The sequence below is a fragment of the Schistocerca serialis genome, chromosome 1 (assembly GCF_023864345.2).
Source record: "Schistocerca serialis cubense isolate TAMUIC-IGC-003099 chromosome 1, iqSchSeri2.2, whole genome shotgun sequence".
Classification (NCBI taxonomy): Eukaryota; Metazoa; Arthropoda; class Insecta; order Orthoptera; family Acrididae; genus Schistocerca; species Schistocerca serialis.
In genome coordinates, this window is record NC_064638.1 from 912,304,339 (window position 1) to 912,448,517 (window position 144,179).

General features: G+C 40.4%; 1 protein-coding gene across 2 annotated transcripts; it reads right to left on the reverse strand.

Moving 5' to 3' along the window:
- Window positions 1–4,773: 4,773 nt before the first annotated feature.
- LOC126412114 (nucleoside diphosphate kinase 7) lies at window positions 4,774–94,232 on the reverse strand. 2 transcript variants are annotated; one of them, XM_050081553.1, is made up of 11 exons: window positions 94,123–94,224; window positions 93,971–94,024; window positions 71,023–71,136; window positions 61,379–61,545; window positions 39,103–39,264; window positions 35,998–36,205; window positions 24,325–24,445; window positions 18,836–18,969; window positions 9,999–10,106; window positions 8,669–8,776; window positions 4,774–8,544 (listed from the first exon to the last, which is right to left on the reverse strand). In XM_050081553.1, exons 1-11 carry the CDS (start codon window positions 94,123–94,125, stop codon window positions 8,515–8,517), a joined length of 1,209 nt encoding a protein of 402 aa, XP_049937510.1. In that variant the 5' UTR covers window positions 94,126–94,224; the 3' UTR covers window positions 4,774–8,514. The 2 variants fall into 2 exon arrangements, with proteins under 2 accessions (XP_049937510.1, XP_049937518.1); XM_050081561.1 differs by lacking the exon at window positions 93,971–94,024 and having other exon boundaries at window positions 94,123–94,232.
- Between the last annotated feature and the right edge of the window lie 49,947 nt (window positions 94,233–144,179).

Consider the following 144,179-nt stretch of genomic DNA (forward strand, 5'->3'; position numbering starts at 1 on the left):
GATGGAACGGAGGGGCTGTGACACGCATGACGCCGTGACAGGCACAAAAGTCCGCAAAATCGGAAGAGGCAAATTGCGGACCATTATCAGTAACAAGAGTAGAGGGAAGGCCTTCCAAAGAGAAAATGCGAGCTAAAGCATTGGTGGTTGCCGCGGTGGTAGGCGACGTGTAACGGATAATGAAAGGAAAGTTAGAGTAGGCGTCAATAACGAGAAGCCAATAAGTACCTAAAAAAGGTCCCACAAAGTCAGCATGAATACGCTCCCAGGGCTTCTCAGGCGAAGGCCACGGTGACAAAGATGACTTCGGGGCGGCGGCCTGTGACGCACAAGGGCCGCAGGCAACGACCATGTGTGCGATTTCAGAGTCGATGCCGGGCCAGGACACATGACAGCGCGCCAGAGATTTTGTGTGAAAGACACCCCAGTGTCCTTGGTGAAGGAGGTGCAAGACCAAAGCACGCAAAGACGCAGGTACCACAACACGCGGCGAAGCATTCTCGATTGAAAGGAGGATAACACCATCCCTAGCCGTCAGGTGGTAACGCAAAGCGTAGTAGTTCCGCAACGGGTCAGAAGTCTTAGCGGACGGACGATCTGGCCAACCCTTCTGAATACAGCGTAAAACCTGGGAGAGGGTAGGGTCAGAACCCATAGCAGCTGCCAGCTGGTCCCCGGTGATGGGGAACCCGTCCACAACCCGCTGCTCGGCAACATCCAGGTGGAAACACAAAAGTTCGTCCCTATCGAATGCCAGATCAGGACCCATGGGAAAGTGAGACAGTGCTTTAGCATTCACATGTTTAGCCATCGGCCGGAAATGAATCTCATAATTAAACGACAAGTAAAGAGCCCAACGCTGGAGGCGGTGTGCAGCCTTGTCGGGAAGTGACGTTGATGGATGAAACAAGGAAACAAGTGATTTGTGATCCGTAACAAGATGAAATTTGGATCCATAGAAAAAAAACACCAAACTTATGAAGAGCATAAATAATGGCCAAAGCAGCTTTTCCAATTTGAGAATACTTTTGTCGGGCATCCGTGAGCATTTTGGAGGCATAAGGAATGGGTTGTTCAGAACCGTCAGAAAAATGGTGCGCAAGGACTGCACCAACCCCGCACTGAGAGGCGTCCGTGGCAAGAACAAGATGTTGGCCAGGTCGATAAGTATCCAGGCACGGGGCCTGTCTCAGCATAGTCTTCAATTTCAGGAAAGCCGCATCGCATGATGCGGACCAGTGAAAAGGCACGTTATTATGCAACAGACGATGCAACGGCTGAGCCACCGAAGCAGCAGACAGTAAAAACTTGTGACAGTATGCTATTGTCCCCAAGAATGCAGTTCCTTAACAGATGTAGGGTGAGGAAGGGCATCGATCGCAGTGACAGTTTGCTGAAGCGGACGTATACCATCCCAAGAGAGTTGAAACCCCAAGTACGTGATAGATGCCTGAAAAAATTGTGATTTCTGAAGATTACACTTAAGACCGGCAGTCTGTAAGACATGAAAAAGTGTGTGGAGATTTTGAAGATGTTCGTCAGTGGTGGAGCCAGTGACAACAATGTTGTCTTGGTAGTTTATACACCCAGGGACAGTGAGCAATAATTTTTCCAAGAATCACTGAAAGAGAGCAGGGGCGCTGGCAACCCTGAATGGCAATCGTTGGTATTGATAGAGGCCAAAAGGCGTGTTAAGGACCAGAAACTGCTGGGAAGCAGCGTCAAGAGGAAGTTGATGATAAGCTTCTGACAGGTCAAGTTTAGAAAAATACTGGCCTCCAGCAAGTTTAGTGAACAATTCTTCAGGGCGAGGCATAGGGTAAGTGTCGATAAGGCATTGAGTATTTGCAGTGGCCACACAGACGAATATCACCATTTGGCTTAGCAACGACGACGACAGGAGAGGACCACTCAGTGGAGGTGACAGGAAGCAAGACCCCTGAAGCAGTGAGACGATCCAGCTCCCGTTTGACCTGATCACGAAGGGCCACAGGAATGCACTGAGCCCGAAAAAACTTAGGCCAAGCAGTGTGTTTGAGCATGATATGAGCTTCAAAGTCGTTTGCACGGCCTAACCCAGGAGAAAAAAGGGACAAAAATGTTGTCGACAAGGAATCCAATTGAGCATAAGGAATAGCATCAGAGACGATACTGACAGAGTCATCTATGGAGAACCCAAAAACGCGAAAGGCATCGAAACCAAAAAGATTCTCTGCATTACTATGGTCGACCACAAATATAGTAACAGTGCGAACAACAGATTTGTAAGATACCTCAGCATCAAATTGCCCCAAGAGAGAAATCTGCTGTTTATTGTAAGTCCGTAATTGCCTAGTGATAGGTGACAGGATTGGAGAACCCAACTGAAGATACGTCTGAGAATTGATGATAGTGGCAGCAGAACCAGTATCCACCTGCATGCAAACATCTCGACCAAGTATTTGGACAGTGAGGAATAACTTCCCTGAAAGGGAAGAAGTACAATTGACAGACAACACAGAATCAGAATCAGCATCATGTGCATGAACATCATGTATGCGGTCGGATTTGTAAACGGATGACACATGACCCTTTTTTTTTTTTGCATTTGTGACACACGGCCCAATGTTGTGGACAATCTTCTCGAGAATGTTTCGTAAAACACCGCAGACATGAAGGAAGTTGCCATGGGCTTTGCTGCAGTTTCTTAGCGGTTTGTTTACAGTTAGGCTGAGGATACGCTTGGGAGCGTACTGCGGCCACATCGGCCAGCGGGGACTCGCCATACGCTTCATCAACATCGCACAGAGGTTGTATTTCCCCGACGTCGCCCCATGCCTCTATTTGCACTCCAGCAGCACGAGAAATTTCAAAAAGACTGAGCGATGGATAGGACTTCATCTAGAGTCAGATTTGCCAACTGAAGGGCATGTTGCCTAACTTCTTTGTCGGGCTCCGATCGGATAATAGCATCCCATACCATGGAATCGGCGTAGGATTCTTTGTGAACTTCAGTAACAAATTGACACTTTCTACTGAGGCCACAAAGTTCAGCAGCCCAAGTGCGATAGGATTGATTCGGTTGTTTTTGACAACAATAAAAGGCAACACGAGAGGCTACCACATGTGTTTGCTTTTGAAAATAGATGGACAGAAGTGAGCACATTTCAGCAAAGCACAAAGACGCAGGATCTTTCAAAGGAGCCAATTGCGACAACAACCGATACATTTGAGGTGAAATCCATGAAAGGAACAGAGACTTACATGTTTGTTCGTCCGCGACATGAAATGCCAAGAAGTGCTGTCGAAGACGTTTTTCGTAATCAGACCAGTCTTCTGCCGTCTCATCGTAAGGAGGAAAAGTAGGTAGAGACAACGACGAGAGACACCCTGCATTTGATGCCGCGACGAAATCACGAATCGCATCTGTGAGAAGCGTTTGCTGTTCTACGAGACCTTGCAATAGTTGCTCTAAAGTAGCCATGGAAACATGTGGGTCAACGATGGAAAAGAAAAGTCACTACCTCGTCGCCAATTATAATAACTTCAAGTTGAAAAAATATATTTCAAGAAGGACGCAATAAATGAAAGTCACAGATCAAGTAAACAGAGTAAGACGTGTGTACACTTTAACAGTCAAATCATAACTGAGTCCAAGTCTAGCGGCCACTGGCTGGCTGGCTGCCTAGGTGGCGCTGCTGCTGCATGGCTGGCAGACAGCGCCGCATGTAGAGGACACGTGTAACTGCGCGGCGGCACTTTGAAAGATCGGTGAGTCACAACAAAACCTCTTCAGGTTTTCTGCCAGATTCCGAGACAGAATTTCATTGTGGAAATCATTAGAAGCACCACAAATTGAAGTATGACTATATTTCTAACTTCTACAAAACTTTGCCAATATTGGGGATTTTACATTCTTTTAAATTTGGCATGCTTTTTTCGTTGCTTCTGCAACAGTGATCTGACCCGTCTGTGTGCCATGGGGGTTAGTACCATCACTTATTAATTTATGTGGTATATATCTCTCAACTGCTGTCGATACTATCTCTTTGAAATCATTCTACATCTTTTCTCCGATTACATGATCATATCAGAAGGAGTGAGGACTCTCTCTTAAAAAGGCTCTTAAGAGCATTTTTATCAGCTTTTTTAAATAGATATACTTTGTGTTTCTTTTTTATGGCTGTAGCTGTTACGGTATTCAGCCTAGCAGCAACTGCCTTGTGGTTGTTAATCCCTGTATTTGTCATGATACTCCCTATTTGTCCACGATTATTTGTTGTTAAGAGGTCAAGTATGCTTTCGCAACCATTTACGCTTTGAGAGGGCTCATGAACTAGTTGTTCAAAAAAGTTTTCTTGGGATAGTTTCACTAATCTGGTATGCTTGACTGCAATCTTTTCTTCTGATCTACTGGTAGCCCTAATTATGGCTGCAAACTGAAATTCTGCATCACTCTTATATACCTGCTACATCAGTGTGTTTTTATCTTTCTGAGTCTAGCAATAAAATTTACTCACATACTCATGCTACAGTAACTAGACAAGCAAGATTTCAAGATGGCTGATACTATTGGTTTACAACACAGTTCATTGCTTTCTGTTGCTATCTATTAAGAAACAAAAGGATATGGATTCAACTGCTGTTCTACCTCACCACCATCTCACTCCCATTCTAGGTTTCATGTATGGATACTTCTATTATAAATGCCACTCACATAAATAGATTCGCCAAAGATGAATAGAAGGTCCTGGGAGTACTTTGAAACAAGGGTGAATAATCAGTCAGCAAATATTTATGTGCAATGGAGTGCTTTATTTCGAATGCCAGAAGTTTGTGGTACATACAGGAACACTGCAGGGGGAGTGAAGGGACACTTATCCCCTTCAAGTTGGAAGTATGTGCTAATAGTTTGCTGTAAGCATACATTTAAGGTAGCCTACATAAATAAATATTTGGTTTCAAAACATTTGCAGTGAAATTTATTATATGAACTATGCATGATATTAACACGAGTTGGTTGTTTTTGGATATTGTTTTTAGATACTATGTTTGACATTTTGTATCAACTGCCACTGTCCACTTCCCACTAAAGAAGCACTTAGCAGTTTCACTAACATATGCAGAGACAGCAACACAAAAAGAAGTAAGAAAGGTGTGTGTTTGCATTTGTGGGTGTGTGGTGTGTGTGGAGCAAGCTGTCCACAGGTCAATGAAAATGAATGACTGAATGAATAAAATCTTCTTGGTTTACAATATATATCTCTTCGAATAAAGCACTTAGGCTTTTGATGACTGTCTCTGCCATCGCCATCGGAAGATAAATACCAGGGCTGGCATGGTGTTTCACTTATATAGCAGTGATAGCAGCATCTGGAACCTGCCAGAGAAGGCCAAAGTGACACACATGTGGGGAAGTGAGTTGGGCAGCTCATAGTATCTCTGGCCCATTTCAGGACTGAGAGATGTCAGACGGTTTCACAAGTAGTGCTGGCCCCTAGCACCATCACTTCTGCCTCCCAACAAGTGCCAAGCATCCGTCTTTGCTTTTGTTATATAACTAAAGTGCACCCTCCATACCCTACTAAGTACGTACCCCTGGCCTCTGTTAAAATTGTTGTGGTTTATTTTAATCCCAGCTGATTACTTTAATAATGGAATCCCAATATGATGTTGCACAAGCCAAGACTCTTTTCTTTTCAAATTGTATTTTATGTCCATTTTCTGGGCTATAAACAATCACGACTGACTTCTCGATTCTTTCATTTAACACGTTGTGTGTGCTTGCCACAACATGCAGCAACTGTGCAACTAGTTTGTCCAATGTAAATGCTATTGCAATAGCAGGGGATGCCATACATGGTGGGAACTTGGAAGCTCTACATTGCCCTTAACGAGGCATGCAAATCTCGTATCTTGGAGTTGTGCCGCAGTTCATGTCCCTGCAACATGAATCCTATCTTGCTGTTTGTTGCTGTAAGGCATGGAAGGAATGCAGCTGGCTTTTTGTCTTTTGCCAATACATCCCTTTTCTGATGGCAGCTGAAAGCACTTGTAGTGTCACTCTTGGTGTAACTATTTTCTCTGGACATGCATCTCAAGTGTTGCAAAAGTAGTAGTGTAGTAGCATCTACATAGGACAAACTACTCCCATTGTTGCTGAGTGACATGCTGACCACATACAACATATTAAACATAGGAAGAATGAGAAATCAGCAGTGGCTAAACAGTGCCTACGAAATGGACATAGTATACAATCTGAAAAGATGAAAGTTAGGGTCCCATTATAAAGGAGGCGGCTGAGATCAGAATAAACCATGACAATTATTACAGAGACCAGGGATACACACATAGTAGGGAGGCAAGCTCTGGATATTGAGCAAAAGCAATGACAGAGGTCTGGAACTTGTAGGGAGCCAGGAGTGACAGTTTCACACATGGCGCTGGCCCCTCATGCCACCTAACTTCATTCAGTCCCACGGTGGGCTGGAGCTGTTATGAATCCAACTCACCTTCCTGTGCATGCATCACTTTGGCCCTCTCTGGAAGCTAACAGACACTGCTTTCACACCTTTATAAGCAGAACACTGCACCATTTCAAAAGTCTACGTGTTTTACTTCTGATGACAATGGCTCAGATAGCTACTGAAAACTCAAGAGTCTTATTTGAAGTAACATGGTTTGTAAATCAAGAATATTTTATTAAAGTTTGCCTCTGCAGAGGAATCCAACACCACAAGAAAGAATGTATAACCCAAGAGCACAATCCATGAATACAAACTTAGTATAGCCTCTTTCAGCACAACATCAAGCAACATTATTAAGAGAGATCATAAATGCTGAAACAGCTAGATAATATAGATCATAGATCCAGGCTAACACTCTCTTCAATGCTTCCTTGTTACCTCTCCATACCCACCCTACCACCTGCAATTTTTATCTGACTTGCACAACATTTTGTTCATATAAGCCCATATCAAATTAAAGGAATGAAACTAAGATACACATTTCATGGTAGAAAATGTTTTAAAAATATTTTACACAAAATCTGCTACCTTATTTCTTCATGAGATGAAAACTCAGGCTGCAAAGTTTCAAAACCAGTAAAGCAATTTTCTATATTGTTGCAAATTTTATTGTTAACTGTTATTTTGATACGTCTGAGGATAATGATTTAGACTTTCTCATAGTAACCTCAAGCTATTTTAAAGTATTTATTAAACAGCAGGAAGCTAATATATTGAGATTGAATACCCACACAAAACAGATCACCCTCCTGCATTGTTATTGCAGAAATCAATCAAAATATTGAAACACACGAGCACTTTCACTTTCATATATAAGAATATTAAAAATAAGGATATAAAAAACAGGAATACATCATTCTTGGAGAAAATATATTTAGCTTCCGCTAAAAGATAAACCAAATATAATTTTTCTGCCTGTATAAAACATTTGTTGTGCTAATAAGAGTATTACAATTTGAAATTACAATTACAGATTGATTACAGCACAGCTGAATACGTAAAATGAAAATAATATACGACTAAATCTGACTAGAAATTTAATCTAAAATACTTTTAATGTAAAACACAGAAACTCCAAATCATATTTAAGTGTGTGTAATGTGCACAAATTTCACTAATCATTCATTTAGTTGCTTTAAATAGAAGTGTTTGTAACAATATCTGTGTACAAAACAGCATCAAATAGTTAATAAGTACTTGACTGAGATGGTGATAAGCAAACAGTTATGAGACATGCATAGTCACAGTAGCGTAAGCTGATAATTCCACATTGGAAGCAGAGGACTAAGGGTGAAACATTTTTGAGCTGGAGTGCTACATCAGTGGATTTCAATTACCTCCAAATTAATTAAGTGGTCTTACTTTTTGAAGAAGTTCGAAAGGTGGGTCACTGGCATACATTCACGACAGAACCTTGAAGAAATATTCAAATACCACTCTGCTACACCTCTTACAAAAACTACACGCAGTGACATGTTAGTACCATATGTTGTGTGTGTTAAATTTATAACTGCATGTGTCTTTCCTGTTCATCTTCTCCTTTACTTTTTTAAACAAATATCCAAAATAAAGCTGTGCGTATTCTGTTATGGCATGGCATATACACATAAACCACATAAACACGGTAATACCTGAGAGAATGTGATTCACTATAAAATAATCCTAACTATAAAATAACTGGAATGGTTTCACAAATACTTCAATGTTGAAGACTTTTTGTTCTTCACACATCAACCATCTAAAATAACAGATGTCATATTCATTAATTTATCATCACTTTATGGAAAAATTATTTTCCAACTTTTGGAAGCACTGCAAAATAGATATCTCTCTCACTTGCAAGAGCAGAATTTTTTATACATTCAGGCAAGCAGATTTAAATCATTAGTTCTTCCACAAAATTGTTTCAATTCAACACAGTGAACATCCCACAATGAATTTTTTTCAAAATTTTGTCCATGTATTTACTTTTCTAAGGAAGTTTGAAAAATGGATTACTAGCACACATTCATGACAGAATCTTGAAGAAATATTCAACCTGCAACAATAATGCAGTGAAGAAATTGCTTTTCATTATTATAATAACAAATACAAAATAAGTAAACAACATTCAGAACTGGAATACAAATAAAACTCTCTTCTACAATAAATCATTTACTAACCTCTAACAAACCATCTTCTGGTAAATCAGAACAGTGGATTGCGTTTAACACCTTTGTTTTACCAAATTTTGCACGTAAAGTATTTGGACGAAGTTCTCTTGCCCTGTCCTGCATAAGGCAACACAAACATTGCATCTTAATGTACAGTAGTGATGTTAATTACATTTACAGTAACTACCTACATTAACCTAGACACAGTCAGTAACATGAAACAGAGACACAAAAATCTTAGAAGTCATCCTGGAATTCATTTGATAACACTGTGTATAGATCTCTTTAATGATAAGAGGTACCAAGAATAAAACAAAAATAATCAGTTCCTGTAATTCAGTATGGAACACAAGGAGCTGTGATTAAAAATCCATTTCTATTTTTCCACAAGGGCATTGTAGCTCCTACAGTTACTCGTCTATATTTCTACGGACATGGAAAATTTACACTGAGTTGTAGTACACGGCCCAGCAAATAGTGCATGGGCAGGAATGAATAAACAGCATAGCAGTTAAATTATGTAGCTTCTTCAGTCTTTTATGAAGGTATGACGACCAATTACTTGTCCATTGAATAAATGGCCAGTGCCAAATTGTGGTTTAGAGAAGAAGTTGACTGCCCAATGCAATACGTAGTAGATAACCAGTGTCATCAAAATCCCTTTTGTTTCTCCCCCCCCCCCCCCCCCTCTCTCCCAAATACATGTAAAATCGTTTTTGTGACACATATTTAAATCATAGAGCCTCTTGGCCTCCAGGTCCACACTGTTTTCTCTATGGTCTCCTCTTCTGCCTCAGTTCTATTCTGATCACTTGTTGCCTCTTCCTCCCAGCCATTACCCTCCCTCCCTTCCAACCCCTCCCTTATCTTACCCATTCATTTGTTCCTCTTACCTACCCAAATTGACACAGCCACTTGGCCCAGTTGGGTTGCATGATCAAGACGATATAATTGGGTTGGATAATGTAGCTGTGTATGTCTGTATTTTTTATTATTAGCTCTGAAGAACACAGTTCGAAAGCTTAGGTATGATTTCAGTATTGTTTATGAGTCTGTAGCCCACTCAACACTTAAACTATTGTAAGTAGTCACCTTTACTTGTTACATTATTCAAAGAGTACTTTGATCAACCACACAAAAAGTTTCCAAGATGCTCTAAGTTTCAAAGTACGTATTCATCCTGCAATTTTACTATTTAATATTTTTTTCTGCAACTTCAGCTACTTTATTTGTTGTTACCATCTTTGCTTAAATTCACACATTCAGTCTACTAATATCAAAGTATGGCAGTGCACAAATTCAGTTAGAGCAAGGAAAGTTTAACGCTCAAATAACTTACAGGTTCAGGTGGCCCAACAAGAGCTCGAAATTTGCTAGGTGTGTCAGGAGTATCACTAACAATTTCAAGAGCTACACATGGTCCACTAACAAGTTGACTAACCATTGCCTGCAAACAAAATAAATACCAAGTCAGTAACACACTTCTACCATCTCTAACAAAATAAAAGATATTATTGGCAAACAGGAAACAACGTAATTACAGCAAATATTTTTAACTTTAATTCACTTTTCAAAAATTAAAAAAGCAATTCTGGTAAACAGTTTCGAGAAGTGTCAGAATGCCTGGAATAGGTTTTTTAAATACAAAATTCATTTTTTTCTTAGCTTTCTCATCTCATTCTTCTAATTCATGGGTATTAAGAGTAGCTGACCTCTCCGGGGGACACCACCTTGACAGGTGGAGAGGCTTTGGAGAGGCTTGCGTATCCGCGTGAAGCTGAGGGCTACGCGGAAGGTAGAAGACCTACTGCCAGAAAGACCTCAGTCGATGGATCAGACTAAGAGTGTCCCACAATGTCCCATCTTCCCTATCCACTCCTAATCCTACCCAATTCCTTTTCCCAACCCAAGGTGTGATGCAATCCATGCCGAGGGGTGCATGGCACATGGGAAGATATGTCACAAACTGAGCCTCTTGGATACCAGGCAACCTCCCTGAGTAAGTAGCCTTACAGCGAGCAGGGTATTCGTGTTGTGGACTGTGTAGATCCCTAAATCTCGTGGGACCAATATGGACACAATTAAAGAAAAACAAACTGAGGGGCAACTGAGACCTCAGATACCCAAACATCGGGGTGAGGACCGATGGAAGGCATTCCCACTAATGAATCAGGGTCTAGACCTGAGCCAGAAGTAGGAACTGTAACCGAGAAGTTGGCCCAGATCAAGATTAAAGCCTTGTCTGGGGCCCAGACGAGGAAACTCCTCAGGAAACAGAGACAAAAGGAAGGGAAAGAATGGCTTCCCAAACACGAGTGGAGGGAATTAAAGGGACTTGAACCTAAGATCCCCAAGAAAAAACTGTCTCAGGTTGAAGGGGATACGCAGACCCCCACAATCTCAAAGACAGCCAGCAAGAGGATAAGGGAGGAATATAAGACTCCCTCCTCCCTGGATAAGCGAGCCCAGAAAAAACAGAGGCAAGAAAAAGGGAAACACACCTCTAGTACTGCAGTTCGATTTTAAGATGGCAGTTATCCAGGAAGGCTATCCACTGGTGGCTATCACCTGTAGCAGAAGGAATCTGTACAGATGGCCCTCTTTGAAAAGATTGGGGTGGATGCTGGTCCAGGTCCCAACTTCAGGAGGGTCTGTCTAGATCGTAGTGCCCTCATTTTTGTCTGTGAGAGGGGGCAAGGTGCCCATTATATCCCCTTTGGAAGATGCGAAGCTGCTGGTCAAGATGGCAGCGGAGCTTCTTAAGACCACAAAGGTATCAATATGGGTACCAAAGATCCTTAAGGATGTCTCTCCTAAGACTCTTTTCGAGAAAATAGTCTCAACAGATGACTGGAGAGTGATCAACCAGAAGGGTGTACCAGAAGGACGAACCCTGGTGGCGGAGGTCGGAGAGAAGTAGCTGAAGGTGATGCGAGAGCAGGACCTGAAATGGTTTTTAGGGTTCTCACAGGTCACTGTCAGGGTTCTCAAAGACTCCAAAGGCAATGATGGCAGCAGGACATAGACTGGAGGTGCTGCAGATTAATCTGCCACAGTAAAGGGGCCTCTGATGCCCTGAGCCACTGCCTGGGGAGCCAGGAAGGGGATGTGGCCCTGATACAAGAGCCATACTTATATAAAGGGGGAGTATCGGGCCTTGGTGGCACTGGAGGTAAGCTGAAATCTAAGAAACTCCAGAACAAGCATCTATGTAAGAAATTGAATTTCTTTCATGCCAATGATGGATTGCTGCTCCAGGGACCTAGTAACCATTAAAATGCAGCAATGTGAGGAACGTATCATGAGGGAAATTATTTTAGCCTCAGCATACCTTCCTTATGAAGACACCTCTCCTCCTCCTTTGGAGGTGAGGAGACGTAGAGGGTTGCCATCAGCAAGGTGACCAACTGCTGCTGGGATGCAGTGCCAATGACCACAACCTAGTGTGGGGCAGCAAGGACACCAAAAGTAGAGGTGAGTACATTCTTGAATTTCTCTTAGCTAACAACTTGGAGGTCCTGAATAGGGGCAATGAACCTACATTCAGGAATGGCAGAAGAGAAGAAGTAACTGACATAACTTTTGGTTCCATGATGATGGGCATCTATATCAAACAATGGCATGTGGTGTTAGAGCCATCCTCATCAGACCACATGTACATTAAATTCAAGGTTGAAATAGGAATCAGGCAGACCATGACCTATAGGAATCCTTGGAAAACAGACTGGGAGATATATAGGAGGGACCTTGACTTAGGCTTATCAGAAATTAAAACCTCAATAAGGAATCCAGTACAGTTTGAGTAAGTAGCAGCGTCTGTTACCTCTGCCACAGTGACCTCATATCAGGACAACTGCACAATCACCAAGAAGTGCACAAACAGGAATGTGTCTTGGTGGAATAATAACTTGGAAATTCAAAGAAAATGGGTATGAAGACTGTTTAACATTGCGAGAAGTAAAGAACAATGGGCTAAATATCATAAGGCCTTTGTCAACTACAACCTTGCAATCAGACAAGCAAAGAAGATATCCTGGAAGGCATTCTGTGAGGAACTGGAGAGCACAGCTGCTCAAGCCAGACTTCACAGAATCCTCACTCGAATACCAATCAATCCAGGAGGTATGCTGAGGAAGGAGGATGGGGAATATACAAACACAGCACATGAGACGTTGGAACTGCTACTCAAAACTCACTTTCCTCAATATGCTCTGCCGGACAAGACAGACCAGAATGTGGTCCCAGAGAGACAAGGACAAGACAGACCAGAATGTGGTCCCAGAGAGACAACTGTTCTCAGGCACTCGAAGAGAGGACTGGGAATCGGCCAAGGAGTGTGTGGACGTCAATAAAATCCAATAGGCGGTGGGAACATTCTGACCATTCAAGTCACCGGGCCCAGATGGAATTTTTCCAGTGTTCCTGCAACAGGCAGGGGAGAATCTCATAAGAGTCCTATGCAGGTTATTCAGGGTTAGCCTAGCAGGGATCATTCCCAATGTTTGGAGGGCAGCAAAGGTTGTCTTCATTCCAAAGCCAGTGAGAACTGATCATACCAAGGCCATAGGAAAAACTGGTTAATGTATATGTTGGGGAGAGGAGGCTGATTAGGGCCCCTCTACATTCAAACCAACATGCACATCAACCAGGTAAATCACGTGAAACAGCTCTCCGCCAACTTGTTGGGAGGGTGAAGAAAGCCCTTCACTTCCAAGAAATAGCCCTCTGCATCTTCCTGGATATCAGGGGGGCCTTCAATAACACAACCTTCAAATTCCATGATAAGGGCAGCAGAGGTGCATGATCTAGGGACCACTATATGTAGGTGGACCAGGGCCATGCATAGTGGGAGGAAGGTAGAGGCTACCATGATGGATGAAAAGATGGTAAACTCATTGAGGAACTAAATTCTAGACAATTCTTCTGCCAAGGATATGCAGATGACCTCGTCATAGTAACACTTGGCAAATTTACTAACACAGTTAGAAGTATGGCACAAGGAGGATTGGACATTGTGCAAAATTGGTGCATTAAACAGGATCTGAGGGTTAATCCTAAGAAGACTGTTGTGGTGCCATTTACGAAGAGGCATATCCAACACTCAAGTTGGAATCTAAAGCTCTTCGATGAAACTCTACCTGTGAAGGGTATAGTGAAATATCTAGGGGTAACCTTAGATGAGAAATTAACGTGGACCCCACACATTAAGAGTATCTGCTCCAAGGCAAAAAAATACTCTAGTGAGTACCAGAAGGGCTTGTGGTAAAAACTGGGGCCTAAGCCCCAGAGGTACACACTGGATATACACCACAGCAGTTAGACCTAGGATTTCTTACAGGGCCGTAGTGTGGTGGAAGAAGGTAGAGCAGTGGGTTGCAGCTAAGGAGCTCGCTAAGATTCAGAGACTGGCCTGCTTAGCTATAACAGTCAGAATTAGCAGCACGCCAACCGCTGGGATGGAAGCCATGCTCGACATGCCTCCAATACACCTTTGGTTCAAGATGGAGGCAGCAGCTGGGGCATACAGACTTAAAACTGGCAAAAATTGGATCTCATCAGGATATCCAGAATCAAACACTAACACAGTGAGTGAGGTAAAAATAGGAATGGCTTGGGAAATGCCTGCCAACTATATAATAGCTCCTAACAGCTTAAACAAGCCTTACAATATAATAACTGGAAGCAGGGAGCAGTGGGAAAAAACAGTTCGACACCGTACGGGGGACATTGTTTGGTTCACCGATGGGTCGAAATCAGACCAAGATGGTGGGGCAGGGATGTATGGGGTTCAGCCAAGACTGGAGGGCATCATCTCTCTAGAAAAAATGGCCTCTGTATTCCAAGCTGAAATTACTGCAATCAGAGCATGTGTGGAGGAGAATACGCGTAGATGCTACAATAACCGTAGCATCTACACTTATTCAGACGGCCAGGCAGCCCTGAAATCACTGGCAGCTCCCACAACAAGATCTAACATTGTTGCAGAATGCAACAGGGCTCTGTTGGAGCTAGGGGAAGCAATAGGGTAAACGTAGTGTAGGTCCCTGGCCACTCAGGGATCTGTGGCAATGAACAAGCCGACAGACTGGCCAGGATGGGGGCAATGACTCCATTTATTGGACTGGAACCTGTCCTGGCAATCACCAAGGCTATGATCAAACTAGAGCTGGCTCAGGAAACAGCACGTAGAATATTGGACCAAGGTCCAAAAAAAAACATGGTAAGATAATGATGCCCAAGCCATGTTTTAAAAGAAGCTCTGTAATCCTGGGACTGAACAGGAAAGAGATCAATCTCATGAATGGACTGATGACCGGCCATGGGAATTTCTAAAAACAAACAACGGGTATAACAGAAGAAGACCATAAGTGTAGGATCTGTGATGAGGGTGAAGAAACTGCATCACACCTAATCTTCGAATGCACGGCATTGGAGAGCAGAAGATACAGAATCTTCGGGACAACCGGACCTGAAGAAATTGTGTACAACAAAAACTGGTAAAGGGACTCCCTGCACTATTTAAGAGCATTGGTGGGCTTTACTAGATGTACAGGGAGCGATACCGCACAATAAACTTGGTTTGGTGCGGCAGTGGCAGGTTATATCTAAGCTGTTAATAGCTTCCCTGTCAAATTCAAGTCAAATCAAATCAAGAGTAGCTGATCAGGAGCAAGCAGCTGATCAGGAGCAATGGATTGTCTGAGAAAAACAAGAATGGTGGATGTGTGAGACAAGAAGAGTAACTTGCCATTTCATCCACCATTCTAGCTACCAGTGTGCTGGGAGATGGTGGACAAAGAGATTGCTATTAACAGCAGACCACAACTGCAAGTGTTTTAATGCTACATGGGAAAAATTGTGAACTTTTAGTCATTGTGATTCCCAAACTAAATGTTTAGCAACCCGTAAAAAATTAACTGCACCAATAAATTAAATTTGTTATGAAATTATGCAATAAACTATGTGACAAGAGAATGAAAAATTTATCACTGATGAAAGCAAGGAAGAAATCATTTTTTAACTGGATTCATTGTAACCTCATTAAATATTAAGCATGGTTGATCAATATTTCTGACACGTAAGTCCTTTGGTCTCCATATTCTTAAATTGTTAACTGAAAATTTATTTATTTTTCACAAATTAAATTGCAATTGCTGTCTTTAATTTAAAACACCAGCACTTATGATTCAATGTAATCTGGACCACTATGCAAAGCGCAACACATCCACATCACTTAATAACATGTCTCTAAGCAAAAAACATCCTCCGAAAGCAGGCATTCAGTTCCCAGTTTCCAGAACAAAAACAAAATCTCACTGCTTTATAGAGAACTAGTGTGAGTTGCCTTGTACTAAATACATGAACTAAACTTAAAGCCTCGTTCTTCCCTTTGGCATCCACTCACTTGCCCTTCCACTCTGTCCCAATTTCAGTGCCTCTCCTCAGTTTGAACATTATCTTACTGTACCACTTATTTCCACTCCTGCACTCTACTTTCTTTGTCAACCTTCTCGACCCTAATGATCCAGTTAGTAGCATTGAAGTGATACATCCCATTCCTTGAATGAGAGGTATCACGTCCTTAAATACATATTGTTAAAGAAATGGTGTTTGTGACAGAGTAGTTGATACGTGGTAAGCACCCCACTGTTGGGAGGTGTTTTAAATCGTAGGTGCTGATACTCGAATCAACAATTCAGTGACTACACAGAAATGGATAGCACTCAGAAGACCATACCTGCTGAGGTGGAGATAGGAGTTCTATGGAGTGGATGGTGTGGAGGAAAGAACTCCATGAAATCTAAAAATGCGATATGTCAAAGATAATAAATATATTGTAATTGTTAATTATCATCAAGTTGAATATCAGGTTTGTACGTAGTACAGAGAGGTAGTATATGAGTTGATATCTGTTCTCATTTATCATGTATTGAGTTGTACTTTTGAAGATGATATAAGAAGGTGAATTGAATCTTACTTCTTAATTAAGTAGTGGAGTGATTGAGGACAAGAAATTAATTTTCACACTTGAATAAGAAGGCACACTGATTCAGGACACAGACTAGCTGGACCCTGATAAATAATACTTAACAGTAACCGAATATTCAGTAAACAACATTAACTGTACATAAAATGAGTGTTCAGGTGGCAACTCATTTAGGAGTTTGGTGCATGAGGTGAAGTATAACAAACAACCACGCAGCTCAACCCAATCTGGAACATTTCAGAAAGAAGCCACTGATACCTTCAGAGTTGCAATTGTATACAGAATTGAATCACTGTATCACTATAAAATTCTACAGCTAGCTACTATACGTGACATATCCTTTTCTGCTGATTAAAGTTATGTATTTCATTAATACTGTGCTGGTAGACATTAGCATCACAGACAATTAAAACCTCAACATGCATTTGGTGATGAATCATCAGAAAATGCAAACTCTCAGAATACACACAATTTATTTACAATTTGGTTATCACTTGATAACACATATTTATGTCTTTACTCTGCAAGCTGTCTTACGTCTGCAGCTGAAATTGTTTCGGGTGCAGCACTTCATTGCCAACTGACAACAGATAACATAAACATACAAAATGCTAAATGGACTGTACTGAAAAAATGACACTAAAAAATCACATATCAGTTAATACAAAATTTCTTTAATATACTTTAGTAAAGCATGAATCTTTGATTTCTGCTTTCTCCTTTAGTTTCCAATGTAGACAACCAACAGGAAAACTCTACAACAAAAGCTGAATTTTCCATTTTCTAGAAGAAATCTAATTCCCAAACAATGAAAAAAGCCAAAAACAAAACAAAAAAATTAAAGAAAGGTGGCAAAATTGGAAGTTAACTTTGGTCTGTTTCTGTTAATAATGCACATTAATACCAAATGGCATTCTACCCAAGATACACTGTTAATTTTCCTAGTATTTCAGTTCGAACTGTTGCCTCATTATTGATGCACCAGTCTTTTTGTCTGCATTGTTTTAATTTTGTTTTTAGGACTATTAATCAGACATTTTATTACCTTCCCACACTTCCTTCTCCTTTCTGGCTCTAAGTCCTATAATGTATACTTTTGATCATAAAATTCCTTAACACGTCTAAGAGAGATGAATGTCTCTTAATTTATAATAATCATAGACTGCTACTACGTTCAGCTGTATGCTGTGCCACAGGATGGTCCACTTTACTCTTGGTCAGTTTGGAGGCTGAATGGCTGCAGTAAACTGTAGCCCACAGCATAGTGGATCACCCTGTGGCACAACATGCAGCTGAACATAATACACTTGATTTCAATGGATTCTTCACAACCTCTCAACCACTAGTTTCTCTGAACTGTGCAGATGGGGGTGATCCTTGCAACACATTGCTCACAAAACCTAAAATAACCTACTGTCCCCACACCCTCCACCAACAGTTTCCGCCCCCTGCCCTGCCACCTCCTCCCACTTCACGTATCTTCACCCCCATAGTGCACTGCTCTCTACCAATGCACCCACCATTCTTTTCCCCTGTCTGGTCCTCTCTGTTTTAGCTAGCCCCCCCCCCCCCCCCCCACCGCGCGCGCGCGCAGCCACTCAACACCCACCCTTGCAGCATTGTCCTGCTGCCTTCTAGACCTTGGACACTCTGCCAAGTAGCATTCTTCTTCCCCTAACTGTACTCTGCTATCCTTCCCCGTTCCCTGCCCCCCTCCAGTCTGCTGCATTTTTTCAACACAACAAAGTGCCAGAGATAGCGATCATATGTACATGAAGTATGGTTCCTTAAAAAAATGTGTGTGTTTTCCTTTCTTTTCTGAAGAAGACTTTGGCTGAAAGCGCAGTGTGTAACAGTCTTTTCATTGTGGCTGTCTGCAACTCAACCTGTCCTCTGTACAGTGAGTAGCAATCTATACTTTTCCTAATATTGCTGATATTCCAACCTGGACTTTCCATTGTTCATTTTATAATAATCATATTTTTTCTCAAATACTGTGCTTATTACAGATTCTTATTTTGGTGTAGTGCTTCTACTCTGGCTCTGCTGTTTATGTTCACAAGTGATATTTGCTTGATAAACTACATGTCTGTACAGTGTAAACAAAGAGTTAATTCAAATGTATTACTATTGCAGAAGGTATATAGCATAAAACTGTAAATAACTTTTCTCAAACTATTAAACAATACCGTGCATTCAGGGACAACTCCTTTGTATACTTCATAAAATTCTTCAGCATTTGGATAGTCCATATAAAACATTTGCATTCCTGTAATTCTGAAACCACTTTTTTGAATTTCATATATGATATCACCCAGTAAACCTGCAAAATAAATATGCATAAAAAACACTGTGTTAAAAATGGTGCACATTTCACAGTCTAAATTTTTCAGTGTTATGAACAGAATGACTGGCCAGTACTTACATTCAGGAGTTCAGGAGGTGAGATTACAGTACTGCCTATACACACACACATGAAAGCATAAGAACTGCCCTAGCTTTCACAACTCTTCCGGGAGGAACTAATAGTTTCCAAAACCTAGGATGTTTTTTGTACTTTCATGTGTACATAAGTAGCAATACTGGAACTTCACCTCCTGACCTGCCATTCAGTCACCTTATAATTTTATAGTAAGTCTGTTTATTTTCATTCCTAACTTTAACAATTGTCACTTAAAATTCTTTTGAAATTGTTTTAAAGTATGAATTCCCCGTAGTTACATTTATATTTCATTTACTATGTCAATGTATTTCAAAGTCTGTGATTTCATTTTCAGGTGTAGGACATTAATCACACAATTCCAGAGACAAACACCTATGATGCAACAACAGGCTTTAAAATTCATCATGCATAAAAAATCAAATACAAGTGAGACAGAAGGTGCATTTCTCAGCTCAATCACAATTTTAATTAACTGTCATGAAGCACCCCTCAACAATGTATACAGTAAAGTAAAAACCTTTTCATTTGCCAAGTAAATCAGCTTTACATCTGTCAAGTCATGGTGACAGTCTTCAAACTTAGACAATTCTGAACAATAAGTCTGAATTGAATGCCATAAAATGAAATTGACTAAATGTAGGATTAAAAATCACCAAATTGTTTTGTCAAACAAAATTCTGAAATCAGTATTTGCAGCCAAGTTCTACCGTCTATTCATATGAATATACACTACTGGCCATTAAAATTGCTACACCATGAAGATGACATGCTACAGACGCGAAATTTAACCGACAGGAAGAAGATGCTGTGATATGCAAATGGTTAGCTTTTCAGAGCATTCACACAAGATTGGCGCCAATGGCGACACCTACAACGTGCTGACATGAGGAAAGTTTCCAACCCATTTCTCATACACAAACAGCAGTTGACCGGCGTTGCCTGGTGAAACATTGTTGTGATGCCTCGTGAAAGAGGGAGAAATGCGTACCATCATGTTTCCGACTTTGATAAAGATAGGATTGTAGCCTATCGCAATTGCGGTTTATCGTATCGCAACATTGCTGATAACGTTGGTCGAGATCCAATGACCGTTAGCAGAATATGGAATCGATGGGTTCAGGAGGCTTCGTATCACTAGGAGTCGAGATGACAGGCATCTTATCCGCATGGCTGTAACGGATCATGCAACCACGTCTCGATCCCTGAGTCAACAGATCGGGAAATTCGCAAGGCAACAACCATCTGCACGAACAGTTCGACGACGTTTGCAGCAGCATGGACTATCAGCTCGAAGACCATGGCTGCGGTTACCCTTGACGTTGCATCACAGACAGGAGTGCCTGTGATGGTGTACTCAACGACGAACCTGAGTGCACGAATGGCAAAACGTCACTTTTCGGATGAATCCAGGTTCTGTTTACAGCATCATGATGGTCGCATCCCTATTTGGCGACATCGCGGTGAATGCGCATTGGAAGTGTGTATTCGTCATCACCATACTGGCAGATCACCCAGCGTGTTGGTATGGGGTGCCACTGGTTACACATATCGGTCACCTCTTGTTCGCATTGACGGCACTTTGTACAGTGGACGTTACATTTCAGATGTGTTACGACCTGTGGCTCTATCCTTCATTCGATCCCTTCGAAACCCTACATTTCAGCAGGATAATGCACGACCGCATGTTGCAGGTCCTGTATGGGCCTTTCTGGATACAAAAAATGTTCGACTGCTGTCCTGGCCAGCACATTCTCCAGATCTCTCACCAATTATAAACGTCTGGTCAATAGTGGCCGAGCAACTGGCTCGTCACAATACGCCAGTCAATACTCTTTATGAACTGTGGTATCGTGATGAAGCTGCATGGGCAGCTCTACCTGTACATGCCATCCAAGCTCTGTTTGACTCAATGCCAAGGCGTATCAAGGCCGTTATTACGGCCAGAGGTGGTTGTTTTGGGTACTGATTTTTCACGATCTATGCACCCTAACTGTGTGAAAATGCAATCACATTTCAGTTCCAGTATAATATATTTGTCCAATGGATATCTGTTTATCATCAGCATTTCTCCCTGGTGTAGCAATTTTAATGGCCAGTAGTGCACAATTTATCTACTGTAGTAGCCCGGCTGGAAGAACTGAAAACAATGAGTAAGTCATTAATAAATAAGGACATCAACATAAAATATTTAATTTGTGCAATGTGTTGTTGTTGTGCTGTCACTGGAACAGCATTGTTGTACAGTAATTTACCAGCAAAGGAAGTTCAAAGAGAGTACAACAGAATGGACAGGAGTGCTTTGAAACCCAAATTTGAAGCTGCCTCACAGCTCATATCCCTGCAATAGACCAAGATGCAAGACCTGTCCGATGTAACGTACCACTACTACCTATTATCCCATCAAAGGCAGGGCTACCTGTGAAATCACCTACATGATCTACACGCTAAGCTGCAACCACTATGCTGCTTTCTACATGGGAATCACAACAAACAAACTATCTGGCCTCATTAATGGCTTCTGTCAAACTGTGGCCAAGAGACAGCTGGACCATGCAGTTGCTGAACATGCTGCCCAACATGATGTGCTGCATTTCAATGACTGCTTCACAGCCTGCGCCATCCCAGTTCTTCCTACCAACACCAGCTTTTCTGAACTGTGTAGGTGAGAACTCTCCCCAAAACATGTTCTCCTTTCCTGTAAACCCTCCAGCCTCAACCACTGCTAGTCCCTGTCCTCCACCTACCTATCCCCTTCCCTTCTCGCACTCCAACAGCAGACAGTAGACATGCCTTCTTTTCACCAATGCATCTACTAATTTTTTCCCCTTCTCTCCTCCACCCTCTCTCTTTTCGCTACCCCCCACTCTTCCTCCATCCCAACAGCACAGCCTCCCCACTCTATCCTGTCTTGACCATATTCCTGCATTCTCTCACAAGCAGGACAACATCTTCCCCCCATCCTGCTATTCCTCTCCCTCCATGCCACCTCCTTACCCCCCCCCCCCCCCCCCCCACACACACAAGCCTCTCCAGATTGCCGCTCACATCAGACGCTGTGTGTGTGTGTGTGTGTGTGTGTGTTTTCTATTTCCAGAGAAGGACCAGAAGTCTGGTCTGATATCAAAGTGTACAGCAGTAAAATAAGTTATAGGAAGTTGTAACAACAGCAAGTCCGGAGTGAAATAAACAATATTAAGAAAAGGTCGATTGCTACACACCGCATTGGGAAGGCATTGAGTTGCTGATAGGCACCATGAAGAGACTGCTAAATATTTAAGTTTTTGGACATAGTCCTTCTCTGAAAATAGAAAACACACACACACAAACGCAACGGATGCTGTAATATGCAACATGTGTGCTGTGTTATTTTCTATAGTGCTATATAATGTTTGATAATTGTCATTCACTTAGAAATGTGCTTACTGTAATGTTTGTTACTGCACAGATCATTCTTGTATAATTAAATGCAACACAACAACAGCAAAATTCAAAGTGTAATTAGATCAGCCTTCAACAAAACCAAACTGATTATTAGTCCGTTATGTATTACAGGTCTCATGCATATGAGAAGTTTGATGCGATCAAATAAATTTACAGTCAGACAATTATAGGTTATCACAAGGAAAACGTTTATAGAGTATGACTATCAAGTAATATTCAATCATACTGCGACAAATTTTGCACACACACAAAGATAAAATGTCTTCCTGTGTTAGTTAGTTAATATGACAACACAAATAATCATACACTACAACACAGGCAAACACCACAGCCATTTACAGGAGACAGATGTACACACGACACTTCATAACAGATTAGAGATATGCAATGGCAAAGTACTAACACTAGGACCTTGCTGTCTGACATCTGATTACTACAAGGTGCAGAACTTTGCTTCCGCCATTTGCCGATAGGTGGGGACAACGGTAAGTCGCGATCGAAGGAACAGATCGCAGATGTCAGACAGTCAGCATAGCCTCGTTCAAACATTACTCGATTTGTGTCTGCATCATAAAGTTGTTGTTGATTGAAAATGTCAGTTTACGAGCCTAATTCTCATCATTTGTGGGAGGTGTTACTGTTTTGTTTCAATATGAAGAAAACAGCAGCTGAGTCTCATCGAATGCTCTCAAATACGTACAGTAAGGACACTACTAGTGAAAGAACATGTCGTGAGTGGTTTCAACACTTTAAGAACGGTGATTTTAATGTCACAGACCAGTATAGTGGGGGAAGAGAGAATGTTTTCGAAGATGCAGAATTGGAGACATCACTGAGTGAATACTCGCGTCAAACTCAAGAAGAATTGGCATGATTAGTGGGAGTGACACAGCAAGCCATTTCAAAATGTCTCAAGGCTATTGGCATCATTCAGAAAGAAAGAACTTGGGACCCGTGTGAGCTGAAACCAAGAGACGATGAATGGTGTTTACGTGTCTGTGAACCGTTGCTTCAGAGGCAGAAACGGAAGGGATTTCTGCATTGCACTGTGACCAGGGATGAAAAATGGGTCCATTACGGTAACCCTAAAAGCAAATAATCACGGGGATATCCCAGCCATGCTTCCACATTGACAGCCAAACTGAATATTCACGGCTCCAAGATAATGCTCTGCATTTGGTGGGACCAGCTCGGCGTCGTGTACTATGAGCTGTTAAAATCAAATGAAACAATCACAGGTGCCCGTTATCGAACACAATTAATGCGTTTGAGCAGAGCATTATAAGACAAATGGCCACAATACAGCAAGAGGCACGATACACTGATTTTGCAGCACAACGACACTCGACTCACATTGCAAAAAAAGGTCAAAACATACTTGGAAACATTAGAATGGGAAGTCCTATCCCACTCTCCGTATTTGCCAGACATTGCTCCCTCTCACTATCACCTGTTTAGATCAATGGCACATGGCCTGGCTGACCAACACTTCCGATCTCATGAAGAAGTCGCAAATTGGATCAATTCGTGCGTCGCTTCAAAAGATGAACAATTTTTTCAACGCAAGATTTGTACACTGCCCAAAAGATGGGAGAAAGTAGTGGCCAACAACGGAAAATACTTTGAATGATACATATGTAATTAATTTGTTTCATTAAAGCTTCAAATGTCGGGGAAAAACCAGTGGAAGCAAAGTTGTACACCTTGTACATGGTAATGAAAATGTCATTTGTATTACCAAAACTGTGGCAAACGTACAAAACATTTCCCTGTAAAATAACTATCAAATCACACCTTCCTGAACTGCATGAGGCTTTATTACACAGCATGTACAATTCTTGAATGTTGCTGTCGTCTTTGGAGTCATCTTTCCATCAAGATCACGACTGGACGCAGGGAAGAAGATGGAAAGCTCCTAGAGTATGAAATAAAACTACATGTCAAAAACAGATTGTAATAATTGTAGGACCACAATATACGCTCAGGTGACAGAAGTCATGCAGTTGCAATATGCATATATAGAGGTGACAGTGGCATTGCGTACATGAAAAAGGGAAGTGCACTGGCAGAGCTGCCATTTGTACTCAGGTGATTCATGTGGAAAGGTTTCCAAAGTAATTATGGCTGTATGACAGGAATTAACAGATTTTGAACACAGAATGGTAGTTGGAGCTAGACGCATGGGACATTCCATTTCGGAAATCATTAGGAAATTCAATATTCTGAGATCTACAGTGTCAAGAGGATGCCAAGAATACCAAATTTCAGGCATTACTTCTCACCACAGACTCGGCGGCTGATGGCCTTCACTTATTGACCGAGAGCAGTGGCGTTTCCGTAAAGTTGTCAGTGCTAACAGACAAGCAACACTCCATGAAATAACCACAGAAATCAATGTGGGATGTGCGACAAATGCATTTGTTAAGACAGTGTTGTGAAATCAGGCATTAATGGGATATGTCAGCAGACGACCAATGCAAGTGCCTTTGCTAGTAGCACATCCGCTCCAGTGCCTCTCCTGGGTTCGTGACCATATCAGTTGGACCCTAGATGGCTGGAAAACCATGGCCTGGTCAGATGAGCCCCAATTTCTGTTGGTTTGAGCTGATAGTAGTGTTTGAGTGTGGCACAGACCCCATGAGCCATGGACCCTAACTGTCAACAAGGCACTGTGCAAGCTGTTGATGCCTCCATAACGGCGTAAGCTGTGTTTACATGGAATAGATTGGGGCCACTGGTCCAACTCAACTGATCATTGACTGGAAGTGGTTATCTTTGGCTACTTGGAGACCAAGTGCTGCCTCTCGTGTTCCCAAATAATGATGGAATTTTCATGGATGACTATGCACCATGTCACCACGCCACAATTACTGGTGATCAGTTTGAAGAACATTCTGGACAATCTGAGCAAATGGTTTGGCCACTCAGATCACCCGACATGAATCACATCGATCATTTATGGGGCATAACTGAGAGGTTAGTCTGTGCACAAAGTCAGGCACTGGCAAGACTTTTGCAATTATGGACAGCTATAATGGCACTATGGCACAATATTTCTGCAGTGGACTTCCAATGACATGCCATGTTGAGCTGCTGCACTAGACTAGACAAAAGGAGGTCCGACACAATATTAGGAGGTATCCCATGACTTTTGTCACCTCAGTGTACTACACTTTCCAAAAGCACTTTAATATAAAATACTACAAAAATTTATATGACATAATACGATAGAATTTCCAGGAATCAGAAAAAGTCACACAGTTCATGATTTTGCATCAGTACCACAATTAACTTTGAAGGCCATTACTATAAGCTTGAACTTTGTAGGCTTAAACATCAACATTATAACAACAATTAAACTCACATTTTTGGGTGAAACTATGAAGAAATGGTAGCCTACCCTACTCTTAGACCAAAAAAATTATTTCACAAAACTATGAAGAACCTGTATGACTAACAGAGTGAGTTATGAAGACAAATATCCTTATCCTATGTGCACATTATAAAAAGAAGTAAGATTTGCTCTCTCAGAAATGAGCTGTGTCATCTTACAGACACAAGAAACAGAATAACAAACGTGACTCAAAGACATAAAAAGCTGAGTCACAAAAGCACATTACCTAAATTAAGGTGTTTCAAAATTTAGTGTACAAAGCAGAAAATTGTTTTATAATAGTTTCTCAAATATAGTTACTGTACTTCATACAAGCTTTGCACTTCACTATTAACAATTTTGCGCAAAATAATGTCATTGCTTTCTGAAAACTTCCATGCATCTACACTTGACCCAATTTTCCTCTTCTTACAAAAAACTGCTTTATGGAAGTATTTACATACTTATAGTTACAAATTCTAAACTGTTCATCAACATAAATTTTATTATCATGATATAAAGTACCCAAGAGCTACTATAGCCGAAAATATGGTAAAAACAAAGTTTTCCAGTAAAGGTTCTACAGATCAAGATCCAAAGTGTTAACTTTCAATAGCATCTCAATACGAAATTTATGCAACAACCATCTTCTTTAGCTTCACAAACTCTTCACAGTTTTGGCATAAAATTTTGAAGTCACAGCACACAATATTGCCCAGAAAGTTATAAGCACAGATGTGCAAAGTGTCACACAAAATACAAAAACATTATCTAATCTCCTCAAATAATACCTGTGATGTGGACACTAAATTGTCATCTTTGACTATGAAATATGTAGAGGAGGAGGATCTCAGCCAAATATTAGAAACTGTGTCCTACAAAACCTGCTGCAATAAGTAATTACCCTCTACCTATGTCAATCTAAAAGGAGTTCTGAATGCAATGATTGCCTCTCTACACATAAATTCCAAATCTACAAGCCTTCTCAATAGATCAGAACCATATGTCTTACACTTCCTGTCAAAGATACATAAGGTTAATTATCCCAGTGATCCTGTCACTTCTGGCTTTGAGTTTTTGAATTACCCACTAAAAAACAAGTGTAACAACATCTAAAAACAGTTTTCACAAAGCTCATTCTACATCCGAGATAACTGAAACTTCCCTGACTGTTTGAGATATAGACCCCCCCACCCAGTAAATTTTATTCTCTCCTTTCAATGTCAACTGTAAATATCTATACCCATATATCACTCAAATACAACGACTGTGCATTGCTGAGCACTTATGATACCTAGACTTACACCTCTTTCTTCATCACTCTGATAAATGGCAGCCTTTGAAAGACAAGCTCTTAATTCCTATTTTCTAATAAACTCTATTTCGTTTGATTCAGATTCACAGATAACATGAGTTTTCGCCATGAGTTTTCACTGAACTCATAATGATCCCGGAATTCTAAACTATCCCAAATAGCTAAATAAAATACAGATGATTTTCTATAGGTCTCATGCTGATTTTCTTGACATTCATCACTTACCGATTCTTACTGTTTTACTCATGGTAAGCTGACCAACTCTTCATTTTGATAGTTGGTCCATGTGTCCCCACAAAACAGCCTCATTCTTGTGCTGCTGGATTCTGGGAGGCAGGTACACTATGCTGCAAGCAGTACCAATATTTATACCCACAATCTTGTAAATGTTTCTGGTTTCAAGGAACCAGAAGGACAACCAGTTGGTATCCAATTCACATTTGCCCAATCTAACATGGAGTGAAAATTGTGACTTTCAGACCAAAGAACATATTACTACTTCAAGGTATGCAGTTGCCTTACTCATTGGAACAAGCAAGACATTAAGCACAGTGATAGTTAAAAGTATTTTACTGACTACTGGGAAGTATTTCAAAAACCAATTTAGAAATCTCCCTTCCAGCCACACCCATTTTTTCTGCTGCTTTCACACGTCAAGTCTTCGACCTTTCAACAGGGTTTCCAAATCCGCAAGGGCCAGGTCTGGGGAGTACGGAGGATGAGGCAGCACAGTGATTTCGTTTTTTGTACAATAGTCACGTCGCAACATAGAGTAATGTGCAGGAGTGTTATAATGATGCAAGAGCCATGAATTCTCACCACATTTCAGGCTGTTTCCTCACAGGCATCACAACACACCCAATACCATTGGTGAACAGTTTGTCCCTGAGACATGAATTCATGATGAACTAATCCTTCAAAATCAAAGAAAACTACCACCACAGCTTCGACATTTGACCTGACCTGATGAGCTTTTTGGTCTCGCAGAACCTTTCCCAACCCATTGTGAAGATTGAACCTTGGTCTCAACATCATAACCATAGACTCATGCCTGATCACCAGTTATGATTCTCTTAGGGAACATCTTGTTCTCACTTGCATGATCCAAAAGATCTTCAGAGATTGTGAGCAAAGACCTTCCTGGTCTTGACTCATGAGCTGTGGGACAAACTTGGCGGAAACACGATATATTACAAGATGCTGTGTCAAGATTTCATTATATGATCTAAATGAAATGTTACATGCTTCTGCAATCTCTCAGACAGTCTGTCTTTGATTGGCATAAACAATCTCACAGACGTTCCTAACATAAACATCGTTGGTGTATGTCGAAGGATGTCCTGAACAAGTGTCACCTTTAACTTCCGTCTGGCCATTTTTATATCGTTTGAACCACACATAACACCAAGTACAGCTTAAGGCTTCATACTTCAACTGGTGTCTCTCTGTAAAGCTTTTTCGAGTTTCACCAAAATTTAATGCAGACACATTGCCCCTCAAACTCTGCCATCTCGAAATTCGCAAACTGTGCGACACATGCTGTACTCAATATAGCACTGAACAAAAACTAAGACATACAACAATGAAACTTTTGGCAGTTACACATTAAATACAGGCATGTGCAGGGATGCACATAAGGCATGTGCAGGGATGCACATGAGACTGGATTCATGATTTTCTGTCAGAGAGGTCACAGTTTGTAATAACTGACAGAAAGCCATAGAGTAAAACAGAAGGGATTTCTAGCGTTCCCCAAGATAGCGTTATAGGCCCTTTGCTATTCCTTACCTATATAAATGATAATCCGAGCAGCTGTCTTACATTATTTACAGAAGATGCTGTCATTTATCGATTAGTAAAGTGACAAACTGCCTGTTGGCTTCTGTCTCGGGTTCTTCGGCCGACGTTCATCTAATGATTTTTCTGACATTTCGCCTGCACGAGTGGCTGGCATTGTCAAAGCTTCACCCTCCATTGCCAGTTGACCACCGGCAATGGAGGGTGAAGCTTTGACAATGCCAGCCACTCGTGCTGGCGAAACGTCAGAAAAACCATTAGATGAACGTCGGCCGAAGAACCCAAGACAGAAGCCAACAGGCAGTTTGTCAACAAGTGGCCACGAAAGCCTCAACAATTTTGGATTAGTAAAGTCATCAGAAGATCAAAACAAATTGCAAAAAAATTTAGAAAAGATATCTGTACGGTGCAAAAGCTGGTAATTGACGCCAAATAACGAAAAGTGTGAGGTCATCCACATGAATGTTAAAAGGAATCCGTTAAACTTCGATTACATGATGAATCAGTCAAACCTACAGGTGTAAATTCAACTAAATACGTAGGAATTACAATTACGAACAACTTAAACTGGAAGTAACACATAGAAAATGTTGTGGAGAAGGCTAACCAAAGACTGTGTTTTATTGGCAGGACATTTAGAAAATGTAACATATGTACTAAAGAGACTGCCTACACTACACTTGTCCGTCTCCTTTTAGAATACTGGTGCACAGTGTGGGATCCTTACCAGATAGGACTGACGGAGTACATCGAGCAAGTTCCAAGAAGTGCAGCACATTTTGTATTATCACAAAATAGGGAAGATAGTGTCATTGAAATGATACAGGATTTGGGGTGGACATCATTAAAACAAAGGTGTTTTTCATTGCAGCAGAATCTTCTCATGAAATTTCAATCATCAACTTTCTCCTCCAAATGCGAAAATATTTTATTGACGCCAACCTACATAGGGAGAAATGATCACGATAATAAAATAAGGGAAATCAGAGCTTGCACAGAAATATATAGGTGCTAGTTTTTTCTGTTCGCTGCACAGAATTGGATTAATAGAGAATTAGTGTGAAGATGGTTCGATGAACTCTATGCCAGCCACTTAAATGTGATTTGCAGAGCATCCATTTGGATGTGGATGTAGATGTAGATGCAACCGGATTTCGCTCCAACACACTCCTGACATGAAGTTACGAATGTTCTGGAATTTTTTGAAAAGACTTTGTATACCATCCAGCTATCTTCAGAGTGAACTGTGTGTCTGGTGTTCCTGCACTAGCTCCTTTCTTTTAAACCTGCAGACCGCATCACTGCGCATGTGGCCACAGATACACAAGGTGTCACAGACATTGATTGGTGGCAAAGAGGGGTGCCCACTAAAGGTGGACGCTCAGTCATGGAGAGAGACAAGAGCTCCAAGATGAGATCAAAGTCCATAGGCTTTGAAGACGAATCGTGAGAGATGTCAGTGAGAATGACATCAATATCATCAGACAATTTACTTCCCATTGCCATCAGGAGTTGATACTTTCTCTTCAATTTTTTGGCCTGGGGAGGCTTAAGAGCCACAACTGCAGCAGTCGTAGTTGCAGCACTGGATTGTGGACTAGAGTGACTCTTTAGAGGGGCAGGGAGGTCTGCTACATCAGAAACCATGGCCTTTCCTAAAATTCTGGATGTGCTTCGAAATAAATGCAGCAACACAAGAACACTGACAAACTCAGGTACTAGCTGACACCACAAACCTCCCATTCGTGCTGCACCATCAGTTTTACGAACTGCCTGTTTAAGAATAGAAGCTAAGGAGGTAATGAACATAAGGGGCTGAATGGCCTTATGGATCTTTTTGGCTGCACCATATGAGATGCACTTTGTTGTTTTAATCTCCTGTGTCTTCCTTTCTTCAAGGAAGACATTGCAGTCCCTTCTCCAGACACTGTGATCTTCACAGCAATTTACACACTTTGGAGGAGATGAACAACTAACTTCTTCATGAGCAGCCTTCATCACATATGCCACAAGTGGCCTCTACGTTACAGCCGAGACTGGTGTGCCGAAAGTGCTGGCATCTAACACAGTGCATTGGGTTGAGAACAAAGACGACACGTTTAAGACAAGGAAACCTGTTTTCACATGCTATGGAAGCTTTGTGCTGTTGAAAGTAAATATAAACAAGTATTATATTTTCAGTGTCAACAATCCCTTCTTTGGCCCACTCAACTTTCAGTTCCTCTTTGGGAATACTGACCACATGTCTGCATGACACAACACCTTTGCTGCAGTTCAAGGTGTTGTGCAGTTCAGTTTCAATGGCATACTCTCCAAGACACTGAGCTTTCTCGAGGTTCTTTACTTCTTGGGAACTAGACGTTTCTATTGACAGTGTCCCATTTCATAATCACTTGACAGATTTTAAAGTTCTGCCATGCCCTCTAAACCCTTTTGAATGTAAAAAGGGAAACTCTCTCAAAGCTGTCCTCTGTCCCTTTTAACTATTATAAACAAATTCTGACCAGCAGCATGCATTCTGTTACTATTAATATCAGAACTCTGGAAAATCCCAGAGTCAGCAGGACTGGCTCGATGTTGATATCCACCAGTGGTACACCCATTTTGCTGGAGTGGAAGAATTTAATTTCAAGGTTTCCATCTTGGTCCCACGAGCAGCTAGGGAAATAAAGAGTGCACCTGGACAGAGCCGTACCTACCTAAGTAAGCCTTCCAGCTTGCAAAACCTGCTTCCACTACAGATAGTTCTATAGTTTAAGAACAATGATGGGTGGGCAACTAGGTTGACCACTCCATTTCTGGCACAATATTTAAAAGACTGACTTTGCTGTCTTTGCAGGAGCCATCTTGGACATGTTTACTGTTTGCGCTCAACCATAAACGGCAACCTGACTTGACAACTGGAAGTAAATCTTAAGTAAAACCTGCCAGATAAATTTCAGTAATCACAGCTCTTCGATTGTCCTACCTGAATTGACCATATCCCATTCTCTCCAAAAAAGAACCATCCTTAGCAGTACCTTGGATTAAACTTGAGTAAGAATTGTTAAGACACAGTTTCCAGAGTGAATGTGGCTAAGCCATGTCTCTGCAATATACTTTCTTCCAGGAGTACTAATCCTGCAGAGTATACAGGAGAATTTCTGTAAAGCCTGGAAGGCAAGAGACAAATTACTCTACATAATATTTTCTTTTCAAATAAATCTTTCCATTTTTTGTCACACTTGAATATTTCCTAGCTGCTGACTAACTGGTCTCCTCATGACTAATGATTCATTAAAAACATGATATGGTCATACACTCAAACTGAAAGGCTAGTCTTGATTCTGAGGCCATTCAGTCTTTGTAACAGTACAAACCACCAACTAATCACATGCTTCTTCCTCACATGAATTGGTTCACTGTAAAATCTGCCCTACAGATATGAGCACTATGTGCTTCAACGCATAACTTTAAAGACGAACAGTAACGGTTGGGCTACATATTACCATTGACAACATATTCTTCTGGCTCATAAGGTGTATGAATAATGATGTATTTTACATGCAGCTAATGTGAACAGAAAAAATGGCATGAATGTCTTTTGGGTTTTTATTTATTCAGTGATGTTGCAATCCAACTATCAGTAATTTTCTTTTCACCAACAAATATGGTGCAGTCAGTGAAATTTTTCTTTCCCCAACTGCTTTATATGGGTAATTGCCACAGAGGTCCATAAACTGCAAAATAAATATGCTGTACACTTCTCTGGATATTTTTGGTACATCACTCGCATTTCCTAATCCATTCTGGCATTGTTAAAATGAATTCCACATAAGGCCGACTAATCTTATTGTCTAATACCATCTTTATGATATTTCAATCATGCTTCCCCATTCACCCTTTAGCTATGCACAGTTAAGGTTCATCAAGTTGTAGCCTCTTTAGGTGAAGTAAAAATCCACAATAACATCAACATCAGTATCAGGTGTGATCCACAGGTATGAATACACTCTTGTATTTGTTGTAATATGAAAGTAAACAGCATCTGAATGTCATTGTGAGGAATTTCTTTCCACGCTTGAAACAGATGCTCTATAAATTCATGAAGACTGCTTGCTCGAAGCTGGTGTTAAGGTGCAAGCTTTCTTGTACATATCTTTTTTTAAATTTGTTCCTCAACTAACAATTGTTTGTACTGTTGTCTTCTGCTGAAATTAAACTGTTTGGTTCCTTTTTCCAACTGAAAATTTGTTTCAATACTAACCTATTTTAAATCCTGGTTGCTTTCTGTCCTCCATACCCTAGGTGCTACAGTGGCACTTGTAACATACTTTACCACTCAAGATAGAGCTCCCCCTCCTCCTTTGGTTCCTTGGCTTTTCTTCTATTAACCTAACCATGTTACCTATCCATTTACTGTTGAAAAGGACATGCCTAGTGTAATCACATCTGTTGCCAGAATCAATAGGAACCATGCCAATGTGTGACCATGCATGCAATGTAAGCAGTCATCCAATTCCAAGTTAACTCTCCTGGCTGAAGAGTTCAAATGAGGTCAGTCATAGCAATTCAGAACAGATACAAATTCAACACTGGTAACTCTCAATGGTGATGTTGTCTTCACCAGCTCACACATGATATTGTACCTAAGTTCTCTGTCAATACTACTGTCCAGAAAACCCACTACAATCACAGTGTTCTGTTTCCTGAATGCTTTACAAAGTTATCCCAAACCCTTGTCGCCTGACACAAATCAGCACGAGGTTTAAAAAAAAAAAATAAAAAAAATAAAATAAAATAAAAATTGTTTCTTATCCAGGTTCATCCTACCAAAGTTAGCAAACACCTCTAGCACAAGAACCATATAACAACAAAATTTTCTCTCTCTTAACTGACATCCTTATTTTTCTATTTATTATTGAAAGATTGTTGTGCCCTGTCTATACCTGTCTCTACCTAAGGATTACCCATTTCTAAATGAAGCAATAAGTCATAGTTATTTTTCCTAATCATCACAAAGCTGTCAGATGAAGTTCTATGCCTTTTCCTTCTATGACCTATTACCACTTCTCACCATTCTTCCTCTTTAACCTTCCCAAATCTTTTCTAGCTATATATAATTCAGCCTAGGGCAGAAATTTTCTCGTCCCCTTCCATTATCTTCCTAACTCTATTGCCTATCCTACAAAACCACTGAAGAACTTCATTTACTTTCCTGATTCCCACACCACTACTGTCACCCAATTGAAAAAAACTATAGCATCCATCACACAATACCAAGGAAGCAACAATTCTAAGGCAAGTGAGCCACTTTTCAATCATGATCAAATATTAATTTGGTAATAATGACTTAATTAAATTACTGAGGAACAAGGAAATACATATACAAAAATTTGGCCTATACCCAACTGTGTGTAAAAAAACTACTCGTACAAGTTTTATGGGAAAAAAAATTAAAATTAACACTACCTTCCAGAGGTGTGAACTAAATAATCAACAGATAAGCTCTACTTTAATTGCTGGAAATACAAAAAAGTAAAACTATGATTACAGTGCCAAAACATAGGCAAAAATGCGACTACGACCAGACTTTACAATCCTTTTGGGTTTCCCAGAATAATACAGAAAGAAAACTGAAACATTTTACACGGCTTAAACCACACATTAATTCAAATACAGGGTGACAATTATTTAACTATATGAAAAAAAGTAAATTAGTTACGAACTACAGCATCACACACTTTATTCGACATGTAAACATCACTAGGGATATTTGGATTTATGTTATGGCATTTGATAAGCCCACCATCATTGGCGACAATGTGGTGCAGACGCACAGCAAAATTCTGCATGACCCGCTGAAGTGTCAGGACATTGATGCTGCCAATGACCTCATGAATAGCTGTTTTCAGTTCCTCAATGGTTTTGGGGTCATTGCTGTACATCTTGTCTATAATATAGCCCAACAAAAAGGAGTCACACGTGTTCAGATCCAGAGAATATGGCAGCCATGGCCCATGCCAGTGGCCTCTGGGTACCCCAGAGCCAGAATGCAGTTCCCAAAGTGCTCTTCCAGGACAGCAAACACTCTCCTGCTTCAATGCGATCACGCTCTGTCTTGCATGAACCAAATCTTGTCAAAATCAGGGTCACTTTGGATAATGTGAATGAAATGATCTTCCAAAAACTTTCACATACTGTTTAGTAGTCACCGTGCCATCTAGGAACATAGCATCGATATTTGCATGACTGGGCATTGCAAACCACACGGTAACCCGTTGAGGGTGAAGAGGCTTCTCGATCATGAAATGTGGATTCCCAGTCCCCCAAATGCATCAATTTTGCTTGCTGATGAACTCGTCCAAATGAAAGTGAGCTTCTTTGCTAAACCAAACCATACAGAAGCATACTAATTTCCATCATACCCCGTGGCCAACTGTGCAGTTTGAATGTCCTAATGCAAATGATTCAGAATTTATGACTATTTTATTTCATATAGTTCAGTATCTGTCACCCTGCATTTATTGAGTTATGTCAACTACACCAGGTGCTACTGCAAACTAAATGACTTATATTTACAAGAGCACGAAACTCACACATCTCACCCGGTGCAGAGCTGCTAACCTTGACAGACATGGAAGGATGGATATTACACTTAGAACAGTACACTTAGTATAAAAACTGAAAATTTACTAACTTATGTTCATTTTATATGTATTATTGCCACTTGTTGATTCAGGACATGTAAAAGACTGAAAATTTACTAACTTAGCCTATGTTCATTTTGTATGTATTATTGCCGCCTGTTGATTCAGGGCATATGTATTTACCTTTTAATTTGGTAAACAGACAGCTTTACTTATGTTAATGAAAGCATGAAAGAACTGTAGCACACAAAGACTGCATGAACATAATTACTCCAACAGTCACGTCAACCACTACTTAAGGCAATTCTCCTCCTATGAATCACTGAAAAACATAAGCATCGAAAAAGGTATACCCTTTCAGCAGCTTCTACTGAATCAGATCCATGAACAGCATTGTATGATTTGTCTTTGCCGTACTTTGCTCTCACACTCTCTGGGGCACTTGTACGGGCAACCTCAGAATCTGTTGGTCCAATAGTTTCACGCCATTTGGCTATACCATTTTCCGCAACTAGTTCCATTGCTAGTACAGGTCCTGATGTCATAAACTCAACTAAGAATCTGTAACACAAGAAAGAACTTGTGGAGAAAAATACCTTTTTTCTGAGATATATATATATATGGTCCACTTACATAGAACTCAACCCTCAACTCGCAATACGGAAACAGAAGCAAATTGGCTTCAACAAGAGAAATAGGATCAGCCATTTTTTTTTCTCTCAATAAAACTATGCTATTTAAAACTCGCTATTTATGTGCCATCCAGATCTGTTTCGAACATTATCTCACACTATGAATAGGATTTCAAAGGCCTCTCCTACCTTAACTAAATACTACATCATTTTGGCTGTTTGCACATATCTCCTACAGCAAGGCAAAGCTTTCACCTCTTTCTCTCATAACAGAAGAAATCTTTATAAATCAAGCTTTGCAGTGTACCTTTGTGTTTTTCTTCAGGTAACCTTTGATACAATGCACAGTATATTCAACATCACTCCAAGTTTGACCCATACTGTACACCTGCTTCATAAATTCTTAATCATCAAACATGTGCACAACACACACTCCAAGCTCTAGATACTGAAGATTAATCTAAAAATTTTTAGCCATCATACTACTGAAGATCTCATAATTTTAGTCTATGATGGAACTCACTGAAGGCTCAAATTTACCACCCTTTACAATTTAAATCACTACCACTTTAATAATAAATGTATCCATACATCCAGCTTCTTGCTAATTCCCTGCTTTCATGTAATCTATGTAGAATTTCAACGGCTCTTAGCCACAGAATAAAAATGCAAGACTGCAAACAATCACAGCAATAACACATTTGAATTTTCTCTCCAATAAAATGAGCTGCCATGAGCCTGGCACAAAGTACCACCATTACATGCAAACAGAGGTACATTCACTTCAAGCGAATGCAACAATAGCACACATAGTTGGAATGAGTTAGTAATATATTCTTTTGAACAAATAACTACAAATATCAGTTCAACCACCATTGCATGTTGTAACTTCTTGCTGCATTCGGGAACATGAAGTTAGAAACTGTTGCTAGAGCCTAACAACAAAAGTAGAATGACCATTTAACCAACTTCCACACGGGTCTGACCTATCAAAATTCATTTGATAAATGAAGTCTCAAAATAATTCAAACACAGAACTGACATAATGTAACACATGAAGCTGCTGTATAATTTATTTTTAATTTTATGATCAACTGCAGTCAGAGACCATTTTTCAGTAACTGCTATACAACGTTATGGACACAGTAACCATAATGTTGTACATCGGGTAATGGAAAATGGTCTCTGGCTAAAATCGGTCACACAATTAAAATTAAATTATACAGCTACTCCACATGTTACAGTATTTCATTTCTACAGTTTATCAAAGCTGTCAAACACAACCAACAAAAATAATTCAAAAAGCTGCCTATCCCAACTGGATTCTCCCTCATCAGAGCAACAATTGCCATCCTACACTCAAACATATAGCTGTTTGCTATGCACAGATGACACAATGGTTTGCAGCTTTTCTGTCTTGCAATACTTTCTTCTTCAACGAAGTATGAAAACTAATGTATTCTCAAATTTCTACTAAAAAAGTAAATAACACTGACCTATAAAGGCAAGTAAAGAGGAATCTGACAGAAGCTGCTGGTTGATCTCCTGACTGCTTATTGATTTCAAGGTACCTTGTGTCTTCATCACTGGGGATCGGTACTGTGCAGTCTTGGAGAAATTATGGCAGGCAATCAAGGCTGGAAGCCTAAGAAATCTTTAATAGGGGATGCTGCTGCCTCACGATAATGCCCGTCCCCATACTGAAAATGTTGTAATGAAGAAGTTGCCCCATCTCCTGAAGTCAATGAGTGAGAATTGGTATTCTTAGACAATTAAATAAGTTGTTAATATTAAATACAAATATGCCTGTGTTGGCAACAGTAGTCTAATTAGTGAGTTCAACACCGTTTAATTGTAAGTGAGCAAAATGTGCTGCTGGCTCGCAATAAAGCTTGTTATCACAAATGTATCGCAGAAGTCACGCCAACTCAAATTGGAGGCACACAAGCACCTGTCCATAGTCCTTAGCTCCCCTCATGCAATCTTCACGCCTTTAATCCCTTAAAAAATGCCTTGAAGGGTCGTCAGTTCCTGTTGGACAAGGATGTGCATTAGGCAGTTACAGTGTTTTACGAAATGAGTATCTTCAACCTGGTGCAGCAATACAATGATTGCCTCAATACTCACAGCGATCTTGCGTGATAGTCTTACTGATTCTGGACTGTACGGCCTCCAAATGAAAACTTTTTGATCGCCCCTTATATTAATAATGGGACACTAAATAAATTCCATAACGGGACACAAAACAAATTCCATAATCAATGAGGCACAGAAAGTACTGTGGTGTAATTACCCCTTTTCCATGAAATAAGACTTTGAAATAGCAATAGCAAACGCAGAAATTCCATTGAAATTAGACATGCGAAATTTTAATCGTAACATGTTAGCAGACAAATTGTGATCTTATGAAAATATTCTAATTGATATCCAAATACATTTTATAATCAGTTAGAATAATTAACATAAACAGTCTACAGTTTAATGACATTTGCAAACACAAAGAAAGGATGATGATATTCTTGATGGATCTGCAGCTGGATCATACAATCATTGAGATAAAATATTTCTACAGTCCACCTGGCTTTCAACTTCAGGTGAGAATCTCCAGTGAGATTAGCAGGTAATGTTTTCACCTGAAGAGAGTGGCCAGATTGAGTGTAGAAACATTGTGTCTAGATGTCTGTATGATTGAGATGCAGACCCATCAAAAATATCATCAATTAATATGCTGGAAAAGTATAAATAGTCACATATAGAATGGATTTATAACACACTGGTATCTAGTATGCTCATTTTCATTGACAGTATATTTTGCTTTACACGTACGGCAGAAATGGTTTTCCCTCATGTTCTTTATAAAACTCCTGTGCTTGTTCCTTTGTAAGGCGTGCCATCTTCAATTTTGTTATTTTAAAGTCATTTGCATAAATCATTTTCAGTATTTCACCATATTTATCAGCCACATCAGGCTTCAGCATTCCAAAAGTCCTGTAAATAAAAGTAGAAAAGTTTGTAAACTGGCACATTAGTCAAATTGCTAAATGTATCAATACTATAAAAAAGTACATAAAACAATTTCATTTGCAATAAAATATGAAAACAAATGAATATATTAAAGAAGTTATATAGCAGGTTCAGATAATAGAATATGAAACAACAGAAGTTATTAAAATTTTTATCAAATGTAAATGTGCAACCAAGCAATTATGATGAATAAAAGCTAGAATAAATGATTGCAACCAGATGCCTTTTGTTCACAGAAGATATTTTTTATTTTACCACTATCAGATACCATGTCACCTAGTGACATCATCAGATGGTGTACAGTTTTTAGTGTTTGTTTGTAGCATTTGGGGGGGGGGGGGGGAATAATTTGCATCCATGGGGTTAATATTGGTGCACTTGCAGCTAAGTTTTTAAGCATGTGGGACGTGTTAAATGTGGCATAGTTTGTGTAGCGCTGTAGAATGATCACAGCTGGCAAATAACTGTAAATCCACAAGTGCATCAAGATTAACCTCATGAATGCAAATAACTCCACACAGCAATGCCCACAAACACTAAGAACTGCATACCGTATGGTGAAGGTGACATGTTGTAATCATTTCTGATAACCATGAAAGTTATTGTTGCAGAACTACAGCAACTGACAGCATCTTTTCTTGTTAAAGAATAAAAATGTACATTAATGCAACTCATACACTAATGTCAAAAACTCTTTGGACAGGAACATCAAAGAATACTCATGTATGCCTTCTCTGATATACCTTTCTTTATTTAATTTATAAATTGTGTGAGTACTCAAACTTTTGTGTCTGATGCATTTAGAATAAGTATCTGGGATAGGGTTTGTTTAATAATATTGTATTAAATATCTTATCTAATAATTATCTCAAGCAGTTAGAGAACTGACACATGATGGTACAATTGGTAATATCATAGATTTCTTGGTGGCAGACCTCAACCAATTCACTTGCAAAGAGTAGGTTTCAGTAAACATAAGGCTGTTGTACCACTAATCGCGACAAATGTGAAAGAGATTGTTAAGAATGATAGGAAAGTATTTCTGTCTAGCAACTACGACAAGAAACAGACTGCAGATTACCTGAACAGTCAACTTTTAACATTTACCTTTGAAGCAGAAAATGAGAAGCATCAATGGACAAAATTCAGGGGTATTGTACAGTACACTAAAGACATGTATCTGCTAAGCAAGGTTGTGAAGGATGGGAAAGAGCTACCTAAGCTCAACAGCCATGTTAGAATGTGGCTAAAAAAGCAAACAGATCTTCATCACAGATTAAAATAAAGCCGAGATCTTTATGAAATGTCTGAGCAAAAGCAAAATTACAGTAAGAAGAGTTCAATGATTTCAAAACTAAAATTCAATCCACCAAAGTGACACAAAAGACTAAAACATTTTGGTCTTAGGTAAATCAGTAGAAAAATTAGGGCTTAGGTGGGGGCATTTTCCCTCCTCTCTATTTCCAAATAGAAATGGGTTGAGCCATCTACCCAGCAAAACAGTAATCAAACTGGCATCGGAACAGAGGATGATGAGACAACAGAGTAACTGGTCTTCAGAAGCAATTTCACTGTAGAAATTGCAGTACAGTTCCTTCTTTCAACCATGGCACAAAAGTCTAAATGAGAGATATTTAAATATGTGATTGCAGAATAGAATTGCACAACAAATGAATCAAAAGAAATGCTGCTTCTCATAAGGAACTAACAATGAAGCATTACCATACATGGAAATTTGATGTGGCATTTTAACATCAAGAATTAAACCAAATCTTCATTCAAAATCTTCAGACGATAACAGAAATAACAGAGCTCATAAATAAGTAGAATTTTTCAACAACAACAAAAACAACAACGTTTGTACTTAACACAACCTTCTGAGGACAAAAAGGAATTGGCACGAACCAAATGGTCTTAAAAAGAAACTGATTATATTTTATGTCAAAAAGAAAAATTCACTTTTGAATACTGCAAAAGTTCGGCAAGTAAGGTCCGATTTCTTAAAATAAAAACCTTCAAAGATTTTTTAAAAACTGTTTTTATTTAACTCCTTACACGTTTCTCTATTTTTCAACATAGTTTCCAAATTTGTTTCAACATTTGTCATAAGCAAGGGCACTCAGCAACTACCCCCTCACCGGCGAGATAGTGCGACGGCCTACTCACCTGAAGATGGCGGGCAGATGGACAGCCGAAATATTGTGTCCGGATGACAAGATGTTCCAGTTGGAGACCTGATATGAGTACAACAAATTATTACGCTCAGAAAGTTTACAGAGCCACATAAAGAGCCTCTACGGGGAGGAGATGTTTGAACTTGTAAGGAAGTTTGATAAACTTCGTAAAAAGAAGGAGAAGTTACTGACCGCCCGCGCTTTTCTGCTGAGATGCTGGAATGTGGGTATAATACCTAAATTTGCCAGAATTGTTCATTACAATGGGACAAGAATGACCAACAACATTCAGAAGCATGCTGGTTTTGTCTTAGTAAGGGAGCGCATTCGTTTTACACGTAGGCAACTGGATTTCAAATCCAAGGATTTACTTTATTTGCATTTGAAAGTTTCAGCGTTGCTGTCTGCTGCATCCTGGAATTAAGCTGACAGTTCATCCTGTGCAATATCAGACTGGGTCCATGCAAATGTCGTCAGTAGGCAATCTTCCAAGTTTCAACAGCTTTCTTCTCAGTCTACAATAATGGACGATGACACCCATCAACATATTATGATTAATCCCACAGACAACTGGAAGATGCTACGCTGGCAGTATTGGAAAAGGGATTGAATTTTGCACCTACACCCAGGAATGTTCCCATCATGGAATTCATTTCCGCCATTGAACAAGTGGTGTCCAGGTTTCCTGACGATCTAGCTGATGAGGTTAGGCAAGAGGTCTCTCACATTGCATCAGGTGCCACCCCCGCGACATAACATTTCCTCACTTGAAAGAGCCGGATCTGTTTCATCAGAGAAGACCAGAATTTAGTAAATCTTCCAGCAGACAAGGGCAATGCAACGGTTCATCTTTCGCGGGACAATTACGTGGATAAAATGGATCTTTTGCTTGCAGACTTGGCATACCAAAGATTGAAGAACGATCCAACTGAATGTATAAAATGCAAGACGCTTTCACTTTTGAAGAAGATTTCATTACCTGATGATGTTCTTAAAAAACTTCGACCTGGTGCTGCAGTCCCGCCGAGATTATATGGTTTATCTAAGATATACAAGCAGGGAGTACCCATTCAGCCTATTGTCAGCTATTCAGGTGCTCCTACTTACAACTTAGCCAAGTATTTAGCGTCCATTCTCAGTCCCCATGTCAGAAAATTGGAACACCACATTTCCAATTCTCTGGTTTTTACTCAGTGTTTGAAGTATTTGTGCCTCAGTCCCACGAATTTGCTTGTTAGTTTTGATGTTGTGTCTCTGTTTAGCAGAGTTCCTCTTGAAGATTCTTTGCAGTTGATTGGCGAAAAATTGGATGAAGAAACAACTAAGCTTAGTCACCATGTGTTGGTGTTGGCGTATTTTTTATTTAATGACAAATACTTTGAACAAATTAATGGAGTGGCTGTGGGGAGTCCATTACCCCCCAAAGTTGCCAATTTGTTTATGGGAGATTTTGAGGACATGGCACTGAAGACGGCGTTCTTAAAACCAATTTGCTTCTGGAGATACGTTGATGATACGTTTATGGTATGGGCACATGGTAGGGATGCTCTAGATCGTTTCCTAGATCATTTTAATTGCCTGCATCCCAATATTAAGTTCACGATGGAAGTCCAAAAGGGTGGAAAACTTCCGTTTTTAGATGTCTTGGTCCACATGAGAGATGATGGGACATTAGGATATAGTGTTTATTGTAAGCCCAAGCATACGGACCGATATCTTCATGGATTGTCATCTATCGTATCAACGCAACAGGGTCTATGTACATTGGTAAAAAAGAGCTCCGCAGATGACAAAGAGATTGATGAAATGTATGATGAGATAAAATAAATTATTCAGATAGTGAAGGGAGATGAAAATTTAATAGTCATGGGTGACTGGAATTTGATACTAGGAAAAGGAAGAGAAGGAAATGTAGTAGGTGAATATGGAATGGGGTAAGAAATGAAAGAGGCAGCCACCTGGTATAATTTTGCACAGAGCATAACTTAATCATAGCTAACACTTGGTTCAAGAATCATGAAAGAAGGTTGTATACCTGGAAGAAACCTGGAGATACTGGAAGGTTTCAGACAGATTATATAATGGTAAGACAGAGATTTAGGAACCAGGTTTTAAATTCTAAGACATCTCCAGGGGCAGATGTGGACTCTGACCACAATCTATTGGTTATGAACTGTAGATTAAAACTGCAGAAACTGCAAAAAGGTGGAAATTTGAGGAGATGAGACCTGGATAAACTGAAAGAACTAGAGGTTGTAGAGAGCTTCAGGGAGAGCATTATAGAACGATTGACAAGAATGGGGGACAGAAATAAAGTAGAAGAAGAATGGGTAGCTTTGAGAGATGAAATAGTGAAGGCAGCAGAGGATCAAGTAGGTAAAAAGACGAGGGCTAATAGAAATCCTTGGGTCACAGAAGAGATACTGAATTTAATTGATGAAAGGAGAAAATACAAAAATGCAGTAAATGAAGCAGGCAAAAAGGAATACAAATGTCTCAAAAAAGAGATCAACAGTAAGTGCAAAATGGCCAAGCAGGGATGGCTAGAGGACAAATGTAAGGATGTAGAGGCTTATCTCAGTAGGGGTAAGATAGATACTGCCTACAGGAAAATTAAAGAGACCTTTGGAGAAAAGAGAACCACTTGCATGAATATCAAAAGCTCAGATGGAAAACCAGTTACAAGCAAAGAAGGGAAAACAGAAAGGCGGAAGGAGTATATAGAGGGTCTATACAAGGGCGATGTTCTTGAGGACAATATAATTGAAATGGAAGAGGATGTAGATGAAGATGAAATGGGAGATACGATACTGTGTGAAGAGTATGACAGAGCACTGAAAGACCTGAGTTGAAACAAGGCCCTGGGAGTAGACAACAATCCATTATAACTACTGACGACCTTGGGAGAGTCAGTCATGACAAAACTCTACCATCTGGTGAGCAAGATGTACGAGACAGGCGAAATACCCTCAGATTTCAAGAAGAATATAATAATTCCAATCCCAAAGAAAGCAGGTGTTAACCGATGTGAAAATTACTGAACTATCAGTTTAATAAGTCACAGCTTCAAAATACTAACGCGAATTCTTTACAGACGAATGGAAAAACTGGTAGAAGCCGACCTCGGGGAAGACCAGTTTGGATTCCGTAGAAATGTTGGAACACGTGAGGCAATACTGACCTTACGACTTATCTTAGAAGAAAGATTAAGGAAAGACAAACCTACGTTTCTAGCATTTGCAGACTTAGAGAAAGCTTTTGACAATGTTGACTGGAATACTCTCTTTCAAATTCTGAAGGTGGCAGGGGTAAAATACAGGGAGAAAAAGGCTATTAACAATTTGTACAGAAACCAGATGGCAGTTATAAGAGTCGAGGGGCATGAAAGGGAAGCAGTGGTTGGGAAGGGAGTGAGACAGGGTTGTAGCCTCTCCCCGACGTTATTCAATCTGTATATTGAGCACGCTGTAAAGGAAACAAAAGAAAAATTTGGAGTAGGAATTACAATCCATGGAGAAGAAATTAAAACTTTGAGGTTCGCCGATGACATTGTAATTCTGTCAGAGACAGCAAAGGACTTGGAAGAGCAGTTGAATGGAATAGACAGTGTCTCGAAAGGAGGATGTAAGATGAACATGAACAAAAGCAAAACGAGGATAATGGAATGTAGTCAAATTAAATTGGGTGATGATGAAGGAATTAGATTAGGAAATGAGACACTTAAAGTAGTAAATGAGTTTTGCTACTTGGGGAGCAAAATAACTGATTATGGTCAAAGTAGAGAGGATATAAAATGTAGATTGGCAATGGCAAGGAAAGAGTTTCTAAAGAAGAGAAATTTGTTAAAATCGAGTATAGATTTAAGTGTCAGCAAGTTGTTTCTGAAAGCATTTGTATGGAGTGTAGCCATGTATGGAAGTGAAATGTGGACGATAAATAGTTTAGACAAGAAGAGAATAGAACCTTTCAAACTGTGGTGCTACAGAAGAATGCTGAAGTTTAGATGGGTAGATTACATAACTAATGAGGAGGTATTGAATAGAATTGGGGAGAAGAGAAATTTGTGGCACAACTTGACTAGAAGAAGGGATCGGTTGGTAGGACATGTTCTGAGGCATCAAGAGATCACCAATTTAGAAATGGAGGGCAGTGTGGAGGGTAAAAATCATAGAGGGAAACCAAGAGATGAATACACTACACAGATTCAGAAGGATGTGGGTTGCAGTAGATGAAGAAGCTTGCACAGGATAGTTTAGCATGGAGAACGGCATCAAACCAGTCTCTGGACTGAAGACCACAACCACAACAACAACAATATTAAAAGTGTATTCCGTCTGCCAGCTAAGACCAGAGCCCTGTTGGGCTCAGTGACGAATGATTTAGGTTTGAGAAAGCTCAGAGTCTACAACATTTTCTGGCATTGCGGGAAAGTCAATGTTGGACAAATAATTCGTAAGGTCCAGGATCACTGCTTGGAGCATCATTGCCACACACGTTTCTTTCATCCAGAAAAATCTGCAGTGGCGGAACATTGTCTTATGAAAGGATATAAAATGTTGTACGATGAGACACAAGTGGTTGCCCCTGTGTCGTGGTATTGGAAATCCGGCTATCTGACAATATTATACACAGAGATAGGGGGTAGCCTTTAGTAAGAGTTGGAACCCCGTTCCGTTCGACATTAAGAAACAACGGTTCTTGTCTCGGTGTTCAAAAACTGTCAGTAGTGTTTGATATTGATTTATCGTTTCTGTGAGCTTTCCCCACTGGTGCATTGTTGTGCCTGTCACTCGAGGGCAGTTATTTTAGTGCATGCATCGTGGACCCATGGTTGGTGTATAAAGAAGCTGCCGCGGCGTGTTAGATTTCAGTTCCAGCAAGATAGTGCGACGGCCTACTCACCTGAAGATGGCGGCCAGATGGATCGCCAAAATATTGTTTCCAGATGACGAGATGTAGGACTGTAATCGATAATCTTTCCTCAGGTGTTCTCAGAGCAAGAAAATAACTGCTTACCAGTAAAAAAAGTTTTCTCTGATCAAGATGCACAATTAGTTATGTCAAATTACATAATGCCTTTCACTATGGATATTCCTCAATGGAAATCAGTTGCAATAATTAATGACTCCAGGACAAATGCTTTTAATAAGAGTTTACAAGAGATGACCTGTGATGAAATTTATAATGAACCAAGTCCTACCATAAAATTTTATCCATTCCAGGATAAATTCAAATCATCATTTGAAAATAGCTTTCACATAAGCTAATCAGAAAGGTCATTAAAGAGCCACCTAAAAAATCGTATATCACTAGAGTGATTTAAGTATCTTCTGAAAGGAAAAGGGAAATACATCTGTTTCCGAGTGCAAGAAGAGATCCTGTAGTAGTTGCACACTACAAAAACTCGTCAAAATTACTAAGAGAAGTTATTAAAAATCAAGGAACATGCACATATCAAAAATCACTAATTCCAACTACAGACTTAACGCTACATCGAATGTAGTGAAACAATCAGTCATATAACAGGGTAACGTCACTACTGAATTGAATGGGAGTGTCATAAATAATGAGTCACAGGTAGCAAATATATTTAATAAACATTTTTTAAATATAGTACAAAGTATTGGGACAAAAAGTTGCAGACAAAATTTGCAACAGTATATTGAAAAAGTAACACACAAAAATCTATCATTTGAATGTACCACCAATTTCTCCTGCTGAAATTAAGAAAATTATACATTCCTTCAAAAATACAAACTCATCTGTTTTTTATTGTGTTTCGAATAAGTACTAAAGATTTGTTGCGATATAAGCCCAATCTTATCTGAAATATGTAAAGCATCACTACCTCAAGGCATTTTTCCTGAGAGACTGAAATACACTGTTGTCAAATCCCTATATAGGACATGATAGTAGACATGTCAATAACTTTAGACCTAATTCACTGCTGACATCATTTTACAAACTATTTGAGAAGGTGAGGTTTTCTAGTATAGTACTGCATTTCAGTAACAATAATATACTCAGCAAATCATTGTTTAGATTCCAGAAGAGTTGCTCTACCGAGAATACCACTTACATGTTCACTAACTGAATTTTACAAGTGTTAAATAATAAAATAGCACCAGTTGGTATTTTGTGACCTATCTAAGACATCTGACTGTGTGAACCACAGTAATCTCCAGGATGAATTGAAGTTTTATGGGATTTATGGTATAGCCTAACGATGGATAATGTCATGCCTAACTAAAGGAATGCAGAAAGTTGTGCTTAGCAACTCAAACAATGAAGTCAATGGATGTAATTCTGACTGGGGAGAAATTATCTATGGTTTTCCCCAAGGCTCAACTTTAGTTCCACAACTGTTCCTCATATATGTAAATGATGTTCCATCTAATATACAACAACCAGAACTAGTTCTCTTTGCAGATGACATTAGTATAGTAATCAATCCAAGCATACTTATAGAAAATGAAGAAATGGTAAACATTGTCCTTAAAAGTACCATTGATTGGTTTTCTATGAATGGTCTTGCCCTCAGTTTAAAAGACACAGCACAATCAATTTTACTCATCTATAGGTGCTACAATTATGGTAAGTGAAACACATGGAGAGGAAATAATAAATAGGTTGTAAATTTCGAAATTCTTGGGTGTCCATATTGATGACAATTTACACTGGAAAAAGGACATTTTGGATCTCCTAAAATAACTTAGTTCAGCCACATTTTCACGCTGAATCACTGCAAATCTTGGGGAGAGACAAATCAGTAAGTTGACTTACTCTGCATACTTTCCTTCAATAATGTCATATGGAATAATGTTCTGGGGTAAGTCAGCTTTACGAAAGAAAGTATTCTTCATCGCTCAAAAACATGCTGTAAGAGAAATATGTGATGTCCACCCACGATGATCTTGTAGACATCTGTTTAAGGAGTAGGGCATTCTGACTACTGCTTCACAGTATATTTATTCCCTCATGGAGTTTGTTGAAAATAATCCACGACAGTTCAAAAGAAACGAGATGGACATGATTACAAAACCAGAAGCAAAAATGACATTCATTACTCCACGCTAAGGTTGCCTTTAGGACAAAAAGAGGGCACAATTGTGCAACAAAAATTTTTCATCACTTATCTAGTGATATAAAGTGTCTGACAAACACAAAAAAGTAAAATTTGAAAATGAATTGGAAAGTGTCTCATTGACAACTCCTCCTATTTCATAGAGGAATTTCTATCGTAATGTGTAAAAGGTAATGGGTAGGAATAACTAACTGGCATCTGCATACACTTCTTTAAAAAAAAAAAAACTTATAAATGTTCAGCATGTAGCCATGTTTACAAATTAATTTGCGATGTGAATGTAAAATGACTTGTTCCACATCATTATAATTTATCATACAAAATGATACAGGGAACAAGAAACAAACTAATTAGCAAACTAACTAACTAACTACCTAATTATGAAGTCATCCACCAGTCACGATTCAATCTGTACTTTACTGTAGATCTAGATTTCAGCTACAGTACCGCTATCATCAGTGTGTATGAAATGGGTCATGTAGACTCAACAGGCTTGTAAATGCACATTACTACATGACCTTGGAATGAACATAGTTTAATGTGAATGCAGACTCACCAGGCTTCTAAATGTTATTACCTGACATGTGCATGTACAAGCCTATTGATCCTGCATGACTCATTTAATATGCACTGATGATAGCTATACTACAGCTGAAATCTAGATCTGCAATAAAGTACAGATTGAATCGCAACTGAAGGCTGACTTCTTTCCTGCCTGAATTATACTGTAATCACTGTGCAATGGAATTCAACTAGATGGAATGAAGAAAGCATGTTGACAATAACTAAGAGACAGGTAACAGACTGAAGTAAAACACACTGTCACAACTGTAATGAGAAATTGAAATGGAGGAAGATGGAACACATGGCAGAAGAACAGACATAGATGGACTGGGCCTTGTCAGTTCTTTGCTTGATTCCAGCAGATAAAAAAGGACCGAGGTTATGATCTTATAGAAATTGGGTAGGTGGCATCAGGAAACAAGCGCGAATAATACAGAAGCACATCAATGAAGATTATAATGCATGGAGAAACATGAGGGAGCTGTTTATGCATTCTATTCACCTGAACTGATTTAAATGAATGGAAGTCAGAATAACAGAAATTTTTGCTTGTGGTAACTGCAGCTAGAGTTTAAGTTCTGTGCAGCAATGACATAAATGAAATGCCATATAACAATTTCGCAGCTTGTGTTATGGATGCTATACCTAGTAATATTTCTTCAATATCAAACAGAATTGGTTCTCCCAATGGACAGTTACGTATTCGGTTATTCATTTCCAGACCTTTTTTTACAGTGCTTTTAATGGTGTTTATGTAACATAAATAGAACACACAATTAAAAGTCATAAGAGTGTAATTACTTGCAGGTCTAATTTTACAAGGATTTACACACTGCATCAAATATTCTTATATACACACTCATGATCTAGTCAGCTGACAATATCCAGACTAATCTCTCTCTCTCTCTCTCTCTCTCTCTCTCTCTCTCTCTCTCTCTCACACACACACACACACACACACACACACACACACAAAAGGATGGGGCTGGAGGGGGTGTGGGGGGCAGGTGGGGGGGGGGGGGGGCTAACTCCCTCACTCACTTTTCTGGCTGATGTCCTGGCTTTCTACTACACCCTTCACGATTTCACATTTATCTGTCTGAAGAGCTAAGTCAACACCTCCATAATGAATGAGATTTGAATCTCAGAAAGATAAAATGACTTTAGTATTACCCACAACAGATATTGAGCAAAAGATTTTACACAAAGACACATTTTACTTTGAAAGAATAATGCATTATCATAAAGGTGATTTAAGTTAGAATTTGTTGCTGCAATGAAGTAAGAGAAACTCTGTTAATAACGAAGTTTAAAAGCAGCTTACAATATAACATCACAACAAAGAATGTGATACGGTCACAAATTTGGCATGTTGATGACTCGTACGATGAAATGCCAAAACAGCGACCATGCTACATACGTCTATTAGATGTACTGATGGATTTTCTTACATGCAATTACAGTTTCATCATTATTCAAGTCATTTCATGTGTAAAAATCTGATTAAGAGAACTACAGCTGTTCATTTATGTGCCTGGTTATTACAGACAAGTACAAAGAACTATTTTGATAGCTGCAGAGTACACCTACACACTCAGAAAGATGTGAGAATCCTAAAAAGGGCTTGAAACAAAATTAAAAAAATCATATTTTCCTTAGATGGTTCCAATTCTCCTGAAATATCACTTGAAGCAGTACCAGCTCTGTATCCACCTGGCAAATTTCTACCTACAGGCTGCACTGAAACAATCAGCTGTTGTCAATCATGGAAGTAATACCAATAATACAGATACATTTAGGATGACGAAAAAATAAGTAAAAATGTAGTATAACAAGTTAATGTGCCTACTTTATGAATGCACCAGAGCTGTACCAATGTAATGTTCATCACTGAATCTAAATGTAATGTTAATAATCACAAATTATTTAGATAATTCTCAGATATATTTCCAGTTTTGCAGTTTTTATGAACCATAAATATGAGTCACAAAAAAAGACTGAAAATTTTGAGATTGAAAGTAGATACCTACATTGAACGCCGAGGATAGAGTGACCATGGACAACTGCTAAATGTCAGTATCCGAGTAATGATACAAATTTTTAATCTCAGTTGATGCAGACCACAGAATCACGATATACAGTGCTTTCGAATATATGGGAAATTTTGACCAAAAATGTCAGTTCACTGCAAATCATATCCAAAATTGACCAAAAGGTTGAATAACAAGAAATGTACAAAATAGGTGAAGATATTTTTCTTACTTCTATCTCCTTTTCACAAAAGTGGCAAGAAGTGACACTTGGACAAGAGATTTGGATTGAAAGAAGTGCAACACACAAAAAATTCAAGCACATAATGATTAAAGACTCACAATTGCGAATTTTAATGTACAAGCTGTTTTTAACATTCCAAAATGAATTTGTGACTAAATATTGTACCTAAGAAAACTTGCAGTGCATAATTTGATCTTAAAAAATTAAGAAATCACCTAAATGGTCAGCATGTTGTCATCCGTATTTTCCACTGAGAAGATGTACTACAACTGTAAAACTGACTCATTCCATATTGTAGCAAGAGCTCACAATTATGATCAATGGAAGATAACAAATAACTAACACACTAAGTAACTAATTATAGAACCTGAAAATTCAAGATTGCACTTGTTACTTGTAGAATGAGACATATGGCACATTAGAGTAAACTGAAATGTGACAAAACATCACACAAGTGATGTGGGGATAAGCAGAAGAAATTTATGTTGGTTTCTGCATTTACTATGCCACACAAGAACCATCTGAACTTGCAGTCTATTTATCACCCACTTTGAAATAGGTCATACGAAATTACCGTAAAATAAAGAACAAAAGTAAGTTTGTGCCACAACACCTTCCTCAAGAACGGGCAAAAATCTTATGAAGTTGCAGTACGAATCTTATCCTTCTATTGTCCACACAAGGCTGTACTACAATTTTCTCAACTGTGAAAATAACTAAGACTTTCCCTACAATTCCACAGCAAAATGCTTATGTATTCCACTATGAAAGAAACCTGTTTTGATTTTTAATATGACATAATTTGATGGGGACTACATTGAAGTAGCCTTGAAGATAAAGGTATGACCTCGTCTATGCATGTCTCTATATACAAAAAATTTCCTGCCACAACTGCAAAACTTAAAGACATGTTCAGAATATATGAGGATTGGAAGTGAAATAGTGGTAACTATTTATTCGCAACTGATACAAAAGAGTTACATGTTTGCACCTGTTACTGTCCTTCAAAGTAGTCACCAGCACTGTGTAGAACACGTTGCCAGCGATGTGGAAGGCGTAGTATACCATTAGCAGAGCTTGCTCTGTTGATGGTACGAATGGAGCAGTCTACTGCCTGTTGAATCTCTGGAATAGTTCTGAAGCGAATGCCATGAAGTGGTTCCTTCATTTTCGGAATCAAATCAAAGCCACAAGGACTTAAGTCGTATTACTGTTCATCACTTTCTGCACAACCCACCCATCATTTTGCACAACAATGCGGGGGTACATACAGCGCAAGCTGTGGCTGCTCTGTTCACTCGATGGGACTGGGAAGTACTGTACCATCCACCATACTCCCCAGACTTAAGTCCATGAGGCTCTGATTTGATTCCGAAGATGAAGGAACCACTTCGTGGCATTTGCCTCTGAACTGTTCCAGAGATTCAACAGGTAGTAGATCGCTCCATTCACACCAGCAACAGAACAGGCTCTGCTAACAGTATACTACACCTTCCACATTGCTGGCAACGGGTTCTGCACAATGCTGATGACTACTTTGAAGGACAGTAACAGGTGCAAACACGTAACTCTTTTGTATCAGTTGTGAATAAATAGTTGCCACTATTTAAGTTCCAACTCTTGTATGAGAAGTAAATGATTCCAAAGGAGTCTCATGAACATTACTGCAGTCTGTTGAATGCCTGGAATAAACATCAAAGAACGCTCTCATGAAGATTGAGGGTTATGTGAATTGCATGTTTTGTGAACGGCAGGTTTTTGACTGAATCTCTCGTCTACAGTCTGTCCTGATGCTTTACATTGTAAAATGTATTTCAAAGCAATAAAATTTATACTGGATTCAGTATGTCTATTTTGCAATGTGTCTGAAGGTGCAATAAGTTTTTCTAATGCCAGAAAATATAAGGGAGCTATACCGCCCTCCCCTCCCCTCAAGGTGTCAACATTAAGAGAGCAAGAGGAATTACAGAGAACAGATAGGTGGAAAGGCTATACTGAAGGCCTCTACAAGGGTGAGGAATTGTCTGGTAATGTGACAGAAGAAGAAGAAGAAGAAGAAAAGTCCATCAATATGACAGACATAGGAAATCCAGTAGTAGAGTGAGAGTTTGGTAACAGAGATTTAGAAGGCTTGCTATCCAATAAAGCAGAAGGCATAGGTGACATTCCTTCAAAATTTCTAAAATTTTTGGTGGTAGTGGGTACCAGACTACTAATCGAGCTGCTTTGTAGAATCTACCAGTGTGGAGATATATAATCAGACTTCTAGAAAAATACCATCCACACAATCCCACAAGTGCAAATAAGTGTGAGAACTATTGCACAATTAGCTTAACAGTTCATGGTTGCAAATGGGATGGCGTATATTATATCTTCACAGCCACTGTAATATGTTGGCTTTATTTATATTTTAAATTCCTTTAGGAAATTTACTGCACAATTTTACTCCCCGCCACCAAATGAAGTTCCAATTTTTTTTTACTTTCTAACTGAAAAATATTTACAACCTATTCCACAAAACACAAAAACGTATCTGCAAATGGCATTTACACCAATTAACTGTAAATATACTGCACAGTAACTGAAAAGGTAGAAGGGAGTGTGCCTGGTGGTCCATGCAGTGAACTGTTCACTGTGGGGAGAATACCTTGCCCACAATGCACTTTAGGTTAGGCTGTTTTTTTTTTCTTTTTCAATCTACCACCCCCCCCCCCCCCCCCCACTTCCACAAGATAGACATACTTTTGCATTGGCAATTGCGTCCCTCTCACAAACATATTCATGTCCGCATAATTTAACATTAAACTCAATTCTGCTGATGCTCAGTTAATTTCCCATAGCAGATGAGATGATGATGCGGCTCGATATCAATGAAGACCATTTCCAGAGGCAGGTATGGTAAAAGTGATAGTTACCTGAAAACTACTTTAGCTCTTTCTGCTGTTAGCAACTCTATGTTACATATTTCTGATGCTAACATTCTGACTTCTGCAATATACAGGGATCATAATTTTTGACGTAATGGAAACTTTTTTGTGGTAACATGTCTTTTTTACTTATCCAGAAACTATAAAATAATAGATTTTGAACTACAGCCTCTGACAATAAATTTCAGTGACTTGTCCTGTAACATTAACTTAGATGAACTATGAACTACAGTTACCTTACTGTCCTTCGAAATAGTCATCTCCCATAACTATGCACTGCTGAGCTCTGTGATACTTGTCCTGGAAACTTTGCACGGATTCTTCCTTTGGGATAGTTTTCAAAAGCCGCCTTACATTTCATTGGATGTCAGGAATATCATGAAATCTCTTTCCTTTCAAAGCGAGTTTGAGTTAGGGAACAGAAAGAAGTTTGGAGGATTGAGGCCTGGCGAGTATGGTGGATGTTCAAGTTGCACCACCCTCCGTTTCTGCCAGGAACTGTTTGATGATATTGGCTGTGTGTGGGTGAGCACTGTCGTGAACAAAAAACCAGGAACCTTGTTGTGCATACAGGGATCGTACCCTGCGTAGACATTAAATGAAATGGGTCAAAATTTCAATGTACCATGCAGCGTTCAATGCCGTTCTCTCGGGAAGAAATTCCTTGTGGATAATGCCTTGACTATCGAAAAAGGTGATGAGAATCATTTGGATGCATGATTTTTCGACTCTGGCCTTTTTCTGGAGAGGTCGGAGAACCCCATTCCATGCTTTGCCGTTTCGTTTCGTTTCGTTTCAGGGTCGTACCGGAGACAGCAGGTTTCACCTTCAGTGACAATATGGTTCAAGAATGCACCCATCGTTTCGACAAAATCCTGGGAAGCGTCTAAACGTGCCCATTTCTGATGTGGGACAAGACGACAACATGTTTTCCACTTCCCTAACTCCTGGGTAACGATTTGTCACACGGATTCACGGTTCATCTACAGTTCATCTGCTTCATGCGCACAGTTAATCGACTGTCGTGTGTGATTAATGTCCTCACTTTCTCAATGTTTTCATCACTGACGGCAATCAACGGTCGTCTGCTAAGGGGATTGTCAGAAACACTTTCCTGGCCTCCTCGAAAACAGGTGAACCATTCGTACACACACTTCATGGACAGTACTTGATCCTCATAACACGTATCAGCATTGCGTGCATTTCTTCCAGCATCTTGCCAAGCTTAAAACAAAACTTTAAATTGACCTTCTGCTTGTTCATTGTCTTGTTCTCAGTTCAGAACCAATGCACTAAAAAAACACTTCATCCAATAGGTCTAACACGGAACACACAACAATGCTCAGCTGAACTATGGTGGGGGCAGGTTGTCAACACTGGCCACTATGCAGGAACAGCGTTGTGAGTGGCCAGTGTTGCCCGATCGACCGTTCTGACTTCATTCACCAAACTTTATTGTCAGAGGTTGTATAATACAAAAATAAAATACTGAAGCAAAAGAGAGCAACATTGGGAATTGTTGCAAAATATTTGTCGCAAAACATTTCATTTCAGTGCACTAACTCTGCTTTTTCCATCTCGAGGTAGGGTCCTCTACAGACATGACTGGAGATATATAAATGTTTACAGAGTAATCTCACAAGTTGGTTGGTTGGTTGGTTGTTTCGGGGAAGGAGACCAGACAGCGAGGTCATCGGTCTCATCGGATTAGGGAAGGACGGGGAAGGAAGTCGGCGTGCCCTTTGGAAGGAACCATCCCGGCATTTGCCTGGAGCGATTTAGGGAAATCACGGAAAACCTAAATCAGGATGGCCGGACGCGGGATTGAACCGTCGTCCTCCCGAATGCGAGTCCAGTGTCTAACCACTGCGCCACCTCGCTCGGTGCCTCACAAGTACCAGAACACCATTACAGTGTTTTTCTCACTGAAAAGCATGTTGTATTCAATATCATTCTGTGTATTATGGCAGTATTCTGTTGCACAGACTGACTGTTGGATGGTGTGCATTAGGTCTGCTAGTAACCCAATGGCCAAGGGTGATTAGAGGTCAAATACCTTAACCTCTTTAGCTTTGAGCCCCTTTATTCAACAGGCTATAACGATCGTGTAACTGCTCTTGTGATGGAAAGGAATTAGACAGTGTGGAAGCTGGTGCATGGTAAGGCTGTGAAGCAGTACATATAATGGTATAGTGAAACTCAAACAGGATAATCAAGTAGATACACAACAGAAAACCCAAAATACACTGCCCGACACAACAAAAAAATGAAGCACCCCGAAGAGAAGAAGAAACTTCACAGTTTGAGGGATTATGTAAAGTTATTTCAGTTATTACAAAGAGTTAAATTTACAAAGAAATTGGAAATATGAACTCACTTATCAGTGTAATGTTACATCATCGGACCTGGATGCATTCACTAATTCTGTTGGCAAGGGTTTCATAATTCCACTGCAGCCTCTTCTGAGGCAGCCTGGTCCACTGTGATGGAGCTGACTTCCAAGCAGGTCCCACATGTTCTGTTGGGGACAGATCTGGGGTCTTGCTGTCCATTGTTGTTGTTGTGGTCTTCAGTCCTGATACTGGTTTGATGCAGCTCTCCATGCTACTCTATCCTGTGCAAGCATCTTCATCTCCCAGTACTTACTGCAACCTACATCCCTCTGAATCTGCTCAGTGTATTCATCTCTTGGTCTCCCTCTACGATTTTTACCCTCCACCCTGCCCTCCAATGCTAAATTTGTGGTCCCTTGATGCCTCACAACATGTCCTACCAACCGGTCCCTTCTTCTTGTCAAGTTGTGCCACAAACTCCTCTTCTCCCAAATTCTATTCAATACCTCCTCGTTAGATATGTGATCTACCCATCTAATCTTCAGCATTCTTCTGCAACACCACATTTCGAAAGCTTCTATTCTCTTCTAGTCCAAACTACTTATCGTCCATGTTTCACTTCCATACATGGCTACACTCCATACAAATGCTTTCAGAAATGACTTCCTGACACTTAAATCTATACTCAATGTTAACAAATTTCTCTTCTTCTGAAACGCTTTCCTTGCCATTGCCAGTCTACATTTGATATCCTCTCTACTTGCTCCCCAAATATCAAAACTCCTTCACTACTTTAAGTGTCTCATTTCCTAATCTAATTCCTTCAGCATCACCCGACTTAATTTGACTACATTCCATTATCCTCGTTTTGCTTTTGTTGATGTTCATCTTACATCCTCCTTTCAAGACACTGTCTATTCCATTCAACTGCTCTTCCAAGTCCTTTGCTGCCTCTGACAGAATTACAATGTCATCGGCGAACCCCAAAGTTTTAATTTCTTTTCCATGGATTGTAATTCCTACTCCAAATTTTTCTTTTGTTTCCTTTACAGCGTGCTCAATATACAGATTGAATAACGTCGGGGAGAGGCTACGACCCTGTCTCACTCCCTTCCCAACCACTGCTTCCCTTTCATGCCCCTTGACTCTTATAACTGCCATCTGGTTTCTGTACAAATTGTTAATAGCCTTTTGTTCCCTGTATTTTACCCCTGCCACCTTCAGAATTTGAAAGAGAGTATTCCAGTCAACATTGTCAAAAGCTTTCTCCAAGTCTGCAAATGCTAGAAACGAAGGTTTGTCTTTCCTTAATCTTTCTTCTAAGATAAGTCGTAAGGTCAGTATTGCCTCACGTGTTCCAACATTTCTACGGAATCCAAATTGGTCTTCCCCGAGGTCGGCTTCTACCAGTTTTTCCATTCGTCTGTAAAGAATTCGCATTAGTATTTTGCAGCTGTGACTTATTAAACCGATAGTTCAGTAATTTTCACATCGGTTAACACCTGCTTTCTTTGGGATTGGAATTATTATATTCTTCTTGAAATCTGAGGGTATTTCGCCCGTCTCATACATCTTGCTCACTAGATGGTAGAGTTTTGTCCTGACTGACTCTCCCAAGGTCGTCAGTAGTTATAATGGAATGTTGTCTACTCCCAGGGCCTTGTTTCGACTCAGGTCTTTCAGTGTTCTGTCAAACCCTTCACACAGTATCGTATCTCACATTTCATCTTCATCTACATCCTCTTCCATTTCCATAGTATTGTCCTCAAGTACATCGCCCTTGTATAGACCCTCTATATAATCCTTCCACCTTTCTGGTTTCCCTTCTTTGGTTAGAACTGGGTTTACATCTGAGCTCTTGATATTCATACTAGTGGCTCTCTTTTCTCCAAAGGTCTCTTCAATTTTCCTGTAGGCAGTATCTATCTTACCCCTAGTGAGATAAGCCTCTACATCCTTACATTTGTCCTCTAGCCATCCCTGCTTAGCCATTTTGCACTTCCTGTCGATCTCATTTTTGAGACGTTTGTATTCCTTTTTGCCTGCTTCATTTACTGCATTTTTATATTTTCTCCTTTCATCAATTAAATTCAATATTTCTTCTGTGACCCAAGGATTTCTATTAGCCCTCGTCTTTTTACCTACTTGATCATCTGCTGCCTTCACTACTTCATCCCTCAGAGCTACCCATTCGTCTTCTACTGTATTTCTTTCCCCCATTCCTGTCAGTTGTTCCCTTATGCTCTCCCTGAAACTCTGTACAACCTCTGGTTCTTTCAGTTTATCCAGGTCCCATCTCCTTAAATTCCCACCTTTTTGCAGTTTCTTCAGTTTTAATCTACAGTTCATAACCAATAGATTGTGGCCAGAGTCCACATCTGCCCCAATTTAACATCTGGTTCCTAAATCTCTGTCTTACCATTATATAATCTATCTGATACCTTCTAGTATCTCCACAATTCTTCCATGTATACAACCTTCTTTCATGATTCTTGAACCAAGTGTTAGCTATGATTAAGTTATGCTCTGTGCAAAATTCTACCAGATGGCTTCCACTTTCATTTCTCACACCCATTCCATATTCACCTACTATGTTTCCTTCTCTCCCTTTTCCTACTCTTGAATTCCAGTCACCCATAACTATTAAATTTTCGTCTCCCTTCACTACCTGAATAATTTCTTTTATCTCATCATACATTTCATCAATTTCTTCATCATCTGCAGAGCTAGTTGGCATATAAACTTGTACTACTGTAGTAGGCGTGGGCTTCGTGTCTATCTTGGCCACAATAATATGTTCACTATGCTGTTTGTAGTAGCTTACCCATACTCCTTTTTTTTTATTCATTATTAAACCTACTCCTACATTATCCCTATTTGATTTTGTATTTATAACCCTGTATTCACCTGACCAAAAGTCTTGTTCCTCCTGCCACCGAACTTCACTAATTCCTACCATATCTAACTTTAACCTATCCATTTCCCTTTTTAAATTTTCTAACCTACCTGCCCGATTAAGGGATCTGACATTCCATGCTCCGATCCATAGAACACCAGTTTTCTTTCTCCTGATAACGACGTCCTCTTGAGTAGTCCCCGCCGGAGATCCGAATGATGGACTATTTTACCTCCGGAATATTTTACCCAAGATGACGCCATCATCATTTAACCATACTGTAAAGCTGCATGCCCTCGGGAAAAATTACGGCTGTAGCATCCCCTTGCTTTCAGCCGTTCGCAGTACCAGCACAGCAAGGCCGTTTTGGTTAGTGTTGCAAGGCCAGATCAGTCGATGATCCAGACTGTTGCCCCTGCAACTACTGAAAAGGCTGCTGCCTCTCTTCAGGAACCACACGTTTGTCTGGTCTCTCAACAGATACCCCTCCATTGTGGTTGCACCTATGGTACGGCCATCTGTATCGCTGAGGCACGCAAGCCTCCCCACCAATGGCAAGGTCCATGGCTCATAAAGGGGGGGGGGGGGGGGGGGTGAGTACTGTCCTGTTAAAAAAATGGCACCATGATACTTTTGCATGAGGACATCAGATGTCTGTGACTTACCATTGTGCCAGTGGAGTTTCCTCAATCATTATGTCATGTGCGGGTGAGTGTACCGTGACACCAGGAGTAACACCACACAGCCCTGCAAAACAATGGATAAATGGGACCTAAAAAGATCACCGCCATAACCTCTGATGATAGTCATCAGCCCAGTGCAGAACCGTGATTCAGCACTGAAAACAATGCAGTGCGAAACACAAGCAATCCCAGTCTTGACATTTGGACGCAGCCATTTGTGTTGTGGTGCTAACACCATCCTACTAATGGAACAGCAATTCTCTAGTCCGGCATCTGCTATTCTCTGACCAATGGTGCAGGATGACACAGAATACTGCAAGGGATCCATTACTTGTTATCAGATGGCAGGAACAGATGTGAAGTGGTTACAATGTGCTTAATGCACAATACAGAGATCTTCCCCTGTGTTGGTCAGAAATGGTCGACTGGAACTTTGATGAGTATACCTGGCCTCATGTTCCATGTATTTTAACAATGGACTGCTGTCACACCCAAATCCTTCACAAATCTGGATACTACTTGATCCAATCAGACAACCTAATGGAGGACCACAATGATGCCCCTTTCAAACTCCTGTCAGGTACTGTTGATAGTATTTCACACAAGCATGCAACATCTCCGTGTCCTTCACATTGATCACACAAAATATGACACTGTTCACACCCCTAATATATCCTATGAGGGCTGGTAACAACACTTAACACAAACAACATTAACACACACTGGTGGCTGTTCTGCCCGACAGAGAGAATTGCAACTCCAATTATTTACACAGCAACCAATGGTGTGTATGTGTATCTTACTATATTTTCTGGTTGTTTCACTTTTATTGGCAGGCAGTGTATCTTGATAATAATTCTGTTCATAATTCCACCTCACCACCTCAAGTCTGTAAACCTAGCAATCCAAATGATAATAGCTTCCTTGTATGTTTTTAGAGGTGACCTAACCATATTGAGCAGCATGTGATTGAGTCTTCTTCAAAAGTCAAAATTTTACTGTCCTATCAAGTGTACAAATCCATGTTCTCTAATCAATATAATTTTTAATTTTCTTATATGCTCTATAGTCTGCACCTGCAATTCCTCCTCACTCTGTTTTTGACCCTTATAACACAGAATAAGAGTGCATCATAATACTTACTTCTGTAATGTTTTACCAAACTTCTCTCTTGTGAAGTTATCAGCAAAGTCTGTTATGTTCATCTGCCGAGAAAAAATTGTTATGATGGCTCCAATGTAAATATCCTTTGCACTAACTCCTTCACATTTCGTTCTTTTCAGGAAAGTGTTGTTATTTTTAATATCAAACTGGAATAAAAGAATATGTAACTATGAAATTGCTATAACAAAAATAACATAGTTCTAAAAGCACACACAATTGCAAAACTGGGGGAAACATACGCAACAAACACTAGCATAGTATATGCTAGCTCATTACCTAGCATACTTATTACTTATTTATCCTACCTTTTTTTTAACCTGCAGTGGGTGTCAAAAGTGTGTGTGTGTGTGTGTGTGTGTGTGTGTGTGTGTGTGTGTGTGTGTGTGTGTTTTCCTTCTTAATTGTAACTCTTGGAATGACTGGGAGGAAGAAATGCTGTGAGCATGAAACACCACTGGTCACCTTTAAGTGTGTGGGTGGCAACAAGAAGGGGTGAGATGCAAAAAAAGAAGTATAATTCTAGTGTGCCTTGAACACTTTCAACCAAACTTCTGATGCCTGTAAGATTCATAGGACAGGAGAAAGATTTCACTGAAATATCTTCTGTTTATTTTCAAAACAACTCTGCAATTCATTAAATGCTACTAAACTGTGCGGTTTTAGTTTTCTTATTTACAATAAGGCCCAATACTTGAATTCTGCACCTTGATTTCAATTCTATTTAGTCTTTTTATTTTTATCCCCCAATAATCTGACAAGTTAAAATGGAGTGTATAATAAGATCCTGTTCCACTTTCTTTTTAAATATTTGAGGATTTCCAGCTTCCTGTCTGATTTCTACTGACAACATGGTAACTTGCATCCAAATATAAAACCCCACTCTGAACCCTATGAAGGAATGAATGAATCAGATTACGTAAATAACCCCAGTACTATTTTTTTAAATTCTACGTTAATTTGGCAGAAAGGAAAATTTAACATTCATTATGCATATTGACACTGAAAAGACAACATTTTTAATAAACTACAATAGCAATCAGTAGCCCAAACTACCAAGTTGTCTCCTCATGTGTCTACAAGTATAACCTATAAATGAAAGTCCACAGCTCATGGTCTTGCGGTAGCGTTCTTGCTTCCCACGCATGGGGTCCCAGGTTAGATTCCCGGTGGGGTCAGGGATTTTCCCTGCCTTGAGATGACTGGGTGGTATTGTGTTGTCTTCATCATCATCATTCATCCCCATTGTGGTCGGAGGAAGGCAATGGCTAACCACCTCCGCTATGACCTTGCCTAGTCAGCGATGCGCATCTCCCGCATCGTTCCCCACACTCCACAGAGTATGGGACCTCATCATCATAAATGACAGTAATAGGAAAATGATTAGTCACAATCTGTTACTAAAGTATAGTAACACAGCAGTTTCACTGTCAGTAACTATGAATGTACACTCTGAGGAGAAAAAGGAAACACCACCTAGGAATTACCAGAAAGGGATAGAAAACAGTAGATGTGGTGTACACATACAGACAAATAAATAATCACAATTTCACAAAAATTGGGTGATTCATTCAAGAGAACAAGCTTCACAAACTGAGCAAGTCAATAACACTTTGGTCTACCTCTGACCCTTAAACAAGCAGTTATTCAGCTTGGCACTGATTCACAGAGTTGTTGGCTGTCCTCCTGATGGATACTGATTGTGCCACACTCTGTCCAATTGGTGCATTAGATCATCAAAATCCTGAGATGGTTGGAAGGCCCTGCCAATAATGCTCCAAACGTTCTCAGTTAGTGAAAGACCCAGGGACTATGCTTGCCGAGGCCTGATTTGCCAAACATGAAGACAAGCTGCAGACACTCTCATTGTGTGCGGGTGGACATTGTTTTGCTGAAATGTAAGTCCAGGATGGCTTGTCATAAAGGGCAACAAAGCAGGACACAAAATATTGTCAACGTACCACTGTGTTGTAAGGGTGCCATGGAAGACAACTAAAGTGGCTGTGCTATAGAAAGGAACAGCAACCCAGGCCATCCATCCTCGTTGTCGGGCCACACGATGTGCGACAGTGAGGTTGGTATCTCACTGCTATCTGGGATGTCCCCAGCAATGTCTTCATTGGTTATCGGGGCTCAATTCGAAGTGGGACTTATCACTGAAGACAATTCTACTTCAGTCAATCAGATTCCAGGCCAAAGACATGTCTGGAGACACCCCAAACAGCGGTGGGATACCAACCTCACTGTTGCCCACCATATGGCCAGACCCAACAACCGGGCCATAGCAGGAACCCTTTGGTTATCACCTGCAGCACCCTTGAAGAACAGCAGTGTGTTGACAATATTCTATGTCCCATTTCGCTGCCCTTCATGGCAAGCCATCCTGGGCTTTTATTTTGGCAATATAATGCCCATGCGCATACGACGAAAGTATCTACTGCTTGCCTTCGTGCTTGCCAAACCTCACCTTGGCCAGCAAGGTCACCGGATCTCTTCCCAATTGAGAATGTTGGGAGCATTATTGGCAAGGGCCTCCAACCATCTCAGGATTTTGACGATCTAAAGCACAAACTGGATGGAATTTGGCATGATATCCCTAGCAGGACACATAACAACTCTGTATAACAATGCTAAGGTAAATAACTGCTTACATAAGGACCAGAAGTGCACCAATGCATTAATGGCTTGCTCTATTTGTGACAATCATTTGTCTTGAATGTATCACCCAGTTTTTCTGAAATTGTAATCATTTGTTTGTCTGCACATATACATCACCTCTACCAATTTCTGGACACAGTTTTAGCATTTTTTCCCAACAAAATTTTGAGATCTGAAGGATAAGTAAACAGTAAGCTGGCAAAAAAATGTAAGGAATCCTGTATTTCTGAACATGTTGTTTTAGCATTTTTCCCAACAAAATTTTGTGATCTGGAGGATAAGTAAACAGTAAGCTGGCAAAAAATGTAAGGACTTCTGTATTTCTGAACGTGTTGTAAACTCTAACTTGAATTAACATCGAATTATTGTCTCCTTTACAGGATTTACGATCTGAACAGCAAATAAACATGAAAGTTCTGTAAATAAAAGCCAATTTAGCTAAAGGATTTCTGTGGGTATTAACAAGTTAACTCCAACTTTGAATTAACAGCAAGTTCTTGCTCCTTCTCTCACACAGGATTTATGAACTTTTGAGATGAGATAATGCATCACATCGCACAATAAACATAAAAGGACGATGTTGTATAACATAATGTCAACACTACAAAAATTAGAACGACAGTACTGGGATACGTGCAGTGAGATTTTCTCTGCCAAATAATACTTAGTGTTTTGTCAAGCAACGAAAGTCAAACAAACAATTAAAATCAATCAACGAAAAGCAGTCAAAACTCCTAGAGTGATCTCTTCGTCAATTCCACTCAGTTTAATGTTCAATGGCCTCTTGGCCAGTGTACGTGACTTTTGCGGCCTCAGTTCATTAACCTGCTGGACAATCGACGTTTTCTGTCTAGCTCTCTCAGCTTCATCTTCTTCACATTGTTTTTGCTTTAAAGCCTTGCCATACCGATTTTGAGCACTGTGACAGTCCAGAATCGTTCAGTTGTTAACATCAATCTTGAAGACACTGCCAGCTCACTTCAGGCCATCATATACTTCATATATGGCTACCAATGACTAGGTTTCTTGGTTGACCATCATACACTCTTTATTAATGGGAAAACCTTGCTCTATGAAGACTTGACCATGACTCAGAATGAGAACCTTTTGAAGAAAGCTGTACAAATGCTGACAGGTGGTATCATCACCCAATAATTCTCCCCAAAAGTTATCAATTCTCTTCTCACTTCCCTTGTAACTTGCGCAGTGATCCAAAAATTCTTGTTTGCCAAGAACTTGTGTGAATTCTTTCTCAACTTTATCACAGGCATTCGCACTCATCCAATTCTATGAAGAGGATTTCTGCAAGCCATTGAGATTCTACCTTCCTAGTACTTAGGCTGCTATTTATCGCAGCTGGATCACAAAAAACAATATTATGAAATATTATTATTAAAATATACATTATTCATAATATTGTCATTATTCCATCCTTAATAACATAAGCTGATCTATCTACAAATACCATACTTCAAAACTTACTTTTAGGAGGTGGTTTAAGCACATTTAGACCAAAAAGTCTCCTTACTTAGTCCTAAGCATCACAAAGGTTAATTTCTTTGGGAGCAATAAGACCAGCTTCATCATCAAGTTTTATATCACATATGGATTCAGCAGCAGATAACGCATCAGGCTTAGCTACCAAGTACATCACATCAGCACTGTACAGGAAAGGTGCCATGGGGGCCACACATTGGAATTCCCTTAAAAAGGACATGACCTGTCCCAAAACAAAGCAAAAGGAAGATATTTGTGCCAATACATTTTCGGAGATGCCTCAAACAGCGGTGAGATACCAACCTGACTGTTGCCCGCCATACGGTCAGGCCCGACAACCAGGAGTGATGGTCTCGGGTGCCATTTCTTTCCATAGCACGAAACCTTTGGCTGTCACCTGCAGCAGGATCTTCGTGGTCTTCAACATCATTCACCAACTGTAAACAGCTGTTTTATTCTTGTACTCTTTTACTTTTCACACCCCGACTGGCCACATCACCATTTTCCAGCCAGCACATGGAGCAAAACCTTTTAGGGAAAGGCAAATCTTAGTGCTTATTAAATCTTTTATAATCAGCTCTTCTCGCCTGTAAATTCATCAACATGTTATAAATTGATCTCATAAAAGGTGCAACACCCCAAATGGTTTTTGAGGCTGCATTCTTGAGACTCTGGTGAGCTGTACAAAGACCACAAGATCCTACATCAATAGAAGTTAACACACTGTCCCCATGAATACTCTTCAGATCAAGACACAAGTCCTTCAAGAATGCCTAGTTGACATTTGGCCCATCCATTGATACTTGAAGCACGTTGGAAAGATTCAGGTCAGGAGTTTCTTTCTTAAACTCATTTAACATATTAGCAGCAGTGGAATACCAAGAGGAATGCCTAAAAATATGGATGAAAAGTACTGTGCTTCAACCTATTTGTTAACTTTGTAACAATATTTGAGAGCAAATCCCTTTGCTGCAACTCTGCCACCTTGTTAAGGCTCTCGTCAAATAAGATTACAAACAGTGTGTCCCCTTCAAGGTCAGCGAGAACATTTTTCCTAATGTGTGGAGCTAACCCATAAATGATACCATGTGATGTCTTGGTCCACCCAAGCTGCACATTACTACCTACATTATCATTAGGGAACAAGACCAGAAACAATGCAGTCTGCTTGCCTGTAGTAGAAACGGGCACATAGTTCCCAACACCCTGCAGAGTCCATATTATTTACAACCTTGTAACATCATCCTGGATTAGATACTTTGAAATATGACTGTTAGCCAACACAGTGTAGTGGCAGTGGAGGAAGTGACACCAGACTGAGGTTGCTGTGAGGACAATGAGCTAGCCAGCTCAACTACGAAACCCTCGATTCACCAGCCACCACTATCAGGCTCAAGCATCAAGAGATCATCTTCATCTTACCCAGTTATCCCGGTAGATGATAGGGAGAGTTATCTGGAAGTACCAGCTTGAATACAACTGAATATCCCAATAATGGCATGAAGATATCTCCTGTGTGATACTATCAGGGGAAGAACAGGGGTAGTCCATAGATCGGTATGTTCAGTTTCGGTACAAGTGTACAATGAAGCCTGGATTAATGAAACCAACCCTGTCATCTAAAGAGGAAGAGGAGAACAAAAAAAAAAAAAATGGAAAAGCAGTCTTCACTGCAAAACCAGTGGCACATTTCCATAGTGAACACAAAAACATCACATTAGAAAAGGAAATGATTGGTTACATCAAGCCAAGTTGAGAATGCCGAAGTCTGGTGGTCACTTTGCAGTGCCACCCTGCTGGCAAGGGTCCCTAGCTTGCTCAAGTCCCTGTTCTCCTCGCTTATGTTTCAAAGAATTATTGGAACATGCTTTTAATAGTACAACACACACCAATCGGGGAAAATAAATAATCATCAGTGAGGATATACAGAACACACACTAGAGATGGTTTAAGAAAACCTTTGAGTGATTTGGTCCTGGGTTCAAATACCAGGGGTGCTTTTTCTTTCTTTGAACATTTTTCGCACTCATTGGCCTAGGTGTTGTGTTAGACAGGCATCCTTTAAGAGTCTGTGCATCACTTAATGATTGCAGCTGTTCCTTTGTCAAGGACTGATGAAAAAGACAAATGTCCACTGTCTTTCTGACCACTGTGACTGCCTTGGAGTGCTTAGCTCCTCCCACATGGCTGATTAGGACCATCTTCCTCGTGCCGCTGGCAGTGAAAGACTTGCCGCACAGTGTTCAATACGTCTGGAACTCTGACATTTTGTGGGTTTTGATGCCCTCAAACATCCAGTCATTCTGAAAGAACAGACGCAATGCATCCATATAATCTGATTGGCCTAGCTGGGCAACAGACTCACCTTCTTCAGTGTGGATCCACAAGTACATTCACTCTCCTTTGGGAATCTCAGAGTAATGAACAGGAGTAAGAAAGAGTGGAGAGTGACTTCGGATAGATGGCGCTCAGTGGGAAAGTGGATCAGCCATGAGGCACGCCGAGATAGTCCGTGCAGTTGTGATAACGCTGTGTCCAGGATGGCGCAGTGGTTAACGCACCTGCCTAGTGAGCAGGAGATCCCGGGTTTGAATTCCAGTCCGGTACTCACTCATCACCGCCACTCCGCGTAATGTCCCACTGCAGATGACAGCAGTGATCCCCTTCAATTTACATAGGATGGAAAGTTGTTTGTTGTCAATGCTCCCACAGCAAGTAAAAGCTAGTGTACCTTCGAAGACAAGTCGAAAAACACATGTGAGCAGATAAATAGTGACCACATCAAAGAGGAATATCCCCAGTGTAGTGGAAAGACTTGGGAGGGAAAAGGGCTCATTTTCATGTTACAACCTACCTCAACATTAGCTTGCCACACACAAGCTGATTTTCCTAATGGTCCACAGATATTTCCAGCAGATTCTTGGATACCTGTAGCCCCTATCTGTGCATTCATGGAGGCCCAACCTCGAGACTGCATCCACAGGTTTCGGGACTGGCAATCCAGCCTGACAGCCACATACACACACCTGTGGACCTCGTAACAGGCCACAGTCAGTCAGGAAGTCCACCAAGCCAATCTCTTCCCACACATTGGTTTCCATCACTCTCACAGCACTGCGCTCACATAGGCTAACCTGCAACCTCTCTCACGATTTCAAAGAAACTATTCGGCAAAAAATTCAGATTTTACATTAGTTAGAGCTTTATATGTCAATTTCTTGATTAAGTGCCAATTATTTTGTTAATGGTCATAGTTATTGTGATATTTCGCCTGTACATAACACATTGCATGAAATTCGAATTTATTGCAATTAAAAATTGGGATCACTACGAATTAGCATTTGGTGTATATTAGACCATATCTTACTGCATATGAAATTGAGTTACTATATTGTATTTTTCTTTAAACTTGGGCGGAGATCAATACCCAATTCCAATCTCAAGAAAATGAACTATATATAGCACGTTCACTTATGAAATATTCACAATCTCGTTCTTAACTCATAAACAGCTCGAGATATCACAACAAGATTCTGGCAAATGACAGCATATAAAGAGGAGAGTAATTTGCTATATGATAAAAATGCAGAACTTTCTTATCTACCACAATATATGGATAATGTAGACCAATGCTATAATTTTTTAAGGGTCTGTGCCAGCTGGAAAAATGAGAATTAGTGTGTGTTTGCAACAAGATAAGTAAAGAAATGAAATGTTTATTTTTACGCAGAGTATGTGATTTTTCATACACTTTTGACCTGAATTTTCATCAATTCCTTGTTTAGTAAATCAGTGCTTCCGGATTCTTTCGCAACTGCAACTGCGTTATGCTGTTAGCGAGGTGACATCACGCAAATTCTGGTTTGTTTTGCCAAAAGAAGCAAGTAATGAGAGAAATGTAGATGTTACTCAAAATTTGCCACTGATGAATGAGTGGTTTCCAGGTGACAGCAAGTTTTTGTTGCTACAAGTATAACAAAGGGGCCGGACCAGTGACCACATTGAAAAACTTAAGATTCTTGTACCATAAAATACCCTGACTGAAAACTTGCACACAAATATCTCATAAACAGAAATGTAAAAAAATAGGGCATAGAAAGAGATTGTTGAAACATTTCTAGGTGGTATTCCAACTGCAGACTACTGTGTTCTAACAGCAAAGCTACAAAATTTGAAATGAATTTTCAGAAAAAAATTCTTCATTGTGTGATCATACTGTCTGTAGCTGCTTTATAATAATTGGAGGTATTTTAAATCTAGCTTTGCAACTACAGTACAAGAAACAACAGTGCCAAATAAGGGAATGAGTAAAATCCATGCAAGTAGATATCTTTTCTGATGCGAGCAAAAGTCAGATTTAACATAAGTAACAATGTAAATACATTTCATTACAGACCACTGATGATATTTTATTTCAATAAAACAAAACACATCTGGTGGTAAAAATATTAATTTTCTTCTAGCTGCAAAGATGGATATAAAATACATTAAGTAATTTCAGAAATAAGCTCAGAAACATGTAGGCCTCTAGAACTAAGTGTAAAGGGGGGAGGGGGGCACTACAGTGATTGCCAATAAAATGTTGCTTGTACTATGCTCATTATTGTAGGCTACTACCCACTGTGTTATGTCCATTACTTTACAGATATTGCACAATTTTCAAGAAATATATGAGTACATACATCTACATCTATACTCCGCGAGCCACCTTACGGTGTGTGGCGGAGGGTACTTATTGTACCACTATCTGATCCCCCCTTCCCTGTTCCATTCACGAATTGTGCGTGGGAAGAACGACTGCTTGTAAGTCTCCGTATTTGCTCTAATTTCTCGGATCTTTTCGTTGTGATCATTACGCGAGATATATGTGGGCGGTAGTAATATGTTGCCCATCTCTTCCCGGAATGTGCTCTCTCGTAATTTCGATAATAAACCTCTCCGTATTGCGTAACGCCTTTCTTGAAGTGTCCGCCACTGGAGCTTGTTCAGCATCTCCGTAACGCTCTCGCGCTGACTAAATGTCCCCATGACGAATCGCGCTGCTTTTCGCTGGATCATGTCTATCTCTTCTATTAATCCAACCTGGTAAGGCGTACAAACCACCAGCAACTGGCACAATTTTTCTTCTTAGCACTACCCATACTTTCTGTCAAATACATAAACTACATTCAAAGTATAAAAATGTACTACAATTAATAAAATGCAAATAATACACCCCACTGTGCAACATACTGGCAGTAAGACGCAGTCACTACTCCTGAAATCCATCACTCGCGGCCTAAAAAGCCTGTTGCACTTTCCAGAACTTTTGGTTTGTATCAGAAACAGCACATAAATATAGAAAAATACTCCTTGTTAACTCCTTGTTTTTCTAGCAAATAATGGACAGCATTCTGACAATAAGTACCTAACAATAAGCACAAACATTTAAAAGTAAAAATTAAAAACTTAATAATTTATTAAAAAGTTACCAGCTGTACAGTATCATCAGCTGTGAAGTACATTAAATAAAATTTTCTTAGTGTCTGCGATTCATTGTCAAACCACTCTGCAATGAATGAGTATCGAACTCCATCATCACCTGTCTGTAAAACAAAGGATAAAATGCAATAATTTGCATAAATACTAAAGCTTACAAAAAATTTAAAAATTACTCAGTTTTGATTGCTTACCTCTCACAAAAAATTCTTGCAATCCATAACAATTAGATAAAAAAGAAACACTATGTTTCTAAAGCTTAAAAAATACTTTATTAATGTTGAAATTGCAATTAAGAACTACGAATGATTAACAGTGAGTCTTTTTATTTCAGGAACCTATATTTTAGAGAGATTCAGTAATGTTTGTCATTTTAATTGCAATATATTTGGGTTTAATGGCTGCACTTATCATTCTCAACATGACCATTTTCATTCTATGAAGTTATGGTTGACCTATAACAGATTTAAAATAACCTTAATTAACTAGTATTGATTAATGTACATTACATAATTTTGATGGCAGTTGATCCTATGTAATTTTTCTTTTCAGTAGGGAATAATGGTATATTTAATATGTATCATACAGTGTATTATTTTCATTTAACACATTTTTGTATTACTGGAATGCAGATGGAAGAATTTGCATATGTGGTTCCCTTACCTAGTTCCCTAGCCCCTTTCTTCTCCCCTCCATTTGTTCTTTACCCTTCTGGGCAGGTCTACGTGTGTGGTAGGTAGTACGCAAGAGGTTCATTTTTAATGAATGACCTTGCAATGACTAAAATCATTTAATGCTGATAACTGTTAACTAGGTTTACATTTTACATTCATTTGCTGTTCACAAATAATTTTATTTTAATTCTGTTATAGAGCTAAATATGGTATGGTCATACAGAATGGACACTGACATTGTCTCTATTAAGTCTTATCACAAATATAGTGGAATTTATGTGTATGAGCTGAACATGTGGGAGTTGCTGTGTGATGTCATAAACAAAAACCCCATGATGAAGCTTCACTTAGAAATTTACATTCATACAATAAAAGGACAAAAAACAGAATTTATTATTAAGTTTTTGATGTAGTAAGGTACTTCAAAAAGTGGTCCTTACTTTTCGTTATCATCAGTTTTGTGTTCCTGCTGCCAGTTTATGTGTGCAGTAACTCCTCAGTTTATTATGATCAATTTTTCTTTTATAAGTGTTACTATGTAGTACTGTTTCTTGGTCTATATTAATCCATATGGATAGAGCTCTATGGTCATCGAAACAGTTTTCAATAGCCCAGACCACTAATTCTTCTATACTTAAATTTGTGAAAAACTGGTGAAGACATGCCAGTGAGTCTGGTGTTTTTCTCCCTCTTGTTGAGTCGACTTGGGTAAGGTTATAGGATGGTAACATTCAGAATACTCTTAGACAATTTACAAATAGCTTAAAGATCATGTGTTCACATTTCCTTTTATAACAACCTGTTTTTTATTTGTTAAAAGTTCAACATCCATAACCTGCAAATTATTGTAATATGTGCAGGAGAGGATATTTCCTATTGTAGCACATATTAAGATCTCTAACCATACCATTCACATATGGAATAACGACTGTATGTGTCTGTGCAAGCTGTTATTTGGATAATTTTATTTATGCAATCTCCACATGGTATATATCAAGGGAGCTAACAAATATTCACAGTTACTGCCCTGAAAGGTTGTTCTTGAAGTTCTTTATGGTTCTTCGCTTGAGCAGATCCTTCTATGAATGTCAGGCACATATACTTTTTCACAATTTCTCTCTCTTTCCATTCAGTTAAGCATGTGATCATTCACATCACCTGTTTTTGTACACATTCAATTTCTCCTGTTAGTCCAGTCTTATGAGGGTCTTGTATATTTGAGCAGTATTTGAGTGTACACCATGCAGTGGTTTACAAGTAATGCCTTCTGCAGACAAATTGCAATTTCCCAATGCCTTACCAATGAAATGTAGCCTGCCATTTGCTTTACCTATGTGATCATAATACTTAGTATTTTAACACAATGGTCCTGCCAAATATTTCTATGACATACCTGACTTTAGTTGAGGCAGATTCATCCTATAACCACAGGATACCATAACTTTACATTTAGTGAAATTCACAACCTTGAATTTCTCAATAATAATAAGTTGGCAGTTTCTCACTAGGCCAATATTTTGTTGAGATCTAACTGGATGTTACTGCAATTTTCACCAGACATAATTTCCTGATGGATAATTGCATTATCTGTAAGAAACCTGAGATGGCAACTAATATTAATATAAAGCATCAGCAGCAACAGTTCCATAATCTCCCATGGTACATATTAGTTATTACTTGTGTGTTTCAAAATGATTCTCCATACAGGAGATCATGCTGTGTCAGCCTATGAGGAAATTATTGATCCAGGTACAAATCTGGTAAGACATCTAGTAGGAATGAATTTTCTTTACAAGGTATTGATGTGATAGTGAATCAAAAGCTTTTCGAAACTCTAGAAGTGGCTTCCTCTGCTGACAGCGCTGAAAATATCGTGCAAAGAGTGAGTTTCACAAGAGAGAGGAGGACAAGACAGAAAGAGAGAAACAGGAAGAGACAGAATGAGGGAGGGGGGGGGGGGAGGCTGAGACAGATGGAGAGATGGTGGGTGGGGAGCATGAGATGGATGGAGAGGAGGGATGGGGAGTGTAAGAGAGAAGGGGAAGGCAAAGAGGGTTGGAAAAAGAGGGGGAGGGTAAGAGAGAGGGGGAGGTCGAGAGGGTCAGAGAGAGGGGGAGGTCGAGAGGGTCAGAGAGAGGGGGAGGTCGAGAGGGTCAGAGAGAGGGGGAGGTCGAGAGGGTCAGAGAGAGGGGGAGGGCGAGAGGGTCAGAGAGAGGGGGAGGGCGAGAGGGTCAGAGAGAGGGGGAGGGCGAGAGGGTCAGAGGGGGAGGGCGAGAGGGTCAGAGAGAGGGGCAGAGAGAGGTGAGAGGATGAGAGGCACAGAGGTAAGGTGGATGAGACAGACAGAGGTAGGGTGAGGAGAGGATGGACAGTGAGATGACAGAGGGTCAGACAGACAGTGACAGGGGGAGGAGGAAATGGGCAGAAAGAGGAGGATGAAGAGACTAATAGAGAGATGCAGAGGAAGTGATGAGCAGAGGGGAGAGGGGTACAAGATAGGCAGAGGGGGAATGGGATGGGCAGAGGGGGAGGGAGAGGGGGACGGGGAGAGGGAGAGGCAGAGGGAGAGGCAAAGGCGGAGGGGGAGAGGCAAAGGCGGAGGGGGGGGAGGCGGAGGGGGGAGGGGAGAGGCGAGAGGGGAGAGCTGGGAGGGAGAGGGGAGAGGTGGGAGGGAGAGGGGGAGGGGGTGAGGGGAGAGGGGCTGGGGGCTGGGGGCGGGGGTGAGGGGAGAGGTGAGGGGTGGGGGAAGGGGGAGGGGAGGGGAGGGAGAGGGGAGGGGTGGGGGAAGTGGGAGGGGAGGGGGGAGAGGGGAGGACAGAGTGAGGGAGCAGGAAGTATTGAACAAGGAGAAGGTTGGAGCAGATAAGATGGACAGAGAGAGTGGGAGGATGAGATGGACAGAGAGAGTGGGAGATGGGCAGAGTGGGGTAAGAGGTGATGAACAGAGAGGGGGGACGACTGAGATGAATAGGGAGAGTGAAAGGACAGATAGGAGGAAATGGACAAAAGCAGGATGAAGAGGAAATGGACAAAAGCAGGGTGAAGAGGAAATGGACAGAGTGAAAGAAGGATATGAACTGAAAGAGAAGGGTAGAGAAAAGGGGATTAGGAGATGGACAGAGAGAGGAGGAGGAGAAGGTGATAGAGAGAAAGAGGGAGGGAGTGGGAGGAGATAAAAACAGAGAGGGGGAGGGAGAGGGGAGGGGGGAGGAGGAGATGAGCAAAGAGAGGGGGAGTTTCAGATGGACAGAGATTTGGTGGGGGAGGGGGGGAGTTTAGGAGATGACAGATGGAGGTGGAGGTGAAAATGGACATAAAGAGGAAGTATGAGATGGACAGAAAGAGGTAGAGGAGGAAATCGACTAGAATAAAAATTGACTACACGAATACCTAGGCAATGTCATGTACTCTGCCTAGTCCTAGCATAAATAGGTGTAAGCATTCTATATGACAAAAATAGTTCATCAATGTTACTGTTTAGTGATCTCTAGAGGCCATCTATTATTATCTGTTCTTGCCTAGCTTTATTCAATTCAATGTTTAATCAAAGATACCCCACAGTAAGTTTACCCACTCAACCACTTTTATTTTCTTTCAGTTGAACCCTTTTTTGTCACCAATCTTCTCACTTGTGTGATGCAGGCCGATACATATTCTGCCCTGCACTAACGACTTTATCTCAGAAAAGCACTTGCATCTTATGTCCTGAAGTATTTGTTGCATGTATTCCAGCTTCTGTCTTCCCCCACAGTTTTTATTCTCTACAGCTCCTCCCAATACCATGGAGGTGATTCCCTGATTTCTTAAAAATATGTCCCTTCATCATACCCCTCCTTCTTGCCAATGTTTTACATATGTTGCTTTCTTCACTGATTCTGTGAAGAACCTCCTCATTCCTTTCCTGATCAGTCTACCTAACTTTCCACATCCTTCCATAGCATCTCACCTCAAACCGTTTGATTGTCTTCTGTTCCAGGATTCACACTGTCCCTGATTTACGGGGTGCATTCAAGTTCTAAGGCCTCCGATTTTTTTCTCCGGACTGGAAAGAGATAGAAACATACGCATTGTTTTAAAATGAGGCCGCGTTCATTGTCAATACGTCCCAGAGATGGCAGCATCGTACGGCAGATGGAATTTTACCGCCAGCGGCGAGAATGAGAACTGTTTTAAATACTTAAAATGGCGACGTTTTCCTTACTTGAACAGCGTGCAATCATTCGTTTTCTGAATTTGCGTGGTGTGAAACCAATCGAAATTCATCGACAGTTGAAAGAGACGTGTGGTGATGGAGTTATGGATGTGTCGAAAGTGCGTTCATGGGTGCGACAGTTTAATGAAGGCAGAACATCGTGTGACAACAAACCGAAACAACCTCGGGCTTGCACAAGCCGGTCTGACAACATGATCGAGAAAGTGGAGAGAACTGTTTTGGGGGATTGCCGAATGACTGTTGAACAGATCGCCTCCAGAGTTGGCATTTCTGTGGGTTCTGTGCACACAATCCTGCATGACGGTCTGAAAATGTGAAAAGTGTCATCCAGGTGGGTGCCACGAATGCTGATGGACGACCACATGGCTGCCCGTGTGACTTGTTGCCAAGCAATGTTGACGCGCAACGACAGCATGAATGAGACTTTCTTTTCGTCGGTTGTGACAATGGATGAGACGTGGATGCCATTTTTCAATCCAGAAACAAAGCGCCAGTCAGCTCAATGGAAGCACACAGATTCACCGCCACCAAAAAAATTTCAGTTAACCGCCAGTGCTGAAAAAATGAAGGTGTCCATGTTCTGGGACAGAGAGGGCGTAATCCTTACCCATTGCATTCCAAAGGGCACTACGGTAACAGGTGCATCCTACGAAAATGTTTTGAAGAACAAATTCCTTCCTGCACTGCAACAAAAACGTCCGGGAAGGGCTGCACATGTGCTGTTTCACCAAGACAACGCACCCACACATCGAGCTAACGTTACGCAACAGTTTCTTCGTGATAACAACTTTGAAGTGATTCCTCATGCTCCCTACTCACCTGACCTGGCTCCTAGTGACTTTTGGCTTTTTCCAACAATGAAAGACACTCTCCGTGGCCGCACATTCACCAGCCGTGCTGCTATTGCCTCAGCGATTTTCCAGTGGTCAAAACAGACTCCTAAAGAAGCCTTCGCCGCTGCCATGGAATCATGGCGTCAGCGTTGGGAAAAATGTGTACGTCTGCAGCGCGATTACGTCGAGAAGTAAAACCAGTTTCATCGATTTCAGGTGAGTAGTTAATTAGAAAAAAAATCGGAGGCCTTAGAACTTGAATGCACCTCGTATTACCATACAATTCTGTGCTCCAAACATACATTCTTCCAAAAAAAATAAGGCCTATGTTTGATACAAGTAAATTTTTGGCCAGAAACATCCTCTTTGCCTGCGCCAGTATGCTTCAATGTCCTCCCTGCTTTCTCCATCATAGATTTTTTTGCTTCCAAGGTAGCAGAATTCCTTAATTTAATCCACTTTGTGATAACTAATTTTGATGTTAAGTTTCTCAGTATTCTCATTTCTGATATTTCTCATTACTTTCATCTTTCTTTGGTTTTCTCTCAATCAATATTCTGCACTCAAACTAATCATTCCATTCAAAAAATTCTGTAATTCCCTTCATCCTTCAATGAGGACAGCAATATCATCAGTTAATCTTATCGCTGATAACCTTTCGCCTTGAATTCTATTCCCACTCTTGGATCTCCCTTTTATTCCCGTCACTGCTTCTTCAATACAAAAACTGAACAGTGGGAACAAATGACTGCATCCCTGCCTCACACCCTTTTAGTCTGGATGCTCTTTTCTTGGTCTACAAATCTTATTGTTCACTCTTAGTTATTGTACATACTGTGTACATCCCTCTTGCCCTACAGCTTAGCTCTTTATCTTTTTCAGAATTTTGAACACCTTGCATCATTTTATATTGTCAAATGCTTTTTCTAGGACAACAAATTCTATGAGTGTATCTTGATTTTTCTTCAGTCTTGCCTCCATTAGCAAACATAATGTCAGAACTCCCACTCTTGTACCTTTACCTTTCCTGAAAACAAACTAATCGTCATCTAATAGATCCTTACTTTTCTTTGCTATTCTTCTGTGTATTAATCTTGTCACCAGCTGAAATGCACTAGCTGTTAAGCTGGTTGTGCAACAGTTCTCACACTTACCTGCCTTGCTATCTTCAGAATTGTGTAAATGATATTTTCCAAGAGTCTAATGGTATGCAGTCAGTTTCAGATTCTACACACCAAATTGGATAGTTGTTTGGTTGCCACTTCCTCCAATGATTTTAGAAATTCCAGTGGAATGCTATTTATACCTTTTGCCTTATTTGATCTCAAAGTCTTCCAGAGCTCTTTTACAGTCTGATTCTAATATTGGACCCCTCGTGTCATGGGTAGGCAACCACGAAGCCATTGTGATCTATTATTGCATATGAATGCATCAAAGTGCTCTACTTCTTTAAAAAATACAATAACTACTACATTTTTAATTTTTGGATACTGTAAAATACCTACTTATTAATAAAAGTTTTATTTAATAATATTTCACAAATATATACTTACATTCTTTGCACAAGAATTATCTTTCATTTAATGTGAAACTTGGCTAGATGTTCTGTTAACAACGTCCTTGATATTTGGTGCACAGTTTTTTTCTATCAGTCAAATACAAGAGTGCATGTGTTCATCATTCAAACTTGCTCTGTAGTTATTTTTAATGAAATTCATTTTTGAAAACAATGATTCACAAAGGTAAGTAGAAGCAAACAGGGTCTTTATCCTGAAACGAAAGGAACAGTGAGAGGGGAGACAAGGATGTTTCTCCTGTGGGATTAGAGGCCAAGAGCTTCTGGGTTCCGCCCTATCTGTATCAAGAACATTTTCAGTGGAACAATATACATTCAGTAGTTCAAAGTAAGCCAAGGCAAAGATACAAACTGGATTACAACTTAAACTTTCTGAAATCTGAAAATCATCCTTCAAATTGGAGGTCATTGTTGCATGAAATTCACTATCATAAGGCATCTCACTTTCTTCTAGTTGGATTTTCAGAGTTGTAAAGTGTTTTCACTCACTTCTTTTAAAGCACCACTCTCATAAACATAACATATCAGCATAAAAATTTACTTCAAATATAATATAGCAATGTTTTTTGTCATCATCTTCAAATTTCAGCTAATTAAGTTTTTCTGTTAGATCAGTTAAGAAAGCAAAATTCATAAACCAGACAGGATCTTCAATTTAAGCTAACATGCTATTCTCTTCTAGTTCTTGTAAAAAGAGTTTGATGGCCAGTAAAACATTGTCAAAAGATTGACGTATTTTTCCCTTACTGAGCCAACAGGCTTCATTATGGAGAAGAAAATCTCCATATTGCAGTTCCAGTACATCTACCAAATGTCTGAAAAGTCTTCTATGAAGAGAGTGAGACCTAATTTAGTTGACTATCTTCACATTAGTTTTCGTAGTTTCATTCAGATTTAAAAATGTTCCACACAGAGACTGTTGGTGTAAAATGAAGATATATGTTAAAAACTGTGGAAAACTTTCCTCTCTTTGGCACAGAGTAAGAAAATCATTTTTGGAACCTCTTGAGGCTGGAGCTCCATCGGTGGTAATGTTTCCAAGCTTGTAGATAGGTATTTTCTTAGATATGATCAGTTGCTTCATGGGAAAAAATATATCTTCTCCTCTTGTACAGCCTTCAAAGAAATTACTGTCAAAAGTTCTTCCTTGACATTAAAGTTTTTAAAAATAATCCTTACAGAATTAATCCTTATAGAAACTGGCAACTGAGCACTGCCTGTTGCAGCATTGGACTCATCAAACTGCACTGAAAAATAACAACACTTATCCAAGTTTGTTTTAAAAAACATCATTAGACGCCATTTCAAGTCTTCTTGTGAACATTCTTGATGAAAGTTGAAGGGGTCGAATGGCAGCCAATATTTCAGAATTTTTTTGAAGTTCTGTAAGAACTGATCAGCATCTTCTCCAAATGCTTCTTTCAGCACCTTCAAAGGGTTTTCTCTTTTTCGCCAACACATTCAAAACACAATAAGAAGCAAAAGTGTCAGCTACTGGTTTCATGAAGTGATTTTGCTGAAAACTTAATTGATTTTTAAGTTTCTTTTTTTCCCCTCAGTTTAAAGTACAAAGGAAAAGTGCACAAATGCAATAGTAGCTTGGCACAGTAAACAACTGCATGTGCCATTTCTTTCTATTACAAAACAAAAAGTCATGTTCCCATCTGGAACAAAATTTTAAAAATTTAATTTTTTTATATACAGCTCATTATGTTTGACATATTATTTTTATGTTTGACATATATTATTATTATTATTATTATTTCTTTCTTTTTTTTTTTATACAAGGTGACATCTGAAGATTTTAGTCACAAAATTTCCCTGTGACCAAACACAAACTTTGAGATAAAATTCACTTTGTCATTGCAAATTGTGATAATGTTCTTGAAAATGTGTCAGCACATATGTATGCTCAGTACTGACTGCACACACAAACTATTTACAGTGTTCTGGCTACATCATCCCACACACTATTACATCACAGAAGTTAGTAGTGCACCGTAATGGCGTGAAATGCACTGATTTCTCCTGACACCTACCAAACCAATAATGTGCAAAGATAAATGAAATAATGTGGCAACAAGTGGCAGACAAGGTGCGGCTGAATGAATAAACACAAAAAGTGTGCTCAGGTATGATTAACATGGTTTCAGAGTTGTTAAGAAACAACACAAACTTGTGTTGAACAAGTGTACATTTTTAGGGATACAAAAAACAATTGTCATTTTTATTCATCAATTTTTCTTTTACACTCTCAGTACTCATGCAACCTAACAAATGATCACTCACAAAACACCAGTAGTTTGCGATCGAAGTGTTGCTGACTTCTGCACTGTCTTTCAAATCCACTCAAATTTCCTCTTTTAGCACATTGTCACACAAGGCCTCCTCCTCACAGAAGCCTTCGAAGTATTCCTTTCAACTACCCACTCTCTCCTCTACATTTAACCTTGGGATCCTCATCGAACACTTGCTTTTAATTTCACCACAGGTTGTTTTGACTTTTCTATGTGCTAAATCAGTCCTCCTGACGATCATTTCTTTTATTGATTTCTACACATTTTCCGTTAGCTGTCCTGCACTTACTATTTATTCCATTCTTAAGGTATTTATATTGCTATATCCCTGTCTTTACCTGAAGATTTTTATACTGCCTTCTTTTGTCAATCAACTGATGTATTTCTGCTACTAGCCAAGGTTTCTTCGCAGTTACCTTCCTTGCATCTATGTTTGTTTGTCCAATATCCGTGACTGCCCTTTTTAGAGATGTCCACTTGTCATCAAATGAACTGCCCACTCTGTTGTTCCTTACCACAGTATCCACATCCATAGTGGACTTCTAATGCATCTCATCATTCCACAGTACTATTAGTATCTAACTTCCAGACAATTCTCTTAAACTTCAGTCTACTCTTCATTGTTACAATACAGTGATCCAAATCTATATCTGCACCGAAGTACACATTACAATCAAAAATCTGATTTTGAAATATCTGTCTGGCCATGATGTAATCCAACTGTAATCTTCCCAAGTCTCCAGATCTGTTCCAAACATATCTGTTCCTCACGATTCTTGAATAGAGTACATATAATTAACATCTAAAATATACTCCAGATCTAACTCAGTCTTTCTCCCAAACCTTGTCTTCTATTCCTTCCACTATAACCACATTCCAGGTACATATGACTGTCAAATTTCCTCCTCCCTTCACATACTGAATAACCAGTTCAACATCTCTGTTTCGTAGTCTTCAGTCTGCAATGCTGACATGTACACTTGAACTATCATCATCAGTTTTGGTTTGCTGTCGAATCTGATGGAAACAACCCTATTGTACCCTATATTCATTTGACCAGAAATCCTTATCTTCTTTCCATTTAACTTCACTGATTTCCTATTGTATCTGGATTGAGCCTTCATTTCCGATTTCAGATTTTCTACCTTTCTTGCTATGTTCAAACTTCTGACAGTCCAAGTTTTGGCTTGTAGAATGTTATCTAGTCATTTGTTACTCCATCTTTTTCTCATTGTCACCTCCCACATGACAGTCCCTTTCGGAGATCCACATGACAGACTATTCTGGACTCTTTTGGCAATGGAGAGAGCACCATGACACATTTTCGATTACAGGTCCCACATCCTGTGGATAATGCAGTGGTTTCCATTGCTTTCTGCATCCTAAAGTTGTTGATCATTGCTGATTCTTCTGCCTTTTAGGGGCAGTTTCATATACCAAGAGCAAGAGAGCGCCCTGAATCTCTGTCCCCCACCATCTTCGACAAAGCTGTTATCAGAACAAAAGTAACATCTTACACTAGAACCCTTCAGCCACTATTGCTGATGGTTTTTATTCAAAATTTTAGCAGTGACTGGGTTCAAAGCATAGGTCCCAAGACATTTTGATTATCAGTCTGAGATGCTACGTCTAGACCACAGATGAAGGGAACATTATATGTTTATAGATATAAAGAAGAGTGAATGCTTGTATGTTTGGGATCTCCACTCAAACTCCTGAATCAATTTCAACCAAATTTGGCACAAAAACAGCAAGCGTAACGAGTATCAGCACTATGAGGTTTATAATCCCCTACATCCAATGGGAGCAAAGATACGGGCAAAAACGTGTTTTTTCCAGCCCCTGGTATGTAGGCTGTCCTGCACGACATGCGGATTGTGTGGGAATAGTATCGACCTGGCTTACCAGCCTGCTTTACAGGGCAGCCTACACGTCAAGGGCAAGAAATGGTTTTCTAGCCCCGACGTGCAGATAAGTGCACAATGGGTGTTTTGAACTGGAGTAGTACCAGTCTACCTCATCACTCTGCTTTGCAGGACAGCCTACACGTCAGGGGCAAAAGAATTTTTCAAGCCCCTGATGTGTAGGCTGTCCTGCTTGACAGATGTGTTGTTATAGTAGTAATAGCTACTTTATCAACCTGTTTTGCAGAGATTACACACGCTGATCGGCATGGCTGAGGGAAGATTGAAATGGATAGAGGAGGGTACAGACAGATAAAAATGGGAGGGTGAGGTGTCCAGAAAGACAGGCTTAGGATGGTGAGGACACAAAGTGGGGGAGGAACAAATGGAAAGAGGGAGGGGAGGAGGAGATGGACAAAGAGGTGGGAGGGGGGAGCTGTGTGTGTGTGTGTGTGTGTGTGTGTGTGTGTGTGTGTGTGTGTGTGTGTGTGTGTGTGTGTGTGTGTGTGTGATGCGGTGTGGAGAGATGTGTGCAGTGTGTGTGTTAAAGGCATATGCCTTGTTGGGTTTTGCCTACAGCCTGTATTCAGAGGTTTATTTAAGCCACTATCAGCTAGGTGAGTCTGTCGTGGTCTCAAACATGGTTGTGACTGTGCAATAAAGTCACTTGTGGCAGCTGCACGCTTCTATACGCAGCTTCAAATGGCTACATCTTTTATTAATCTGCCGAAACCTCAGTTCTAGGTTAATATAAAACAATAGTTTACACAGAAGAAGAAATGGCATAGGTCTAAAGCCAGATTCAATATTACGGAAAAATAAACTAATTTTATTTTATATCGAATATACTTGTACTTGCTCCTCCACTGAATTCGTCTTTGCTCTAAATTTTGCTTTCAAAGACATAATACTAAGTTTAAAAAAACAGAGAGATGGAAGAACAGTTTTTACTCTATGATCGGTACAAAATAACAGAAGAGTATAGTTTATTTAGCCCTTAGTTAAAGTAATTTTTCCATATCAAAGATATTTTTAACTTCAAACCTAGTACACTCAGAGCTTCAAACACGTACAATATATCTACCGATACCATAATCAAATGAACTGGTTGTTTGTGATGCATATTAAGTTAGGCTGGAAATGATGGGCAACATGAAATGTTGATATGCTGGAGGCAAATTGGGTAAATGTGATAATACTAGGTTTGGATGAGAAACAGTATAGTACATGAAATACTGGCTTGCTATGTACAGATGTAGACGAAAATGATTTTATCTTCCAATAGGCAAGAAGTATTAAGAAATCTGCCATAATTTCTGTCAAGTGGCTCATGTACAAGTCCAAAACATCTGAAATCAGTCTCATGATTTACATGTGTTCAAAATTGGTGGAACATCTTAGAATCATGCCCTAAAAGCAGTGATACTGCAAATATAAGCAGTACAATGAAAGCCATTTCTAGAAGCCTGGGGGAAAATATTGGCAGCACACACAGCAATGCTGATAGAATCAATTAATAGAGGCTCCCAAACAGCACTCATGCAGAAGTAAAGAGGCATTAATTAACAATGACACAAAGTATGACAAGCATTTTTTAATTTCTGTGGCTACATTTTGCAAATAAGTAACACTACCAATTTTCAGCTTTCTGTCTATGTTATTAGTCACAGCAATTCATTCCCACACAACCACCCACATCTACAAAGGTCATTCAATAATTAAAGAGACAAACTGGTCTGGAGAAAAAAGTGTTTATTTTTACAAAACAATATTTTTTCTACTTTTCAACATAATCCCCTTGAACATTTATGCACTTGCTCCAACGGGCTACAAGCTTTATTATTATTATTATTATTATGGTTGCAAAGAACTCTTTATCTTGATGTTTGAACCAATTTCCCACAAACTTTTCACATCCTCGTTGTCCTGGAACCTCTTCCCACATAATGCCTCTTTCAGTGCACCAAACAAATGGAAATCACTAGGTGCTAAATCAAGACTGAAAGGGGAATGAGGCAGTACTTCCCAGTCCATTTTGTTGATGGTTTCACGGATTAGTTGAACAATATGAAGACGTGTTGTCTTGCTGGAGGATCACACCTCTCTTCTGAGATCCACAACATCCCTCTCTCATGGCTCGCTTCACCTTGTTTAAAAGCAAATCCAAGTAGTACTGGCTGTACATTGTACACTGCTCTACGAGATAATCACAAAAACCTAGACCTTCAGCATCCCAAAACACTGTAAACAGGACCTTTCCTGCCGATGCTTGGGTATTGAATTTTTTTCTTGACAGGTGAGTTGGTGTGCTTCCACTCCATGCTTTGTCTTTTTGATTCTGGCTCATAACAGTGAACCCAAGTCTCACCACAAGTTAAAATTTTCTTGAGGAAGTGCTCACCCTCTCTTTCCTAAAGTCCCTTTAGCTCTGTGTACACTCTCCACCTTGTTTCCTTGTGTAGCTGCATCAACTTCTTTGCGACCGATCTTATGCATGTTTCGCAGTACTTCAGCTTGTTACAGATAATGTTGTGAACTGTACCAGTACTAACTTGAACCTTATCAACAATTATTCCTACATTCACCCAGCAGTCAGCCCAAATAATGTCATCAATTCGACTTTCAAGTGAGAAAGTTGAAACTGCAACTGGTCGGCCAGAACAGTGTTCGTCAGTCACTGAGTCGTGATAATTTTGAAGTGCTCTACTCACTTGTAAAAATTTGCACGATTCATACAACCTTCACCATAAACTTTAGACATTCTACAATTAATATTCACTTGCTTCTCACCTTCAGGAAGTACAAAACAATTAACTGAACATTGTTCAACTAATGTGGACATTTCAAGCGGACTTGCCACCTTGAAATGTGTTTTTGAGGTTATAAACAAAACAATGTTGATACATCAGCTGATCAGGGCTCATCCCAGTGCTGCTAACTTAAAGCCATAGAAGTACCAAACTTGCCCTACTAACAGCTTTTTCCCCAGGCCAATTTCTCCCTTTAATTATTGAAATTGATGTTGGCACAAGAAATTGACCACAGGAACTATTAAAACAAAAAAGAAAACTCTAACTGTCTGATATACATTGCATTTTTACAAGCGTGACTGTTTACATTTTTATTTTATTTGATGCAATGTTTCATTTATAAAATATTTGTCTGTTTGTCTCCTTTGCACTCCTGTACCATTCATCCAAATATGATTGAATTTTGATGAGTTGTTGTGGTCACACCCATGAAGGTTTCTGTGGGGTAAGTACCATCACCTCCCATAAGGAGAAAATATGATTGAATTTTGATGAGTTGTTGTGGTCACACCCATGAAGGTTTCTGTGGGGTAAGTACCATCACCTCCCATAAGGAGAGGGGGGGGGGGGGGACAACTGAGAAGGAAAAGAGGGTGAGAAAGGCATCACTACGGAATGTCTAGAGCATTTTCAGTCAAATTTTGTGTAGTTGTGACTCAACTTTTTTGTAATTATTTGTACAAAAATGTTATGACATTATCCCAACCACACCTATAAATGTGAGTTTGGGCTGAGAAAGTACGACATAAAAGCATAACTTTGAATTTCTGGAGCAATTTCAACCAAATTTCATTTACACATGACTCATTATTTTTATAAAAATACTGCCGGAGTAAGATACCCCTACTACCACTAAGAGTAAGGGCAACAATGGGAAGGGTTTACATGTACAAATGTCCAAAAACGACCTGCTAGTATTTATTTCCCATAATTAGACAAATCAGAATACTTTAAAAGTATGAAGCACACACTGTTTCTCATTTGGGTTGTACAGTGCATCAACCACATCAGGATTCGGGACCAATGATAAGGCCATATGACTTGACAGCACAGATACATTTAACATCCTCTCTAAGAGTCGCATGGTGTAAAACAGTTGAGAATCAGGACAGTTGCCGATGACAGTCCTTTTTTTCAAAATGCGATTCACTTAATGGCACAATTACAAATTTCTTCAGAATTCAGATAAAACTACAGGGTGAAATTTGCAAGAGAAATGGGCGAAATACGTGTAAAAATGAATGAATTATGTTTAGTCTATGTGGAACACATGACATAAGGTTTAGCGTGTGAAGATGTGGTTGAAAGCAAGTTTGTGGATTAAATCTAGAAAATCCATGCTTCCTACAATCAGTTATATACTGCATCCTCAAGAGGACAGCCGAAAAATTTATTTGTTTTTGCAAAACACAAATAGATCAAAAATATTCTATATCCCAACACAAATAAACTACTTTCAAAAATAAAATCACTGTCATCCCTTGTACAAGTAAGTGTGTCTATTCAATCAAGCACCAAGTTCATTCGTAATATGCAAATGTGAGGTATTTCTCACCAACAGATTTTACAACTTGTTTTGTTTTATTGGTAAAACACTAATAGTTCTGGAACCTTATTTTAAATTTGCCTTATATCAGTGCTGCCAGCAAGTGCATTCTCTACATGGGCGAATCCTGAATGAAGCTTATATGTGTAACGATGACTCTGACAACAGATACCTATAAATGTACATGGTACTATCCTTCCTTCTGGGTTCCATCCTTGAGGAAGAGAAAAGAATACATTGAAGTTGGTGAAGGTTAAAAAGGAAGGGCAATTCACTTGTAGCCCAGGATGAAAAAAATGTTCAAATGTGTGTGAAATCTTATGGGACTTAACTGCTAAAGTCATCAGTCCCTAAGCTCACACACTACTTAACCAAAATTATTCCACGGGCAAACACACACACCCACGCCCGAGGGAGGATTTGAACTTCCGCCGGGACCGGCCACACAGTCCATGACTGCAGCGCCTTAGACCGCTCGGCCCAGGATGAGGGGGGTCAGTTATTTCGAGGTGAAGATGACATTGTTAAACTGTTAATGCATTTTACAACATATAGGAAGGGAGCTAGATGGGTAGATCATGTAACTAACGAGGAGGCACTGAATTGAATTTGGCAGAAGAGGAATTTGTGGCACAACTTGACTAGAAGAAGGGATATGTTCTGAGGCATCAAGGGATTACCAATTTAGTATTGGAGGGCAGTGTGGAGGGTAAAAATCATACAGGGAGATCAAGAGATGAATACACTAAGCAGATTCAGAAGGATGAACTTTGCAGTAGTTACTTGGAGATGAAGAAGCTTGCGCACGATAGAATAGCATGCAGAGCTGCATCAAACCAATCTCAGGACTGAAGACTACAACAACAACAGGAAGGGAGAGTGAGATGTAGACAGATTTAATTTTTTTTTCTTTCTTGAGAGGGGGGGGGGGGCAGGGAAAAGGGGAAGGGAAAAACAAAGGAGGAAAGGTGAGAGGAATGTTTCAGATCCGCAGGTAAACTGATAATACAGCATTAATACAGCCTGAATGCGTAGGCAGTGGTCTCATCACCATACATAACACACTCTCTACAATGTTAAATAAGGACTATCTTCACCTTGTAATGTAACTGCTGACAAAAGATTATAACTGAATACTGTGATTGGGTTGGGTTCTTTGTGGAAGGAGACCAGACAGCGAGGTCATCGGAAGGACGGGGAAGCAAGTCGGCTGTGCCCTTTCAAAGGAACCATCCCCGCATTAGCTTGGAGCGATTTAGGGAAGTCACGGAAAACCTAAATCGGGATGGCCGGACAGTTGAAATTAACAGTTAATGGAAAATGTTATTAGTTTTCAAGTGAAGAAAGGTTTACACATTACAGCAGAAGTGGAATAACAATTAAATTTAATGCAAAACACATCAAGAGCTGAATGACACCACTTGTCCACCACTCATTTGTATAAAATCACATTTTATAGTGCAGCCAATTGTAAAAATTTGAAAATCTAGTATTGATCAAAACATTGTGCCCCCACCAAAACACCACAATAACACAGTACGGGACAATCCAAATCAAGTCAACTGTTTTTGGTTAAGTTTTTTTTTAGTACTCATGCAATTAACAAATATTGCAAATGCACACCGCTTTTGAGTATGCAAGATGTTTTTATTTTCGGGTTTCAAAATATGATAAGTTGTTTAATTTTCAAAATGTTTTTAAAGAGTATCACTCCACAACTATTTAAGTTACAGAGTTGACTTTGGTGTCATTTTAAAATTTTTCAACAGTGATATGAAACACAATGCTACCGTAAAATTAATTTAAATTGTGTCAAAATGCAATCTTTTTTTTAAATCTGGAAATACCCTTTTTTGCAGAAAAAAATGCGTGTCTCTTACTCTTTCTGTTTGACTTTGATACATTTTGAAAATGGGGACAGGACATATGAAATGGAACTTAATTTTTTGATATAGTGGTGCACCATATTGAAGATTCTTGGATGTTCATGTGGTATGGAACGGTCACCAGTTAACAGGTATGTTACTACTGTTGGATGTCAGTTAGGTCTATAGTACAACATACTTGTTGCAGTGTTTACAAATGTTATTACATACATCAAGCATGAGAGATGCTCAACCTCTCAAGTGTAAGTTAATTTATTTAGGGTACTTACAAACAACATTAAATTGGTCATTATTGAAGCTGATTTTGAAAATAATGGACCTCCACCTCTGTTATTAATTCATGTTTGGTGTATAACGGGAAGCATACCAGTTTTCTGTTTACACAGAATAACTAGTGAGAGGCCTAAGTTTTCATAATCTATGATTTTGCAGGACACTACTCATCTGTGCTTCAAAATGAAACTCAGTCCTACTACTGTACCATCACCTAAGCTACACAGCACCTTTCTGTAGTGTACTACATTGAGGATAACACTGCAGTCAAACTTACTTTTGACTTACACATTGGTGTGCAAAAATTAAGGACAAAAGTAGCTTTTGCATTATGTGTCATTGCCAAGCAAAATACCTCAATGAAACTTGGACCATACATAGAAAGAACTGCTACACTATAGTGCAGATGGTAACTGAAAGAAATACACAACGAGATGACCAGAAACGATGCTTTTATTCAAAGACAATAATTATACTGAAGTCACTGCAATTTACGGAAGTCCCCTGGACATTACAAAAAGCGGGAGATGGTTCTTAATAGGGCGTGTGATCACCATGATTGACAATGCATACTCCACAACATGATTCTGTGCTGGACGCAAGACTGCTAAAGGATGTCAAATTAAACACCTTTCCCGTATCGAACAGCTAAGTCCCACAAACCAACTTTTAAAAAAAAAAAAAAAAAACGGGGGAGGGAGGGGGGGGCATACAGAGAGAAGACTGGTGAGGATTTCTTGTGGGAGTGCACTCCACTTCTCCACCAGCACAGCTGGCAACTGCCGCTGGATATTCACTGTGCGCATGGACGATCTGCAGTATCTCCCCCCTGATGCATCCCACATGTGAACGATAGAATTTAAGTAAAGGAACAGGCAGGCCAGTTCGTCGTGTGTTAATTTTAGTAAATTGCTTTTTTTATGTCTTTGGTAGGTATGGATATGACTGACAAAGTCAACAGTTTCCGGTATCGGCGATGATGGGGGACAGTGCGTTGTCTCTAATAAAATTTCTTCAACTGTTCAGACTTTTGGATGAAGTCGTGAAGTGTTCAGTATGTCATGAAAAAATGAGGCTTACTAAAGTTACGGTGTCTCGGACCAGGGACGGCTGTATGTGGAGATGTCGTAAGGATAACAGGTCAAGGGAAGTGTTCGATTCCAATTTTCTTGGTTTGTTGTGTTTTTTGAGGTAGTGATGATTGTGGAAGTAGTTGTAGTTTTGGGTTTTATGATTTGGTATCGGTAGTTTCTGTTGACCTATATAGATCAAGGGAAGTGTTCGATTCCAATGTGTGGTTGTGGCTGTTCAGGTATCGGGAGTTGCTGTTGAGCTATATAGGTTAAGGTAAGTGTTATTTGTGTGATTGGGAGCTATATAGGTCAAGGGATGTGTTCGATTCCAATTTGTTGAGCTATATAGGTATAGGGAAGTGTCTGATTCCAGAGGATATTGTGTTTAGTGGAATTGGAGGAGTTTTGTGTTGTCGGTTTTTTTCGTCATTTTGTGTGGTTTGGTATGGTGATGTGTGTCTAAATTTGTTTATATTTACTTTGTCCCCACCCAAAAACCCCCTATTTCCCACTCTTAGGCTTTTGCGGGACGTGTGTGTGTGTGTGTGTGTGTGTGTGTGTGTGTGTGTGTGTGTGTTTGCGTAGGTTTTTCAATGTATTTTCGTGTTTATGGTCATGTTAACATAATGACATCATAGGCACCATATTTGGAGTCGTAGTGTATGGTCATTTCCTCCATATTTGTGACGTCATGGGTCAATGCAGATGGTGGAATCAGACGCTTCTGTATTACCCGCTAGCATGCTCTTTGCCCATACTTAAATCCTACTGATAGGGAGAGGAAAGTTTTGTGAAAATGATAAAGTGAAAAATATAGCAAAATTGGCAATTTTTAACTAAATATTATGAAATCAGCAGCTTTTAAAAACTGCCCAGGTCAAATATCACAGTCTGGCCTACAACCCCTGGAGTCTTAGATGGGCTAGTTGATTGTATCCTAAAAAATATCAACTCCAGGATGCTAGCTGGAAGTCTCCGTACTGACCTGGCATAAGCAATTGTGATCCTCACTTAAAAAGAAACAAAGTCTATCGAAAATTATTATACAAGTAAGGCTTCAACAAACAGTGCTCAAATAACTGCTTTGTGTGGCTATTTTATTTGGTTTAATCCTGTGATAGAAAAAGATTGTTTACAACTCTTCTAACAAAAATGCAGATAATGTTTCTATTCCACACAACTTTTATTACTCAGATTTTTATCAGATTTATACTGTAGGACTATGCTAATAAACATGTAATTCACATTTTGTTGTAAGCTAATACCACAGCTTGGTGTTTGAGGGAAAGTCTTTATTGCACAGTTTCGTACCAAAGTCTCTTACCTCTTTAATCTAATAAAATTTTCTTAATTATATACCTCAACAAGTTATTTTTTCTCCATTCATTTTTAATCAATGTTTTAGTAATAAACCAAAGGAGTGCTTTCAAGATTTACCACATTATAACATTTTTATATAATAAGGATGATATCATAGCATTGTTCTGTTACCTATCAAGTTAAAGTGTAAAAAAAGACTGTTAGATGGTAATAATTACAGTTTCCTAGCATAACAGTTTTAAAGTTATGGACAACTTTCTTTCACAGTACTTTCAGAAAATGAGCAATTTTCATTTCTTGGAACTTTTAAAAATGTCAATAAATGGAACATGCACTGAAAGAATATGAAGTTTTGTACAGGGTGGCACACAAAAAACCGTCTTTGAGAACTACAGTGCTCATTATCACCTGCCACTTGTCATGAATTCAGCAAATATAGACCTCTGTGTTTGCATATTTCTTTACTAAATTGTTATTACATGCTTATCTATTTTTAGTTGTATTGGGTCATGGTAGGCAACAATTTGTGCATATCTGGCAAGCAGCCAGTACTCGGGACCTACTTTTCATGCACCAACCTGTACTTTCTATTTATGCTATGGATACATACAACAAAGAAAAATAAATAAATATCTGACTATAAGGTCCAAAACTTTGTGATTTGCTATGAACTGACCTATACACAACACAGTTTAGGTTCAAGAACAATTTAAGAAGCAAGCCAATTTAGATTTCCTGTGTGTCACACACACTTGCATCAGCCAATACATGTTCTACTAAAAATCCCTGTTATGAAAGGCATCTGAACTGCAGGAATGAATGTAGCTTCAGACAGAATAACATTTCAGTACTATTAGCGGATATTAGCTTAACATATTAACAGGTAATGTTACAACGAATAAAGAACTCCTATTTTTCAAATTCCTGGTAAAGGAAACCCCTCCGTGCTCTCACTCTGTAACAAAGACACACTACTTTTGAAAAACGATTCTCAATAAGATGGAAGAAGATGTAAATGTATCAAGTGACACAGAATATTGGCAAACAAATATAGCCCACAGCAATGGACATCTCTAAAAATGACAAAAATGGCAAACAAATATAGCCCACAGCAATGGACATCTCTAAAAATGAAAAATATGAAATTAAGGAAGCAGAGTTATTTGAAACTATCTTTGCTTGCCAATATACTCTTCATAAATGAGCCACTATGTTTGCATATGTATTCCCTATCAGAACCACACATTTTTCTTGTATTCTAATTTATGATGAAAGGAGAGAGCAAAATGTTGAGAATGCAATGCTAGACCATCCTACCCCTCTGTCTGTCTATTTCAAAATGAAGATGTGATTTATATTTTATACTATCCACTTTCAGTTTAGTACTCTCAGATGTCTCAAACAGCTGACTGGAAAATTAGCATGAAATAGCCTGCACAATCCAGAACAAACTAAAGCATTATCTCATCTCAACAGTGTGCTCCAAGAGTTTCCAACATTATATGCATCTGGACTCAGTGGATTTCTGCTGAAGGCAAATAACCCTCTGCATTGTATTTCATTTTGAAAGTATTCCATTTGGTCATGCAACAAGCAGTTTCCACATTCTCACATTTGTAATCATGACATATAAAAAAATAAAGCTTTTCATGACACAAATGCGCATAGGACTATTTATGGTACGTAATTACAGTGTATTCCTTACTGGAACTCTTACTAAATGAAATGTAAAGTTGATTGGCGCATCAGAAAGCCATTGCATACACGTTGTGATATGGCATAAAAAGGCATAAAAGAACAAAAAAAACATAACTTCCCTACATCAATTATGTATTTGTTACTAACTAACTGGTCACAACTATTACATTACCAGCATTTCAGAAGTACGCAATGGCCAGTACTGGCAATAGCCAATACTGCAGATGAAACACATGTATTGCAGCCAATTGATCACCCAGAAACCTCAATGATAAGTCGCTTCACTCATATTTAAAATTGAGCATAGATGATTAACAAAGTAAGGACGCAAATACTGGCTGATGAGGTGCTGATTACATTGAAAGGTGGTCTTCAAAAGAAATCAGAAATAAGCACAAAGGTGAACTGGAATATTGGGATTATAAAAGATGATTGCAAGCAACTTATAGAAGCAAAAAGATGAACATACAGTCGGATAATATACAGAATTAATCGCAACAAACACATGTTTTTTGTGTAGAGGGTGTCTGAAGCATCACTGGTAGCTGTTTTGAGGGAGGGAGGGTAAAGTGGTACTGTAAGTGCATGGAAACTAGTGGTCCTTATTAACATTGGATTTCCCGCAATTAACCAGACATAAACAGACAAACAAACTGGAAAGTAACACCACATGCGATATCCCCAGTGCCACAAATTGTACAAGAGCATATATAAGAATTGCCGCCGTATGGCAGAATTTTTAGAGCAAGTGATGTAAGCCAAGGAATTTGCGACAATGACATTTAATCTGAATTTTCCTGCACCCTGACATCAAGAGACTAAAATAAATTGTTCAAACCTGTTCAAACAACATGAAAGCTATCACTAACAAAAACCGGAGCTTTCCAGAAAACTGTGAAAAAGAAATAACAACTCATCAGACTCAATTAAGGAATAAAAAACGCAAACAAAACAAAATATGCTCTTCAGTGTTGACCAATGAATCCTTACCATATTCACTTTATTGAAAGAAACTTATTTACACTACTATCACACACCAACACTTCTCTTCACCGCCACTACGTTTATTTACTACGTTCTCATTTGTTTTTTCCTTAGAGGTAATGCCAACACACAGCAACAAAGAACAACGAATAGTCTTGAATACATTGAATCGAAATTTGAAACTCATTTCCAACAATTAGTCCTTTGAAGTCTCTCACTCTCTCAGTCTATACAATATTTTATGGGAATACCGCTCGCGGTATTTGTTGTTTACTGTCATAATTTGGATCATTCAAGAATTCCAGATCGACATAGAAATAATTGCAAACTAATGCACGAGAACAGAAAAATGTAATATTCGAGCGAGATCAACTGTTTCTAGCAGCTTTTTGGGCATAACAGAGATCCAGCTCGTTAACGTAACCCAAAAGCCCCAACACACCACCAACAGTTTAAAAAAAAGAAAGAAACAGTTCGTCGGTTCTTCACCGATCTCTGCTTCTAGGTGACGGTAAGATTTAGTTTTCACCATGTTAGTTATTGCATTTGGAGAGGTCTTGCAAGGGCCACAGGTCCATAAGCCTCTCGTGCTAGGGTCTGTTTGTTTATTTGTTGTGTCTTGTTAATGCCTTGGGAGAGTTGGGACTCCATGCCGATGCCAAGGTTCTGCTCTGATGGTGGCTACCTCTCGAATGTGTCTCAGTCGGTCTAATTTCTTATGAATTTTTGTAGACTTGAGTTTGATCATTTCTACAACAGGTTTCATGTTGAGCTGTCATTCAGTGTCCGGATGCACATGTATCGTGAAGCCCTAAGTATACACCGAAGGACTTTTATTTTGTAATATACATATGTGTGTGCTGTATTTAAGTCTTGTCTGCGAAGCCCCATGATGTGCTCCCAAAAAGGATTTTTAATAGTGCAGTTGCCTTGTAGAGCCTCATTTTTGTTGAGATGTCTTCTTCCAAACTGAACAATCCTTAACTTTTATGACAGTAACTGGTTGGTGATAGGCTTTGCTTTTTAATTTCCTTGTATTTCAGCAAGTTTTCTTAATGCAAAAGAAGTCTTACTGAAAACTATAGCTGCTTTTTTGATCTTATTAACAGTTTTCTCTACTGACTTTTGTATTGTGTGTTGCACAATTGATACAAAGAGTGTGCTAAACATGGGATACATGGAAGGTTCAAAAGCATTGCAGCTGGCTTCATTTTTGAAGTACTGTCAGGTATTATGATGCTGATTTCAAACTTGAAATTATATTTGGTTGCAACTCAATTTGAAATACATTCTGCAATGCGTCTTTCTTCAAATGAGATGTACTCTAGAAACTTTGACTTTAACTGGATCTAGTCATCTACAAAATGTGCTGTGAGTGCATACAGAATAATATTACATATGGCTGTCCACCTGTCGTTGGCCATCAATAACATATCCATTATCATCATTAATAACAACCATTACTATATTATCATTAAAAGTAGCTCAGTCCGATAATAACATTTTTTAAACTATTTCTATGACAAAATATCAAATCCTGTAAGTATATGAAACTTAAACTGCAAAAATTGTTTGCATATATTGTCAATCTAATGTTGTTGCTCATTATCTCGCATTATGCTTCATAGACGCCTGAAAATGGGACAAATGCTGAAGTAAATATGATGTCATTAAAATTTATAAAAGTTGTTGGTCAGTAGTACAAGAAATTAATAACTTTATTTAATGTGATCGGCTTTATAGCATTGCCAGATTTAGTTATGAATGTTGACAACAGAAATCGATTGAAAGCAGTGGCATCACAAAAGCAACTAAATCAGGTTCTTGTTAATAATCAAATTACATTGGTGAGCTGAGAACAGAATGAGACTCGCTTTGATTTCCTGGCTTGAGGTCTCCGTCTACAGTGGAAGCAAATATCAGTGAACATGACTCAGATTTCTCGAATTTCTGTAGAAGAATCACCATTTGACTGCGATCGTGATGCACTCCCTGACCCACACCATTCCAGACGTGCTGTTCGATGCTTGAAGTTTGGACATTTCTTCAGATTTGATGAAGAGCCGAAAGCAATTGCTGGTAGTAATGGCATTTTATTTTTCATCTACTTTCCCGAAATGATACCACAAATCACTTGAAACTCCTCTATGTGAAGGCGATATGGTTTACTTATGTCCAGCAGGTCTGAAAAGTACGTTATATGGAAAAATTTAAATACACTTTTCAAACTGTAGAAACTTAAAACGAGAAGAAAGGTGAATGCAGTGTATTTCTATAATCTACACAGTCACTAATACACAGTAAGAGAGTCTTATCCTGAGACAATGAAAAAAAAAGAAAAAAAATATTTACAGAAGGGAAAAACATTTATAAAAAATGCTGTCCAGCGATACCAGTGTTCTTTAGCCGCCTGACCCAACTGCAGGGGATGGAGCAGGGGCAACTTTGAAATCTTAAACAGCGCTCCCATTTTTAATGTAGAATAGAATTCTATGGGGAAAAATACGTAATTTTTGTGTGTAACACATTTATCATTGCGCAATAGATGGCGCTATAATTGACAGATAACAAAATTGAGTTCCAAAACGGTATTATCTCGAGAAAAATGCATAGGATCAGAAACATAAAAACAGACGTGTATGGCTAACGACTCAGTGTTTCGCAGTTGTCTCCATGTGGCTTTTTGTAACCTGACTTGCAGGCTGTTATGATAGAAGAGGAAACTAAAGTGGTTTATAGTTAAGGAGAAAGCAGCATGAGTGTTAATAATGCTGTAAACTTTTATGCTCACCGTTTTACAAACACATTTAGATCATGTACTTCTTCCTGTCGGCTTATTCGACTGTTAACCACCGAGGGAACTATACAACTACGAAAAAGGAATCCTCAAAGAACAGTTGCTGGAGAGAATATTGAAACTGTGATTATAGATGCAGTGAATCACAGCCCCCGCATTAGAACTCAGCAATACAGTAGTGAATGTAGCATTAGTCGCATTAGTGTTTCCCGAACTTTGAAACATATAGAACATTACCCATTTCTTATTTACCTACATCAAGAATTTCATGGCAATAATTTCCAGAACCGAGTAACATTTGCTAGTGGTCGCTTTGCTCGAGTATTCTCTGACGAGTCGTCTTCACAAACCATGGTACGATTTACTGATACAACATGCGTTACTGGAATGTGAAATACCCACACTGGTTACACCGAGTTTATGGTTAGCATCTATCGAATGTGAATGTTTGGTGTGGAACAATTGGTGACGAACTCAGCTGTCCATTTTTTATTGATGGAATCTGAAATGGTGATAAATATCGAACATTCTTGGAGGACGATCTTCCAGTACTGCACGCCGTGCTTCCTATGGACCTGTGGCAAAGCAAGTGGTTTTAACATGTTGTTTGTCCAGCACATTATTCTGTAGCAGCTCGAGAAGTACTAGATCGCGTGTACCATCATCAAAGGATCGGAAGAAGCGATCCAGTGTCTTGGCCTAAAAGATTGCCAGATCGTACTTCATCTGACCTGTTTGTAGTGTTATTTGAGGAGTGAAGTTTATAATGAAATGCCAGCAACATGTGATAACATGATTCAGCGTATCACCAATGCATGTTAGCAGATTACATCCGAAATACTTCTCAGTTGTGTCAAATCATTTCATTTAGTTGTGTCGAATCATTCCATGTGTGAATAAGTAACTGCATGGAATTGGGCAGTGATATGACAATTTACTGTGAAATAATTCTTACAAACAACCACCCTGTTGATGAGAGGTGAGAGGACATATATCAAATAAGCTTTTTTCCACAATTATTGAACACATTTGGGTTTTCTTTTTCTGGTCCAATGCATTTTTCTCGAAATAATACCGTTTAGTAACTTAATGGTAAAATACCTCTTACGGCAATGGCGGCGTAGTGTGCTGATGTTGGCATTGACCTGCCATGAAGTAAATGATTAAGGCTGTTCCTGTTCTATAGTTGACAGGTTTTTGTACACACATCAAAAGAAGGTTTGTATCACCTGGGTGCCGAAAGTTCCGGAAGCTGTACAGAAAATTGAAACAGAGACCAACATAAACACCTTTTCCGCCCTTTTTATTCCTCATGAAAACCACACATTGTATGTGATACCACCATGCAGCGAGACCTTTCAGGGGTAGTGGTCCAGACTGCTGTACACACCAGTACCTCTAATACCCAGTAGCACATCCTCTTGCATTGCTGCATGCCTGTATTCGTCATGGCATACTATTCACAAGTATATCAAGGCACTGTTGGTCCTGATTGTCCCACTTCTCAATGGCGATTCGGCGCAGATCCCTCAGAAAGGTTGGTGGGTTATGTGGTCCCTAAACAGCCCTTTTCAGACTATCCCAGGCATGTTCGATAGAGTTCATGTCTGGAGAACATGCTGGTCACTCTAGTTGAGCAATGTCGTTATTCTGAACGAAGTCATTCACAAGATGTGCACGATAAGGGCGCGAATTGTCGTCCATGAAGATGAATGCCTCGCCAATATGTTGCCAATATGGTCGCACTACTGGTCGGAGGATGGCATTCACCTATTGTACAGCCATTACGGCGCGATCTATGACCACCAGTGGCATACATCGGCCCCACATAATGCCACCCCAAAGCATCAGGGAACCTCCACCTTGCTGGAGTCGCTGGACAGTGTGTCTAAGACGTTCAGCCTGCCTGGTTGAAGGCATATGCGACACTCATCCGTGAAGAGAACATGATGCCAATCCTGAGCGGTCCATACAGCATGTTGCTGTGCGCATCTGAACCACGCTGCATGATGGCGTGGTTGCAAAGATGGACTTCGCCATGGACGTCAGTAGTGCAGTTGCGCATCATGTAGCCTATTGCTCACAGTTTGATTCGTAACACGTCATGTGGCTGCACAAAAAACATTATTCAACATGGTGGCGTTGCTGTCAGGGTTCCTCCAAGCCATAATCCGTCGGTAGCAGTCATCCACTGCAGTAGTAGCCCTTGGGCGGCCTGAGCGAGGAATGTCATCGACATTTCCTGTCTCTCTGTATCTCCTCCATGTCTGAACAACATTGCTTTGGTTTACTCTGAGACGCCTTGACACTTCCCTTGTTGAGAGCCCTTCCTGGCACAAAGTAACAAAAATGGTTCAAATGGCTCTGAGCACTACTGTCGTCATCAGTCCCCTAGAACTTAGAACTACTTAAACCTAACTAACCTAAGGACATCCCACACATCCATGCCCGAAGCAGGATTCGAACCTGCGACCGTAGCGGTCACGCGGTTCCAGACTGTAGCGCCTAGATCCGTTTGGCCACTCCGGCCGGCCACAAAGTAACAATGCGGACACGATCAAACCGTGGTATTGATCATCTAGGAATGGTTGAACTACAGACAACAGGGCCATGTACCTCCCTCCCGGTGGAATGACTGGAACTGATCGTCTTTTGGACCCCCTGAATCTAATAGGAGCCGCTCATGCATGACTGCTTACATCTTTGGATGGTTTTGGTGATATCTCTGAACAGTCAAAGGGACTGTGACTGTGATACAATATCCACAGTCAACATCTGTCTTCAATAGTTCTGGGAACCGGGGTGATGCAAAACTTTTTTTGATGTGTGTATGTAGCCTTGCCCACTCGGTAAATTATTTATCCTCATAATGCAGACAATTCATAACAAAATGTTTACATTAATATGAACCAACATAAATCCCTGCATTCAATCTCGCTACCGTAAGTAAAATGTAACTGAACTCAGTTGTGTTATTTGTCGATTACAGCGCCATCTGTCATGCAACGAGAAAAGTGTTGCATGCAAAAGTTACATGTTTCCCATAGAATTCGATTTTACAATAAAATTTGTATGTTCATATTTAAGATTTCAAAGTTGCCCCCCTCCCCACTCCCTGGGGGTGAGGCACAGTATCCAAATTGATTTCACCAGCCAGAATTTTTAAAAATTCTGGACACACATTTTTCCGTTTTGTAATTCTACTCATAGTTTTTGAAATATTTCATTGTCTTAAGATAAGTATCCTACTCTGTACATGCAGTATTTAATAATGAAATATATATATACCATTATTGTTACAATGAACAATATTCGTATTGAACTGGGTTTGAATGAAGAGTGATGAGTCAATGATTCAAGTCAAACTGCAAGGTGAACTAACAAGCCAAGAATGTTGTGAACTGAATCAGTGAGACAGCCTTGAATTCAAAGAGCAGGGCTACTCCTGAGTCCATTCCATGCAGAGTTAGGAGCAGGACCAGGAGCTGGGACCCAGGTGCCAGGAGCTGAGAGCCAGAAGCCAAGAGCGCAGTGACTCATCAGTCACCTCCAATCATTCCGTGATGAGCTGGGAGTGGTGGGGGGCCAAGCACTTCCTTCATAGAGCACCATCTCTCATGGTAAAGTGTTGAACGGGCAAACACGGCACTTCTTTGTAAGCTGTCTTTTCAAATCAAAAGCAGAAAATTTTTTCTGTGTTAATGAAGTGTTCTAAGGGAGTGTCCTTTCTATGCTTTCTATTCTGTTTATGGCTGACAAAATAGCGGATAATTCAGCATATTGGGTAGGACACTGTCGTGGCAGTCTGTCCTACAATTTTTTTTCCATGTACTGATATCACTCTAGAGACCTTTCGGATCTGAAGAGCTACTGCTCCTTTTTCCCAAGTCACTTATCACTCACTCCATAAAACGATCTATCTCTTTGAATCAGTCCAGCAGCGGATCATCCATCTCTAGTCGTGACTGCAGCAGCCATTTTAGAAGACGAATTAAAGCTGAAGCTCTTTATGTGTATGTACTACGAAAAGTACTTCAGAAGAAGCTCCCCCGACTACGAAATAAATGTTCTGATGTGTGAAGTATGTTCTAATTTGTACGAAAAATTACAATTCACTGTTAGGAAAATAAAATTCTTCCTTTTTTCTTGAAATTAACTGAAACAATGAGAAGAAACACCAGCAGGAATTTGCCTTTACCAGTACCATGAAGTATTTTGTCTGCATATCTGCTTTACTTGAAGACATTCTTGCTTGGAAACGAAGTCTCCTAAACCAACTAGCTTGTAAATTTTATTCTATAGTTTATAGGCTGTTGACAGTGAGACTAAGTCAACTTTTAATTTGTTCTAATGTTTGTCAGTCTTTTTTATGTTTTTTGTTCTGACAATTAGCAGTAGTTTGCTTTTAACAGATAATCAACATATTTTCAATGTTCACTCATATTTCTGTGTTTTGTGCTTGACTTGCAAATTATCAACAATGAAAAGTCGCAGAAACTTGGAGATGAATAATGAAACTTTTGTCAATGACAAGACACCGCCCAGGAATATCGAATTTGCAGTTCTACCTTTTCATCTCCCCACTGGGGACATTACTCACTATGTAATAGTACTGATGCACATCTTATACCTTTGTTCTCTGTCATAAGCCTCTTGAAACCTTCAAATATGGATAACTCATTAGCTGACATTTAATATTAATAAACTGAACCTTTTTGAGGGAACCTCAATCTGCTAGTGTTTTGGAACAGTATTTATTTATAGGAAATAAGTTATAATGTGATTATAATATAAAACACATCAAATAAGAGCTTGACGAAATTCAATATGGCATCTTCCTTCTGCTCAGTCCAAAGTATGTCTCTGAAAGGAAGGCAGCCCTGTTAAGTCTCATAATGTATATGTAAATAATGATACATTTAACGTAATAGTGTAATTCGAGATTATTAGACATGATGAATTTGGATTGGAAAATGATAGGAAAGGAAATTGCACATGCTCTGTAGGAAAATGGCAGAAAACTATATGAAGGATGGTCTTATGTACTGCATATTTAAGCGTTCGAGTCTCGTTCAATATGTAAAGAAGTTGTTCTAGCACCCAGAGAGAGAACATGGTGCAAGTACATCCAGGTATTGAAGCAAACGCTGGAATAAAAGCTGAGGTCGCCTGAGTTCCAAGGTTGTATTTGGATCACTCTAATGACTAGATGACAAGCTGTGCCTATGAATTTCAACTAAGTTTAAAATCTGTAGCAGTGTCGCCAGAACTTATCATAGCCCTTTGGTTATGAGTTGAAAGGAATGTTAAAAACCAGAGACTTTGGAAATTCTATGACAAAATAGGCTGCGACTTCCTAGACTTGTGTCTTAGTGTTAAGAACTGTAGTCCTCCTAAATGGTTCAGGTATTTACTGTACACTGGAATTTGCCAACCAGGCACCTGACTGTTATTAACATACACACAAAGGTATTTTGGATGAGGGAACTCTCCACCCAGTCCAGGTCTTTATACCTGTACCACACACTGAATTACTAACATGAGACTTTAAAAAATTGACCTCACAGATAGAAAATAATAAAAAAATAAAACAAAAAATCCTATTAAAACCCTGCTTATTAAATACCAAAACATACACATAAAAACTATCATAATTTGAAGCACTACTAAAAAACAGTGAAATTCACTATTATTATTAAGTAGAGAAAGCTGTCTATAACAAGAAATTGACAGCAGTGAGTTGTTTAGAGTAAATGTAAATGTAGGACTATATCGACATAATAAGCTAATCAGAAATAGGTGGCAACTGAGTTTTAAGAGCAAGAGGGTCCTGGCACCACCAGAAATTCTGTAATACTATTTTTTCATTGTATTTTTTCAGTATTATGTGAAATAGTTTGAGTGCGACATGATTTTGGTGTACTGTGAGTGACAGGCACCAGAGGTAATGAGGCCCAGTTTCCACTGCAGTGTTGCAGAGACACAATATTACTCTGAGCCGTCAGTAACTGTGCTAGGCTTTGGCAATGCCCCTCTCTCACCCTTCCCCTCAGTATATCCTTCACAGTGATGAACTTGTTTTCCTTTTCCCACAAATACAGCTAATGCTCTGATGTATCGATACTACCGTTAAATTTGGCAACAATATCTGCTGCATATTTTTCAGGATAATATAAAGACCCCTCATTTAATGCCTTTGTGAAAGGAAATTAATTTGATATGAAATGGTGTATTATGTGTGACCTGTTTCCCATTTCGCTTGTTATGCTGTCACATATTTTGAAGCAATCTAAGTTACACAGTTTAATTCCAGTCCTCAGTTGGCAGTAATCGACAAAACAGGGAGCCTTCATTTAGTCAGTATGTTATTTGCATCAAGACCTAGTGGACATCCATTGAGAGCCTTCAATACTGTAGCAAAGTAGCAGCTAGAACTCCAGTGTTGAATATGAGGTAGCTGCGTAGGCACTGTTGACAAATAACCCAAGTTACAAGTATATGGTAGTAGTCATTTCCTTATGTGCTACATGGACGAAATGCCATTGTGAAAACAGCTTTCGTTTTCAGTATTGTACGGAGGTAATGGCTTCTCATTGCAGGTGAAGCTACTACGAACATGTGGTGCAGGCGCATTCACGTTCCTCTCCCAGTAAATTCTTCTCTCTTTTTATTTTTTGTACTGGTCATTCTTCGCACTCCCCTCTGTACCTGCGCCATCGATGGTGGCCTGTCTCGCCATGGCCTCGGTATGGTCCTGTGACTCATATCCAGCCCTGAATGTAGATAATGTTATGCCCATGGATCCAATAACTTTTTTCGCTTCTCCCCTCCACCCCCAACAACAAACTTAGTCAAGTTTGAAAAACATTTAGCAACAAAATTATAAATACGCTATTTAATATATATATACTGTGCAATCAAAATATCTGAACACCTGGCTGAAAAAGACTTACAAGTTCGTGGCGTCCTCCATCGGTAATGCTGGAGTACGGTATGGTGACATCTTCCACTCTCACAAGCATAGGTTCTTTTCTGAAAACGCCCTTTAATTTATGAAGTATAAAAGAAAAGCTAGAGCTCAAGCACTTGGCAGCACACCAGTCGACTACAATATCACACATACAACTGAAGAAAAAACAAAAGGTATGTTGAGTTCACTTCTGTACAAACTTTATTATTAGCTACAGTGATTCGTGAATTAAGCCTACATTTATAACCGTATAATTACCACATTTACTATTTGTCTAGTGTTTATTGAACAGTATGTCATAATTGAAGGCGATAATAACATCCATTTAGGAACAATCCCGTTATAAAATTTATTGACTTTTTATCTCGTCCCCCCAACGAAAATGAACGTCAGCTGCCACTGTAGGAAATAGAGGTGGTGCATTCGTTTCAATAGACAAAAAATTCACAGAGATGAAATTGGAGGTTGATGCAAGACTTAATATGAAAGATGGGGACCACGCTCATCGCAGTTGCAACCAAACCTTTAGAGAAAAACTTAGCATCCAAGTAATCAGAGAATTCATTCGTAACTGCTGAATAAATAAGTGACCATGTGAATACTACACTAAACACACCTTCAGAACACAAAAAGACACATAACAATGCACTTCAGAGCCCCAGAGTGAAAACATAGGAAGACCCATGGCTCAGACATCCTCAAGGCCACAAGAAAAACGTTTCAATGTAGAAACAAGCGTAGTATGTACTGGAGGAGAACAAGAAGAAATGTGTGTGGGTGGGTGGATGGGTGGGTGTGGGGGAAATAATGGTTCCATTTGATCAAAGTTAAAGCAGCACAACTGAAAACGAGAACACATTTCTACAAAACACTTTTTCAGATCACAAAAACTTCGAAATAAAGAAGCTATACACAAAAGGACTAAACAGCAATTTAGATATTTGCTTAGGATTTGTTGTGTAACTTCGGTGTGAGCGTCGTAATATAGCAAATTCCGGAAATCTCGTTGGATGCACTGCATGTGTAGTCTACATTAGATAGAACGGTCGTCCTACGTAATACCGAAGCTATTTATTGAGAAACAATTGGAAGTTTACTGAGAATTTGATAGCTTTTCTCCTTGTCCTTAAACGACAAGAGAACACGCTAATTACCTATAAAAGAAGTCATCGAGTGCTGGGTTTTGAGTTTTAAATATTAGTGGGTCGGGGAAGTCAACGCCTGAAGTGGTTGAGTTTTGTTTGATTATTTAATCTACATATAGGTGAAAAGTGGCGGTGACACTTAGGTTCCTTGTTTTTTTTCTATATTGGGGTTTGGGGAAGCATCAGCATTCGTGAAGTAAAACGCTGACTTGTACCTGTAAAAAATTAATTGGGGGAAGTAAAGAATTAACTGTTGTAAACTGAAAAGGTCAGTATCCGACTTGTACTTAATGCCCAAATATTAAAAAAAAAAAAAAATAGAAGCCTTGTTTCAAACAAACTAATATCTTGAATATATCTTCCGTAATAAAGTAAATCCAAACGTCAATAAAGTAAAAGACTGGAACAATGGTAAAAAGCAAAGTTCAAAGAAATTAAAGAGGAGGAATAGTATTTTTCAGGTGGTGGTGGTGGTTAGTGTTTAACGTCCCGTCGACAACGAGGTCATTAGAGACGGAGCGCAAGCTCGGGTGAGGGAAGGATTGGGAAGGAAATCGGCCGTGCCCTTTTAAAGGAACCATCCCGGCATTTGCCTGAAACGATTTAGGGAAATCACGGAAAACCTAAATCAGGATGGCCGGAGACGGGATTGAACCGTCGTCCTCCCGAATGCGAGTCCAGTGTGCTAACCACTGCGCCACCTCGCTCGGTATATTTTTCAGCTAATAACTTGCAACGGCAAGAAAGATAATTAATCTTTAGGAGAAGCAAGTTTACGTTTTATTGAAAAATGATTAATTATAAATGAAAAGTTATTCCACTTATTCTGAAAGGTTGAGGTTAGCGAGATAATATATATCTTTGCCTTGTGAACATGTTCTCCAATTCACGTAAAAATTTATAACGTTCACACTGATTCAGTGTATGTACAATTATTCGTTGAAACTTCAAAAGAAGAGTAACTTCAAGAGGCAACAGATCTATATGACGTATTCATCAGTTACAAAAATGTTCAGTTGTGTGTGAAATATTATGGGACCTAACTGCTAAGGTCATCAGTCCCTAAGCTTACACACTACTTAACCTAAATCATCCTAAGAACAAACACACACACCCATGCCCGAGGGAGGACTCGAACCTCCGCCGGGACCAGCCGTACAGTCCATGACTGCAGCGCCTGAGACCGCTCGGATAATCCCGCGCGGCCATCAGTTACATACGAATGTTATCGTTTCTGGTAGCTACGTTGTTGAGAAAGTGCTTAGTTGTGTAGTCAGTCTCTCACATTTAGCATTTCTCTTGTGAATGATAGTTTACCTTTCGAACCTGATGAAACCTGATAGATGCGTTGTAGTAATTAATATCCATATAGCTACCACTGTCCCCACTAAACCACTAAAAGTGTTATTGTGTCCATCCTTTTGGATATAGTGATGTCGTAACTAGCTGTAGTTTGTTCTATAGCGTGAGAAGCTGAATATCAAATGTTACGTGACGTCGTTGTGTTAGTACAGCCGATTATTTCAAGTCACGCAGATTACGTCGTTCAGTGTAGGCTAGGTATTGTCTTGGCAACTTACTGCAGTATTACAACAGTGAGCTACATTGTCCTACATTGCTTTTCACTTACATACTGCAGGACTGTTGGAGTCTGTTCATACAGTATATCTAAAATGGTTCAAATGGCTCTGAGCACTACGCGACTCAACTTCTGAGGTCATCAGTCGCCTAGAAATTAGAACTAATTAAACCTAACTAACCTAAGGACATCACACACATCCATGCCCGAGGCAGGATTCGAACCTGCGACCGGAGCGGGCGCTCGGCTCCAGACTGTAGCGCCTAGAACCGCACGGCCATTCCGGCCGGCATACAGTATATCTCCTACGAATTAGTGGTATCTACAGAGTGGCGCAACATAGGGTCTGCAATTCAGGGCATGAAACATCTGCATATCCAGAAGCCCACGATAATTCTTGTAGTGGAAGACAGTCCCCAACAATGGTGAACACCCCTGTGAGCAAGGGCATACAGTAAATGTTTTACTACATAAATGCAGGCAGTGGGCCAGCTGTCACTCCTATGGGCACAAATGGCTGCCCTCTAAAGCAGAAGTTCAGTTGGGGCTGAAGTAAGCCCGAGGGTGGCCCACCAACTAGGAAGTGTCAAGTCCATGGGTGTGGTCATAGAACCAGAAGGTGGTTCATCAGTGGTGGAGCCCAAGGCTTCTGGTAGCAGCTTGCAGAACGAGGTCGCCCCATTGCTTGGCAGGGACCTCATGTCATAGTATATGCTACCAGAAAGCGAATATATCTACTGAAAATGAGAGTCTTTATATAAGTTTGAGGTTTACTTGATGTGCCAAGGCACTGCTTCTAACCACATACATCAAATCTGAATGATGACCAGTAGGTGTAGCAACAGGCCTGCTGCTGCTGTGGCCAGCCTGCCACCTTCTATGCCGTCAGTAGTGTGAGCACTGAACTCGCCCAGAATGTAGAAACTGGCTGGCAGTATTACTGTATCTGAGGCAATAGTGTTTCGGTCCACTCTGTACCTGTCGTCTGCAGTCAGCTTACAATAGCTGTTCCTGTGCTACGCCAAAAATAGTCGAGGTGCTACAGAATGTTGTTTATCTCATCTGACATGTTTTAGGTCAACAGCAGCATTGTGTGGTGATTTATGTTCACGTGGAGGGCCATAATTGCAAAAGTGAGTTTTCTCGTGTTTGTGAACAGATATGCACTCTTTGTAGCAAACAGACTTCCAACGAGCAGTGATACTTGTTTGGCCACCATAGCTGCAAACCTAGGTAGGTGGCAACGCAAAATAAATGTAATTGACTCAACGGCTATCAGATCATAGTGTATTAATTATGGAGCTTCATATGAAGAGTATGAGAAATCAGCATTCAAATACATGGCAATGAAATTATGCACCCACTGACTCCATAGCTGAATGCCTATCATCACTGCCTTTGGTGTTGAAGGACCTAGGTTCTATTCCCAGTTCCGCCCTCAGGTTTTTCCTGAGATAAGGAGGTCTGGTATGGATCCACTCAACCCTTGTGAGGCCAGATGAAGAACCGCATGAATAAAGAAGCAGCAGCATCATCTACATTCACCTACAGGTAGTAATGGCTGGCGGGACTGGCGACATGTTGATCACATGTACCACCAATACTGATCACATATCCCATGATCATAGACCACTCGTAGTAATGACCTGTAGGCTGCAGTCGGCTAGTAGGGATAGGCATAAGACCAAGCCCCTGAGTGGTATTTACAGAAATGTACTCACAAACGGAAAAACACATACATTCAAATCTGCACTGTCCGATGTTGACTGTAACACTACAGAAATGGTACTTGGTGGTGCATCAAATTATCTGTTGTAGACAGTAAAAACCTATTTTGATTACATATAAAGCTGATAACTGAGGATAGAGAGAGTTTCTGGTATGCTGCGTGGTCTTAGCAAAGTATTTGACTGCATCCCTCACAAGTCCTTACTCAAAAAGTTAGAATACTGTGGTGTGTAAGATGCTGCACTAGCAACGCTTTGTTGCTACTTGGCAAACTAGGCAGCCTATTTCAGCCCAAGGAGCAACATGAGCTAGATCTTAATAGTAGAACTTAGAAACCGACATTTTACAAGAGTCTGTCATAGCCCTCTGTTTTTTTTCTCATTCTTTGCAAAGTATCCAATCCTTTCAATTAGCTCATGATCACTAGCCACACTGTGAAAGGAAATAAATCTAACCCAAGCAGTCCTGGAATCAGATGTGCTATTCGAAAATGCCAAGGAGTGCTTCATCTAAAAAAATATGAAATAAATGAAGAGAAAACTCAGTGTATGACATGAAGCCCCAGCAAAAACACATGCCTGGACAATGTAGAAACTATGAAACAGATATATTTTGTTACAGCTAACAAACTGTCATGGATTGGGTACAATATGTATGCAAGAAATCTTCACATTTAGTGTATCTCCTGCAAAGTTCGAAAATAACAGTTTTGGACCAGTATCTAGTAACTTTATATCATGCTCTATTCCACAGTCATTTTTATCTGTGGAGTCATTCATCAGGCTACAAGGACGTGCTATCACTGCAAAAGAAGGTAGTAAGAATTATCACAATGAGTAGCAACCAGGAACACTACAGGCCATTATTCATAAAATCGGGAATAATTATTCAGTATTGGCCATTAAAATTGCTACACCACGAAGATAACGTGTTACAGACGCGAAATTTAACCGACAGGAAGACGATGCTGTGATATGCAAATGATTAGCTTTTCAGAGCATTCACACAAGGTTGTCTCCGGTGGCGACACCAACAACGTGCTGACATGAGGAAAGTTTCCAACCCATTTCTCATACACAAACAGCAGTTGACCGGTGTTGCCTGGTGAAACGTTGTTGTGATGCCTCGTGTAAAGAGGGGAAATGCGTACCATCACGTTTCCGACTTTGATAAAGGTCGGATTGTAGCCTATCGTGATTGCGGTTTATTGTATCGCGACATTGCTGCTCGCGTTGATCGAGATCCAATGACTCTTAGCAGAATATGGAATCAGTGGGTTGAGGATGGTAATACGGGACGCCGTGCTGGATACCAACAGCCTCGTATCACAAGCAGTCGAGATGACAGGCATGTTATCCACATGGCTGTAACGGATCGTGCAGCCACGTCTCGATCCCTGAGTCAAGAGATGGGGACGTTTGCAAGACAACAACCATCTGCACGAACAGTTCGACGAAGTTTGCAACAGCATGGACTATCAGCTCGGAGACCATGGCTGCGGTTACCCTTGACGCTGCATCACAGACAGGAGCGCCTGCGATGGTGTACTCAATGACGAACCTGGGTGCACGAACGGCAAAACATCATTTTTTCGGATGAATCCAGATTCTGTTTACAGCATCATGTGGTCGCATCCATGTTTGGCGACACGCGGTTAACGCACATTGGAAGCGTGTATTCGTCATCGCCATATTGGCGTATCACCCGGCATGATGGTATGGAGAGGCCTTTGGTTACACGTCTCGGTCACCTCTTGTTCGCATTGACGGCACTTTGAACAGTGGACGTTACATTTCAGATGTGTTACGACCCATGGCTCTACCTTTTATTCGATCCCTGCAAAACCCTACACTTCAACAGGATAATGCACGACCGGGTGTTGCAGGTCCTATACAAGCCTTTCTGGATACAGAAAATGTTCGACTGCTGCCCTGGCCTGCACATTCTCCAGATCTCTCATCAACTGAAAACGTCTGGTGAATCGTGGCCGAGCAACTGGCTCGTCACAATACGCCAGTCACTACTCTTGATGAACTGTGGTATCGTGTTGAATCTGCATGGGCAGCTCTACCTGTATACGCCATCCAAGCTCTGTTTGACTCAATGCCCAGGTGTATCAAGGCCGTTATTACGGCCAGAGGTGGTTGTTCTGGTACTGACTTCTCAGGATCTATTCACCCAAATTGCGTGAAAATGTAATCACATGTCAGTTCTAGTATAATATATTTGTCCAGTGAATACCCGTTTATCATCTGCATTTCTTCTTGGTGTAGCAATTTTTATGGCCCGTAGTGTATTATTGTACCTCATCCATGTCAAGGAAACCTTATACACATTCAGCTATAGGTGTGAAATACACAACAATACCTTCCACCTCCTGCTGGAGAAGTGTGACATTTTTAAAGTTGCTCACCATTACTGATAACTGTGTATGAGGGAGCAGATGGCCATGGTTGTCACATGTGTGAGGCAGTCTTTTAGTTGTTCAAAAGTTGTTTGCATATCAGACGTCCACAGCAATTTCCGTTTGTCGTTGGTATTTTTGCCTTTTAGTGCCTCTACTAGTGGGGCCTGTATGATAGCTGCATGCAATTAATGCGGAGTGCCGGTAAAAACTTATCATCCCCAAGAAAAGGCGTAAATCTTGGTAGTCTTAGGGAGACATATTTGATGGATGAGTTCCATTCATTGTGGTGTTGGACGGATGTCCGCAGCTTTAACTAAATAAATAACTTTGGTTTGTCATTGATAATGACGCCGGGGGGGGGGGGGGGGGCGAGCGGTTCTAGGCGCTTCAGTCTGGAACCGCTCGACCACTACGGTCGCAGGTTCGAATCCTGCCTCGGGTATGGATGTGTGTGATGTTCTTAGGTCAGTTAGGTTTAAGTAGTTTTAAATTCTAGGGGACTGATGACCTCAGATGTTAAGTCCCATAGTGTTCAGAGCCATTTGAACCATTTGATAATGACGCGGTTCTAAGAAAAAACATTGAAGACTTGTTTGAGGTAGCTTCATGAGTGTCGTTATCTTCTGAGAAGATGAGGATTTCATACAGGTAAGCATAGCAAAAGGACAGCTTGAGTAGGAACTGCCTAAAAACCATTGTCACGACTGGATTGCGTTTTTGAGGCCTTATGGCATAAAAAGATATCCAAACACGTCAAATGGTATAATGATGTCTGTCTTCTGAACATCCTCCAGGTGCATCAGTATTTGGTGATAAGCTTGTTTACAGCCCAGAATAATGAATACACATGTGCCTGCAAGATACTGAGTAAAGTCTGATATATGGGTATCAGGTAATTATCAATGATCGTGCACGCTTTAAGAATTCTGTAATCACCAAATCTTCAACACTGGTTTGATGGATGAAGGCCATGGGCTGTCTTACGGTCTAAGCGCTCTTGCTTTTAGTAGTTCATCAACCACTATTTTCGCCTTGTGGAGTTCATCAGATGGAAGCTGACATGATCTTTGTCGAACTGGGGTCTTATCAGGCTAAATATCTAGTAAACAGTAGTATTTGTGATGGCACGTTGGGCGAAAGATACTCACGAATTGTCTGTGGGTGCCTGCAATACGGACTGGATGTAGTGGGAGTAGTGTGTACTTGTGCGAGAAGTGCGTTACTGACCTTGTTGTTATGTGAAGCTTGCGTAGACGATAGTGCTTCCCATGAGACAGTTGGAGGCATCTTGTGACTGTGTTGTGTCTGCTTGGTGAATTTGTTGTCGACAGATGAAGTTGGTTGTGTTGTGGCGAGTTTGACAGACGTTTTTTGTACCGCCAGTCGTACTGTTTCATTATCCTCTTGGAGATGTAGAACCACAATTGGGTTTTAATGTAACGAAACTGGTTTTGCTGGATTTGTTGGAACGTGGTTATGTAGCCAAGGAAATGATGGTAATGTTAATCCATTTTGGCATTGTTCGTCATTTGAAGGAGGTGCGATGATGTTGTGTCAGTAATATGGATGGGCATGGCTGATGATGCTGGAGACTAGACGACCGGCGTCACAGATTAGTGTGCCAATGGATAAATCCATTAGTAGCCCATAATAGCAGAGGGAATTGGCTCCAAGGCTCGCTGACCTCTGCAATTTGAGAGTTCCTTGTAGGTCACGTTCAAATCCCAGATCTAAGTGTGCATTTCAGAGTCGTAAACAGTGACTACAATTGTTTGCTGTGCAAAGCTGTGTGACAGTCGTCGTAGGCTGTGGTGGTTGAGGTCAGGGATGCTGCACTAATGTCTGAGCCTGAATCGATTAAGTAGTATTGCTGTCCAAGCTGATCCAGGATGTAGAACCTGCTGTCATTACATATTGATGGGGTACGCAGTGAACCGTCGATACTTGAAACAAGGCAACTTGTATCGTATTTGCAACTCGATGCACTTGTTGCGAGCAATGCGAACCTTTCGGTGGTCACTGGGAGAGTGACAGTTTAAACAGCATCGCCGAATCGTGTGTGATACCTCAGTAGTGCGGGATGGAGGCTAGTGAAGAGCGATTTCCAGTAGTTTGTTTTATTTTCCCAAATGTGTGGTAGTCACTGTCGCGCACTGAAGTTGTGACAACATGGTCGGCAGCAGTGGAGTGCATCGGTCGAGTTTGGCAGGCGCAGGCAGCAATTCATGGCGAGGATCGTGCTGCTGGCTGCATGTGATAGCATTATTGTCAACTGAATTGATATATTGTCTGTGTTACATAACTATGAATATTCTATCTGCTAATTTGGGTTTATGGTCCAGTGGTTCCCATACTTTGGTAATCATGGTGGCCTGTACCTGAGGCGGAAGTCTTGCTACCTACAATATCCACAACATGCAATTGGTCATTAATTGTGGCTTAACTGATGTTCATTGTTCGCACAATAGTTGAGATTGTGTGCCATTTCTTAAATATTCATTGTATATTACTTGTTGTAATTGCTCTTCAGGTGTCCCAGAGAGATGATGCAGGATTTTGCTGTGGAATATTTATTTTCCACTGGTGGTGCCAAGATGTTATTGCTGGTCACATTTACCCAGATTGCTGAAGAGTCTGATATATTTAGCTGCGTCACTTGTGATGTTGTGGGTGGCAAGCATGCCATCCACTATGACGAACTATATAAAGGGCTGATTTGAGCGAAAGTTTATGTTGGACGCCATATCGTGAGGGGCTGGTATTGGTGGTTGGATCAGTCTGGGGCCAAGGGAGAATGTACGACAATAGTGCAGCTGAATGTCCCATTACAGTACATTCTGTGGTTGGTAGCAGGAGCGAATTGCCTGCTTGAAAGGGCAGCTGTGTTGGCACCAGTTCGAAATTTAGTTCACGTAGAGCAGTAGGGTCATCGTTTATGTTTTGCAGTTGTGAGCATGATCAGTCATGTGGTAAAGATTCAGAATGTACCACGTGCGAAGCTGTAGTAGCGTCAAAACCACAAGTCAGTCGGTGGTAGGACTCTACCATTCAGTTTTCATGTTGGTCGTCAGTTCACTACACTGGCGAGTGTCACTGTCACTTTTAATTAAAACACTTCGTTAGAAAGTCGGTTGTGGAGCACTGTAAGTTGCAGCGTTGCATTGGTGGGTGAAAGCTGCGAATTACGATGCACAATAGCTACACATCGGCTGCATTGTTGTTCCGAGTATCCAGTTTAGTACATACTTGCCATGATTTGTGGTTGTTGCAGGACACCAGGGTAGTCTGGTACACTGCAGGAGCGTTGTAACTTAAATGCACAAATGTTACACAGTAGGGCAAACACGAATGTTGTACTTGAAATCACGTAGCACACAATCTAAGCCAGGCCCCCACAAGTGCACGAGTGGTCGACTGTGAAGAGCTGACAAATTGAATGGCTGCCATTAGAGTGGTAAACTGACGCACGGAGTTCGAATGTTTATACATCGCTTTTGGTTATAAAATGCCTTCCCTTGAGTTAGGTCACAAACATAATGCCCCATTTAAATACGTTACTACAATATACTTTTTAATTTATGAACAAACAGCAACTAGTAACTGTTTATGAATTTATCTTACGTACTACATGGAATCTGCCGTAGATAAAAGTTATGTACTGGACCCCTAGCATTTTTCGTAGTTCATTTACGATAGATGTACGCAAAATGCATCAAAATACTCGAAGATTTGCCCACTATATTAATAGATATTTTCTGACTCTACCTTGCTTTAGATTTTATGACGAGAAGTGCGTTATATATGGCATAGTGCTTTGGCAACTCACGACCACATTATCAAGTTTCAACGTAACCTAGACCATGAAAACACTACCGATCAGCCAACTTTCTTCAAAATGATCAGAACATATAAAAAGTTATTCTGTCGGTCGGAAATCTTGCCTCCTGACAGCGTGTAACCATTTTTGTAACAACTGTGGTTTTGAGAAAGGAAACCTGCAAATAGATGCACAGACATTATGCTAATACCGTGTTACAAAAACATTTATTAAGCAAGTGCACTGAGATACAAAACAACTTAAAATATCCACATACCTGTGAAATGTAATATTCGTTCCTTTCTCGAATTTATTTGTACAATTAATCGCTGCACAACTCTTCACTATTGTACTTCTTTTGATTGGAACGTACAGACAGTAGAATTACGGGTAACAAATACTGTATGTACGCCCCAACAAATGTACAACGTTGAATCAGGGTCTTCATAAACAAAAATACTACACAACACATCAGACTACAACCATTATAATGGCGTCCAGCCGAAGGTTCAAATTATCCCGCGACTGCAGCGCCATAAGTGAGTCTAGTTATTTTTTACAAGGTCTTTGATCTAAGCACACAGCCGAATCAAAGATCATCTGCTCTTAAGTAAAGTTATTTGTCAGCGATGTTACGCGGCATGGAGCTCCCACATATGTTCCCTAATCATGTTGTCCACAGTGTAGGAGACCAAATCATCCAACAATCGGTTGGAAAAATAAAAATTTTGCAGCTACTGCACGTGACAACACATCCTGCGAAACAATACAATCTTTTCAGAAAATTAGAAGAACAGGTAACTTGAAGGCCCACTCATGTTGGAAATATATCTAATGGCCTAAAAACAGATCAGGTCACATTGAGGATGTCCGCATCCTATCAGCGATCATGAGACAATTGTAGCAACAACAAATATAAGAATGCAGTAGGAATCTAAATGAATTAGAAAGATATACATGTTGAGCGAAGCAGTTAACGAAGCAGTAGTGTCATATCTCAAGCAGGAACATTTAACTCTGGGCCGAGGAATGAACAGGAACTGTGGCTCAAATTTTGAAGAATAATTGACTGAGCACAGGACACATATGTACCTATAAGAAACAGCAGTAGGTGTAAAACAATCCTACAGATAGATACTATAGGTAGAAAGATGCCAAATGGAACGCGTTTGGCTGTCAAAATAGTAGTGGATGCACCTGTAAACACTTATCTAGTAGCATCCTGTTGAAAGACCGGTCACGAAATTCTGATAATAAGCAAAAGTGGTCAGCGGCAACAAAGTTAGTTTCCAGAGATAAATGGATGATACAGGAACTGAAATAGTGGGTAGTAATACAACCCTGAACTCCGTTTTCAAATATTCCTTTACAAAAGAAGAAACAGGATTACAATTCCAGTTTAATTTTTGCACCACTGCTAAGACGAGTGGTAAAGATAGTAGCATGAGTGGCGTTGAGCACAGCTGAAATTGCTAAAACTGAACAAGGTCTGAGAGGCAAGAGCCTATATCTACATTTCCTTTTCCATTCCATTCGCAAATGTCCGAGCCCTAATTTCTCTATCTTTTCATCGCAGTTCTTAAATGAAATGTGCGTTGGCAACAGTAGAAACGTTCTGCAATCAGCCCCAAATGCCTGTTCTTTAAATTACCTCAGCAGTGTGTCCCTCCAGGGACTCCCATTTGAGTTCATGAAGCATCTATGTTATACTTGTGTGTTGATAAAACATACTGGTAACGAATCTAGCAGCACGTCTTTCGATTGCTTGGATGTCTTCCATTAATTGACATGGCAGGGATCCCAAACACTGAAGCAGTACTCATGAATAGGTCCCACTAGGCTCTTTACAGCAGAGGAGCTACACTTTCCTAGAATTCTCCAAATAAGCCAAAATCGATAATTCTCGTTCCCTACTGTCAACCTCATGTGCTCGTTGCATTTCATATCACTTTGCAGCTTTATACCTAGATACATTTGATTGACATGACTGTATTAACAGCACACCACTAATACTGCATTCTAACATTACAGATTGTTTTACCCACTCATCTGCATGGATTCCCATTTTTATACATTTAGAGCAAGCTGCCATTCACCATGCCGAATAGAAATATGTCTAAGTAATTATGTGTCATCCTAGAGTCATTCACCAATGACACTTTTTCCACACACTATGAAGTCATCAACAAACAGTTGCAGATTGCTGTTCATTCTGTCCTGTCAGATCATTTATGTATACAGAGTGGAGAAAAACTGTGTCACGAAATTTTAAGCCTGGATAGCTGATGCCAGTAGGAACCAAAATTGCTAATGTTGTGTAAGTCGACAACGTACAATTTTTAAACTACGGAAACTTGGCGCCACTCTGTCCAATTGGCCGCGAGATTGCCCTGTTGCCGGATACTCTGGACAATGCACGACCACAAATGCTTTGCTTGTCACAGATCGTGAGGGACGTTTGTATGTGTGAACCGACAACCGTAGCGCTGCCTGTCACATGACGAACGGCAACAGGGCAATCCCCCAGCCAATCAGAGCGCGTGGAGCCAGGTTTTAGTAATTTAAAAATGGTGCATTGTCGACCAACACAACGTTAGTAATTTTGGTTCCTACTGGCATCAGCTATCCAGGCTTAAAATTTCGTAACACAATTTTTCTCCACCCTGTATAAAGAACAAGAACAATCCTATTCATTTCTGTAGGGCAGTCCTGACAGAATCCTTGTCTCTTGTTAATACTTGCTGTCCTGGACAACATACTGCGTCCTATTACTTAAGAAGTTTACGAGACACTCGTGTATCCAAGAACCTGTTCCACATGCTTGGAACTAGGAGGGCAGTGACAACGAACTCAAGGATCCCTGATGGGACCATCGACTTTCCTGGAATCACTGACGACACTATCAGCATTCCCGGAATTACATCCCCCTCCCACATTCGCACCTGTGCCCAATGGTGTCCATCAGCGCTTTTTAATAGCGACAAAATGCTTAAAAACCACATCAAATTTGTATCTTTAACAGTCCTTCAATTACTGTTGATTGTGAACCAAGAGGTTTTTTTTATCTTTCCTGTTGCTTTAGTTAATATCGTTTCGTTAAATAGGTTTCATTAGACCTTCTGTTTCTCATAGAGACAAGCCACACACTCCGCCATTCGGTCGGAGCACTCTGTTCTTTTGTCTCTACTACCGTTAGCCCAAACTACGGAGACGGGCGACTGTGGTCTTGTCGGTGCTGCATCCATTAACTGTTACGCCGGATCCCGCTGCAAAAAAGAATTTCACTTTCACTCGACAGAATACCAATGCTGTTAATACGTAGCAAACAAGGATATCAACTTCACCCCGTTTTGACTGACCCATCTGTGCACGACCTGAACTGTTTCAAACATGAGAAAGGCAATCGACTACTCGCTCCAAAGTGACTGGTGGATATAGGGCTTCGATCTTCAACTACACCCACTTTGGAGCACAAAGCACTGCCTTAATGTAAACACTGCCTACTTTCGGTATAATGTTGATATCGTTATTATATCCATCAGTCCACAGTCGAAGATTCCAGCTCAGAAAAGAATACTTTTTGTCTCACCTTGTGTTATCCTCCTGTAATAAATACCATTATTATGTATACTCTTGTTTTCCTTACAGCCAAGCTCTGATTGAGCTACTTTACTTCACTTAAATATTGAACTGAATCCTGGATGGTTGCTGAATTTTAATTCCAGTTGGCATTAACTTTTTTTTCAATATGGAACCTAACATTCCGATTCATTCATATGCTGTGAAGGAGCCATCTTTAATGTTATGTATCACATTATGGAAATGGTTTTCTTTGGCAAGAATTTAGCTTTTAATAAAACCTTGAAGTTAATATAGAAAAATAATTTTACATCAGAAAGAACTGAATCACAAAAAAACAATGTGCTGAACTAAAACTTCCGTTCTCTCTAAATGAATTATCACAATTACATCAGCATACTTATTTTTATTGTTTTCAAGGCTTTTGGGCAAAAACACTGTCGTTTTAAAGACACATTTCAATTAGTCATAGAAGTTAAAACTTCCGTTCTCTCTACATGAATTGTCACAATTACATCAGCATACTTAATTTTATTGTTTTCAAGTCTTTTGGGCTATAAAACACTGCGGTTTAAAAGAATCATTTCAATTAGTCGTAAAAGTGACATTGTTTTGGGAGAAAGAAATGGTTTAGATTGAATTTAACACTGTCTTTAAGAGCTGTTGCGCATAATTCACCACACATTATGTAAGACAAAACTGCACTAAGCTCCCATACAATTCTGGTCTTTGAGAAAATTAATTGGAGAATCCTTCCCTTGCCACGTCGTGATGTTCACTGTTGTGTGCACCTTTAAATGTGCTATGGACAAACCGAGATTGCACCGCTTCGTCACGTCTCTGATTCATTAATTACTCATTGTCCACTGTGACGCCATTTAGATCCATTGTTACTTCGCCAGCCATAGCTCCAAAACTTTAGAGCATCACAAGCATGAACAATTTTGTATCTGTGCTTTAGAAACAACAGAGACATCTTAATACCGTGATAATTAACGCCACACCACGTTATAGTTGCTAAAATGCACTTTTCGCCAACAACAAAAATTTTTACGTCACCATGCATAGGCAACTCGACTGCTCATTTCAAAGCCTCGCTATCCTCACCGATAGATCTGTACCTACAGATTGGAAAATTGCACAGGTCGTACCAGTGTTTAAGAAGGGTAGTAGGAGTAATCCATCTAACTACAGAACTATATCATTGACGTCGGTTTGCAGTAGGGTTTTGGAGCATATACTGTATTCAAACATTATGAATCACCTCGAAGGGAACGATCTATTGATACGTAATCAGCATGGTTTCAGAAAACATCGTTCTTGTGCAACACAGCTAGCTCTTTATTCGCACGAAGTAATGGCCGCTATCGACAGGGGATCTCAAGTTGATTCCGTATTTCTAGATTACCGGAAAGCTTTTGACACCGTTCCTCATAAGCGACTTCTAATCAAGCTGCGGGCCTATGGGGTATCGTCTCAGTTGTGCGACTGGATTCGTGATTTCCTGTCAGGAAGGTCACAGTTCGTAGTAATAGACGGCAAATCATCGAGTAAAACTGAAGTGATATCAGGTGTTCCCCAGGGAAGCGTCCTGGGACCTCTGCTGTTCCTGATCTATATAAATGACCTGGGTGACAATCTGAGCAGTTCTCTTAGGTTGTTCGCAGATGATGCTGTAATTTACCGTCTAGTAAGGTCATCTGAAGACCAGTATCAGTTGCAAAGCGATTTAGAAAAGATTGCTGTATGGTGTGGCAGGTGGCAGTTGACGCTAAATAACGAAAAGTGTGAGGTGATCCATATGAGTTCCAAAAGAAATCCGTTGGAATTCGATTACTCGATAAATAGTACAATTCTCAGTTAACTAAATACCTGGGTGTTAAAATTACGAACAACTTCAGTTGGAAAGACCACATAGATAATATTGTGGGGAAGGCAGGACACTTAGAAGATGCAACAAGTCCACTAAAGGGACAGCTTGCACTACACTCGTTCGTCCTCTGTTAGAATATTGCTGCGCGGTGTGGGATCCTTACCAGGCGGGATTGACGGAGGACATCGAAAGGGTGCAAAAAAGGGCAGCTCGTTTTGTATTATCACGTAGTAGGGGAGAGAGTGTGGCAGATATGATACGCGAATTTGGATGGAAGTCATTACAGCAAAGACGTTTTTCGTCGCGGCGAGATCTATTTACGAAATTTCAGTCACCAACTTTCTCTTCTGAATGCGAAAATATTTTGTTGAGCCCAACCTACTTAGGTAGGAATGATCATCAAAATAAAATAAGGAAAATCAGAGCTCGAACAGAAAGGTTTAGGTGTTCGTTTTTCCCGCGCGCTGTTCGGGAGTGGAATGGTAGAGAGATAGTATGATTGTGGTTCGACGAACCCTCTGCCAAGCACTTAAACGTGAATTGCAGAGTAGTCATGTAGATGTAGATGTAGATGTATCGTCTCCCTCCTTGCTGCTGTGCATGACACCACTGAGCACCGCAGCTTTGCAGCAAACATGACTCTCATTACCATGATTTAAATTCAAGTAGTTATCTTATAAACCTTTGGAGCAGTGAAATAAATTACATTTATAAAATTAATCATTGCAACTCTTTCTCTCTATTAACTAATATATATTCATGAACTTGTTACTTCCCTAGGTTACAAAGATATCTGCTTTCCATTTACTTATGACCTACTTTAGGAATGGAAATTTATCGATCGACCACAAAATATCGAAAACATTTATGAAAACGATTTAATATTACTCTCTTTTGGTGTCTAGTAAAGTTGTTCCATTACAATCGAAAATCATCTGCCATCTTTTCTTTGTTGTGAGATGACCAGTATGAAGCGCCACTGGCAGCAGCAATCGGCTGCACACAATGTACCAGGAACTGTGAACCTCCATTACTTTTCTTCATTCAGAAATTGTTCCCCAACGCAACTCCAAGTGAACTTTCCTATGATCAGGTTATAGATTCGCTAACCAACTATTATGACCAACAAGTGAAAGTGGTAGCAGCTAGGTATCAGTTCTTTAATTGCAAGAAACGGTCAGAACAAACGTATCGCGATTGGGTAACAGATTTGCAGAGTATGATGAGAAAAAGCAAATTCAGATGTGCTTGTGGTGCTTTACATTCAGGTGTTATGTTGCATGGTGCGATTGTGTACAATATAACTGATGTCAAAGTTAGAGAACAGTTTTTGAAACAATCAGATCCGTCATTTCAGCACGCATTGCAAATACTAGATCAGTACGATTCAGGTGCCGTGTCGGCCGATAAATTTGAGGAGCCGCAGATTTGTCGAATCGAGTCGCCCCTTGTTCGCGACAGCCCATAAGACAGCAACAGCTCGCGCGCGCCGCTCCGCATAAGCAGTTTTCCACGCCGCGGAAGCAGCTCTTTAAACAAGCGAATGGAATTAAGTCATGTACTTGGTGTTATTCATGGCACAAATGCCAAACACTGCCCATCCCGACAAGCACAGTGATAAGCTTGTGGCAAGAAAAGTTATGTACAATCCGTATGTCTGCAACGGAACAAACATAAGAATTCTGCCCACTCACAAAAATCTAGGCACAAGGCCCATGAAATCAGTGCAGTGTATTCAAAAGCCTGCTGCAGGCATTAGAAAAACTAGCAAGCAAACTGTTTCTTCAGTGCTACGCCAGTCCACCAAGCTTTTTGTCCATTTTCATATTAATGGAAAACGCGTGAAATTGCAGTTGGACACGGGTGCCTCTGTTACATTGCTGAATCGTAACACATATGAACTGTTAGGTTCCCCGCGGTACTTTTCCCGCCCTGTATCGCTCACATAAGTGAACTGTACCTTTCACTGCGCTATAATCACGCGATTGTGAGAACGTATTTGTCCTTGATTCATTTAATTTGTTTGGCTTTAAAATTCAGGACAATGTATTGTCAGTGACTGCCTTCAGTGTTAAAGACAGTGTATCTAGCTTTCTGAAAGAAGACCCTGAACTCTTTTTCTGCAGGTTCAGTCATGGCTAACAATTTTGTTGCACATAGTACTATGAAAGACAATGCTCAACCTGAATTTTGCTGGACCAGAACGGTTTCCATTGCAGTATGGGACAAAGTCGCTGCTGATCTTAAAGAATTGCAAGATAGCGGAGCTATTGTGCCCATACAAGCTAGTCAATGAACACGTCCACTGGTTTTGCTCCCCAAACCTTCGGGTCTCTTTCGCTTCTGTGTTGACTTTCAGTCTACAGTCAACCCACAAACTGTGATTGATTCTTATCCATTGCCACGCCCAGAGGATCTCATGGACAGATTAGGTGGCAGTCGCTACTTTTCTAAAATTGATTTGCGCGACTCATTTCTTGGAATACCGCTAAATGGAGAATCTCAAAACTAGTGTATTGTGAATACTGGTTTGGGCTTGTTTAAGTATTTGCGTTTGCCTTTTGCCAGTGGTTCCTCACACGTCATTTTCCAATGGTATTTGGAACAGCTGACTGCTCAAGTACCGAACTGTTCAAATATTTGGACGATATTGTCGTAGCAGGTCGTCCAACTGAAGAACACATTGCAAATTTGAGTGCTTCGTTTCGTGTATTACCTACGCAGACTGGACAAGTGTAATTTTTTTAAACCCAAGATACAGTATGGCATAAACAGTCAAGGTATACATCCTCTTCAGTCACATTTGTTATCCATACGAGTCCTGCCTGTTCCTTGCAATGTCACAGAATTGCAGGCAGTTTTGGGAAAATGAACTATTATATTCGGTTCATACCGAATGCTACACAAATCGCGGCTCCATTACATTGCTTGCGTCGCAAGAATGTTCCCTTTGGTTAGAGAGATGAGTGCCAGGAAACTTTTCAAAAACTTAGAGATGCATTGCTCAGCGATAGATACTTGGTTCAGTCTGATCCTGACAAACCAGTTTTGTTGCGAGTTGGCGCTTCTTCTTACGGAATCGATGCATTGCTTTCGCACAGAATTAGTGATAAAGACAGGCCTATTGCTTTCACATCAAAAGTGTTGTCCAAAGCTCAGTGTAACTATTCACAGATAGAGATAGAGACATTGGCTATTGTGTATGGTGTCACCAAATTCCACCATTAGAAAATTCTTCTTAGTAACACATCACAAGCAATTGCAGTCCTTATTTCATCCGACGAAGCCGGTTCCTGTACGAACTGCCCAAAAACTGCAAAGATTGTGTATCGTCCGACAGCTCAACATGGTAATGCGGACGCACTTTCACGTCTTCCGATTGGCCCTGATTCAGCCTCTGACGCTTCTACTGCATCTTGTTGTCACATCGATGCTAAGGATTCTGGATTGCTTCAATCCTTTCCTCTGAACATTAGGAAAATTGCACAGGCCACGGAAGCTGATTCAGATTTGAGCATTTTGCTAAACTACATTCGCACATTTTGGCCTCGTTCATTGCAAAGCACAAAGAACTCTGTAGTGTACCTTTACTTTGTACGTCGGCATAGTCTCGCTATACAGCAAGGTGTGATTCTTGTACAAAATGACAGTGGACAGTCATGTATTTTGATCAGAAAGCTTTGCAAAAAGAAGTGTTGCAGTTACTTCACCAAGGACACTGGAGGGTTGTGCGTACTGTACTTTGCGTGATATGGACACCCAAATAGAACAGATGACGTCACAATGTCACATGTGCGGAAAATCAGTCCGCTCTGCCACAAAATTTGTCTGCTTGGCCTAAGTTGCAGTGACCATGGCAATGTGTGCACATAGGTTTTGCAGGACCTTTTTGGAACACTCGCTGGTTGATTGTGGTAGACTCTTATAGCAAGTTTACTTTTGCTGTGCCAGTGAACTCGACAACGTCACGTAGCACAATTCAGGTACTGTCTATTTTTTGTCTCGAAGGTTTGCCTGAAGTCATAGTGTCGGTCAAACAACCTCAGTTAACGTCTCTGAAACATTCCGTGAATGCAATGGCATAGAGTATCTGACTAGTTCACCGTTACATCTACAGCTAAACGGCGAAGCAGAACGTTTTGTCAGAACCTTCAAGCAGCAGATGGCCAAACTTCGCACCGCACACACCAGGGATCAAGCATTGCAACTGTTGATCGCTTCCTATCGTTCGCATCCACGAAATGGACCATCACCGGTGGAATTGCTTCACGGCCGCCGCCATCTGACACTGCTCCACCTGCTCCACACTCCTCAGCGTCCGGCGCCGAAGGAAGGCCTCAAGTATCGCTTGGCGCCGCATGATATTCTGATTTTGGGGGTTTTTAGCGGCAGCAAACGGTGGGCACGAGGCGAAATCCTTCGTTGATTTTGCCCAAATATATATCTCACTTCAGGCCCAGACAGATTGCAGCGCCGACATCGCAGTCAACTTTGACACTGTCATGTGCACAGTAATCCTTCTGTGTTTCTTCCACCAGATTCATGGATCTCGAAAACAGCGCGGCCACAGCAGCCGCCAGAGGGTTTCATCATGACATTGCCAGGACGATCCCATGGAGTCGGAGCTTCCCCCTCCTCCGCTTCCTCTCGTCCTACCGATGGAGCTGGACCCACACACGCTGCAGCAGCCGACACCTTCTACATCTTACTGTGGACCTCAGGAGGCGTACCCTTCTGGTCGTTTTCCAGGGGCGTTGCCGCCAGAGCGAAGGCTGGATGGCGGTGTACGACTGGAAGCCTGACGTCCCCTGCAGCCACAGCTTCCAGTCCCTCAGAGCATACACACTCCTGCCTCCTCCGCTGTCGTCGAGCTCATTATATGACGACGGTCCGTCAGTTTGGGGGGGGGGGGGGGAGGGGGGGTGAGAATGTTACGGTGTAAAGTCAAGCGCTGGCACGCCAATCGGAAACGAAAGAGCAGAGAGGGGTGTGAAGAAGACGTCAGCCAATTGCACGCTGACTAGCCCCTATCCAGGACGACAACGCGACAGCAGCGGCTTCTATGCAGAGAGGACAAAGTGCCGCGCCAACTGGTCACGCCCACTTCTACAGCAGCATCAAGATTAGGCACTACGAGACCAGCGACTTGGGAATCGTATATACTAAAGAGCTTTGTTATTTGCATGTCACCCTTTGCTTGTGAAACTTTTGTTTTATTGTCAACTTACACTACTGGCCATTAAAATTGCTACACCAAGAAGAAATGCAGATGATAAACGGGTATTTAAAGGACACATATATTATACTAAAACTGACATGTGATTACATTTTCACGCAATTTGGGTGAATAGATCCTAGGAAATCAGTACCCAGAACAACCACCTCTGGTCGTAATAACGGCCTTGATACGCCTGGGCATTGAGTCAAACAGAGCTTGGACGGCGTGTACAGGTACAGCTGCCCATGAAGCTTCAACACGATACTACAGTTCATCAAGAGTAGTGACTGGCGTATTGTGACGAGCCAGTTGCTCGGCCACCATTGACCAGACGTTTTCAATTGGTGAGAGATCTGGAGAATGTGCTGGCCAGGGCAGCAGTCGAACATTTTCTGTATCCAGAAACGCCCGTACAGGACTGCAACATGCGGTCGTGCATTATCCTGTAGAAATGTAGGGTTTCGCCTGGATCGATGAAGGATAGAGCCACGGGTCGCAACACATCTGAAATGTAACGTCCACTGTTCAAAGTGCCGTCAATGCGAACAAGGGGTGACCGAGACGTGTAACCAATGGCACCCCATACCATCACGCTGGGTGATACGCCAGTATGGCGATGACGAATACACGCTTCCAATGTGCGTTCACCGCGATGTCACCAAACACGGATGCGACCATTATGATGCTGTAAACAGAACCTGGATTCATACGAAAAAATGACGTTTTACTATTCGTGCACCCAGGTTCGTTGTTGAGTACACCATCGCAGGGGCTCCTGTCTGTGATGCAGCGTCAAGGGTAACCGCAGCCATGGTATCCGAGCTGATAGTTCATGCTGCTGCAAACATCGTCGAACTGTTCGTGCAGATGGTTGTTGTCTTGCAAACGTCCCCATCTCTTGACTCAGGGATCGAGACGTGGCTGCACGATCCGTTACAGCCATGCGGATAAGATGCCTGTCATCTCGACTGCTAGAGATACGAGGCCGTTGGGATCCACCACGGCGTTCCGTACTACCCTTCTGAACCCATCGATTCCATATTCTGCTAACAGTCATTGGATCTCGACCAACACGAGCAGCAATGTCGCGATACGATAAACCGCAATCGCGATAGGCTACAATCCGACCTTTATCAAAGTCGGAAACGTGATGGTACGCATTTCTTCTCATTACACGAGGCATCACAATAACGTTTCACCAGGCAACGCCGGTCAGCTGCTGTTTGTGTATGAGAAATCGGTTGGAAACTTTCCTCATGTCAGCACGTTGTAGGTGTCGCCACCGGCGCCAACCTTGTGTGAATGTTCTGAAAAGCTAATCTTTTGCATATCAAAGCATCTTCTTCCTGTCGGTTAAATTTCGCGTCTGTAGCACGTCATCTTCGTGGTGTAGCAATTTTAATGGCCAGTAGTGTAAGTATTGTCATCATTTCATAATAAAACTCTTTAATGCGATTTGATTGCATTGTTGTCTAGCAGGCCGAGAAGTAGGTTTCTTAGACGCCACATCTTTGACAACACTATTAAAATCAGTATGTTAAAGAATGAGGCATCAATTATCGATATATAGGGAGAGGCAGTCCTTGAGGGTGCAGACATATTCATAAAACAATCATGTGTGGCGAATTTAAACAACTGGTACAGCGCTTTAATAATTGCGATTGACAGACTGAGCCACTGGTGTCCTTATATTAGAGCCACACATAGTGACTTCATTGACTATTTGCACGTGCACTGTGTGAAATCATATCAGGTAGAACAGTGCATCAAAACTTGTTTCTGAAAATCCTATAAGCATAAAATTTGTGGAGGCTGAATTTATTAAAGGACCACATATGTATGTAATTATACCTGTAGGTCTGAATATGATTTCGACTGAGTTCAAAGCATATAGGAACAATACTGCAGAACTAAATGACTGTGTAGATACATGTAAATAAAAAATGTTCTACAAAAGAAAATTGTTCTTATTTGCTTTTAACGTACAATAACTTTCGTAATGAGGGTTTCAGCATCTGATATAACAAATTAACTTACAATGTATTATCATTAATAATTCTTGTTTCAAAATTACTTGCAACACTTCTTTAATAACTATTTTCTTTTTCGAAGAAAGATTGTTTATATAAAGACATACATCAAAGTAACATTAGGAAAGGTGGAGAAGAATTTTTATATACTATTCGTCGCTTTTTACAATGTTTACATGACATCTTCTTACTTATACACTAAAGCGCCAAAGAAACTGCTATAGGCCTGCCTACTCAAATACAGAGATATGTAAATAGGCAGAATATGGCACTGCGGTTGGCAACGCCTATATAAGACAACAATTGTCTTACGCAGTTGTTATATCAGTTACAGCTGCTACAATGGCAGGTTATCACGATATAAGTGTGTTTGAACTTGGTGTTATAGTTGGCACACGAAGATGGGACACAGCACCTCTGAGGTAGTGATGAAGTGGGGATTTTCCCATACGACCATTTCAGGAGTGTACTGTGAATACCAGGAATCCGGTAAAACATCAAATCTCTGACGTCGCTGCAGTTAGAAAAGGATCCTGCAAGAAGCGGACCAACGACGACTGAAGAGAATCGTTTAACATGACGTAAGTGCAATCCTTCTGGAAATTGTTGCAGATTTCAGTGCTGGGCCATCAACAAGTGTCACCATGCAAACCATTCAATGAAACATCATCGATATGGGCTTTTGGAGCCAAAGGCTCACTCGTATACCCTTGATCACTACATGGCACAAAGATTTACCCCTCGCCTGGGCCCGTCAACATCAACATCGGACTGTTGATAACTGTATACGTGTTGCCTGGTCGGACGAACCTCGTTTAAAATGGTATCAAGCGGATGGATGTGTACTGGTATGAAGACAATCTCATGAATCCATGGACCCTGCATATCAGCAGGGGACTGTTCATACCGGTCGAGGGTCTGTAATGGTGTGGGGCATGGGTAATTGGAGTGATATGGGACCCCTGATACGTCTAGATACGAGGTTAACAGCTGACATACGTAAGCATCCTGTCTGATCACCTACGTCCATTCATGTCCATTATGCATTCCGACAGACTTGGACAATTCCAGCAGTACAATGCGACATCCCACAGTCCAGAATTGTTACGGAGTGGCTCCAGGAACACTCTTCTGAGTTTAAACACTTCCTCTGGCCCCAAACTCCCCAGACATGAACATCATTGAGCATATCTGGAATGACCTTCAATGTGCTGTTCAGATGAGATCTCCACCCCCTTCTACTCTTTCGTATTTATGGACAGCCCTGCAGCACTCATCATGCCAATTCCCTCCAGCCCTACTTCAGACATTAGCAGAGTCCATGCTACGACATGTGGCACTTCTTCAGGCTCGTGGGCGCCCTCCATGATATTAGGCAGACGTACCAGTTTCCTTGGCTCTTCAGTGCGTATGCAGTGAGATACATAATATTAATACAGTTCATTGAATTATACAGTATTTATACAACTAGCAGCAACTGATTGCTTATATGCTGCGAAGTGTAACACTAATAGCCGGCCGGTGTGGCCGTGCGGTTCTAGGCGCTTCAGTCTGGAACCACGTGACCGCTACGGTCGCAGATTCGAATCCTGCCACGGGCATGGATGTGTGTAATGTCCTTAGGTTAGTTAGGTTTAAGTAGTTCTAAGTTCTAGGGGACTGATGACCACAGATGCTAAGTCCCATAGTGCTCAGAGCCATTTGAACCATTTTTGTAACACTAATATGACTACTACTACTGACTTTTTTTATGTACAGTATTTACACCATGTGGGGACTAACAGACACAGGTGAAGGAGGAAGACCCACACATGCATGCATTGACCACATATATTCAGTATATGCAAGCACACATACTTTGCAAAAAAAAAAACACATACATGGTACACAATCATACTAATAATGTACAGAGTGTTTCAAAAGGGACTATAACTTTATAAATTCATATAAATTTATTGAAAAAAGATATAGAGCTGGGTTTGGTGATAGTTGTAGGGAAACACATCAATTATTTTTATCTTAAACTGAAGATGTTGTATGTGGCTTTTGTTGGTTGTCCTACACACATCCCACTGGAAGTCAATTTCTTCCCAAACTCGCTGTAGCGTTGCAGGTGTAACTCGCTCAGTGGCGGCGTAAATTCTTACTCTAAGTTCAGGTAGAGAAGTCAGCACAGTAGGTACAAACACGATATCCTTGCTGAACCACCATAAAAAAAAATCAAGTGGTGTAAGGTTTGGGGAACATGGAGGCCATGCAACTGGCGCATCACAGCCAATCCATTGACCTTGAAAGCTGTAACTGTGAAAATCTCGGATGTCAGCCAGGTAGTGGGGTGGTGCACCATCTTGCACAATGTAAAGTTTTCATTCTTGCTCATCCTCATCGATCTGTGGTATCAATAATTGTAATATTTCCAGGTACACTACCCATTGATGGTTCTCTCACAGAAAAAAGGGGCATATACTTTATTCTTGCTCAGTGCTCAAAAAACGTTCAGTTTGGGGCTTTCACGAACATGTTGCAATGTTTGATGTGAGTTTTCACAGCCCCAAATTCTGCGGTTATGTGTGTTATTATTGCCACTTAAGTGACAAGTTGACTCGTCAGAAAAGGTGATTTTTGTCCAAGAAAGGTTCATCCTCATGTAATCGATCTAACACATCCGCAAAGAAGTTCTTGCGAGAAATTTCATCAGTGTCTTTTATTATTTGTACAATAGTCAATCTGTATGGTTTCAAATGCAAACAGTTTCTTAAAACACGCCAAACAGTCGTATGTGGGATTTGCAGTTCGTGAGATGCATGCTGGGTCGATTTCGTAGGGCTGTTGACAAAATGCTATCTCACTCGCTCAGTGACGTCGACAGATGTGCTTAGACGACCTGATGATTTCCCATGTCTTACCGAACACACTGTTTCTACAAACCATTTATGCCGCTCATAAATTATGGGCCTACTGGGAGGATCTTTAGCATAGTTGGTACGGAAATTATGCTGAACGAAGCTTAGCACTAGCAAGCCATTAATGTTTATTTTCCCCCTGGCAGCAGATCAGGTATTGAAGTGCAGACACGTGGACGCAAAATGGATAATCTGTACTGACAGGCCTAATCCACTTCTTGGGACTATTATGATGATGCAGAAAGCATCAGGAAGAATATGATGTGCTACGTTTACGGGAAGACTGTTAGATGCAGAGAAAAACAACTAAAACACTGAAACGAGTACGTAACAAGGTACCAAGGATCACAATATCTGTAACTACACATCTAACGTCCTGTGTATTTGAAGCGTTATTCGTGAATGTTGATTCCTTTCTACGAGACTGGCTTGCCATAAAACATCTAAACCTCGTTTTATGAAAGAACTGTATGGAAATATTTTGTGTGCATGTTTGTGAAGCTCGTTAACTAATGTCGCCATAATTACTCAATGATACGTCTTTCTTGAAGCTCTGAAATGACATATGATACCACTCACGTGAGCTGTAGTCCCTGTTGTGTCCAATGCTGTAATTAGTAGCGACTGTTCTATGATTTTGTTCTGGTCATCATAGTATATGTACTCCAGGGGTATAGAGTTCAACCTTTTATGCTGATGTCAATGTCTTCACATGTACCATATACACCTTTTAAGTTGGGATTAATAATACGATAGTATTTCTTACTTTAAAGCCTTTTATTCATCGTTTTGGGTTGTTGCCTCTGCTGAAGGCGTTATTTATATGTAATATTTCAGCATATGTTTGTTTCTCTTTCGATAGATATGTGTCAGGACATGAAGTTTTGAAGAATGTTAGCTCTAATAAACGTGGGGTTTTCTCAAATTTCATGTTCCCTACCTGTATTGCATCCTTGATTAAAGGTATAGGGTGGCTACCTAGCATTTATGGGCCCAAATAAAGTCTTATTACCTATCACTGTACACAGTTGTATTTCCTGTTGATTCACAGCCTTGTAAAATTCATTGACTCACTTCATTTTCGCCATTGACTGTATCTTTATTAACAATCCACTATTGTAATTTCACCATTTGTTGATTTCCAAAGGCTTAAAGGCTGTAAACAATACCGGTACATGTTTTACAGTGGGGTCACGAAAATCTGAATTAAATTAAATGTCTGAAGATGGTCTTGTATGCCAAAAACCGATTAACACAATAAAATTAATATTGTAGAACAAAAGCAAACCGGTGCTTTTCATTTATTAAAAGAAATGAAAAATTAGTTAATGCTGTAAGCACACAGTAGCCGTCAGTGGAAGCTTCTGCTAGCCTTAGTCAAATATACCATCTAAATAATATATAAAATACATCAATATATTGTGAGGATGCATCATAGAACACATGTAGCATCACACGTTGTTCCGAGCGAACATTTGTTTTAGGATAGCTTGCTGTATGTAACTTCAGGGGCTGACATCTAGCGTCCTACCCAGGAGACACACGTGCATCTGTCTGCTTGCCATGGGAAAGTTATTCAATGTCTCTTACTGAATGTGTACATTCACCACCTATAAGAAGCTAAATAAAGGATATTTGTATACTGCACTTTGTTATTGCTAATAAGGTGGTGTGAAAATCTGAGCTTTCTAGCGGGCATATTTTCGGAGATAGAAAAATTTACTTTAAAGTTAGAAAAACTACACTTAAGAAAGGAAATTCACCTGGGAACTTTTATGTCCTGTTTTTGGTTGTCAATTGAAATACTCACCTGAAGTATCAGGGTACATAATTATTTAACTGAAATTTAACTTTAAAAAATTCAAATACCTTACAACTTCAGAAAGAACTAATAAAATCAGTATTTATTTTATTATGTGTTTTGTCAGCCTGTGAGTAAATGGGACTGTGTATGTGGGACATCTGTCGAATTTCAATATTGTATTATATACCATCTCAAGTAACCTGCAGGAGTTACACAAGCCTGTCGTGGGAAAATGATCTTGAATGTGAAGTGATTTCTCCACCTCCCCATCGAGTTGACGGAGAGCTATTTCAGATGATTCATCTGGTTGATATGCATGTTGGTTTGAATGTAGAGGGGCCCTAATTAGCCTCCTCCCCTCAACACACACATTAACAAGTTTTTACAATGAAGGAGGACAGACTGATTGGTCTCATACCCTTGGCCTTGGTATGATCAATTCTCCCTGGCTTTGGAATGAAGTCAACCTTCACTGCTCTCTAAGTATTGGGAATGATTCCTACTGCTAGGCTAACCCTGAATAACCTGCATAGGACTCTTATAAGATTCTCTCCTGCCTGTTGTAAGAGAGCTGGATGGCTTCCATCTCGGCCAGGTGACTTGAACGTCTTGAAGGTTCCCAGCTCCCATTGGATTTTATTGAAGTCCGCACATTCGTTGGCCGATTCCCAGTCCTCTCTTCAAGTACCTGAGAACCCTTGCCTCTCTGGGATCACATTCTGGTCTGCGATATCTGCCAGAGCATATTGAGGAAAGTGAGTTTTGAGGAGCGGTTCCAGCGTTTCATGTGCTGTCTATGTATATTCCCCATCCTCCTTCCTCAACGTACCTATTGGTTTGGTTGGTACTCTAGTGAGGATTCTGTGAAGTCTGGCTAGAGCAGCCATGCTCTCCACTTGCTCACAGAATGACTTCCAGGATGCCTTCTTTGCTCATCTAATTGCAAGGTTGTAGTTGACAAGGGCCTCATGATATTTTGCCCATTCTCCTTTACAGTTGCAAGATTAAACAGTGTACATACCTGTTTTTTTTGCGTTTACAAGTTATTGTTCCACCAAGGCACACTCTTATTTGTGCACTTCTTGGCGATTGTGCAGTTGTCCTGGTATGAGGTCACAATGGCAGAGGTAAAGCCTCTGCTACTTCCTCAAAATCTACTCGATTTCTTATCGAGGTTTTAATTTCCTATAAGCTTAAGTTAAGGTCACTCCTGTATGTCTCCCAGTCTGTTTTCCTGGGATTCCTATAGGTCATGGTCTGTCTGATTCCCATTTCAAACTTGAATTTTATATACACGTGGTCCAAAGAGGATGGCTCTACTACCACATGCCATTATTTGACATAGCTGCCCATCATCATGGAACCAAATGTTATGTCAATTACTTCTTCCCTTCTGCTATCCCTGAATGTAGGTTCATTGCCCCTATTCAGGACCTCCAAGTTGTTAGACAAGAGAAATTCAAGAAGGTATGCACCTCTACTGTTGGTGTCCTTGCTGCCCCACACGAGGTTGTGGGCACTGGCATCACAACCATCCAACAGTTCGTCATCTTGCCAATGGCAAGCTTTTATCAGTCTCCTCACCTCCAAAGCAGGAGGAGAGCTGTCTTCGTAAGGAAGGTATGCTGAGGCCAAAACAACTTCCCTCATGATACCTTCCTCTTGTTCCTGCATCCTGATGGTCGCTAGGCCCCTGGAGCAAAAGTCCATCATTGGCATGAAAGAAATTCTATTTCTTACATAAATGCATGTTCTGGAGTTTCTTAAATTTCTAGCGTAAATCAGCTTACCTCCAGTGCCACCGAGACGCGATATGCCCCCTTTATATAAGTAGGGTTCTTGTATCAGGGCCACATCCACTTCCTGTCTCCACAGGCAGCGGCTCAGGGCAGCAGTGGCCCCTTTACTGTGCTGTAGATTAATCTGCAGCACCTCCGGTCTCCATCCTGCTCCCATCATTGCCTTTGAGGTCTTTGATTACCCTGACGATGACCTGTGAGAACTCTGAAAATAATTTCAGGTCTTGCTCTCGCATCACCTTCAGGGACTTCTCTCTGACCTCCAGCACCAGGGTTCGTCCTTCCAACACAGCCTTCTGGTTAATTACTGTCTTCTGTCGAGACTTTTCGGGTTCTGGACCCCTATTTTCTCGAACAGAGTCTTTGGAGGGACATCCTTAACGATCGTTGGTACCAATATTGATACCTTTGCGGTCTTAAGAAGCTCTGTTGCCGTTTGACCAGCAGCTTCACATCCTCCCATGGGGTTATCATGGGCACCTTGCCCTTAAGCCATTCCACCATGTGCACCCCCTCACAGACAAAAATGAGGGCACCACGAACTAGATAGACCCTCCTGAAGTTGGGTCCTGGTCCAGCGCCCCCCCCCCCCCCCATCCCCCAGTCTTTCCAAACAAGGCCATCTGTATAAGTTCCTCCTGCTGTGAGGTGATGGCAATCAGTGGATAGCCCTCCTGGATAACTGCCATCTTAAAACCAAGATTGCAGTACTGTAGATCTGTTTCTCTAATTCTTGCCTTGACTTTTTATAGGCTCGCTTATCCATGGCGGCGGGAGTCTTAGATCCCTTCCTTATCCTCTTGCTACCCATCTTTGACGTTGTGGGGGTCCGCATATCCCCTTGAACCTGAGACAGTTTTTTCTTGGGGGTCTTGGGCTCAGGACCTTTCAATTCTCTCCACTAGTGTTGGGGAAGCCATTCTTTCCCTTCCTTTTGTTTCTATTCCCTAAGGAGTTTAATCTTGATCTGGTCCAACTTTTCAGTTACAGTTCCCACTTCTGGTTCAGGTCTAGACCCTGATTCAGTGGTGGGAGTGCATTCCATCGGTCCTAACCCCGATGTTTGGGTGTCTAAGGTATCAGTTTGCACATCAGTTTGTTTTAATTTATTGTCTTTTGTCGTGTCCATCTTGGTTCCACGAGATTTGGGGATCTACACGGCCCACACTACAAAGACCTCCTCATGTGGTGTAAGGCTACTTCTCAGGGAGGTTGCCCAGTACCCGTGAGGCTCCATTTGTGACACATCTTCCCATGTGCCATGCACCCCTCTACATGGATCGCATCACACCTTGCATTGGAAAAGGGAATTGGGTAAGGACTAGGAGTGGATAAGGAAGACAGAATGTTGTGGGACACTCTTAGTCTGATCCATCAGCTAAGGCCTTTCTGGAAGTAGTTTCTCTACCTTCAGCATAGCCCTCTGCTTCGCACAGATATGCAAGCCTCTCCACCTGCACGGACAGAGCTTCGTTAAGGTGATGTCCCCCAGAGAGGCAGTAAGATATTACAAGGCATGTTAGGCACAACAACACAATGTGTTTTATTTATATTCAGATGTAGAAATGAAGTTGACCACAATATTTTGTGGCTGTTATTTTATACTTGCCATACAATAATGTTTTTTGCTCTGTTTAATGCCTTTGTGGCACGATATCTGCCTCAGCCTCACATTTTATCTGTCATGTTTATGAGTGATGGTGGGGAACATATCTTGTATTTCGACAGCAAGGTGATATTTTTTAACGTTTTTAGTATTATGGTTGTGCTTCTGAATCTGACACTTAGGAGTGTGTTTGCACTGCTTAGTGTCACTATGACTTGTCGATGGATATTATGTAAAAATCAGATAATTATGTAGTTTTGTTATAGTATTTGCTGTCATAACCATGTAAGGATCTACATCTACATCTACATCTACATTGATACTCCGCAAGCCACCCAACGGTGTGTGGCGGAGGGCACTTTACGTGCCACTGTCATTACCTCCCTTTCCTGTTCCAGTCGCGTATGGTTCGCGGGAAGAACGACTGTCTGAAAGCCTCCGTGCGCGCTCTAATCTCTCTAATTTTACATTCGTGATCTCCTCGGGAGGTATAAGTAGGGGGAAGCAATATATTCGATACCTCATCCAGAAACGCACCCTCTCGAAACCTGGACAGCAAGCTACACCGCGATGCAGAGCGCCTCTCTTGCAGAGTCTGCCACTTGAGTTTATTAAACATCTCCGTAACGCTATCACGGTTACCAAATAACCCGGTGACGAAACGCGCCGCTCTTCTTTGGATCTTTTCTATCTCCTCCGTCAACCCGACCTGGTACGGATCCCACACTGATGAGCAATACTCAAGTATAGGTCGAACGAGTGTTTTGTAAGCCACCTCCTTTGTTGATGGACTACATTTTCTAAGCACTCTCCCAATGAATCTCAACCTGGTACCCGCGTTACCAACAATTAATTTTATATGATCATTCCACTTCAAATCGTTCCGTACGCATACTCCCAGATATTTTACAGAAGTAACTGCTACCAGTGTTTGTTCCGCTATCATATAATCATACAATAAAGGATCCTTCTTTCTATGTATTCGCAATACATAACATTTGTCTATGTTAAGGGTCAGTTGCCACTCCCTGCACCAAGTGCCTATCCGCTGCAGATCTTCCTGTATTTCGCTACAATTTTCTAATGCAGCAACTTCTCTGTATACTACAGCATCATCCGCGAAAAGCCGCATGGAACTTCCGACACTATCTACTAAGTCATTTATATATGTTGTGAAAAGCAATGGTCCCATAACACTCCCCTGTGGCACGCCAGAGGTTACTTTAACGTCTGTAGACGTCTCTCCATTGATAACAACATGCTGTGTTCTGTTTGCTAAAAACTCTTCAATCCAGCCACACAGCTGGTCTGATATTCCGTAGGCTCTTACTTTGTTTATCAGGCGACAGTGCGGAACTGTATCGAACGCCTTCCGGAAGTCAAGAAAAATAGCATCTACCTGGAAGCCTGTATCTAATATTTTCTGGGTCTCATGAACAAATAAGGCGAGTTGGGTCTCACACGATCGCTGTTTCCGGAATCCATGTTGATTCCTACATAGTAGATTCTGGGTTTCCAGAAATGACATGATACGCGAGCAAAAAACATGTTCTAAAATTCTACAAGAGATCGACGTAAGAGATATAGGTCTATAGTTTTGCGCATCTGCTCGACGACCCTTCTTGAAGACTGGGACTATCTGTGCTCTTTTCCAATCATTTGGAACCCTCCGTTCCTCTAGAGACTTTCGGTACACGGCTGTTAGAAGGGGGGCAAGTTCTTTTGCGTACTCTGTGTAGAATCGAATTGGTATCCCGTCAGGTCCAGTGGACTTTCCTCTATTGAGTGATTCCAGTTGCTTTTCTATTCCTTGGACACTTATTTCGATGTCAGCCATTTTTTCGTTTGTGCGAGGATTTAGAGAAGGAACTGCAGTGCGGTCTTCCTCTGTGAAACAGCTTTGGAAAAAGGTGTTTAGTATTTCAGCTTTACGCGTGTCATCCTCTGTTTCAATGCCATCATCATCCCGTAGTGTCTGGATATGCTGTTTCGAGCCACTTACTGATTTAACGTAAGACCAGAACTTCCTAGGATTTTCTGTCAAGTCGGTACATAGAATTTTACTTTCGAATTCAATGAACGCTTCACGCATAGCCCTCCTTACGCTAACTTTGACATCGTTTAGCTTCTGTTTGTCTGAGAGGTTTTGGCTGCGTTTAAACTTGGAGTGGAGCTCTCTTTGCTTTCGCAGTAGTTTCCTAACTTTGTTGTTGTACCACGGTGGGTTTTTCCCGTCCCTCACAGTTTTACTCGGCACGTACCTGTCTAAAACGCATTTTACGATTGCCTTGAACTTTTTCCATAAACACTCAACATTGTCAGTGTCGGAACAGAAATTTTCGTTTTGATCTGTTAGGTAGTCTGAAATCTGCCTTCTATTACTCTTGCTAAACAGATAAACCTTCCTCCCTTTTTTTATATTCCTATTAACTTCCATATTCAGGGATGCTGCAACGGCCTTATGATCACTGATTCCCTGTTCTGTACATACAGAGTCGAAAAGTTCGGGTCTGTTTGCTATCAGTAGGTCCAAGATGTTATCTCCACGAGTCGGTTCTCTGTTTAATTGCTCGAGGTAATTTTCGGATAGTGCACTCAGTATAATGTCACTCGATGCTCTGTCCCTACCACCCGTCCTAAACATCTGAGTGTCCCAGTCTATATCTGGTAAATTGAAATCTCCACCTAAGACTATAACATGCTGAGAAAATTTATGTGAAATGTATTCCAAATTTTCTCTCAGTTGTTCTGCCACTAATGCTGCTGAGTCGGGAGGTCGGTAAAAGGAGCCAATTATTAACCTAGTTCGGTTGTTTAGTGTAACCTCCACCCATAATAATTCACAGGAACTATCCACTTCTACTTCACTACAGGATAAACTACTACTAACAGCAACGAACACTCCACCACCGGTTGCATGCAATCTATCCTTTCTAAACACCGTCTGTACCTTTGTAAAAATTTCGGCAGAATTTATCTCTGGCTTAAGCCAGCTTTCTGTACCTATAACGATTTCAGCTTCGGTGCTTTCTATCAGCGCTTGAAGTTCCGGTACTTTACCAACGCAGCTTCGACAGTTGACAATTACAATACCGATTGCTGCTTGGTCCCCGCATGTCCTGACTTTGCCCCACACCCGTTGAGGCTGTTGCCCTTTCTGTACTTGCCCAAGGCCATCTAACCTAAAAAACCGCCCAGCCCACGCCACACAACCCCTGCTACACGTGTAGCCGCTTGTTGCGTGTAGTGGACTCCTGACCTATCCAGCGGAACCCGAAACCCCACCACCCTATGGCGCAAGTCGAGGAATCTGCAGCCCACACAGTTGCAGAACCGTCTCAGCCTCTGATTCAGACCCTCCACTCGGCTCTGTACCAAAGGTCCGCAGTCAGTCCTGTCGACGATGCTGCAGATGGTGAGCTCTGCTTTCATCCCGCTAGCGAGACTGGCAGTCTTCACCAAATCAGATAGCCGCCGGAAGCCAGAGAGGATTTCCTCCAATCCATACCGACACACATCATTGGTGCCGACATGAGCGACCACCTGCAGATGGGTGCACCCTGTACCCTCCATGGCATCCGGAAGGACCCTTTCCACATCTGGAATGACTCCCCCCGGTATGCACACGGAGTGCACATTGGTTTTCTTCCCCTCTCTTGCTGCCATTTCCCTAAGGGGCCCCATTACGCGCCTGACGTTGGAGCTCCCAACTACCAGTAAGCCCACCCTCTGCGACTGCCCGGATCTTGCAGACTGAGGGGCAACCTCTGGAACAGGACAAGCAGCCATGTCAGGCCGAAGATCAGTATCAGCCTGAGACAGAGCCTGAAACCGGTTCGTCAGACAAACTGGAGAGGCTTTCCGTTCAGCCCTCCGGAATGTCTTTCGCCCCCTGCCACACCTTGAAACGACCTCCCACTCTACCACAGGTGAGGGATCAGCCTCAATGCGGGCAGTATCCCGGGCAACCACAGTCTTAGTCCGATCAGGGGATGTGTGGGACGAGCTGGCCGTCCCCGACAAACCCCCATCCGGATCCCCACAGTGATGCCCATTGGCAACAGCCTCAAGCTGTGTGACCGAAGCCAACACTGCCTGAAGCTGGGAGCGAAGGGATGCCAACTCAGCCTGCATCCGAACACAGCAGTTGCAGTACCTATCCATGCTAAAAACTGTTTTGCAAAGAACGTCTGAACTAATCTACAGAGAGCGCAAACAAATCGACAAAATTTAAACGGTTATTAAAATACAAGATTGCCTAGTAAATGCAGTAATGCTGCTACTTGCGCACTGCTGACACTGCTCGGCGGCGGAAGGAGACTAAGCGAAATTACACTATTCAGGTACAAAAACACGATGCTACACTCTCAAATACTATAATACGCCCGAAATTTATGAATTAAACAATGCAAGCACCAAAAACACGCAAAGAAATTAAGAATTAAACTATGTAGCAAATGAGTGAGCTAGGAGTATACGACTTGCTGCTGCAGCTGCTTACCCAACGGCGGCAGGGAGCACACTGACTGCGACCAACCGACACCGGCCGTTCAAAACAAAAACAGTAGACAAACGACTACGCGAATTTACACTATTCAGGTACTAAAACGCGATGCTACAACTCTCAAATACTATAATACGCCCGAAATTTATGAATTAAACAATGCAAGCACCAAAAACACGCAAAGAAATTAAGAATTAAACTATGTAACAAATGAGTGAGCTAGGAGTATACGACTTGCTGCTCAGCTGCTTATCCAACGGCGGCAGGGAGCACACTGACTGCGACCAACCGACACTGGCCGTTCAAAACAAAAACAGTAGACAAACGACTACGCGAATTTACACTATTGAGGTACTAAAACGCGATGCTACAACTCTCAAATACTATAATACGCCCGAAATTTATGAATTAAACAATGCAAGTACCAAAAACACGCAAAGAAATTAAGAATTAAACTATGTAACAAATGAGTGAGCTAGGAGTATACGACTTGCTGCTCAGCTGCTTATCCAACGGCGGCAGCTGCTAGTTTAGGAATATGTACGCTTCTTACCAGTGTTTTTGCCACTCTTAATAAAGTTTGATTGAACTTTTTTCCCATTTCCGTAAGATTAGTACCCAAGAATAGACTTTTTTTGCTAGCAAAATTTGTGTATCAGGACACCTGCATGTATCTTAAGTCTAGTCTTTGGAGATGGTGTAAATTCATTGGAACTCTTTTCTACTTGTTTTGACCAATACACTGTACGTTACTGACATGTGCAGTAAGTGTTTTTACTCTTTCTATGACATAATAGTAAATGAGATAAATGTAGTGAAGATTGTTGCACTTATTTCTGTGTTTTGCGACACATTCTCATAATATATGTGCGCATTTTACACTTATTAGGCTGATGACACTGTCCTCCTCGCCCTCTACCCTACCCTTCAGAAATTCTAACGATCCCTCAAGGCCATCTCAATCAGTTCACCTCCTGATGTAACCAATGGCTCCTCAGAATCAACCCTACCAAAATCCAGGCAATAATTATAGGCCAAAATACCTGCAGCTTCTGCCCTCACGACTTTTACCTTACCAATTATGAGAGTTCAAAAAAATGTTAAAATGTGTGTGAAATTTTATGGGACTTAACTGCTAAGGCCATCAATCCCTAAGCTTACACACTACTTAACCTAAATTATCCTAAGGACAAACACACACACCCATGGCCGATGGAGGACACGAACCTCCACCCAGACTATTTATTTATTTATTTTATTTATTTATTTACGTCCTGAATCTTTGTGGTACATATACCATACCTTAGATGTTGGACAAAATGATATTACAGTAATATACTGTTACATTGGTGTATACATTACATTTATAAATTTTTACATTTTTATATTGCTATATTGTTACATTACATTTTTATATTGTTACAACCAACTTATTTTTCAAGATACTGTGCTACTGAGTAAAAACAGTTTTCCAAGAGATATGATGTTACAGATTTTTTAAAGCTATGGATTTTGTTTATGGCCTTTAGGTTACTTGGCAGCTTATTAAACAAATGTGAACCTGGGTGATATACATCTTTCTTGCACAGTGTGGTAAACAATGATGTCTGTGTATGTCACTATTTGCCCTTGTATGGTGTTCATGTACAGATTTATTTTGAATAAATACATTTCCATTTTTTAGCATGCTTTTTTTTAGGAACATTACAACTTCTAGTATATAGATACATGGTAGGGGTAGAATCCCCAGTTCTTTAAAGAATGGTCTGCATGATTTTCGGCTGTTGGCATTTTTCATTACCCTCACAATCTTTTTTTGTTTCCGGAATGTGGTTATGCAATGAGGAGAATTTCCCCAGAATATGATGCCATATCTTAATAGGGAGTGTATGCAAGCGTAATACACTGCTCTAACTGTTTCAGGACTTGTGTTGTTCCATATAATCCTCATCGCATAAGTCATTTTGGATAGCTTAGAAATTAATGTTGTGATGTGGGAATTCCATTTAAGATTGTCTTGTAAGTAGATGCCAAGGAATTTTGCTTCAGTGACACTGTTAATTCTTTGGTTTTCCATTGACATATTTGGTTTTAATGGGTTTTTATTTTGTTGTGTATGGAAGTGTAAGATGACTGTTTTTTGAGGGTTTATCAGTAATTTAATCCTCATAAACCACTCTGAGACATTTTCACTTGTGACTTTAGCATTTAAACTTAGAGCCATTTCATTTTCACCTTCAATTAATATGCTTGTGTCATCTGCAAATAGCACTGGTTCGGAGTGCTGAACGTGTAGGGGGAAGTCGTTTATGAAAATTAGGAAGAGAAAAGGACCTAAAATTGAGCCTTGTGGTACACCGTGGGTTAATGTGGAAGGTTTCGATTGATAAGCTTGGAGTTCGTTTTTTCCCATGTGTTTTACCTCTGTTATCTGAGAGCGATTTTCTAGGTAGGATTTCAGCCACTCGTGTGGCAGGCCTCTTACACCTACCACTCTAACTTTCTTAGGAGAATTTCATGGTCTATTAGATCAAATGCTTTTGTTAAATCCAGGAAAATCCCCAAAACATTTTTGTGATTATCCACTGAATTTAAAATACGATTTATGAGGCTAAAAGTGGCTGTTTCAGTACTGCACTGAGGCCTGAAGCCATGCTGACATCCTGAAATCATTTTTTTTGTTAAAGAAATCAGTTAGTTGTAGCAGAACTAGTTTTTCAATTATTTTTGAAAAACCTGATAGGAGTGACACAGGCCTATAGTTGACCATCTGCTGCCAATCGCCCTTTTTGTAAAGGGGTACAACTTTTGCAGTTTTTAACTGTTGTGGGAAAATACCACTTGATAGTGAAGATTTACATATATCTAGCAGTGGGGCGAGTATCTGCTCAGCTGATACTTTTATAATATAGTCTGGCACATCGTCGACTCCGGCTGAATATTTATTTTTTAATGACTTTATACTGTTTAACAGTTCTTCCCTACTTATTGGACGGAGGAACATGGATGTATTTGTTACACTATTTCCAGAAATTTCCTGTAATATTTTGTTTGATGTTTTTCCCATTTGTTTCACGAGCAATATTGGTGTAGTAAGAATTGAAGTGGTTAGCAATTAATTTTGGATCAGTGATCTTGCTGCCCGCCTGTGACAATACAATATTTTTGTGTGTTTCCACCTTTCCAGTAAGTCTCTGTACCGTATTCCACATTGTCTTAGCTTTGTTTGATGATTCCATAATAAGTTTGTCATTTTCCCTTAATTTTGCTTCCGTTATTACATGACTCAGAGTTAACTTGTATTTTTTGAAGTGGTGAGCAAATTCAGGGCTGCTATCTGTTTTTGATAGTGCAAAAAGTTCCCTTTTTCTTCTACATGATACTTTGATCCCTGATGTAATCCAAGTTTTGGGTTTGCTGGGGCCTTTACAAATTATTTTCTTTTTTGGAAATGCAATTTAGAAACAATTTCTGTAAATTTCCATGAAATTATCCAGCTTTTCATCTGTGTTGTAACTGTTGTAGATTTTATTCCACGAGTGGGTACTTAGCATATGTTTGAAGTGCTCAATATTCTGCATGCTGAATTTTCTCTTGTAGATAACACTTGCATTCCTAGACAAATCAACACTTCCGCATACGGCAAGTAGCTGTGCATTGTGATCACTGTAGCCGGTATTAAAGTTTTCTGAGGTGTGCATGTCAGTGTTTACAAAGATCGGATCAATAAGTGTAGCACTAGTTTTTGTTACGTGTGTAGGGGAGTTTATTTTAGTGCACAGGTTATATTCTTGAATAATATTAAGGAATTTTTCTCTTTGGTGGCTGTGTAAAAAATCGCCACACAGAACTATAGTTTTGCAAGTACTTTTAAGTTTCCCTAGTGCAAGGTCAAGTTTTTTAAAGAAAATGTTTACATTGCTGTTGGGTGATCTGTAAACACACATTATTAAAGTTTTTCCTGATGTTACTTCAATAGCTGAGGCTTCAAAGTGTTTTTCGCTTCCTAAGTGATGTACACAGTCTATTATCTTATAGTCTATGTTTTCTTTTACATAAATGCAGCTTCCTCCAAGCTTTGATATTGATCTGCAAAAATAGTTTGCCAGAGTGAAACCGGTTATATTTGAATACTGTAAATGGTCCTTCTCTAGCCAGTGCTCACAAAAACATAAAACTGATACCTCCTTCCATTCATTCCTAAGAAGTACATTTATTTCATCAAGTTTGTTTGGTAGAGACTGTACACTTTGGTGAACGACTTTTAAAGTGTATGTATGAGTTTGTTCTGTAACACATTCCCC

Bases quoted from the DNA above. Each gene is read 5' to 3' on its own strand.
- LOC126412114 (XM_050081553.1), bottom strand. The intron at 36,206-39,102 runs GTACGTGTAAAG...CTTGTGTTACAG, and splicing joins GAGGGAAAACCATTTCTGCC to ATTCTTAGTTGAGTTTATGA. The intron at 8,545-8,668 runs GTTAGTAAATGA...TTATTGTTGCAG, and splicing joins CAGAAGATGGTTTGTTAGAG to GTTGAATATTTCTTCAAGAT.